The following is a 144,179-nucleotide window of genomic DNA, read 5'->3' on the forward strand; positions in this document are numbered from 1 at the left end:
CAGCCTGGAGACTGAAGTTTTAACCCCAAGCTGCCCGCTTGCTGAAGACATTTCTTTTTAATAATAATGGAAAATGGAAAATGTATTGGGTGCTGAATGCAGCACATGATTATTGAGTCCTTGAAAATCGATCAACTAAAAAACAAACAAAAAACTCGAATCAAGGATATGATAAGTTCCTGCAGTCAAGTACAGGCAGAGACGACAAACTTAAACTTTTCTGCATTTTGTCCTCACATTTAGACTAAAAAGTCACTGTTTGCCTGCGTGCACGGGACATCAGTATCAAACTCGTTGGTTTAAAATTGAAACAGCATATGTTGCATGTTTCTTCTTCTGGCATGGTTCTCTCTAATAACAAGTAGTACAATGTTAATTTGCTCCCTCATTTAAACGTTGCCTCTCACCAGAAAGCGTGGCAGCAGGCAGCTCCTCACAGGAGAGTTTTATTTTGGAGGTTGTGGGCCGGCAGTCTTCCTCCCCGGCTGTCCCTGCTCATAATGGAGCAGATTGGATTGTTGGCGGATGGGGGCGCTTCACCGCCATTAGAAACACACACACACACACACTCACTGGCTCGGTCTATGCGACGCTACGCGTGTAGCCCTGAAAGTGGACTAGAAGATGGACTGAGTTGCAGATAAGACAACAAATCTTCACCGCGGAAGCGAACCGGACCCGATTATTCGATGATCGGATGATGTGAAAACACTGATCGCGGAGATCGGACCGGGCCGAGACTTTCCGTGCCTGTTACTCACGCTGGCCATCCGATGACCAAGTTCTGAAAAGTCGATGTGCGCTGTCTTTGCGGGGTTAAAGCTCGAGACTTCGGAATAAGTAAGTACCTTTGTGTTTTGTTTCTTTTAAAGCGCGGAGAGCTTCTTATTTATTTTTTTTTGCGTTCACCCGTATCTCCGAAACTACATGTGTTACGCAGCTTACGCACGATCCTGGAAACTTTGCTCAATTGTTTTTAGCAAATTACAAATGCAATTTTGCTCGTTGTTTGACCAATCATACATATGTAATATGCTGAGTCTACTGCACGGTGTGTTTGAAGCTCGCATTAACATGACATCAACTTAACTGCAACTGCTCATGAAGTGACAGCCATGGTCTGTGTGGACGGGTGTAGCCTAAAGAGCGTAATACTGATACATATCAAATCCCGAGGGAGGAATAGAAACATCTGCGTGAGATAGATGAGCTCGACAAACTGGCGCACTGAAAAAAAAGGGGATCGAACCTCTAATATGAAGTGTACAGCTGAAATATGCTGTAGTGTTTCTTCACTGTTGACACAGCCTGGTGTATTGTTGCATGCACAGATGGAAATCAGTACAGGCCCATGCTCGCTCCAGTGACCATGATATGCTTATTTATTTGACTGTAGATGCATTACACGAGGAGTGCAGCCACAGAGATAATCAGTTTTCCTTTCTTAACTGTTTTGATCTATTAATCAACAAATGTAGAGCAGTGTTAATGAGAAGTTGCCAGAGCTCATGATGCCTTTTATGTTGTCTCATCAACTGCCCAAAACCCAAAGGAATTCAGTTTCATCAATACAACATATATAAAACTGGAACCAGCTTATGTCTGGATTCTTACTGGTTAAATTACTTGAACCATTAAAAATACACTCAAGATATTGATTAATGTATTACCACACTACGTTACTAAATGAATTAATTGAACATTGTTTCCATCCAGTGTTGACTGTAAGAGCAGTTGACAGATTCTATGTGTTTTTATTATTATACTGCTTGAATTAGAAAGCGCAGCACGCTGGGATGAGAGGCCATGTGCAAACTCAATCTGGTTTTGTGTAATATTTAAATTAGTTTCGCACTGCTGTAGTTGGTTGGATTCCTTAAGAAAAAGGTTTTACTGCACCGTTGAGTCCCATGACTTTTTTTTAATTTTTCTTCCTCTGTTGTGGCTCCACATCATTCTTCTTTTATCTAAATCATATGTGCATTGCTGCGTGTTTATTACGTCCACTGGATGGCATTAGTTATATAATAATAATCTCCAATCCCCTGACACTGTGGGATGTTATGCATATCACAAACCAGTTTTCCTTTAAGACCGTATGGTTGGATGGTATTCCCTTAAATAAAGCTAAGCCATATTCAATAAGATATATTGTCACATCGGCTCCTCAGATGCAGAGAAAAAGCAAGTTGAAGGACATGTAATAGCAGCCTCCTGAGGTACGAGGTGTATTAATAGGCGAGGATTTTTAAGAGACATTACAGTTCCATCAGTTTCTGTCTCATTGTTTGCTCCACTCCCACATACAACATTAAGTACAGCTGTTATGTTCTGACAGCACTCGAGAAGACCATTAGATTTTTACACGCATCAGCGTGCACTTTGTCTGATGGTGGTTGTCAGGATGAGTGTGTGTGTGTGACATACAGGGAGAAACAGCAGGATTTAGTGCAAATTGGAGAGTTCCGTGCTGCACATTTATACTTAGACTTCATTCTTTATTCTCCTACATGGGATTGAACTCCAAGCACTGAATGTGTACCACTGATTAGTTTGCCTGTGACTGTCCATTCTGTAAAGTTTGAATCAAGTCTCTCTGAAATGACCAATCGAGGCACAACCGAGGTTATTGTGTTGATGTTAAGCAGCGGAGATCAGATGAAAAGGTAAGATTCAGGCGAAATTTAGCTTGACGGCTATTAGTTGTAATATCTTTGACAAACTGTTGCATGCCCGTGCGCGCACACACACACACACAGCGCGGCATGCTGCAAAGCAGACATTTTCCCAAAAGATAGATTTTGAGATCTGTGCAGCACACTTTCTCCGTTTCTGCTGGACTCGGGCTCTTGCTCGCACTCTTTACCTTTTCTTGTTCTCGCTCCGATACACACACTTGATTTTACACGTACACGCCTGCACATGCACGCACGCAAACACCAAACGCTTGCTTTCACTCGTCTCACACACACACAGACGCAGGGTGTAGCAGGGGTTTGCAGATGTGTGTCCTGCTTCCAGCACAAGCTCTCCTCATGCCAGTGTGCTGACTCTGAGTTTTCCCCTCTCTCTCTCTCTCTTGCTCTCTCTCTCGCTCTCTCTCTCACTCACTCACTCACATATATCTATCTAGATATATATATATATCTAGATAGATTAGACTTTGTCACCGTATGGCACACACACACGGTTCATCTGGACACCGATTGTAAGAGTGAGGTACATGAATATATTGACCAAACACAACACACAAAGTGTTGTTTGGTCAAATATTGATTTCGCTCCACATCGTGAAAGCAATCAATGCATCGATGTATTTCCAAGGGTTGCATTTTGCACTGAAAAATAGAGAAGAGCAAATTCTAAGTAAAGTAGAAACACTGCAAAATCATTTGTGGAGAAAAAGAAGAGAGCATGAATTACATACATTTATTTTCAACTGCTAGTACAGGTCTTTGAAAACAGGCTTCTCGCTTTAGCCTCCAATGTTGTTGTAAACAGGAATAACCTGTAGTTGTGTTCTAGTGCGTACATGGTTGATGAGTAGACAAGTAGTAGGGAGTTGTTTTTGTCTTACAACTAAAACCCCTTTACAGTATGTTTACAGTGCGTGAAAGTTAATTGTAACAACTTGGTTGCCTAAAAATGTCTTTATCAGCTTTTGATTGTAATTAGTTTCCCCCTCAAATAACTTCTGGTTGCAAAAAGCAAAGGCTGGAGACTCGTTGTGCTTTAATGCACACATTTCACAATTTTTCTCTCTCAATTGTGTACATTACATTACAGTCATTTAGCGCAGTGGTCCCCAACCCCCGGGCCGCGGACCGGTACCGGGCCGCGGGTCATTTGGTACCGGGCCGCACAGAAAGAATAAATAACTTTTTTTCATTTCATTGATTATCAGAGTCGGAAAGATATTTTATTTTGAAAAATGACCGGATTCTCTCCCAATTACATGCGCCTGTCTCTCTTGACACATGTCAACACGCTTACTCGAGCGTTACTTCCCAACCACAAAAGACCCACGAACTGCGAAGGAATGGATCCGCGACCCATTTGTGAACAAACCAGGTGAATCGAGCTTATCCGTGCCAGAGGGAGATCAGCTGCTGGAGCTTGAAAATGACGGCGGCCTTAAAAGTATGTTTGGGACAACAACTCTGCTGCCGGTGTTAAATGTTAAATTACCAAGTACAAGTGGGAGTTTTGCTGGACAGAGTTCGAATCCAGGTTGTTGCGATCTTTCCATAAATGTATTTTCTTCCATGTATTTCTTCATACGTGGCTGTGATGCAGTGCTCACTCATACAATCATAATCCCTGCAATCGATATGAGATGTGTCTTTTAGATCTCCAGCAATATGTTTGTGAAAGTGTGACGAAACAGGCGACAGAGGCAGAAAACCGCTGCAGCTGTTAAGCGAACACAACACGCGCACAGAAGGAAAACCAGTAGGTCCAGAAACCAGTAGGGACGTAACACCGGTCCGTGGAAATATTTTATAACATGAAACCGGTCCGTGACGCAAAAAAGGTTGGGGACCCCTGATTTAGCAGACGCTTCTGTCCAAAGCGACTTAGAATTCAGAGTCTATCACATTTCTACACCGTAGGCACAACTATGGGAGCAATTTTGGGGTTAAGTGTCTTGCTCAAGGACATACCGACAGATTTTAGCAGAGCCGGAGCCGGGGTTTGAACCGCCAACCTGGTTGAAAGACGGCCCTGCTATCCACTTAGCCACAGTCGCCCCACACAACTGTGTGTACTTTCATCTTGGACAGACCCGAAGTGGCACAGTGTAGGAGCCTTCGCTAAAGGGCCAATTGCAATGTCTTTGTAAAAATCTTTTTGGAGCGTCTGACTCCCTCGGAGGAGCTCTTTCCTGGTTTGTTTTTACCTTCAGTGAGACGTCTGCCAGCACACTCTGTCTGCCCTGCACTTCCTCGAGCCTGAAGCACTTAACTCCACTCAGGCGGCCACCACGGCTTTCTGATATTACTGGAATGTTGACAGAAGCATGGAGGGACACAAAGAAAGAGAAATATTAAAGGCTTATGTTAACTGTCCTAACCCTTTGCTGCAGGCCGACACAACCCCGATTGTAACGGAAGTGTGCGCACCTGTTTCTAACAGCTTGAGGTCGACCGCTCATCGAGGGTTGTGAGTGAGGAGGTGGTCCATCAAAGCCATACTTCCATTCAAGGGTTCCCGCAATGTTTTGCATTTATGTCTGTGCACGGATGCATTTCTATAATCGTGTTAATGAATGTGAGTGAGTGTTTCAATACCTACTGCCACCCTTTAAGGTAAACATCCACACACTCCAGAGGACAATCTCTATTTTTCTTTTCAGGTTTTTCAGGATGTCAAGTCAATTACCTCGGTGGTGTTTGTTAACGTAATGTGTATGTATGCCTAAGGTCTGGCAAACAGGTTCAATGTATTTTCCTTCTCGTAAAACATTTCCAGAGCCCTCATATTTTAAATCACTCGCTGTGCGCATGCGCTAGCAGTCTTCTTGTTCACTGCCAGTGGTAAATTGCTGAGCTTCCTGGAAGACGGCGGGACTGTGTATCGCGTCGCCTTTGCTCCATAGTGAAACCATTTTGTTCTTCATCACAAAAGCTCAAAATATATAATTGCATTTTTAGAGATATAGTGTAACGATATCAAAGATGATCATAGTGATTTCTGAAATACTGGACTAGTGCAATACTGTCTCTCTGCTCAATAAATGCATCTAGGCCCTGGATCATTTATCTTGAGGAATCTAAAACACAGAAAACGTAGCAAAGTTTTCCTAAATACTCCTGAATTACCATGTCATAATCTTCAAAAGTACTACGAAACACGAGTATCCAAACTTCTCTGCACTTCAGCTCTGAAATGTATAACTTGAAAGAACTGTGTCCTAGATTTCTGTCCATTAGAAATACAAGTGAAGCTGTTATTTATTGTTCGACATAACAACTTCAAATCTTCATTGTCTTACAAGCATCAGGGCACCCAGAGAAACACTGCCATAGCAAATGTGTCAAAACACAACTTTGACCTCAGTGTCCCCAGACACACGTATAGAAAGAGGTAAATGAGTTGTGTCCCCCAGCTGTCCAGAGAGAGGGTGAGTGTGCAATCATTCCACAGTATTTCTGCTTTTTCTTTGGAGGAACCCCGAGATAAACTTGGGCTTGCAACATCAATCTGTGTGTGTGTGTGTGTGTGTGTGTGTGTGTGTGTGTGTGTGTGTGTGTGTGTGTGTGTGTGTGTGTGTGTGTGTGTGTGTGTGTGTGTGTGTGTGTGTGTGTGTGTGTGTGTGTGTGTGTGTGTGTGCATGCTTTTCTTCTGCAGCTATAGAAGGGGCTAACACAGACATGATGTGACCTCTCACCCCATAACCTGTTTTTTTTTTTTTTTCTCTTTGGCTTCAACCTCACACCATCACCCCATCTACTCCTATGACCTCCTCCTCCCTCTCCTGACAGCTCCATTTTTGCACAAACACAGATCAATAGAGAATTGAGGAAATATGGGAGAGGCATGGTGCTGGCAGTGGGGCTGCCAAGTCAAGGTGTGTGTGTGTGTGTGTGTGTGTGTGTGTGTGTGTGTGTGTGTGTGTGTGTGTGTGTGTGTGTGTGTGTGTGTGTGTGTGTGTGTGTGTGTGTGTGTGTGTGTGTGTGTGTGTGTGTGTGTGTGTGTGTGTGTGTGTGTGTGTGGGCGCACGCATATTTTAGGGCAGAGGTAGTGGGAGGATGTTTGACCACAGAGGCCTTAAATGTTTACCAAGGGACCCCAGGAGACCTGGGCTGAGCCTCCCTCTTTTCTGATTGGCTGAGGCGGTCTTCCCGCGAGTCTGAGAGCCTGCAATTGGCAGAGAGGAGGAGAGGAATGGGGGAGAAACATGCACGAGATGGAGATGAAGCACCAGTCATGCCAGGGCTTTCACAGAAGCTTTCACACGAGTGAGTGGCTGGGACTAATGTTGGGATTAACATGAGGCCACATGTAGGAGTGGAGGGACCGCTTGGCCCCCTGTTATAGTACTTTAGTTACTCGACCGATTAAAGAATGTTAGACTCTGAAAGAAAAGACAATGTAAAGAAAAAAGAGGAGCAGAGAACTTAACCCGTCAAAAATAAAAAAGCTGGTTTGAAAGTGCTCATCAGAGGGCTGCTTTATCACCCTGATAAAGGGGCTTTTGATGAGTGGAGAGACATTTTTAATCAGGATTCCAGAATGACAGATGATCAAAACTGAAGGCAAAGTGTCTGACGGGATCTTATGAGCAATAATTGATTGTAAATGGAGCATTTTAGGCAGGCCAGATTCACCCGCTGCAATGAATTCTTGCATTGTATGACTTGGCTCTTTATAGCCTCTGACACTTGGAATTCATCCACACACACACACACACACACACACTTGTGACTGCATGTTTATGTTGATGGTCTGAACTGGGACATGTTTTACACTGTGTATGTTGTAGAATATACTCACAAGTCCAGTCTTGCAAACTACAAGTAGCAAACTTTAATTTTGCAAAGATTTTGAGATTCTTGTCTTTATGTTTTTGTTGTACTTCTATCTTTTAATGTGTAGTAAATCTAATCCAGAAAAAAGTAATGGAAGGTGTTCTGATTTGAAATAGCTGCCAGTACTTTGATGTGTGCTGTTATACGAACGCTCATATGAACTTTGCTCATAGATTCTTTTCATTTTTTTTGCCTCTAGGTCTGGCAACGCTCTATCCAAGCTTGTCGGTCTTAAAAAAAATGTGCCTGAGCAAGGCCACATTGCTCAGTAGTTGTCACTCTGTATATCAGAATGTTGTGAAATAGTCACTTGCCTTACTATTTCTAGCCACGGCAAACACTTTTCCCCATAAAAAAAACATACAGAAGAATTTCTTATGCCAAAATACGGCCACAGTTGCCCTGAGAGACATAGCCTCTCCGTTTGGGTTTGCTGGCTGCGGAGACACAGCTGTAAATAGCCACGGGTGTGGACAGAAAGTTTGGGCTACATTTAGAGGTTGGACTTGAGAGTTGGCAACACCAACTTATTGACCAGGAAGAGGACCAGCTGGTGAACATGTTTGAGTATTAAGTGGCTAAAAAGTCAGATGTTTCCCTCAGAAAGCAATGAAGACCAAAACAGGGTTAAAATAATGGTGAATGTTGGACTTTTCATGTGTTTAGGGCCATGACTGAACGATAATGTTGCCCCATATCTCCTGGATGTGTAGATAAGCAATGGTTTCCTAACAATTCCCCCCCCCCCATATCATTAAGCATATATAAGAAGTGGCCGTCGCCATCTTGGTTGTGACACGAGAGTATAACCAAACGCTGAACAAGACTTAGGCAACCAAGATGTGACAATTGAACTGAACTGAAAACACACCTTCAAAGATTTAAAGTTGTAAGACAAAAACACGGACTCCCCCCAGACCTGACAATGCCAAGTGACCTGTCAATCATAAGGTAGCCCCGCCCTAAAGCATGTAACATGGACTTGAGTAATGTTTCGAAATATTAGGCTTGGCCTCGGAGGAACAGCAGGTACAATTTAAATTACCCCGATATTTAATTCACACCCAGTTGGCGTCATGAGGGGTCACGTTTTGCTTCTCTCTCAAATCACTCTTCCTGCTGTCATTTCTAAACCTACAGTGTATATATTAATGTCTGGTGGAAATCATGGCTAATGACAAAATAATAAAAAATGGGTTTCACATACACCAGCTGAAAATAAATGGCAGTGGCACCTACCCACAATTTAATGCTCACTGGGCAGAGAGCAAGAAAGAGAGGAAAAAAAAGGGAGTGAGGCCGAAAGTAGTGAGGAAAGGAGGCGTTTTTTCACATGGGCATGTCATCATGGAGTTCAACTGATAATTATAGTCCGTGTCTCTGTCCCTCTCTCATTCTCCCCTCTATCTCTCTCTCCAGCATCATGGCTGTCTTGTCCTCCTCCTCCCATCTCCTGCTCCTTCTCATCATGTCCTCCCTGGATTGGCTGTCCACTCCGGGATCTGCATTTCTCATGGGCCGGCACCGCGTGACGTCACCAGGTAGGTTTACTGGTGGTTTTCTTTTGTTTTTTTTACTGCTTTTCTTTGGGACAAATATGCAGAAGAAACCGATTGATGCAAGACAAAAATCATCCTTCAGCTTATTTAAGCTCTGTCTAATGCAGCGCATTAAAACATTAACAAATGTGATTCAGGTTTTTGTGCGCAGCATGCTGTTGACACTCGTTATCGCGTCTCATGTCAGACATCAGTTGCAGCACGCTGTGTTTGCTCAGATACATGAGGAAAGGTTCACCGTCGAGCAAACGCCGCTCTTTCCTGGTTTGGCTCGTCAAACAGCCTGGTGATCAATAGTGCTTGGGTAAATATACGGTCAGAGCTTCTCTGTCAAAGTCCAGGGACGGGACGACGCAGGATGTTCAGCCAGCTAATCCAGCTGTCACCGAAATAATTCGGTGAAAGAATGCTGCGGCTGAGAAAACAGGCCAAACAAGCAGATTGCATATGATTTACAACTTGAAATCCCCTAAAGCAACAGGCGGCCAAGATAGTCATGATGGATGTCTTTTTACTTTTAATATCCAATCACATAACAGACTGAGGGTAATAGCCTGAATAGATTTGGCATCTTCCTCTTATGTTTGACGCCACTGCAGCTGGAATTTGGCGAAAGTGCGCAGCCCTGCCAGAAAGAATCTCTCTGCTAGAACAGCATGATTTAGAGAAATCCTCACAGCCAAGATTCAACTCCCAAGAATGGATCAATTCTGCTGTTGACTTTGCTAAAAACCTGTCTCCAACCTTTCAAACGTTGCTGTGTGGCTGTTTGGTTCTGCTACATCTGCATTATTGGGGATGACAATTTTGACAGCAACCATTTTCAACGAAAACCTTTGTTCTTCACGGACCTGGTCCATAATGCTACATGTGAACGATTCCTACCTGCAAATCCAAAGAGTGGAAAATTAGGCTATGGATTAGTTTTATGGATTTAAAATGAGGAATTGGTCATTTTTGGTAAGGATTACATTTTAAAAAAGTAATTAGCAGCTTATCCACATGCCCTTGGGACATCGATTAGATAAAATCACACATAAAATAGAGCTGAAAAAATTCATCCATGATATGACAGAATATCAATGTATATTGAGATAATCCATATATCAATAAATCATTCATCAAGTAAAAATGAAAAATGTGTCCTGGTAACAACATATTTAAATGTGTTGATTAGTTTTAGTTTGATAACTTTTGAAAAAAAAAGTTTTTCATTTTCCATTTTTTGCTTTTTTGATTTTCTCAGAACTTGGCTAAGCTTCACTTCATGCAATTCAAGGTACCGCAAACATTTGGCAACGCAGTAAAAGTCGTCGGTAAATAATCCATTTTGGCAAGTCGCATCGGTGCGTGGGCATCTGCTCGTTTCCATTAATAAGCGAGCCAGACAGCGTTCGACAGAGACCTGAGAAATCTCCAAACCATCTCTGCCCGTCTGGCTGCCGCAGCACCTGTTGCCAGAATGGAGAGCCCGCACGTTACCTGGAGGAATCTTGGCTGTGGGATACGTGCACTGACGGAGGCTTCTATGCACTTGATCCCCGGTCCTCCGGTCCACATGTCAAAGTGTCCTTGAGCGAGACCCTGAACCCAAAAGTTGCTCCCCGGGCACTTTACAGCAGCCCAATGCTTTGGATGGGTTACATGCAGTTGTCAGATTTCATGCATGTACCTGTATCTTTGTGATAACTGAAATAAAGTTTTAGTACTGGGTTCCTGCACATGTACTCGGCACGTGTGAAGGATTTCTCTGTACCCTTCATTTGCATCTGTACTACCTTTCTGTGCTGTTGATCCCTTTTTAATTCGATGCACAGTAGATGACATTTAAAGCTTTTTTTCTGGTGCATGGGTCAAACAAACAGGACTTTCTTTTCCAGGAGACCGCTGTTCGTGTCCGTAGTCACGTGAGTTGTTACTTGCATGGGTCGCTAATCAAAAGACTCGTTTTGTCACTCTCGTATATGCGAGTCGTTTGTCAGTCAAGGAAACGTCAACCACGATCTTTTCCGAAAACTAACTAAATGGTTTTGTTGCGTAAACCCAACTTGTCCAAAACTGATTCTAGACCACTGACCAAGCGTCGGAATACTACGAGTTGGGAGTGTGAATGTGTTGTCGAGGAAGCAAGAAAGGGTTGATTTTTGAATTTGTGATTGTGGCAGGTTTCCACAACGTCCTTGAGCAGGACAATGAACCACTATCTACACCAGACAAATAGTTTGGCACTTCAGTACAGCTACTTTGTTTTTTTGGGGGGGGGGGGGGTTTAGTGAAAACCAGCTGGGAATATTACCACCGCCATGCACTGGCAAAGGCCAACTCATCTTGTCTTCTTCTTCTGCCAAGTTAAGACGAGAGTCCACACCCTTCTTCTTCTCTGTTCTTTTAGAAGGCTTTATTGGGGAGAAAAGGCTGCCAGTATTAAAGTATTAATGCTTTGTGTTATTGGATGCTTTCATATATTTTTATTTTATATATGTTTTATTTAAATGTAGTCCATTGTGCAATCTGCAGCTTTCTTGGCTGCATCTATAAGGGAATAAGTCAAAGCTTCGCCGGTTGGGGAAAATAAATGACTCAGTGGACTGTTGTGGCACAGAAGTTTGAGAACATTGGTTCAATTATTATGTGCAGTGAACATATTGTTCTTTCTGCTCTCCTGCTTTAAGTGCTTTTCCAAGCAAAAAAACAAAAACATGCCAGGTACCAAAGCAGCCAAAAAAACGTTGTCTCAGAGATTTTGGTTGTAAAACAACTCCTCTTCTTTGCGATTACCTTTTAAACCATGGACTGCAGTAATATCTGCATGAAGTTCATGAACACACTGTGATCATTGCTAAAGGCCATGTTGGCATTTTGACTGGAAATGAATAACTGAAAATGTTTTTCCGACGTGTGTCATAAATTCGTGGTTACTGCTATGCACTTTGGGCATTGGTTTTGAAAAACAGCTTGTGTTGGAGAGAGGAGAGTCGAGGTCAAGTTAGTTGGGTGTAGCTGAGTGAGAATAACACCTCAGAATGAGAGCGTCCTGATACGATACTCCAACAGACATGCGACGACATGTGAAAACTAGTGCCTCAGTTACAAGATGTGTGTAGAATAGAGGCAGTCAGTCATATCCTATACATATTTTGTTGATCTTCACAAAAAAAGTGTGATTTCAACACAGCTACCCCCGATTACTGGTTAAGATTCCATGTTACAAATAAAGGCACTAATGTAGAACCGATGGGTCTGTTTGCGCTGTACTTTAAATCAATTAGCAATATCACACGGAGTTTTGAGCTCCACGTCTTTGCCCTTGGGCCTTTTGACTTAGTACCGGTACTTGTTCACAGACTTCAGCAAATATCTTTATCTCTGCGGGTTTCAGCTACCTCTTCTGATCAGCTCTCAGACAAACCGCAAATACGCAGATGAGGTTTTCACCGGTCCGCCTCCTTAAAATCGTTACAATGGTCTCCGTACGCGTCTTCCTCGACAACCATTTAAAACATCTGTAAACACAAAGCAGCCACTGATTGCATCAGCAAACACATGCAGCCTGCGCCTTTCTCATACCAGTGTCAACTCCAACCTGACACCTGCTTTCTACACTTTAAAACAACCCATCAATCTTGCTGAGTATAGGTGAGTAACCCCAAACATTATGATTTTGGGGTTGTTTAAAACCATTTTGCTCTTCCATTTGGGGATCTTAAAGAGCCTTCCTGAAATTCTGAGGGTTATTCTGTTTCTGCAGCATTTCTATGTCCGTTGTAGAGCCAGCCGCATTAACAGGCCAAGAGTAGACGTTCGGAGACGCTCCCTATGTCTCCCTATGTATTTAAAGGCGTACCACAGTGATTATAGCCACTGGTAGTCATTTGTCTTGATCTGTCCTCATGCACACACTGTTCTTATTTTAACAAAAGCCAGTTGTAAGGCTCATTAGCAGCAGGGCAGACTGAGGAGTATCGTATAAAAAGTTACAGAGAGTAATACTGTTATTTATTTAATATCTTTTTCTGTGTGTAAAATATTTGGTTAATGGTGCGCCCGACCGGTGTGATATAGCTTGATATGCCTAATATCATATTTAACAAAAGATTTGCAAAATAAGAACAAGGAAATATATGGGTGTCACAAATAATCACTTAACGAACATCAAATTCTGATGGCAAGTACAGTCCCATTTTCTTAGAACATGAAAAATGAATCCCAGGAACACTTTTTCAGAAAGACGAAATAAGTGAAAAAATGCTCTTAATCTGTGATTTGTTTTGAGTGATCGAGACGAGTGGAGCGGCAGCTACAGCTTAGAAACAATGTCAGGTTTTCGGCTCTCGCTTGTAACAAATGCTACGGAGCCATTTTGACTCATTTCTGAAACGGGGATGTCCCACCTCAGTGTGAGGCCGCACAGTCGCCGGCTGGAATGAGCATGTTGCTTTGTCCCGTGTGAAAACGTCTGACACCGTGCTGAAGTGTCGAGGCCGGCAGAATGGAATAAACCAGAAAAAAAAGACGAAAGAGAAAGGTGGCGAGAGTTTGCCCCTCACCCCCGCTCATCTATATTTACTCTCACTTGGATGTAATATAACATAACTAAGCCAATACTGTGGGCTGTAATGGCATTATGGGAGATTAACATCGTTAGTTCAGGCTAATAAATCGCTGGGGGAAGAAAAATCTGCCTGGGTCACTGCATGGTCAAACACATCAGATTGTCTCTGTAAGCCTTCAAAGCTATGAACACTGATGGGAAGCATGAGGATCAGATGGAGCGGCAACTCGTCGCTCTGTGGTCCCGAACTTAAAGAAGGAAGAAAAAAAGGCATAGGTCCTGTTGTGTAACCGGGAGGAAAGGCGGAATGTTTTCAAGGAACGGGACAATGGAACTTTGATATTCTCTGTCTGTTTTTGTTTTGAAGGTGTAAGTTCAGTGTGTGTCCGTGCACTCATGTGTGAAACTGCTTGTGCATGTTGGTTATTTATATCACCTATTTGTATCTTGTGGCAGCCTCTCACCTTTCTCCCCCTCTCTTGTGGCCCACTTATTGCTCTTTCTGGCTCTCTCGGTGGCCTCTTGAATTAACCTCCACTCCTAAGCCGAGTCCAAGGAGCCCCGAAGAGGACCTGGGGAGAAAAAAAATGTATGGGTTCTCCCGAGAAACGTTTGCGTGGTATCTGAATTTGTCATCGTTTCGACCGACTCGTTTATATGGCTGTCCTCGCCAACCTCAGCAGCGCAGTTGGCTGCCAGGAGAGGGTCGTCAGCTTGATGAAGCTCACCTTGGCCTTCCAGGCTATTAAAGATGTGCCCTTCTGTGAACTCCGTCTCTCCCTTCCTACAGCTCACATCCACCCTGCATTCACCTTCCTTTGAATTTGCACCTTCAACGCCTCCACACCACACATGGCACAAATCCCAGCACTGCTCATATTTGCTGACACTGCTGAGCTACACACTTCATTGGTCATTCGCTTTATAAATTATGTTTGGATTGAAGTGAAACCTTGCGTAGACTCCGTTTTTGTCACATTCGCTGAGCTAGTTTGTGACACAGACTAAAGATGATGCTGGCCACCGGCTCAATTGTGCTGTGTGAATTTAAGATGCTATGGCCAACTGAATCGTTCTCTAACAGCTACTGAAGCTCAGAAAAATAGCGATATGGGGAACTGAACTTGATGGATATACTGTCACAAATGAGACTTAGCTAGCTAGCTAGCTTCGACGGGAGGTCAGTGTTTTCCGCAAACGTTTTTGCAAGATCTTTACATATTTTTCTCTCAACCTTTTGATCCCCTGGGCTGAGATAACATCAAATAAGCACTTTATGTTATAGCTTTACCCTAAAAAGAAGAGGTTACATTTTCCTGTTCGGGTTAAATTGAGACTTGCAGTGGCAATTCGGCTTCGTGTGCCTTGTAATTGTGTTGACGCTGTCAGTAGAGAGCAGAGTACGAGTTGTGAGTGAACTGAGCCGAGGACAACAGGTTCTACTGTTCAGCAGCCATGTGTGTGTTCTCTTCAAGCGTAGGGCAATTCAAATCAATTACGTGCTTATGGCACAATGAAGAGACACTCAACGTCCATATAGCTAGGGTTTAGGTGTCGGTCTATATGTGCTTTTTTGTGTTATTGTGCTATTTTTGACAGTGAGAAACACATAAAAGCACTTCCTAAAACCCTGTCACTAACTGTACATGTAGTCATAAAGTAAGAGATGATGAAACTGCAACGTATCAACGTATCCCCTACAATAAGAAAAATGCTAGATTTGCACATTCACTCTCTCTGACTGTCTCTGCCATCTATCTGTTACTCTCTCTTCCTCCTCCTCCTTCCTGCACATCTCCTCTCTCCTTCGCAGCCTTTTGAAGCGTTATTAACCTCAACACCAGCTTAAATCTGCAAATGAGCTGGAAAAGGTGATAATTCACAGCACAATAGCCTAGTTTCCATCCCGCTGCTCATAACAGTCGAGCATTTCCCAACACGGAAACTGATAAAGCCTGGTTGCACCTTTTTCTCCCCGCAATTTTTCCAGCTTGCCAAGGGCCAGCTGGCGCAAGGGCCGGGAGAAGAGGGCTTTATTTAGGCTTTTTAGTGGATTTTAAACCTTAATGGCTGAAGCTGACATCGAGGTAGATAAGTGGTTTCCTAGCTCCCCTGTATGGACTGATGAAGACAGGACGTGAAGCTAAGAGCTGTTTATCAGTCTCAGACAAACACAGCCCTCAAGGACCGACAGATACATGTGGACAGACAGGATGAGCACACACACAATTAAGTTTCCCAGACGAAGGCTTTCAACGGCTGATCATTTAATGGCAGCTGGCAGGTACAGGCAGGATTTAGCTTTCCATTACTGTAACTGGTTATGTATTAATACGTGTAGAAAATGGGGAGCAAGCACCAAAATGACCAGTCTATGCATGGCAGGTAATTAACACATAGCTGTCAAGACTTTGCCCCGTGGCTTGTGAGCCAGTCACAACTTGAACAGTTTGTTTCTTTTTTCTTTTCTTCTTTTTACAGCAATACATGGGATTAAGCCTTATAATATCAGAGAAGAAGAGAGAGAGAGAGTATGACAGGATTAGAAAATGAGTGTGAAAGAGAGACACTGAGAGTAAGGGGAGAATTGGACACTTTCCAGGTGTTGCTGCACAACCTTTCACCTCTGACACACTTCAGAATGACTAACCCTAACCCTAACCCTTTTTTAAATTTTTAAATTTTTTTAAAGGCTGTACCTTCTGACCTTTGCTAGCAGAGCCCCATTCTTTATGGAGCGGTTAACTTCCAAAACAATCGCTGTGTGCTTTAGAGTCAGACGACAACAGCTATGCCTGCACATGAAACAAGTGCAAGCTGCCTGAAATGTTGCCTCACCACGAGACATATTTGAACCCAAAGACGTGCATGTCCAAGGTGTTAGTTCACTTTTCATGCAAACTGTCCTGCTGTAGTTCTAAGCACTCCTTTGCATCCAGTGTCAGCAGAAAGCTCTTTGATGGTAGCAGCTGGAATTTGTTGGTTGGGGGAGGGGAGGCCCCAGTTGAAATAGCAACGCTCTGGGAACCAAGACAGAAGATGAAGGTGGGTAAGGCGGAGGGAGTGTTTAGAGCTCCAGGCGTTGAAATGCAATGAATTATGAGGTTGCACTGGCATCAAATGAATCGAAGCAATGGTGCAAATTCTGTGTGAATAAATGATGAGTATTTGCTGTCTGGGCTGCTGGGGGTTGGGCTTGTTTGTTCGGGCGTTTTGTGTCTGGTTAATTTGGGATTAGGATGACCAGACGTCCGGATTTAGGCCGGACAGTCCGGATTTCCAATGGCCTGTCCGGCGCAGCATCAAGCCGGACGCGTATTTGTCCTCCTTTTTGGAGTTCCACTGGGCCTAAAGAGCCGCACGATAGAATATTTAGCTGGATCGCAGTCCAACAAATGATTGGTTAAAAGCGTTGTCAAATAAATATCTGATAGGCTTAGGTTAGGTTCTAGCCCTATATCATTGGTTAAAAACGTAAACAAGGCTCCGTGTGCTGGCTACGTCATATCTACGCACTGCGGCCGACTGACCGCTGATCACAGCTGATCAGCTGTCAGTCGGCCTCAATCATCAGAAACCGACGTCTCTTCACGTGACGCTTCAGAGGAAAGGACGTCTCATGTCTGCTAAAACATATCTCCTCGTGTCTTCTCTCCTCGCATGGTTTCCTATCTCCTCTCCATTTGTGTCACATGATCACTGTACAGAGTTGTTTTCTGGTCAGGGCCGTTTTCAGCGAACATTCCAATAAAAATGCACTTAAAATATTGATTTAAAAAAAGATCGTATGTTTTCAGTTGATTTAATGGTGTTAAACTACTACTTATAATAATAATAAAGACACAGTTATCATCACTGTCAGAGTGGAGATGTTTTCTCTGTTACCTGTGAAACAAACTGCACACATACACGGATGAAGACACTGCACACAAGTCCCTAATAGACTGAATCACTTTAGAAATATTATTTGGCTCAGTCTACAGTTGTTTTTGGAATATATATTTTTTATGAGGATATTATTTCCTGCCTTTTCTTTAGTATGTTAGTATTCCGTGTTACTGTGTTCTTTTATTCCACAGAAAAGCTGCACAAAGCTTTTCTGTGACCAGCAAAGACCAACAATGGTCTCCCAAGGCCAAAGTACAATACTGTTTTCAGTGATACAGTTTCTCTTACACTGGCTGTTTTAAGGTGACATTTCAGAAAAAAAACTGTCCCTATTGGACATACGTCTGTTTTTTTGCCCTATTGGCTTTGGTTGTCTCTTTTCGCGCCCTGAAATATGTCTCCAGCACGCCTCTGTCCATATGTGGCACAAAGCTTGGGTGTAGGATTACACAGGACTTACATTTGTTATACTGTGGTATTGCTACAGAAAAGGATCTGAATACCTCTTCCACTTCAACATTAATGATTTGTTTTACAGCAACCATCAGTTGAACAGATAACATTCAAACTGGTGCGTTCAAGTACAGACATTCTGCATACCTCTTTCTACCACTTGATACTGCCGATGTACAAATTAGTCTGATGAAAAAAAAGACGCTGCACACAAGTCCCCAATAGACTGAATCACTTTAGAAATTCTTTACTTTTTGAGCCGTTAAATGTTAACCAAATTAGTTTGGTTTTCTTTATGCTTTTAAAACATTCATTTATTTGTTTATTATTTATTATTTGTGTGACCTGTGATTTAATTTGTACATTTTAAGTCCAAAAATGTTATGCTTGGCACTCAGCACAGTGGTCAGTTTTTGAACACCACAATGTGTTGAATAAATACAAATACTGTGAACACACACTTTTTGACTCTTTAAGACTATTTCTTTCCGATTCTGTTACACATACATCATGTAGCAGTCACACAAAGGTGTATTGTAGAGGGGAGCACGCCAGAGTCCTATGCAATTATTCACAGCTTCACTAAATACCGCAGAGTGTCCTCCTTTTTGGTGTTATGGATATGGTCACCCAAGTTGGGATGCATGCTAGCTGGTTGTGTGCAAATGTCGTATGTATTAACATGCTGGTAGCGTGTTTTTAACCCTTTTTTTCTCTTTTAAAGATTTAGCAGCGGCCCGTGAGTCTATGTGGAGATAATTATTGTTTAATGTCTATGAAATCAAGCGAGCCCATGACAGAGCCCTGCTGCATTTGCGAGGCATTGCTCCATCCAGTCTGTCTTCAATTCAATTCTGTGTTGTGAAGCCTGTTTATGTTCCGGGGCCTGGTGTGTGATTAATGCTGCAGCCAGCGCTGGAGGAGAGCGAGTAGAATCGATGGTACCTTCACGTGGCTTATTTATGGTTGCAGCAAACTCCCGGGGCTCTCGTGGATGAATGAGAAACTGGCCTCCGACCGGAGGGGGAGGTTGGCGTGGGGATTGGCGATGAGGAGCGACAGGGTGCAGAGGGAGAGAGGTGGACAGGCCTGAGTCAGGGCCTCGGGGTGGGGCGGATGAGAAATGGAGTGAAATGTGAGTGGGTTAGATCTAAAGGTTATAAAGACACAGGGGCTGAGCTTTGGTGCAGCCTATAACTCTTGTCTTTCAACAAGTGGTTTTTCTACTCGCAGATTTGCATGGGTCTGAAATTGATTTTAGAGTAACACACGATGCAGACTGCAAGTTAGCCTTGTCTCCCACCAGCAGAAAGTGTTGTCCCCGCTGCAGGGCTATCATCTCATGGCGGCTGGCTACTACAGGAAACTCGTAACCCCCATCACTGAAAATTCATGATGCTACAATGCAATGTACGGTGTACGTCCAATTATGTTAACAGAGAGGAATACGGTATGCCCTTGTGTGTTGGAAAAATACTTCAAATAGCATTCAGATTGGATTGCAGCTTGCCTGCTAGTGTGACAACATGAGACTGCTGTCATGGTTTAAGGAGGAGTAGGGATAAACAGGTGATTGATCAGCCTGAGTTCTCCTGTTTATCCTGCCTCTGATCCTCTACCTTTCTTTGTATCTTTCTCTCGCTGCCTTTCAGCTCCCCTTGAACCTCATATCACAGAGTGCATATCGAGGGACCGGGCGACATTCCAGTGTTGGTGGAGTCCAGGCAACTTCCACAACCTGTCCTCCCCTGGATCGCTCAGACTCTTCTACATTAGGAAAGAGTGAGTGCGACAGCCGCAGTGCCTTCTTTACCGCCAGAAGTTCAACTCATTGTTTTTCATGTGGAGCACTTCATGTATCTGTGTGTGCATATATGTGAGTTTAACGCAAAGTTCATGTCTTCCTTTGCTTCTTCTTCTTCTTCTTCTTCTTCTTCTCTTTCTTCTGTCATTGTTCCCCTCCTTCAGCTCGCCCACCAGTCAATGGAAAGAGTGTCCCGAGTATGTTCATTCAAATCGGGAGTGCTTCTTCGATGTCCCCTACACGGCCGCTTGGGTCACCTACTGCATGGAGCTTCGTAGCCCAAACAACATCACCTATAACAACGAGGAAGACTGTTTCCATTTGGAGTATATCGGTTAGTACAAATGTTTGTGCAATGTGCATGTATCCAGATTTTTGAAAATGTCACATGCTTGTCAATATCACAGTGTCAGATATGCAGTGTTTGCGCAGTAAATGTTTTATCTGACCAGGACTGTACAAAAGCTCCCCCGACCAGATCCATCCATCAGACCAAAAGTTCTATTGTATCGGACAAAATTTTTATATTTGGCACATCACACTAACACACATACAGCATAGGTGACCTCCACTCTACTGTAGATTTGTTCATCTACACATAATCAAGTGCATTCAAAGCCATCCATTGATTTACCATGTTCATAAACATGATATATGTAATTCCAAGTGTTTTCTCTCTGTTCAAACTGAACTTTTGTCCTTTCAGTACGTCCTGACCCACCAGTGTCTCTAAACTGGACCCTGCTCAATATAAGTCCCTCCGGGCTAAACTATGACGTCATGGTCAACTGGGAGCCCCCACCCTCTGCAGACGTCAACACAGGCTGGATGCGCCTTGAATACGAGATCCAGTACAGAGCGAGAAATACCACAAAATGGGAAGCAGTAAGTCTTCTCTTTACTTGCTCTTGAATGATCTCTCTTCCTCCTTTGCTTTTCTTGTAATGCACACACACACACACACACACACAGTGGTAACACTTGGGAACACACACACCGTACAACTTTACAAAAGGCCTCTGTGCGCAGGCACAATCTGACACATGCAAACACTCTTTGAAGTAAATTGTAGGTAGGTCATACAGGCACCGTGTCGTGTTTCCTTTCCCCTCCCCCTCCCCTGAACTTGTGCGGCTAAAATGCAGTGTAGCTCTGTTGGCAAGGCAGTGGAAGCCAGAGCAAGGCCCTCTGGGAAAACACAGCCTCTCTGAAGGAAGTAAAGGGAGGGATCTGTAGGTCAGAGGCCATGGGACCTTGCACAGGCTCGTATTCAGTTATGTGGGGCCAGCCAGTCTGACAAATGCAGCCTTGGTAACAGTTTTAAAGCCCTCCATTATAACAGCACGTCCTCCGTTTAATCAGCAATTTCGCTTTTGGAGAGGTCACTGTTATACTTACTAAAGCTGGACGTCTTCAGTCTTGATAAACAAAAAACTGAACCTTTTTCGGATTAATTAATATACACAGCAATATATATATATATAATATTATTATTTATTTTTTTCCAAATACCTTATCTGTGTTTTTATTCTCTCTCTCTCTCTTCCTTTGTGTTTTTGTACATCAGCTGGAGATCCAGCCGCAATCCCAGCAGACAATCTTCGGCCTGCAGACAGGAAAAGAGTACGAAGTGCACATCCGCTGCAGGATGCAGGCCTTCACCAAGTTTGGAGAGTTCAGCGACTCCATCTTCATTCAAGTGACGGAGGTTCCCAGCAAAGGTGAGATCAGCAATCAGTCATTTGGTAAAAATGTAATCAATAAATATGACCAACGGCGTCGTTTGGGTCAGACAGACAGGGTGCACACATCATTGAACAGGGAACATTGTAGTTGTGATGATGATGATGATGATGGGTTCTGTTTCCTGCTGTCTTGTAGAGACTACTTTCCCGCTCACCCTGGTTCTAGTTTTCGGGGTTGTGGGCATCCTCATACTCGTCATGCTTATTGTCGTCTCTCAGCAGCGAAGGTAGGAATGGACTCTCTCTCACTCTTTCATGCACGTACACCAATAGTGTCCAAACCATATTCAAACCTCGTTAACGATGGCAGTTACGACGGGGGAGGTGTTCGAAAAAATCAGCAGCACACTGTGCAGCGTAGCTCTCAGCGTGGCACACACACACACAAATAGTGTCACGTGTGAACCGATCATCTTCATCATGTCCACCTCCTCTCTCCGTTACAGATTGATGATGATTCTGTTGCCACCGGTTCCTGCCCCCAAAATCAAAGGCATCGATCCAGAGCTGTTTAAGGTTCATATATGTCTGTTATTATTCTGCCTCATCTGGGATTTTTCTCACACATACTAGACCCTGACCTACACATGTTGGCATACCATTGGCTAAAGATACCAAGGATGCTGTATGTTTGTGGCAATTTATTGGATTTATGGATGTCTTTTATATATATATATATATATAGATATTTAACTCTCTTTAATCCAATGCTGGTCATTCAGTTCAATTCAAGAGTGAGCTACAAATACAACATTGCAAAAGAAATGTCGTGTCAAAGGATTGCCGGCAGCCAACACATGGGATCGTGCTTTGTTTATTCACTAAAGTGATGATATAAAGTGTTGTGTAACCACTGTTTGTTTATGTATTTATTTATTTATTATGTTTCCATTGTCATTTTGATGAAAAACAGACACGGCAGGGCAACAGTTGGCTGAGGCATATTAGGCCCCGTAATCATCGCACCACCCACTGTCCCTCTCCCGATCACGGCATGTTTATCATCTTTGTCAACTATCAAATAAAAGCATGAATAATTTCGAAGCAAACAGGCACTCTTGTTTTGCGTGGAAGTAAACAAGGACAGGAGTACCACCGAGGGGGTAATGCGCTGTGAAGAGGCGTGAAGAGGGTCTTGGTTCAGCATTGTGTTGTGGGTGTGCTATTGACGGAGGATGTGGGATGCATTTAACAGGCAGCCTGTGTGCTCTTTACAAAACACCCTCACCCCTGGACATCAGGAGGGAAAAGTACTTATAGGAATAAAGACAACAATAAGGCTGCTATTTCATGCTGAGACAAAGGTGAAACACAATGCGTCAGGGGCCGGAGTGGGACTCATTGTTGTCCCGGGGGGGGGGGGGGGAGAGTTACAGGCTCATGTTTGGCACTTGGCACTGCCTCTTTTCCACTGCAAAATACGTCGGTAGCTTTTACGTGTCTTAACAAGTGACTAAATGAGACAAAAACCTCATAATGGCGACGAGTCCAGCTTCACAGATTAGATGAGATAAGGTTATCTTGCAGAACAAAACGTGTAAGTATCATAAACGTTTGATTGCCACAGAGCTTTCTGCAGTAATCCCAAATCCAATGTAAAGATCACATTGGCTTTTTGTCCAAGGAGCTAGTGCAAAGCTAACTTCTGGGGGTGGCACTCGCCATCCCTGCATCACTCGCATTATAACGCTCCACACATGCGTTATTCGAGCACAAATTTAAATGAAAATGCATCAATCCAATTTGCATTTTAAAATGAAAATGGAAGAGCAGTTTGACATTTCATTTTTGAAGTTGTAGCCGGTGTACAGTGGACCATATTCAAATGAAAATGCAATATAAACAACTTGTTTTTCCATTTGTGCGAGCAGTACTTAATTCACACTTTTTCAGGTTTTTTTCTAACCATTTGAAAATGAAAACAGCATTTGACATTTCATTTCCAAAGACTTAACCATCTGCACTTGGGACAATATTCAAATATTAAACCAAAATTAAAATGCAATACAACCAACGTAGCCTAATTTTCCAATTATGCAAGCAGTATTTAAGTCACAATTACAATAAATGAATAAGTCATTACATCCTGATTGCCACACACACACATTAACATGCATATTTGTGTCCATGCAGAAAGGGAAGCTGGACGAGCTGGATTTTATCCTGAGTGGTGGCGGTATGGGTGGCCTACCCACTTATGCAACAGATTTCTACCAAGACGAGCCATGGGTGGAGTTCATCGAGGTGGATGCAGACACTGGGGAAAAGGAGGACAACCAGGGCTCAGACACCGAGAGGCTCCTGGACCTGTCTCAACCCGTCAGCCACCACATGAACATTGGGTTCTCCAATTCCGTCAGGTACTGCACACAGTCTCATGGACAGTAAAGGCTGTGTTTTCATGCTGCCAGATGTCTCTATATATGTGAAATCCTTTTGTTTCCCTCTCCCTCAGCTTCCCCGACGATGACTCAGGCCGGGCCAGCTGTTATGACCCAGATCTGCCCGACCAGGACACCCTAATGCTGATGGCCACCCTGCTGCCGGGCCAACCCGAGGACAGAGAAGCCTCCCTCGATATCGTGAAAAGAGCCCCGCCTCCAGAGAGAGGCGAGAGGACCCTCGTCCATACCCAAACCGGAGGGCCCCAGACTTGGGTCAACACAGACTTCTATGCCCAAGTCAGCAATGTGATGCCCACCGGCGGCGTGGTGCTGTCTCCTGGCCAGCAACTCAGAATCCAGGAGGGCACCTCGGGTGCAGAGGAGGAAACTCATAACAAGGGAAAAGAGCACAAAAGCAGCGAGGACAGTGAGGAAGACAAGGAGAAGGAGCTGCAGTTTCAGCTGCTGGTAGTGGATCCTGAAGGAGGCAGCTACGCCGCAGAGAGCAACGCCCGGCAGATGGGCGCTCCCCCCGGCTCCCCCATGCCTGGCGAGGGTTATCAAACCATACACCCTCAGCCAGCGGAGACCAAACCTGCAGCCGCAGCAGAGGACAACCAATCCCCTTACATTCTTCCTGACTCTCCCCAAGCCCAGTTCTTTGCCCGAGTTGCGGACTACACAGTGGTACAGGAGGTGGACAATCAGCACAGTCTGCTCCTCAACCCGCCTCCCCGCCAGTCTCCCCCTCCCTGCCTGCCACAGCACCCCCTCAAAGCCCTACCCGCCATGCCCGTGGGATACATCACCCCAGACCTGCTGGGGAACCTCTCCCCGTGAAAATGACAATGCCATTAGGCCTTTTAAGTGTAAGACTGATTGACCAGGACGCCCCCTTGCAGTCACAAGAGCCTGTTTCTGCCTGAATCCTGCTGGAAACCAAATAACTCGCAGCCCACAAGTGTGGATGATTGAGTACAGGTGTTTGTTTTTCGGCAGGGTGCCGAATGAGAGACGGGAAAAGCTACCAAGCTACGTCAAATAGTTTGGTGCAAAAGTAAACACCACAAACCAAATACACACTTTGCTCCATTTGTTTGACACGAGCAGATAAAAGGTCGAGACTGTGACTTGACTTGATTAGCTCACCGCTGAACTGGATCACATTACACCTCTGGCTAATATTGTTAAGAGCAATGGCATTGTTGAAGCCTTGATTACAGACGGATGTCAGTGTGTGATATATCAGGAGGAGACGAGCACATTCTAGCCATGTTTTTTTTTCCGCACCGCACCGAGAAGAAGCCGCCGTCGAAACCTCTTGCCGGCAGAGATGCTTTGCCGCTCAATCGTGGCTTATTTTTGTATTCTGATCCCCGTCGTGTCATCTTGTCAGTAGTTAAAGGAGAAATCCGCCCTAAAATACAGTGGGGAAAAAACACTACTATGCAGTTTTACCTTGCATTCCTGGCTTTGTTTTGTTTAGCGCTGTTCATGTTTGCATGACGACCTGGCCAAATTTAGATGATATGATGTCAAGATATTTTTCTCTCTTTTTCTACAGCCACAATAGTTTTAAACGGAGAAATACTTTCAACAACTGAAAACAAACCATACAGTATAAATGCACACACAGACATGAGTCATTGGGACAAAGCTATTTCATCTGTTTCCTTCCTTGGAGGATCTTTAATGAAGGAAATCGCCAAATGAAGTAGAAGCAGAGGTGACGAATAAAAGGGAAATTTCACCATAAACGTATTTATGTAATGCATTGAATAATACAGACTGATTATACACGTCCCAGCATGGAATTACTCGTTCCATTTTTATTCTGACATGCACAGCGAGAAAACATGTCACTTTACAGCGCTGGATAGTCATTCTTTAAGAGGATTTGTTCATATTCATTCACCGCTGGGAGCCGCTCAGCGCACGCAAACAGCGCTGCAGTACACCGGGCACCAACAAGTGCCTTGCTCGAGGGCACATTGACATAGTTAATGATTCCGATTCCGATTATTTAGCAGAAGGGACACAGACACACCTGTTGTTGCATTTCATCCTGCGATAGCAGCAACCTCTACAACCAGCAGCCACTCGTAGTGACTTTACTGAAACCTCAATGAGCGCGCTCTCTCTCCCTGGGAGTTGTATTCTTCTCATGTTGAAAGACTGTGAAAGTATGTAATAGCTGGAGTAAGCTAACATTTTATACGTATTATCTGCCAAGTACGCGGCTTAACAACGTGTGCCTATTGATAGTGTTATTAGCTTGCCATTCATGTGCGCTATGGCGCGCTTACGTAATTAGGATTTGTACATTTCTGCATGATTGTACTGTGTAGGTGAACTGATGTGAAGCCTCTACGAAACTAAAAACCTGCACATGCACGAACACAGCTTACACACACACACACACGCTACATAAAAGCGTTTGCCTTGATTGTTATTTCATTTTGCATCCCTGACATGGTCATAAACAGGATGAGCTGAATTGTGTCAAAGGCAACCGCTGCATGGGTGAAAGGCAGCTAAACCCTAATTTGCTCATTTCCGATCACGCTCGTAAAACTCACCACAATTTCCAAAACAAAAATGTTGGTCAGGGCGGGTGATGACAGACTTTGAGTTCCACGTTCTGGATTGATAGAGCGACAAATACACAGATAAATAGGTTTTTTTTGCCATAAAACCTGTAAGATATGTGTAATTATGTATCGATTACTTTGCCCCCCCCCCCATACTTTTCTTCGAACAACTAAAACTTGAGCAGAATCTGTTGCTTAATCAATTATTTAGTCACATTAGATTGTGGCACAAGCTGCCCTTGGTTTATTGACGATGTAAGCATTTTTTATAATAGCCTGTGTAGGTGAGTTGTTAGCAGGAGCGACTCCTTTTGTCAAGGTTCTCCTCACCGTAAAGACTTCAACAATATGCCGACAACAGACGCAGCAGCACAGCACATTATACACAACAAGCTATCAAAGCTTCTGCTGATAGAGGTCGGCCAATTATTTTGTGATGGAACAAAAACAGTGAATTCCCATTACAGCCAGTCTATGAGTGAGTTGGAAGGATTGTTATTGAATAACGTCAAGGCAGCCTCCAAATGAGCACATCACATTGCAACAAAACATAATTCACGGCGCAAAAGGAAACGTGTTCTGCCTTTTGAGTCATGTCGCCCGGGATTCGTCCTTAAAATAGGCACGCGAAGCAGAATAGTCTTTTGTATCAGAGAATCCCATAATGAAGAGAGAAGAAGAAAGAGCCATTAAATGACTTTAAAAAAAAAAATATATATATATATATATAAACTGTAAACGTTAAAGAAATGTGCCATTTCTCTCTTTCTGTCCCTGTGTCTGTGTTCTGTTGTTGCTGCCTTGTGTTGCGGATACCAGCAAGTCAATGCTGTTGCAGAAATGGCTTAATATATTCACCAGTGCTGTAAAATTACAAGTATATATGTGTATATATCATGTATAATGTCATTATTGTTACTAATCCCAATATATTGCTGCTCGGTACATGTATCACCGTGTCGTCTGAGAGTTTGGTGATAAAAACCTGCAAATTGGATGGTGCTGATATCTGAGAATGCTCTGCTGCCTGGGACAAATGGGAAGGTGTGATTTAGTTCAGTTATCTGTTTGATTATCAGCAGCAACAGTAGGACAGTTTTGCTCCAAAGTCCAGATGTAATACAGTCCACCTTTAAAGACGCTCATCCAGTTTTCAGTATTGGCTCCGATCCAGAGATCGCAAGGCTCTAGGTGTACATGAAGAAAGATCAGATCATGTTTAAAACAAATAAAGAAATAAGCACTGCTAATGTGCGGTTTCAGTTGTACCGTGGCAATTGTGAATGTCTGCAAAGTGGACTATACAATCATGACATTGAGGAGAAATTTGTACAAAGAAGTGAAAGTTAAATCACTGAAAGGTTTTTGTTAAGGGGAACCGCGAGGAAGATGAATCGGGATTATTATTTTTTCGAGCTTACTGTACAGGCGTTTACTACATCATGTCTGCGAATGTGTTTGCCAGTACGCAATGGGCTCTTTCTTATCCTAGTGTAGAAGTTTGCATCTGTTATTTCGAGCTTATAAATGTTAGACACTTTAGAGCAAGCACTTGTACACAAACACACACACACACACACACACACACACACGTATATAGATATATGATGTTAAAAATGGTATTCAGAGTTAGTATTTTGGACTGAATCAAGTCTATGACCTGTTGTTTTAAAACTGCATTATCTTGTTGTTGTTTAGTCAGCACAATAATCAGACAGAGGACCCTTAGATAAGCTTTGTGTCCGACAGAGTTAACGGGACATACGTTACACTACCAGATTGATTGAATGATGTACTGTAATGGAGTATTTCATGTGTGTTACCATTTATGGATACATAGAGCAGATAGATACAGTATTTTATGAAGTCATATCAAAATATAGGCAGAGTGGAATAGTTACATGGTGAAGTTACACCCTTGCCGACTTTTGAGATTTCAGCATTTCATTAATATCAAAGTGCATTTGAAGGGGCTACAGTGTTTTATTTTGGCCTCCAAACTTCTTCTTTTTTTGTTTTTTGCTTCAGTTCAAGGTTTGATTTTGTCACTCTGAGAGCGCCTGGAAGTAATCTTGAGTGCTGGAATTGGTGCCGGTTGTAACTCTTTATTATGCAGCGTTCGGCCAGACATTTTTCAGGTTGTTGGTGAAGTAGTTTAATTCTTGACTTTGAGTGCAGCGGGCTGGCATTTTTATGACAATGTTCAGTGGCTCCTCTCTGTGTTCCTACCCATGTGTTATTTATTGGTCTGCTTGGAGCCCTCGCATCACCCCACCACCTCATCCGACCACAGCGAGTGGGGCAGCGTGAGTAATGTGTGCACCGTCATCCAGGCTCGTAAAACTGGAACTATGCTCCTTGTCACAGTTTGGAAACGGCTGCATTGCGCTGTGGGAAACCTCAACACCATCATTTATCCGCTCGCTTCAGTAATTGCCCCATATTTTCAGACCCCGTTGAACTTGGAGTCACTGCCCTTGTCTGTTGGTCTGCGGTTAAGCTGGAGGCCGAGAACTGTGTTGATCTTCGATGATTTATATTCCCTATTGTTACCCCGTTGAGCCTCTCTGGTGTTGTATGTGTGAGCTTTCAACAAGTTACACAATAAATGTATATCCAGCATCTTAATCCTCTTGCGCATGGTATTTTATTTGTCATCAGTTGTACTCAAAATAAATGAAAGCAAACATTTGAACTGGTGTGTTTTGAATTGTTCATCGTGCTTATCGCACAAGTGCTTAATCGGTACATACTTTCATGACTTTGCATCATTGTTTTCTGTTTTAATTTAATTCACTTTTTTAAAAATAACAAAAAATGTACTCATAAATTGGGGTCCTGGGAGATCCCAGTCTAAAGCACCCAATCCTGTCGATGCAGTTTTGGATAGATGGAACTATTTATTGAATTCATGTTTGCCTGGGTCCTAGTTTACAGTATCACTCTCTATTAGGGGGGTTCGGGCACTCTGTCAGTCGTTTTGAAGGAGACTGACACAGATTTTCATTTTAGACAATGTGCAAATATTGTGTTTTTTTTTCATTTATTATTTCCGATTGGGCCAGGATGGTTCTATTGTGATTTAAAATCTCTTTTCCAACGGCAGCATGAAAGATTCACACAAGCACATAAAAGCACGAATATTACACTTAAAACAAAATGGCTAAAAAATGTGTATGTTTTTAAAAACGCACTTAAAACAAACAGCAAAGCACATCATCAAGTTGGCCGTGCAATTCAACACCAAGACAAGTAGTTGGAAGTTAAAAACTTGCATGCTTATAAAATGATCCAGTTTAAAATGCCTGTTACAGAAATAAACTAACCATTCTAAAATAATCACCTGTTGCTTTCTGCTTACATTAATTCCTATATTCCAATAGTTCCTTTATTCTTGGGTTCCCCAGTCGGTCGTCCTTGTACCGTATGTTAGATATGGCAGAAGGATGAGCGTAAACTTGGACCCGGTATTTGACAAAACCAATAATCTAGTGTTCGTGTTGCAGAAGCAAATGAGACCAATGAGATCTCACTGGGTTATCCAGATCATGCTACTTATAGTGATTTAGAACATGATTCTGTCGTGGAATTAATTTGAAATGTAACTCGTGGAACAAAAGACCTCCTTAACTCACTGCCAACTGTGTCTGTGAAAGTACACGAGCAGCATACATCAAAGTTAAAGTGACCTCAGATCAGCACTCCATGACAGAAAATAAAAGGATGTTGATCAAGAAGATGTACAGCCCTCTGCAGTCTGAGAGCTCCAATGCAAATAGAGCGGTGTGTGTCTGAAAGAATTGTGGGCATCTGTGACGCTTGCAGGGTGGACTGCGCGTACTTGTTTGTGAGCAACACAAGGGCACTTTGTGTGTGTGAACGAGTTCACAAGTGTGTGCGATTCTCCCTCCTCGCTGGCGGAGTAAGTGGAGAGGAAGCGGCTGCAGAAGCCGCCGTGCATCGGGGGGAAAGCATATCGGACAATTAAGTCAGAGGCTGTGTATTACTCTGTGTGGGGCTGATTGAATCAGAGAGGCAGCCACTCACAGCTCTTCGTCTCAGGACATTGCAGGTAATTACCCATAAGTCACTGTTCCCCTGTATTGGATCTTCAGCCCAATTACGCCCACAGAGGCAGTCCACCAAGGCCTCATTTATTTCCTCCGGTTGCCTGTTGACCTTTTCAGACGCACAGTCAGACAGGCAATTCAGATTCATTACACCGAGGAGAGGGTGTTGCACCCTGTAGTCTTGAAGACAGTTTTGCAGATTTTCACCTGTAAGTTGATGTAATTATATAAGATTTACTCCATAAAAATTTGCAAAAGTTGTCTCTTGATGATGGCATATTCAATAACACTTGCACGTATACAATCACAATCACTCTGTACCACATTAACAAATGAAATATCTTCCTTTAGATGGATTAAAAACTGTTTACTACAGTCTGTTGACAGTATTATCAATACAAGAAAAGAGATATACTAAGTGTATCATCAATCTACAATGTGTGAATGGATATATGTCACAAACCAGATAAATGAGGAACCACAATATGTAAAACCACAGCTGACCAAACAGGACTGTTAGATTAGTTGAACTAAAGTGAAAGTATTTCCTGAAATGATGAGAGCTGCCTTTCATCGCCTATAGACACGTGCCATACGTAAGAAAAACAGCATAGTTTCAACTACTGGAATTGAGATTGCACATGTTTTTTCATTTGCAAAGAAGGAAACAAGACAAAGACGGCTAATGTGCATGATCCTTAAAAATGCAAGAGTAATTCAAGAGAGTGGTGAGGGTAAGAGGACGAGCTCCATCAGTAAACTGTTGAGAGTGTGGTGGGTGGTTTATAGTGTGGGTCTTCATCGCCATCTGCTGAAATCTGGAGGAAAAGTTGAAGGGAACCAATTCTATAACTATCTAATATATATTTTTAGTGAAAACTGTTTTATCTACCAAACCGCATTGGTGACGTAAAGACTTAAGATCTGTCGACTGGTCTTAAACAGCATGCTGGAGACTCTTGTGGAGCTTGTGAAGCGTATGAAGTGTTGTGGGTAATATGATCCCTCTTTGTTCAAGTCACATGCGTCCAGCTCCTCAGGCACGTGCAGGATAGTAGACCGATATTGCCAAGAGTCCCCCCCCCCCCCCCCCAGACCCAACAATTCTTCTCACACAGCAAATTTGAAAGTCAGTATGCTTAAATAAAGACATTCACAGTCAGTTTGTGTGTTTTAGCTTTAAGAGGAGAAACCCAGGTGGATTGGGTAACATTAGATATCATCTTAAAACTTCCCAAGTTGATTATTTACAATCAAGATGATTATTGTTTTTATTACACGTTTTCAGAAATGTTATTTTTGACTCTGCAAATGATGCATTATCTCATTTAATATGTGCTAATTTGTATACATTTCTGGACACATGATGACAGTTTCAAAATGATTGTTTCATTTTGTTGAGATATTCAAAGGTTTTTACAGAGGGAATTTTGGATGTCACTTTTTATCAATCCCCAAATAAGCCTATAAAAAACATTTTCAACATAGCTCAATACAATGTTCTGTTAATCAATATCTAATGCTATCTTTTGAACCTAGTATCATTCCACTGACACAAAATAGACGGAGTAGTAAAATAACCACCTTAATGCTTATTTTGGTTGTTTTCTTTCCACTCGTCTGAAGGAAAATGAGGCAAAATAATCCCAAATCTTAAAATTGACGAGTGCACGAATGTGTTTGCCTGCCTTAACAAGAACTCACAAACTCAAAAAGTAACTCAACCGTCTTTATTCAACACTCAGTTTCCATGTTTGACAGCCTTCTCACAATACAGTCCTCTGTGCAAGCATCAGGTTTTCAGGGTGACTTTTAATCTTCCCGCTGAAACCATCATTGAGTACAGAGTGTATTCCAACATCGCTTCACTCTCATTTTCCCTCTGCCCTTTTCCAAACAATAGAGTCTTGTATTTTTTTTTTCCCCTTGCAAAGGAATGCTAAGCACTCAGCATTCAAAATGTGCATGTTTGTGGGTAAAGAAACGCCTGATATATGTTTAAGCTTGCAGGCTCTAAGAACGACACGAATAATAAGCATACAGACAAACACATCAGCGGTATAAACTTTTAAAGGCTTGCTTTTAAATGTTGTAAGGACTGCGATTCCAGTAACGGACCAGTGCTTTTCAGGCTTTCCCCAACAAAAAAATGTGGCATTGACTGCAACCTTCTTTAAGGTCAATCTGATGTCATTTGGTTTTGTTTTTGCAGATTCAATACGTATTTGTTCTCCTTCTTCTGTTTCCTCAAATAATCTCCTGTACTTCCCTTCGCAATGTTTAACGTGTTTATGGTGTTCCTGAACCACCCTCTCCTCTCTCTCCTGCCTGACTTCATACAGACGCCACTAGAGTGTAGTTTCCGCGCCTGGCTTCATAAAGGACGGAGAGAGCTAAATGGAGGGGGCCCATTCGTGAACACGACAACCACGTGCACGCCTGAGAAAGGATGAGGGCGACCTGCTGACACACACACACGTGGAGAACAGGTGAAACGCGGCATACGTTATTTAAGACACGATCTAATTATTTGCGTGCCTGTCGCCTAATGAGTTAACGAGCTGCCAAATCGTTGGCATTATTTAATCTTTATCAATGTGATGTTGGACTCGTGTTCATCTATCCCACGTGCGTGCTGTCAGGGGTCGCCCTGCCCTCCCCCAGGGGTAATACTAGTTGGCATAAAAGAGCGCTTGGCCCCGGTGTTTCTGGGTGGTATTAATAAGAGGCTGAAATCAGAGTCAGCCTACAGCTGCTCTCATCCTCAGCTCGCACCGGCGGGTCAGGCTCATTGAGCTGGCTGAGGCTGCCGTCAGTCAGCGGGGGGCGAGCGTCACTGTCAGGTCTCCCTGACACTATTGGTCGCGTCGCCCGTCAGTCCGTGTCACTGTCAGGAGGCGGGCAGCGCCTCGTCACAGTGTCACAGGCCGAGCGGCTGCTCGCTCCCCACGTCGCCAAACAGCCTGCGTCAGTGTCAGAATCAGCTGGCCTTGGGAGAGGCTTCGTTGTCGGAGCCTGCTGCCCACTGTCAGCTGTACTTTGACTTTCAGCTGGCCTTCTCTTGCACTCAGGGCATCACAGGGGCCCCGGGGGCCTCCTGTGATATCTGCATCTGGCCTAAATCGAAGTGATGTTGCCCTTGTGATAGCCCGGCATCTCGCCCGTGCCCCTGGTGTCTTACACCTTGCTGGCCAGCGCCATCGTGGTTTCCATGACCACGGTGGCGATCATGGCCCTGGGGTTGAACACCGTGATTATCCCCATGGTGGCCACGACCACGACCATGGTGATGGTGACCACGCCCAGTGTCTTCCTCTACAGCTGGGGGAGCGTCTGCATCAGGCTGTGTGACCGCTTTCTCTGCGCACTCCTCTGGTGTCTCAGTGCTCTGTGGGGGGGGGGATAAAGTGTTTGAGCTTATTTTTGAATAAACATATTATCTGAGGACTGATGCTCGTTGAAATGAATGTATATTCTTGCAGTCATGTGTGGTTTGTACCTCGTGCGCGCAGTCCCCACATGTGCGTTTGCAGTAGGCATCTTTGATCGCGCCCTCCACAGAGCCTTGCCCGATGATGGAGTAGGGAAGGGAGATGTGGTGGGTGAGACGGCCACACCTGTTGGCAAAGGGATAGAAAAACATGGTGAGGAACTTGGAGGGGGAAAAATGAAAGCAGTTGCTCTGGATTTCGAACCGCCGCGGGCAACAAACCTGTCATAAACGAGAAAGTCATCCTTCCCTCCGCTCAGTGCCTGCCAGACATCAGGCTGCTGCTCGTCCTGTTTGTAGAGGGTGATGTTCACCGACAGTCTCTGTGCCAGCATGGTGTGCAGGCGCAGTGCTGGCTCCCCCTGCTGGTTAACGACCATGTAGGCCACGTCCTTCAGACCCTCACCCTCCACCTTTTGGCGCAGGCCGTCCATTCTGCTCAGATGATGGGTGGGGGGGGGGGGGGGGGGGACAAATCATTTAAAAAAACACAGTTGCCCAACGACAAAGCTGCTGATAAAGCTTCCCTGGTTAGTTTGCTTCACAAACAAGCATGAGCTTCTTCAACGGGGAACTTTGTTGCATAAGAAGGACATGTTTGAGCCTGCTGCACCTCGCTGCCAACTTTGGCAAACCTTGCAGAACGGGCCATGAAATGAATGTCATGCTTTGCAGCCGATTTTTGGGGCTCCTATGTGGTGATGCCATGTTTGATCTTGAAAGACAGAAGTGCATTAATAACAGTTGAGGTGGGGCGGACGCTGGCACACACCTGGAAGCCTGCACCAAGCAGAACAATCAGCTGGCCTGTAAAAGGGCCACCACCGTCACCTGGCCCATCGTGCCCTTCATCGGCTCCACCTCTCCTATCCTCCAGGACGGAGGCAGCTGACATCGAGGCCCGCCCCCGACACTCTCCGCGCCGCCCCCGTGGAGCAGGCAGAGAGTGACGAGCAGGCTGAGGCGCGCCCACATTCTCGTGGTGCCTCCTCACTGGGGGAGGGAAAAGTTAGGGAAGGGGTGAGAGTGGAGAAAAAGGGAGGGGACAACATCAGAGATTGGTCAACCTCAGGCAGAAGTGATAGAATCATACAAAAGGTCAGAGAAGGGTTACAATTTGAACAGTCCACAAATCCTTCTAAAACTGATATATAGCTATAGAAGACTGTGCAACTAGTAGAGTGACCAAAGCAGTTTATTTTAGCTTCCCAAATCATGTTGTTTCTGTACAAATGTCAGCTTGTGCATACACAGTTAACACAAAGAAACAGCACAGAGTTGAACAGCCAGCCTGCTTGAGTGCTGAAAGCACAAAGTAAAAATGTTCCGCAGTGTGTTACCGCATGCAAGACAGGCAGAAATACATGTCGCTTTCTGGGGTTTTACTGCATTTTAGGCAACTCGATGAACTGCAAATAATTCTGTCACTTACCCTTTTGGTTAAAAAGTTTCCCTCTCTCTGCTCTGCTCTGCGTCACTGCAGCTCCTAGAACAAAAAACAAGTCTCCTCCTCACCGCTCCCCCCTTTTATACTCTGCCTGTTGTTTTTCTATCTGGAGGTAGGACAAAGTTCAGCCCCAGCTGTATGCTGAGGCCCACACTTTTCTCAAGTAAAAAAGGGAAGTCTTATGATGATTGCATGAATTCCCCTTGTTGACAGGATTCAAACTCAACTGGCATTTTGACAAATTCCTTCAGGAGAAGGAGAAAACAGTTGCCTCTTCATTGCGGCCGGTCAAGATATATTTCAGCCCCGGAGATAGTGCATGCCTTTGCCTTTCAAATCAAGTTGAATGTTTTTACATTGTGTGTATGATAGAGGTGTATTATGAGTCCCCAAGAACATGGAAAAACATTGTGCAATTCTGTTTTTCACTTGCAGCACAGAGAGGGGAAGTGAAAAGGGACAAAGGGAGGGACTCTGGTCCGACTCCAGCATGTTTTTGCAGAGTTCACACAAACACAGCAAGAAAATATGCACAAGTGACATTATCGAAGGATAAAGTATCCTGCAGTTTAATACACAAAGACCGTTAAAGTAGGAAAATATGAACAGAGTTTTGTATATGGGAGATCAAGTAGGCAAATTATATATAAAGGCAGGCCCAACAGAAAAAAGAAAAGTACAATTAGTTAGAAATCGGGTAAAGTGAGATTATGAACTTTATATTGGAGAACTTTAGAGGGGACGAAGAAACAAACAGCATCCTTTACAATCCGGCTTCAGATTCTGAAGCTAATTTACAGCTTCAGGCATGTTACTATTTATTCTGGGGACACATTTTGATTCTTAGACACTTGTGTCCCTGATTTAGGTGAGGGGGCAATTATTGCGTAACAAAGCGTCAAAGTCTAACCAAGCAGCTGAGATTGTCTGTCTGCAGAGCAAATATAGGCCAAACTATTTGAAGCGGTGTGAGGACTGTTATGAGAATAACTAGGCCATCAAATGTTTGTGACATAGTCAAGCAAAGAATAAAATGTGTGTGATTATATCTGAAACTATGGTGAGCAGTGCACGCAAAGGACACAATAAAAGTAACTAAGTTCTATATTTGCAGCTTGTTGTTGTAACTGTGTTAGAGAAGTGTCTGTTTTTCTCCATGGTGATTTTAAAGATGTGTTAGGAGTCTACATGATTCAGTTACGGTTCTCGCAGTTAAATATTTGAGAGAAGACAAGTGGTGCAGTTTAATTCCTGCTGCGTGTGCTGATTTTTAGGAGTTCTGCCAGGAACACAGAGCCACACGCTGTAGCAGAGACATTTTGACATGCCAGGACTAGCTTTCTGTGACACCGTGTTACTCATTTACAGTGTCTGCCACTGTGACATATACGGTCCTTATTTTCAGTCATTCATTGCAACATCCCGAGTAAGCTACTTTTCCCCTCCCTGTTTTTTAACATTTTTATGACAGTATAATTTATTTGTATACAGTAAATACTTTTTCTGTATATATTTAGATACTATGTATAATCATTTGTTCAGATTAGTTAGGCCTTATCTTATCTCTACAGACTTCATCCTTGTGTAAAGATGAGTGATGAATGCTGAGATGAATGCTTTGTTTGTATATCTGTATGTATTTGAGTGAATGGCTTGCAAAAGCTGCAGTGTTATGACATCTGACGTGATCTATAGCATGCTGCTGCCGAATGAGAACAGAATGAAAACTTACTTTAAGTACTATATTTTGCTATGGGAAGATGCCTCGTCTTTAGTTATGTTTGAATGCAGGGCTTTGTCTTGTATCTTGTGTTTTAATCGTCTGTTTGTGTCCCTTTAGTACCACTGCTTAACAGTGACAGACATACACACACTGTGGTCGAACGTAAGCCTATGCATTACACATTACTTGAAATTGATATAACTTTCTGAATTATCAATGGCACATTATGGTATGGTTGTTGTTTATTATATATGGCTATTTTAATAGGTAGGCTACGTTGGCAGTCTTACTACTATTAAATAAAGATTCTAACGTGATGTAAATTAAATTTGAAAACGCTATTATCCGTTTTGGTTGTTATAAATTTGGTTTTTCATTGATCAGAAGAACAGAACATCAGATGTAAACAGTCGTCACTCACTGCTGTCACTAAGCAACGCTCCTCAGCGTCCTTGACTTCGCAAGGGTTTCTGGGAAACCGAGGCCGGAGCTCTGAACGACCGCCCTTTTTGGAGCAACGAAAGTAGAACAGCGCTACATGCGTCGAGGGAAATATTATCGCAAAGCAACTTTCTGAAGCAGTGTAACCAAACTCGAGGTATGAGTGCCGATGGTTTGTGACGTGTATTTTGACCCACGGCGGTTATAATTATGAAATTGATCTGGGAAAAGTGTATTTTAATGCGCGGTTTGATGACGTAATGTTGATTGTCCAACGCGAAATGGCGAGCGTGCTAGGAGGCCCGGTACCTTCGACCCTCTCGGGTTGTAGCATGTTTATTTCCTTCATGTTCCAGTATCGAAACGATTACACTGGTATGTCTAGTCCCGGTGAGTTCGGCTTTGGTTACATACATGTCTGGGGCATGTGACATGACTTGTTTTGTTTTTCTTTCGGGGGCGGGATTGTATGTTGTGCTAGTTAAGCTAGCATCGAGATGTACTAGCAAAGGTGTTCACGTTAGCTCAACGAACAAACGTGTGGGGCCATTCGTTTAATTATTTGCTGGTCTCCTCGTGTGCCACGCAATGGTCCGTTTTTACAAATAACCGGGGTGTTTAAAAATAATAATTTTACACTTATTTCATTTTTTGTTTTATTTCGTTTTTGGTAAGTGTAACTCGTATGTCAGATAAGTTCACTTCCTTCAACCCAGTACATTTTAATTACAGTCTGTCTTCTTTGGGCTGCCAGTTGTGCTCTAAAACTGCAAATTCAGTGATGCACACACTCACTCGACATGTCTTTTAATAATATCTGATTCTCTTCACACACTTTATTTTGGACACAATGATCACATTGAAAGCTATGGTGGTTTAAACTGACTGCATACTTCAACTGTTGACAATAGTCACATAGTTGTTCCCATTGATGAAACATTTTCTTCCAGTGTGTCGGCTCCCTCACTGTGTAAAATCTGACTCTTAAAGCAATTCCAAAGTCACTTGCAGGGACCTGTCGGGTTGGTTAGAAGTTGTCTCATTGTGTCATATTGCTATTGAAGTTCAGTTGAACTGTAGTGCGGTGTTTCAGGGGAGGTTACAAACATAAATCTGGTGTCAGGTTGCACTCATTGAGGTCACAGATTTGGTCTGTGCGGACATCACTGCTGCCACGGCACGGATGTCACCCAAACTTTTGCATCCAAGTGAGTCTGCCGGTGATGTAGATCTCTACAGCCGTATGTAAATAGCAGTCAAGATATGGAATCATAAACAGACTGCCCAAAATAGTTAATTCATCTTATTTTCTCTTTTGTTTATCAGCACCAAACGATACGGTCAATGATGGCGGCTGAGGTGGAGCAGGAGCAGGAGCTGGAGCGAGGCGACGAGTACCCAGCGCATTACAAAGTCATGATGGACAAACTTAATGAACAGCGACAGCTGGACCAGTTCACAGACATTACCTTGATTGTGGATGGTAAGTAGGCATTTATTGCAGGTCATCTTTGTGGTGTCTTAGTGAAATTCCTAAACAATGCTTCTTATGTCCGTGTCTCCGGTATCTCTTGCAGGACACCAGTTCAGAGCCCATAAAGCAGTGCTGGCCGCATGCAGTCAGTTTTTCCATACGTTCTTCCAAGATTTCACCCAGGAGCCGCTGGTGGAGATAGAAGGTATTCTGTGCTTTAATTTGAGTTTTGATAAAGTAGTCAGACAGTTGTTCAGTTGAAGTAAATCCACACGAAAGAAGAGGTAATTCCCAGATCAATTTAGTCATTAATGTAATGTTCCAAAGATATGTTTTCCTGTGTAACGTCGAACAGCTTTCACTCACCATTGCTGCTCTGTCGTTCTCTGTCAGGAGTGAGTAACACAGCCTTTAGCCTGCTGATGGAGTTCACGTACACGGCGACACTAGTTGTAGACGGAGAAGAAGAGGCCTATGATGTCTGGAAGGCGGCTGAATACCTCCAGATGCAGGAAGCCATCAAAGCGCTCAACGTCAAGTGAGTGTCGATTCACTTACCGCTGCAGATGATCACTGTCAGAATATAAATGATGTAATTTCCAAATTTAGTGGTGAACCCTTTTTTTATGAGCTAAATAGGAATTTGTCTCAGCACTCCTTGGTATGAACATTGTTACCTCTCACCAACAGCTTGTCCTCTCTTGTAGGATAAATGAGAATCCCTCGCTGACGGCAAAGAGCAAAGGTAAAAAGAGGAAGATTGCAGAGACATCTAATGTGATTACAGAAACCCTACCTTCAGTGGAAGGGGAGCAGGTCAGTACGTCCATGGTGGTCACACTCAAAGAGCTATAATTCCTTGCAAAGCAGTGGATATTAAGATTGCCTAAAAAAAATCTGTACTTTTTTCTACCACTAACATTCCTCCTTTGTTGTAACAACTACCTAATGTATGAAGTGCACACATTTAATTGTCACGACTGAATGTTTTCCATGTGCTCCAGGTGGAGATTGAGGTGATAGGGGATGGGGCCATCGAGGTGGAGGAGACCGGACTGGAGGAGGTGGTCGACGCGGCAAAGAATGCTCAGGCGGCGTCCGACGACTCTGCTCTGGCTCTGCTCGCTGACATAACCAGCAAGTATCAGCAAGAGGAACCCACACTACAGGTCATGAAGAAGGGAGAAATAGACGAGGTATACGGACTTGTATTAGCACAGAGCTTCGTTTGAGCGAGAGTGTCATGCTCTCTTGGTTTATTAATTGGTAAACTATGTGTATACAGTAAGAGTTCTAGATGTGAGAGGCTTAACCCTGCCTTGCCTGTGTTCGCGCTCGACAGGAGGTGGTGTATCAGGAGGAAACGGTGACTGCCTCTAAGGTGCTGGAGAATGTCGAGGTCGTAGAGGTCCAGATTTCCCAAGTGGACAACATGTTCCGCTGCAACAAGTGCGATCGCAGCTTCAAGCTGTACTACCACCTCAAACAGCACTTGAAAACACACCTGGGCTCGCTGGAAAAACCCCACGTGTGCAACCACTGCGGGAAAGCCTACACGCGGGAGGGCGCCTTGAAGCAGCACGTCACCACGTTTCATTTTGACGCAGAAGAGCTGTCGCAGAACCAGAAACCCCAGAAGAGAGTGCACGTCTGTGAATACTGCAAGAAGCACTTTGACCACTTCGGCCACTTTAAGGAGCACTTGCGGAAGCACACCGGTGAGAATGAAAACACAATAGCGCTGGTGGTGTTCAGTGTCGATTTTTCGTACGATCATAATTACGCGTCGTTGACTTGTCGTTACTCATCTCGTATTGAAATGCACGCTTGGCTTTATATGTCTATCTACAGGTGAAAAACCATACGAGTGTCCAGATTGCCACGAGCGATTTGCACGGAACAGCACACTGAAGTGCCATATGGCAGCCTGTCAGAATGGGGCCGGAGCCAAGAAAGGACGCAAGAAACTCTACGAATGCCAGGTACAGCTTGTCCAGAAGCAAGGCCCTGCCAGTGCACGGTCTACAGTAGAAAATAAATAAATACAGCTATATATTTCACTGAATGCAGATGTTGGAGAGGAGATCAGAGAGCTCACAAATAAAGTCAACATTGGGCTCACGAGTCTGTATATTAGTAGACAGAAGACCGGCAGGGTGTTATCTATCAAAAGAGGACGAATAGAGAACTTGAGGGCATTTATGTTAGTTAGGGCATCCTCGCGCCTGAGACCAGGGTTGATGAGGGTTTAGATTGTGGTGGTTTACCTTGAGAAATGAACGATGTGTTTCCTCCTAATGCAAGTCATTTCATATTGAATATCTGCCGATTTCGGGGAGTCGACTTGATCCACTGTCGGCCAGATATGCTTCACTGGTGAATGATGTATTCCTGAATTAAAAAGGTTGAGTTTCCATCACAGCTCTCCATTAATGTCTACAAGTAAACAAAGGAATGAAGTAGAGCTGATTGGTAGATTTTTGGGCAACTTCTTAAGCAATTGATAAAATGTTGGAGACATTTTTTAAGCAAAAATGTCAAATAATTGATGGTTTCATCTAAATTCTTGAAAGAATACGTTGCTTTTGTTTGGTCTTACATTAGTTAACAGAAGATTTTAGTTTTTGGACTGCTGGTCTGACACTACAGATAAGTGATGACCTCACCGTGGGCTCCAGGCATGTGATGTTTTTTTGTTTTAATAGACACCCACAGTTCCGATGTGACCCCACTGTTTTCTCCCTCATCAGGTCTGCAGCAGTGTATTCAACAGCTGGGACCAATTCAAAGACCATCTTGTGAGCCACACGGGCGAAAAGCCCAACCACTGCACCATGTGTGACATGTGGTTCACCCACCCAAAAGACCTAAAGGCCCACCTCAAACGCATCCATTCCATTGAGGTCAAGACAGTGGAAGAACTGGTCGGCGACAACGCTGACGCCGCCAGCCTCGCCATCGCAACGCAGAGCATAGAAGGAGCCGAAACGGTACTGCTGGACGACGGCATCCAGGTAGAGCACGTCGACGTGATGGAGATGGAGGAGACGGCGACCGTGGTGATGGAGGACGGAGGGGTGGCGGAGATGTGCGAGGAGGACGTGGAGAGACTAAAGCAGGCCGGGGTGCAGATCCAGGTGGTGCACGTGACCACGACTGAAGTCGACGGGCAGCAGGTGGTGAACTCTCAGGTGGAAGTGGAGATGGAGGGCGAAGTGGTGAGCGCCGAGGAGGCGGAGCAAGCAGTGGCTGTATGAGAATGTGAATAAAGGACCTGCAGGACACTCTTACAGGCCTGAGCGGCTGCGGTTTCCTGGTGGCTGAGATATTTTGACGTAAAGAACAATGCATGTGAGATACAGCATGTTACCTCAACATGTCCTGCTGTCTGCCATCACATCCAATGACTCAGTTTCCAACTTCTCTCACTCTCTGAACTTATGGGCAGAGCTACGGAGACGTATCATTTCCCGCTACTGATCCTGTATTTATTTTTAAGCCGTTTGTTGTCATATCACATTTTTGATGACTCTTCACTGCATCAATCAATTTTTATGTTTCTTTGTGTCCTTATTTTACATCCGATTGATCTTTTAGTTTGGGTCACTTGCCAAGACAATTTGATGATGATTGACAGGTTCTTGTTGCTGCATACGTATGGAGCTGAATTTCCTCAGTGCTAATGCTATAGTTTTGTTTAAGCTTATTTTCATATTGAATTTGGGTGTTTTTGTAGGAAAAATTCAATAAAGTTGGTTTCCAGCATGGGCTCCTAGTCTTGCATCCAGCTACTGAGTTGATTATCTAAATAAAACTCTGAGATTATTATAGTTTTACTTTCACAATCAGCTTTTTTCTTAAACCTGCTCCGCAGCACTTCATCAGGTGACTGGTTCAGTGGCCATGTTGTTACAGCTTGTTTTCTTTGCCCCCCAGTGGATAACAAAAACTTACCGTATGTAGTTTTGAGGAAGTTGGTCGAATGCAGATGAATGCATTTTAGAAAACTTTTTTTGTTTAAAAAATAAAGTTCCTAAATTGGGAAAAGATTTTTTTTTTTAAGTTAAACAAGTTAGTTGTAAAGTTGAAGCTGTTTTGCCACTCATCCAAGAGGCTCTTTCAGATGTGCTGATTAATGAGGAATCCCAGAGATTACAATTTTAGAATCATCTCAAATACTCAAATGTCCCATGTCAAACACAACAGGCAGGTAAGTACACACTAAAGCAGTCAAACTGCAATTCTCTATATTATAGTCCTGCCTGCTGGATAAATAGTTATAACTGCAATATCTCGAGAACCGCTTATGGCATCTGCTTCACTTGATGTCATTGCTTGGGATGCCATGGAGTGTTTTTTCTCTCGCGAATTCTTGCAGATTTGGACACGAGATAATTCCAATATTAAGAAACTTTGAATACGAGGACAATTCCTTTCTGCAAAAAAAAAAAAATGTGGTTCCGTTGCCGTTAGGGGAATGCCGTCTTCTTAACCCTTACATACTGTTCGGGTCACATTTGACAGCAGTAAAAATAAACTAAACATTCTTTTAGCCTGAAATTTGATGACTTTTCCTAAAGTGACCGAAAATACACAAAGATGAAAATATTTTTAATTGTTTTACTTTTGTACATGTTTGTACACTGAGGCTGTTTCGGGTCAAATTTGACCCGTATCTATTGAGATGGATTTTAGATCTAACCAGTGTGCGTCAAATCAAGGGAAATGGTGGTTTTAGGGAATCTTGAAACTGTACAGGCCATGTTTATGTGACAGAGTTCAAGGGGGACCTCGACACTGTCACAAGAACTGTCCGTGTTCCCACGACATTTGCCCAGGTTCCCGCAGAGACCGACACCTGCTGGTCTTTGAAGGGGCATGGGGGAGCCTCGAAACAGTAAAACAGCACAGGAGTGATCATGGTGCACAAAGGGAACAGACGTCAACCACAGGTCAGAGGGTGCCTCGTCACAGACACAAGATCTGCACCTGCAATGTAATAAAATAATCAAAGTAACAAATATGAATCAATTTGGGCTGGGAGGGTGGTGGTGGTGGTGGTGTATGTGTGTGTGGCATCATGGCAGCAAGATTTAGTGTGCAACAGGCCCTCGATCTGAAGCTGGTATGATGACCCTGGAATGAAGACTCGAAGAAAATACTTTATTCATGTTTGTTTATTCATCATGTAAACATTCAGTTTGTTCACACATCCCATCAGTAAAGTCTGTTAAATGACTCTCGATCAATGATTACATGAACAGAATCTCAGCTATGTTAAAGAGAACAACGTATCGAGTCCTCAACGATTGTAATGAACTGAAAAATGTAAATGATGGATTTATTTACAAATCTACGTGGTAGCGAGAATACAATATCTTCGCCTGGTGTTTTCTCTCTTAAGATTCATGCAGCGGAAGAGAAACAACTAAATGAAAGCATCAATACAAATATTCAAACATTTAGAGCTCAGAGAAGTTGAAATGTTCATGCAGAGAAAATGTCAGTTCAGGTAAACAAACGTCATCATGAGCAGTGATAGCCTCCATGGCTAAACAGACACAGGAAGGAGCTCCACCTCAAGAAACTCAAACATTTAGAGAACAACGAATAACAAGATGTCCAAGTACCGCCCATAATGTTTGACTGACAGCCACAACAATCAGCTGTCAGCAACAAACATGGAGGCAAAATGACTTCAAACGCAGAGTTTAACCCTTAATTAAAGGACCTCCGGCTATTTGAGTTTACACAACTCAGCAGAGGCTGCAGAAATAAAAGGCAAAAGTCCGGCATAGAGAGGCTGAGTGAATGTGGTCTGGACTCTGTGGAGGAGAGTCATGGTGTCAGAGACGCTGTAGAAAGACAGAATACCTGCGCTGTGATCCAGGTACACTCCTACTCTGGAGGACTGAGGACCTGAGACGGGAGTATCGACTTTGTTGTGCACAAAAGAGTACGCGTTTCTGTCAATTGTTAAGGCCCAAGATTTGTCATTCCATCCAAATCCACATTCACTCTTCCCCCCTATTCTGGTGATATTCTTGTATGTAACTGCTACATTAACTCCTCTTCCTCTCCACACCACCTCCCAGTAACACGGTCCAGTAAGAGTCTGTCTACTCAGGACCTGACCATAATGAGTGAATCTGTCTGGGTGACTAGGATAAGACTGCTTTTGATTCTGAACTGTTACTTTTCTGTTTCCATCAGATAATAACAGATACGGGTTTACTGTGTTTGGATCAAGTGTGATGTCACGTGAATATTTCAAGAACCCAGCTCTGGTCTTGGGCTCCGATTGTGAGCGTAAAACATCCACTATAGTCACCGTCAGTGAGGCATTTGTCCACTTCTCTCTCAGAACGTCCTGTAGTTTATCTCTGACCTCCGACATGGCCGCCGTCACGTCCTCAAAGTAGCTCAGAGGACTAATCTCGATGCTGGACGAGTCTGTAGACTCGCAGAGTGGTGACAGTGAGGGGTAGTTGTGTAGAAACTGGTTGTGATCCTCTGTGTGCGAGAGCTTCTCCAGCTCAGCGTTGTTCCTCTTCAGCTCAGCGATCTCCTGCTTCAGCTTCTCCTGAAGCTCTTTGACTCGACTCACTTCGATTCTCTGCTGGGTTCTGACCTGCTGCTTCACATCGGAGCTTTTTTTCTCCATGACACGGATCAGCTCGGTGAAGATCTTCTCATTGTCATCCACCGATTTATCAGCAGATAGATTGATTTTCTCCACCTCCCGCTGAAGCAGCTGCACGTCTTTCTCCCTGTCCTGGACTCTCCGCTGGATGTTTCGTTGACTCACCTCCAGCTCTCTCTGCCTCTCACCTTTTTCTGCTACAGCGGAGACCGTGTCGTGGCCTTTATGTTCACCCATTAAGCAGAGATAACAGATACACTGCTGATCGGTGCGACAGAAAATCCTCATCACCTCATTGTGACGAGAGCAGATGTTCTCCTGGAGCTTGTTGGAGGGGTCCACCAGCTTGTGTTTTTCAAAGGCAGTGTTTTTCAAATGAGGCTGAAGGTGATTCTCACAGTAAGAAACCAGACAGACGAGACAGGACTTGATGGCTTTCTGTTTCCTTCCAGTACAGACATCACAGGCCACATCTTCAGGTCCAGCATAGCAGTGATCAGCAGGAGCAGCTTGCAGTCCAGTCTTCTTCAGTTCCTCCACTAAATCTGCTAACATGGTGTTTTTCACCAGGACAGGCCTCGGTGTGAAGCTCTGCCGACACTGAGGGCAGCTGTGGAGTTTCTTCCCATCCTCTTTGTCCCAGTGGGTTTTAATACAGTTCATGCAGTAACTGTGTCCACAGGGAATAGTCACCGGCTCCTTCAGTAGATCCAGACAGATGCAACAAGAGCAGATTGCCTTGTCCAGTTTAATCCTTTTCGGATCCATATCCACTGGTCACAGTGACTTGACAGAGTTTCTCCAGACCCGCTTAACTCCTGTTATTTTGCTGTTCTTCACTGAATGGGGCTCGTCCTGCCCTACTAGATGTCGGTTACATCCATATTCACACTTGCATATCAGTGAGGGGGAGGGAACAAGACGACAAGCATTCCAGGGAGGAGGAGTTTTCTCTCAAAGGGACAGTAAATGTTTCAGTCTTTTTTAACACGCAGTGAAGATTAGAACACAAATTAAATCATGTATTTACTCTTGGGAGTTCTTTCACAAATCGCTGTGTCAACAGGGAATAGTCACCGGGTCCTTCAGTAGATCAGACGCAACAAGAGAAGGTTTCCTGGTCCACGTGAACTCCTTTTCTGAGCCGTTCTCTCCTCGTGGCAGAGACTGTTGTGTGAGCTGGCTGTGTTTCGCTGCAGGAAGAAGAGGGAGGAGTTAACACGCTTTCATGTGATTGGACAGCAGCAAAGCGGAGGAGGGGGTTGTTTGTTATGAGCTCTGCACAGCTCCAACCAGAAAGCCTCATTTGTGATAAAAGAAATACACACTTTGGTTGTCAGTATAAGTTTCAGCTTTTTCTTGAATTAATGCTGCAGCTCCTCAAAACCAACTCGAGGCTGTTGGCAGCATGTTCATGATCATCACGGGGAGAAACCTTGGTCTGGTCTGCTTAAAAGAGAGAAGTATTAAAGAAATGGGGGATGTTAAACTGGTGATAGATTTAACAAAGATTTCCCTGTACATTTAAAGTTACACTGTAGACACAAATAATTCTCCCTTCAAAACCCTGGTCAGTAACCTGTACAGTCTACACACACATATATATATATATATATATATATATATATATATATATATATATATATATATATATATATATATATATATATATATATACACTCACGACATCCTATCTTTCTGCGAGCTCAAATGCACATTTGGCGGCCACGCACACCAATCCCATACAGCACTACATAAACGAAAATAAACATTTTCAGTACAGTACACACATTCGATTTTCTTAAACATGAAAGATAACAGAATGCATGTAGGATGGTCTTAAAATGCAAAACGTTATTAGCGTTGTAGTTCTCTCCTGAACAGATAACATCTGTAACGTTGGACCAATTAAATCACCAACGGCGCATTTAGCGTAAAAAAATTAATTTCCTGACTTCTATACACACATATTATTATACATCTTTCGATCATTTTGTACAGAAATAACATTTAGAACATATTTACTTCCAGGGAAAACAACTAAACCCTCCACAGGTTAGCCACTCGAAAAGAAGGATTTCACTTCCTGCTTCGCTTTTTACGTCCCACTAGCTTTCTCTGGAGTACAGCACCCTCTAGTGGCTTTAGTGGCAACATCATTTTTCCCACTAGGCTACATATATATTAGGGCTGGGCAAGTTATGTAATATATGTCATGTTATTATCGCGTTAACGCATTAATTAATGAATACAAAAACCGGGCAGCGAGCGGTGAACAGCTGTGTTTGTGTGGCATCTCTTCAGTCTCTTCCTGTTTCCTTCAACTACATTCCCCTGGGTCCTAAGTCCCTCCCCGTACAGCTTCTTATCACCCTCTATGTACCAACATACATTTATAACAAATACCATACTTATTACGGTAATCAGCGTTGCATATGTGTCTGACCTATATACCAAAAAAAGCAAAAAATAAATGATTCATCTAAATTATTTTTTGAGTTTTTAAAGTTTTTTGTTTGGAATATGTATAATAAGCAAATCATTTAGTTATCGCGACTGAGAATTTAGCAAACATAACAAAAAGAAAAAAACATGACGTGGATAGGTTTGCAGTTTTCAAGGTGTATATTTCAAATTGCATCTCTTACACACATGAAAATATTGTTGTGAACACCGGCTGAATATCTATTGTCAGAATCATTACAACTGTATTGTAACTGCTACTGTGTAAAGGGAATACTTTTTATGTCTTATGTAGAACAGGACATGCTAATGTGTAATAGTAGATGTTTTTCTCCAAAAACGAATGTTGTAAAACTTAAAAAATACACTGTCCCTGCTCTCCGAAACATTTATTCAGGATTAATCATACATGTATTAATGAGACATAGGCTATTTAGACACCCATTTTTATGTCAAATAAGACGGTCACACACAAGAATAGTGAGCTCGAGACACCTCTTGTTATGACCTCCCGCTGGTCCCCTGACCCCACCTTGAACCTCTGCTGTGCTAGTAGCCTGGCAGGTGAACCACGGTGCGTGACACACACAGGTTTAGGTTACGCCGCCTCCTGCTCTGGACAGCTCCCGTGGTACTGAACCACCAAAGTAATCCCGCGGCTCGAGCTGTAACTCTCGCCTCTGATTGGATAAGAGATGCACGGTCGACTACCAAGCCCCTCGCCCATTGGTCCTTTCACCTGCCAGACAAGCGGCTTTCCTTCCCAACAGACTGAACCGGGGGAGCAGCTGCTGCGGAACCGGGGAGCTCAGTGTCACCGGGCTGCCGGACGGAGGTGATGTCACGGCGGGGTTGGTGAAGCTGGTCGCCACGGGGCTCGTGAAGATATCCGCACAAGTAAGACACATTCCCGAATGTAACATCTTTCCGTGCTGACAGGATTAGAGAGCTGCGCCGAATGGCCTGCTGCCGTGAGGAGGTGTTAACTATTGACTGTCACTGAACACCGACAGACAAATCACTTAATGAAAGCACTGCGGGGTTTGTTTACTCGAAAGCAGGTTTGTGTTTGCAATATTTTTCGCAAATGCATTTAAATTCTAACACATCACACTAAATATATGGCAACTGAGTAGGCCTAGTACCTTTTAAAATGACCTGAAGGTGCTCGAGCTCTATGCGACCGATAAATAGTTATTTCATAATCTCGTGGTCCATTTTTTAATTGCATTTAACTTAAATGTAGCATGTTTGTCGTTAAATCCATTGCACCACTTCTGAAAAAGTATCACAACGGGTCACCTGGCAGTTGCGCACGCACGTGACGCGCGTGCAATTTAAGATATCAACAGCCGTGACTCGCTGATTCTCCTCCTTTTACTGTTTTAACACAGCGGGGGAGCACGGGATGCTCAGACACCTGTTGTACCCTGATGGGGATTTATCTGCCTGAATGCAGCATCCATCATAACGCATGCAGTGCCCCGTTGGGGATAGTTTTGACAGGTGGGGTAGCGTGCTTGTCATTGAGGAGTTGAGTGATTTTATCTGCACAAACTCAGCAATGATTTACACAAACGGATTCGATTTACAAGATAAAAACAGTCATTTGTCAAATTATTCCAGTACTCGCCTGCGGCTATAATGAAAGGAGAGGAGGCAGCCTGCCGCTGGAACTGTTTATGTCGCATATACACACTTTATTTGCATGTTAAAGTTTCTGTTTGCTATTTGCAAAGAGAGAGGAGAGGTTTGTATGACTCAGCAGCTAGATTTGGACGTCACAATTACATTGTCTTTGCGAACCGAATGCTCCATATTGTCTTTAACTATGATTTATTTGTCTTTTGGCCTTCTTGCAAATTAGGCATGTCATCTTTAATGTATTGCAGTAATGTTTTCCACTCATTCTCTACCTGGATTAGAAACTCAATACTCAGTATTTCCATATCTTTAAAGCAAAAATAGCAGGGTCTGTTTACTTCCGCCTGAATGCAATTTGTTCTTGATTTGAAGTCTTTTGATGGCCAATCAGTCAGACCACATGAAACACTGCGCTTCATGTGTTCTTTCTTTGATGCAACCCCCTTTGAAGCGCTGGCCGTGAATAAAATGCACACTCAGATGGCTCTTTAAAGCGGTAAGAAGTAATTGACCGAATAGATTTGGATTTGAATCGGAAGATGCAGGATTTAAAGTGTCTGCTACATTGTGTTTATTGTGCTCCCTGCATACACCGTCATGGTTACCCTGTTCAGGCTTCAGAGACACCTCTATCTCTCTCTCTCTCTCCACAAGATGTACTGGGAGATGCTCTTCAGCTTTTGTATTGTCACGTTTAAAGTAGTAGTAGTTTGAGGGCATCCATAGAGACCCGTGCAGCTTTGGTTTGGACTTCTTTCCTTTTTGGAAATGTGAAATATTTGCCCCATAGATTCCAGAGAGGCCTTCCTCTCTGTTCCTAGGGCCCGTATAGTCTTCATTGTCGCAGCTCTTTCACTGGTGAGCTCTTTATTCTTGTCAGCCGTGCGTCTCAATTGACACACTGGGGAGCTTTGTGTGGAGAGAGAGAGAGAGAGCCGCCTGTGTGCTCGAGCAAAGAATGCGTGTGTATGTGTGTGTGTGTGTGTGTGTGTGCGTGCGTGCGTGCGTCGCCTTTTGTCCTGAATGCATGGAGGCAGTGAAAAAAGAGAATGTGACACAAGCACATGGCGGAATGACGGCCCGGGACTTGAAGTGAACAGGAGGCAAAGTGAGGGGCTTTTCAGAGATAAAACAGACAGATGTTTCATAGCCTGTGATGTGTGTCTAATTCTTGATCCACAGCTGGTGGGGATGGGCTCTCGTGTTTTTTTTTTGTTTTTTTCGTTGTTGGAGTGTGTGAAGAGGCTGCTGATGTGGTCAGCAGCAAAGAGCGCCAGGCAAACCCTCCGCCTTCTCTTTAGGGATCCTCAGACAAGTGATTGACTGTCTGGTGAGTAGGGACCTGTGCTTGGTAGTGTTTTGCCCATGAAGGGCTGGCTGTTTATATGTTGTATTCACTGAGTATTTTGTATTTTGAATGCTGTATATGTCTGTAATTCGAGCTTGAAGCAGCAAAGTTGGGAGGACTGGATACATTCATCCAATATTCTGCTGCTTATCCGGAGCCAGGTTGCTGTAGCAGCAGTCGAAAGCAAGGTCCCCCCCCCAGCAACGTTTCACAGCTTCCTCCTTTGGGGCCCCGGGGTGTTCCCGAGCCAGATGAGATAAATAATCTCTTCAGCCTGTCTTGGGTACACCGGTGTTTCCTAAATGTTGCACATGCCTGGAAAAACTGAGGAATCTCTAAGGGTGAGCCCTGCTACCCAGCGGAGGAAACATATTTTGGCTGTTTATCTGCAATCTGGAGCCAATGAAATGATTTGAAACGGACAAAAAAGCAAGTGAAGCTGCAGCTAATCTTGGGTAGTTTTTCTTGACACACAATATAAGTAAAATGAATCAAGGTGCTTCAACAGTCAATATCAACTTTAAGTGACGATCAGACAGGTGTGAGCAAGGCACTGTATTTGTGAGTTTTTTTATGATTCTTCCACTGGTGCCCTCTCTTGCTCCGTCTGTCTGCGCGTGTGCGTGTCCATCAGTCTGCTCATGCACATAATTAACACGGCCACTGTATACACTGTGTACCTAAGCCTCAGCATGACCAAAAAAAGAAGAAGACAAACAAACATGCTCGGCCAGTGTCCATCACCAAGCAACCAGGTAGGTACTGTATGTTATCCAGTGGAAGCAAAGCACAAAGCAATCTGGGTAGCTAACTACTACACGTCTATTGTCCCTGTGGCGATGCTCACCACTTCATGTAATTCAGTAGATCCATTTAGTTATTTGAAAGCTCTATACTCAACAGGGCAGACTGTGTGTCACGCTCTCTTCAAGAGATTTTAGTCATTTGTTTATGAAGATTAGAAAGTATCATACTTGACAAAGGGGAAATATGACGGCCTCTGCTCTTCCATGTCGATCTGTTGAGCATGTTTGCCTGGTGGCAGGGGATCGTTAGGGCCAAGTGGCAACACCTGGGCCCAGTGTTCAGTCTATAGCTGTCTGCTGTTAGCGCTCTCTGCTTCTCCCCTCCAGACGCCTGTTGTGGCTGGGTTTAGTTATGTCGTGTTGGTTTATTTTCGTATTTCGTCTTGCACCTTTGCACGCACACTACTGACACCACTGATTTCCACAATCTTTTGTTAAATGTCAAAGTTTGTTTGGTCATGCAGGTAGCAGCAGGTGCGTGGTGTTTCTTTATTTTAAAGATAAATGTGCATACTGGGCATATACCTACATTAATATCTCGACAATGATTAAACGACGATTAAAATGGAAGCGCTGCCTGTATTTACCTGTTACCATTGTGAATTGTGGGCCCAATCCCAATATCCACACTCACAGACTTTGAGGCGCGCTCCCGCAGAGTCCGTGAGGGTTTAGGGCTGTCCGACTGTCAAATCATCGAGTGTTCGAGGGCTCTCTCGCAGACATTTTGAGCCCTTTATGAACCCTTTCCATCAGTCCGCATTTCGGCAGACTTTGCCCAAGGGAATTACCCAGAATTCATAGCAATGTGATGTTAAACACGGGGTTACCAGTGGAAGCATGGACACAAAAGAAAGAGAAACAAAGAGGATGCCACATGGGTGTTCATCCTGTCATTACACAGAAACATTAAGATGGGACAAAGATGGAATATTTATTTATTTATTCATCAAATATTTAATTTAGTCATTGAAGCTGTTTTGACAAAAAGTAGTAAATAGATCATTTGACAATTTACCTCTCATCTTGTAAGCAAAGAGCCTGGAAGACGTTGAAATGAGGGAGTATAAAGTATAAAATGAAATACCCACAATTGTACATCATATTTGTTGACGTCATGGTAACGTGATATGTCATAAAGTGCTGTCCCATTCGTATTTACACCATTTCAAGCCCTTGCAGTCTCTCACACGCAACCATTCACCAGGTGACGTCAGTAAGTCCCTGAGGGTTCAGGGTTTAGATCTAGGGGGGCATTGGGATTGGGCCATATGTACTCGGGGTTGTTTGAACTGACTCGGATCAGCTGTTCTGGAGCTGAAAACATATATCAGGGTTCATTAACTCAAGAGTTCAGGGTATGGCTCAGAGTTTGTTGAACCTGCTTTCTGAAACAAGCCACAGCTGGTGCAAATAGCTAAACCATTATGGCATTATTGTGGCAGGCAGAAAAGCATAAGGAGGAGATTAGAGATGCGTTTTTATCTTTGTTTGAAGGAGATGTTACGGATAAGTGAGCTTGGTGCCAGCGCCTGTGTCGGTGTCTGAGCCAGCAGCTGTGCAGACAACTGTCAAAGACAAAAGTTGTTAGTTGTGCAGTTTGAACAAGCGAGGATACGGTTAAAAGTGGACCTGGAGAAGCAACTATAGAGTCGGAGAAAGGGGGCGGATGTGAAACACGTGTCTGACAAGCTGTGTGACATTGCACTGGCTGTATTCCAAGACATATTAAGCCATCCTTATTCAGTATGTCAACAATATACGTTTAAGATTGAAAAAAATTCAGTTTCCTGATGATGATTAGGTCCAAAAAGTCTTTATTGCTCTGCTCATTATTGATTTGTTTATCTCATGCATGGTTGTCCTTTTGGTCTTTTTATTTACATACGTGAAAGGCTGGTACGGCATTCAGGAGCTTGTCGCTTTGTGCTGTAAAGTGGACGCCTCTCCTCTCTTAGCAAGTCCTTTTAGTCTGCTTGAGATCAATGCGTAGATATTCATGGTGCCATGGCAGGAAGGTGTTTGAAGGCTGGGAGACTGCCGGGCCTCACAAAAGACGATCGCTTTGATTTCCTAGCGAGGCTTTAATATAGATTCATTCATCCTGCTGTAGAGATGGATGAGAGAACACCTTCCAAAGCGCCATGTTACGCTAAGTTGACCCTTTCTGCTCCTGCCTTATACACACCAGGTTATGTCACTTCTATTTAAGATAGAAACTGTACAACTGGACACCCTGTAGATTGTTTCATTTCAATTTTACAGCACTTTGCTGCATACCTTTTGTGTTTCAGTGAAAGGAAGAAGATTTTTGCTATAACTATAACTGATATCAATATTTTTTTTAATTCATAGTTATACTTCCAATTGTTTAGTGTTGACATTTCACTGGATCACCTCAGTAAATGAGGAGTTTTTGTTCCATACAAAGAAGAACTTCATAAATGCACCACTGCAAAAGATAATGATTTAGCTTATTCTGAAAACATATATGTCCGCAAAATCGAGTTTCCCCTTCCCCTCAGAGTCCCCCTCTCTCTGTTCCCTCTCACGGGACATTGTTAGAGCGTTGTTTTCTGAGCACACACAAGCAATTATCACCTAATTACAAACTAATACGTACTGTACCTCTCGCACACATGGGAGTGACAGTCATCACTCATGCTCCCCATTCGAAATGGAGTAAGTTAGGTCGCGAGTGTGTTCTTGGTGGTAGAGAGTGATGAGAATGATCTCTGATTTGTTTATTTTGACTCCCATGGCAACGTAAGCCGGCATCTCCCTTGGAGCGGGATCTCGAGCGCTAAATTCAGTACGGATTACAATGGCCGGACACTGAAGCAGATGCTGCGCTTGTGTTGACATGTGCACACAAACCCTTTAACGTGGTGGGTGGAAAAACATATTTCCAAAAGTTCTGCACAGATGTTCTGCCCCAGAAAAAAAAGATCTACAAAATTGCCATAAAACAGATTAAAGCACAATAATTAGACCATAAAAAAAGAAAAGGAAGGGCTGCATGAGCACCAAATTGAACATGATTGACATTTCTTTTTGTTTCTCTCTTCAGGTTGTCTCACAAAACGCACCACGGCTGCACCCTGACACTATCGTCTGTTCAACCGCTCTCCTCCGACCCCCCCATCCAGCTCCTCTTCCCTCCTCCTCAACCTGTGGCCTATTTATACCCCTGGAGACTCAAAAGAGCCCATTAAAGCTACGCAGACCTCTTCAAGCCGGAGACAACAGTGAGCATGACTCGACGGTCGGTCTGATCTCCAGCCTCAGCACCTTCTCTTTGACAGCACCACAAAAGGAAAAAAAAACATGAAGGCTTTAACTACTGGACTTTCTTGAAATAAACGAGACCGTATGTCCATCAAGCTTCAGAGGACAAACTGATACTGCATTGCAGAGCGGACAATTTGCAGCTGCAGCAGATTTAGGAAAGGCTGGATGCAGCATGCGCTCGGGTCCTCGGACTAGAGGCTCTGTCCCGTTTCTTTGAGATACAGGAAAAAACATCAGCATTTGTTTATTGACTCCGTTGTCTAAACAGCTATGAGATTTGGCCATGGACACTGAAATAATTTACCTTCTAAAGGGCTCACACATCTGAAGGTAAGTCAAGGTTTTTGTTCCATCTGAATTTGCTCCATATCAACTTTTAAATTGCATCAATGATATTGCATCTATGATAGAATAGGAATTGTTCATTTTGTGTTGCTGCTAGCTGTTCAACTTTTGCAAATCCATTTATTATTAATCTGATATGTTTAGACAAGAAAAATAGAGCATATATTGTAGTGGGCTTAAAATAAATGTATGACACCTCACCATACAGTTAAATAGAAGCTAAAGCGGTTTTATTTCTTGTTATCATGCCTTTTAGTTTAAAAGGGTACATTTTACAGCCACTGGCATAATAGTAGAAGCATTAATCATTGAGCTAATTATATTTGTCTCCTTATTGGGCATCCAGTCCTCCACCACCGTCAGCCATGAGCTAAGCCCACGCTGAGCCCCCTGGGAGTCCCTTGCAGGATGACTGCTGTCTGCCCGTCCGAGAGCAGCCCAGAGGGGGCTGAAGCCGGGGCCAGGACAGCAGGCGCTAGGGGCCCAGGGGCAGCAAGCACCGCTGGGAGCATCTCAGTTTCCGGGCCAGAGGCCAGTGTGTCAAACGGAGACTGTGTCGGAGGCACGGTTGGAGGCACGGCCGTGGTCGGCGGTGGCCAGAGGTGCACGCGCTGGAGCCGCCAGGACAGCTCAGACATCAACACAGATGATGAGGGAGCCACCATCCGCCGCCTCACGCCACTGGAAAGGCTGAACCTGGATATGTGCCAGGATGACAGGTATAAGGGTCAAAAGATGGGGCAGTAATTGACTTTATTTTATAGGTCCTTCGGTAGCCGTACATTCATTTCAAAATTTAAATTTGCTTTTTTCACTTCCCAGCTGGGGAAATCTTCCTCAACAATGGCGCCACTGTAGTGTATATCACACAGAATATTTTGTGTTACAGCTTCTGTTGTGTAATCCGGTCACAGGGTGGTCCGCGAGATAACAGTGGGCAGACGGATCGGCTTCTACAAAATTCGGGGAGAGATTGGCTGTGGAAATTTCTCCCATGTAAAACTCGGAATTCATGCGCTCACCAAAGGTAGGAAAGAGCAAGACACAAGTGAAATGCAAGTGCTGAAACGCCTGCACTCAAGTACAGGAACACATCTATTAAAGAGTGGCAATCCTGCACACTATAATGCTGTTCTATAGAGGGGAGACTGATTGGCCATCACTAAAAAGGTCCAAACACATCCACTTGTAATGATAAGAGTCTTAGCTAACCTCCCATTTGCTCTTTTGGATCGTATTAGATATAAGTGATGATATAAGGCTGAAAAACTAACAAGTGTGTCCTTATGTAGCAATTCACTTACAAAGTGATGTGTGCCATGGCCAGGGGGCTGATTCAGCCACGAAGAGACAGACTGTCTGCTGCCCTTGAACAGATAGATTGATTAGAGATCTCCAGTTTCCTTAGCGACGGCTACAATTGCTGCATGCCTCATCAAAGGCTAAAGAGAGGGAGGAGTGGGTAGATCTGACTGTGTGTGTGTGTGCACGCTCAATATCTTCTGGGTTATATGTACTTTTGTCTGCCTGTCTGTGCCGTGCTACGTGCGTGTATGTGTACGTGTGTGTGTGTGTAAGTGGTATCGCTGAGTCCTCCTAAACCAATATGAGCTGCGATGCATTTTGAATGCTCCTATTGAAAGCTATGTCACAGCTGAAAGGGAGCCTAATACCAGCCTGAATAATGCAGACTGACACACAATTCGATATCTCAACACCATTTTGCCTCTTAAGAACTTTTCTGTATTCAGTTACCTGAGGTCTATTTGACTTCCCTTTGTGAATCATTCAACAGCATACAGTGAAGATATCAGTTGTATGAATTTGATACATTTAAAGTATTCAGGTCTTTATTGGATGTACAATTGGTACGGACAATGTTGCAAACTCAGCATGCTGTGTTCCTGTCATATTTATCCTTAACCCTGACCTGACATGACATGACATGTGCTCAGAGCTGAAGTCACTTGAAAGAGAGTCATTTTCCTTAATTTGCAAAAGCACATTTCCTTTGGAAGCTGAGGCTAAAAGGGCGACTTGCCCCCCCCCCCCCCCCCCCCTGAAAGAACATAATCAAGACAATTGGTTTCTGAGGGCAGCTAATCTTCCATCACATTATCTAGAGGAGAGCATCGGGCTTGGCAACTTCTGCGGCAATTCTGTGTTTGCCGAGTTGAGCAAGGCTCACATTTTCTATCTTCTATCTACATGTATCACGTGTAATGCATCATTTCTCAGAAAAATGGGAATATTTCAATGAGAAACACAATGTCAGCACTTATATCACAAAAACAATGTTGATTTTTTATTTTATTTTTCTCCATCAAGTATTTCTCAGCATCCTTTGAAATCTGTATTACTGACTCCTCTATACAAATTAGTCATTTTTCAGCGATCATTGACCGTAATCTTGTCCCTTGGCATCACCAGACAAAGTGGCCATTAAGATCCTAGACAAAACCAAGCTGGATCAGAAGACCCAGAGGCTGCTGTCCAGAGAGATCTCCAGCATGGAGAAGCTGCACCATCCCAACATCATACGCCTCTATGAGGTTCGACTCGTATACACTCTCATTTTGATTCATATGTCAACGTTATCTGATCCCGATGGGCTTCCTCAATGATCACCACGTCCGGCCCAACGTCTGATATGCTTCTCAGTAACTCTGCACTCTGACTTTCTGGACTTTCTGGTCGTTCATTTTGTAGGTGGTGGAGACGTTGACACGGTTACACCTGGTGCTGGAGTACGCAGGGGGAGGGGAGCTCTACACCAAGATCTCTACGGAGGGGAAGCTTTCTGACACCAATAGCAAGATCGTCTTTGCTCAGATCCTCTCTGCTGTGAAACACATGGTCAGTCCATAAGTCTGCATTGAGGTGGTATGTTTCAGTAAAATAATGGAAAACTCAATGATGGTAGATTAAAACAACATATTCTGTTAATCCCTAAGAATATTTATACACAAGGGATAGTATGATCGTAAAAGATTAGGAAAATAATGTTTATAGATTTGTCCATGTAGCAGCTTTGCTGGATCAGTAGAATTTCAGTCTATTAATGCTGAGTCTCTAATCCTTGAACAATTAATCAGTCATACTGCACTTTCACCTCCATCACCTTAATTCCATTGACACTGTTGTTCTATAGGTTTATGTTCAAATATGTACTTTTTGGATGTATATTTGTATTGTACATAGTCGTTAAATGTTTAGGCCTACATCTGTTCTACTTTTTTTTGTTGTCTTTTTTATTTTTTACAATTTTTTTTCCTGTTTATTTGTAAATTCTGTGTATGTACGTGGAGACAACAAAAAAGAGTAAAATTCCTTGTATGTGTATACGCATACATAGCCAATAAACCTGATTCTGATTTAAAGATCCGCCCAAACATGTTTTAAGACGCGTACAATTATTCTCCTTGTATTAATGACGTACTGATATGCTTTTTCCACAAAAATTAATTTGTTCACTTTCCATGTTAAGAAAGCAGAAAGTAACATCTCTCCAAATCCAGAATCTATGAAAATGCAAATATTGTTAATGTTAAAAAGTTGAACTGCTGGACACGAGATGTCTGCTTCTTCACTGAGTCCACTCTCAGTGTATTTGCACTTGAGGCTTCAAATGTCCACATCGTACCTGACGTGAAAAGCGGGTGGCCCTTACATAACGCAGTTTCTCCTCGATTCTCCCACAGCATGAAAACAACATCATCCACCGGGACCTGAAGGCCGAAAATGTCTTCTACACCAGCAGCTCCTGTGTCAAGGTCGGGGACTTTGGCTTCAGCACACTGAGCCCCCGCAGCGAGACTCTCAACACGTTCTGCGGCTCTCCGCCGTACGCGGCGCCCGAGCTCTTTCGGGACGAGCACTACGTCGGCGTCTTTGTCGACATCTGGGCCCTGGGGGTGATGCTGTTCTTCATGGTGACGTGCACCATGCCGTTCAGGGCAGACACCGTGCCCAAGCTGAAGCGATGCATCCTGGAGGGAGCCTACATCCTGCCCACGTGGGTGCCAGAGGCATGCCAGAGGCTGATCAGGGGAATCCTCCAGCCCACACCATCTGACCGCTGCACGGTGGAGCAGATGATGGGCTGTGAGTGGCTGCTCCCTGTGGACTTCCCGCGTGCTATGGAGCCCTTTAAACTTGACCCATTCTACCTAGCAGAGAGCGATCCATCTGAACTCGGGGGGGAAGAGGTGGAGATAAAAGCAGCACTGGAGACGCTGGGAATCAGCGCAGAACACATCCTCAACAACCAGGGGAAAGACTGCAGGAGCTCCATCACAGGGTGCTATAGGATCCTGCTGCACCGCGCTCACAAGAAACGGGCTGCTGAGAGGGCGCCCGCGGTCACACAGCCAGTCGGACCAACAGCAAAGACGAAAAAGGAACGGCTAAAAGTGTACCGTAGCTTGAGGCACACGTCTAAACTCTGTGTGGTTCTGTGACAAAGTGCTCTGCTTCACTCTGGGAATTAATTAGCTTCATAGTCTAGGGTGAAATTACATTACATTAAAAAAGTGCTATTCAGTCCAGCAGTTTGAATTTAAAGCATGATTAAAAAGGCCACTGAGCTTCTGAAATCTGGGATTTCTTACTTTAGTATCTTTCTTCGAGTAAGTAATATTAGTCTCTGTGAGAATGATGATGCAGCTGAATCACTGTTGTCTCCCTTTTGGGCAGGGACCTGTAATGCTGATGAGATTTGGAAATGTTTTGAAGTATAATTGATTTGAGTAAACATAATGATGATTAGATGGCATACACAACTTTAATCTGGGTCACGCAGGCCAGATGTTTATAGCCCACGCTCATGCTGTCTATGCTCAGCAAACACCAATAAGCCCCATATGAGAAATCACTGTAGCATACATCTAAAGCAGCGGTTCCCAAACTTTTTAGGCCGCGCACCCCCTTCTACATCCCGACCGGGTTCGCGCACCCCCCCCCCCCCCTTAATAAAAAAAAAGAAGCAACAGAGCCTTTTAAGCCTTCATAGCCGCATAAGAATCGGACCAATGAGAGAACAGTTTGCTCGCGCGTGGCATTTGTTTACAAGATTTAGTCCGCTGTTAAATGTTGCAGTGTGAACACAAACCGAACAAAGGAGCAACTGCAACAAAGCAAACGAACTGAAGGTGTGAAAACGCCCTGAAATACTGCAACAAAGTTTCAATAACTTTCAGTGACACAAGGCGTCACTTTTAAAGAGCAATACGGATGCGAGCACACACGCACAGGCTCAGAGGCAGATTATCACATTTAATTTACAATTAATGACCGACTAATGCAGCCAGGATGTCTTTGGACAAAGCATCGATGCGGCGACACAGTGTTGTTGGACACCGGGATCATGTCCAACTTTTTTGCTTCTTTCTCCCCAATCATACATTCCACCATCTCTCTGGCAGCTGGCAAGCTCACGTCTTCGGCGATTGTGTGCGGTAGCCCCTTTCTCGCTATTCTGTAACCAGATATGAAGCCCGTAGTGCGTCATTTATAGACCCAACACATGAATGAGACTCCAGTTGTTTTTGGCTGTTTTGTAACTCCTCCAATTTCGATATAAACAATGTAAGGGGCTTTTGACTTGCACTGGCATGCTTGGTGTTCAGGTGGCGACGTAAATAAGAGCTTCAGACTGTTAGCCAGAACCTCACTGCACACCACGCACTGTGGCTTTGGGCAATCTGCGTTGCCAATCCAAGTGAAGCCCAGACACACATACTTTTCATCATATTTCCTCTTTTTTTCCCAGTCTGATGCTCACTCTCGTTTCCTCTTTTTTCACCTTGACTCCGCGATGGGCCGATGTGCTCCCGATTTGTCTGTGCTATCCCTTCCTCCTTTTCGGTCTCCTCTGTCTCATCTTCCTCTGACTCTGGCTCGATTTCTTCTCCCGGTCTCTCCCCAACGCACCTCTCCGTTCCCCTCGCCTCCGATTCCTCTCTCTCTCTCTCTGTCCCTCTCCTCTTTTACGACTGATAGCTTCAGATGTCCCACCTGACAGTTTTTAAATTAAAATTACATTTTTTTTTAATATTTAATATTATTACACCACTTTTCCTCTCGCGCACCCCCTAGAGGCAGCTCGCGCACCCCCAGGGGTGCGCGCACCCCACTTTGGGAATCCCTGATCTAAAGGAAAACAAAATGATGCCGAGTTGATAAAGTGGTGAATCATGCAGTCCGAACATGAAACATGGGTTCTGTTCAATTGCACTTTTCTTAGTTTTCTTTCATGTTATGAAATCAGCCAGACTGGTTTCATTATACTCCTTAATGTTTGTGATAACTTGAATAGAGATTTCACATCTTACATTATGTGATGTATCTCTATGAGACGTTCCTGGTGTTACACTGATTTACCTGAATGACCTCGCTCTATTTTTCCTGTGGCCTAAACAAAACAGATACATGTCATTAAACTACAAATACCAACATACCAACCACCAAAGTTTTATTATTGATCATGTGGCAAAATACATCTTTTTAATACAAGCTCAGACATTTTCGGAATGAGTTTCAGTAATTATTATTATCTTTAACTATCTGATGCCATGTTCATGCTTATGTGTTGATGAAAATAAATTGGAAAATGTAAATGCATTCGTCTTTTTTTGTGAAATATTTATGATGCTATTGTGTTGTAATCATTTCAACACCAGACATGCATTCACCGGGTAATTTGTGAGCAATTATTCCAGTATCTTTCTTTTTTCTATTATTATTATTAATAGTATCACACAATGCAGACTCTAGTGTGCGTCAAGCTACATAACAGCAGCCCAGACACTTCAGTAGTTCATGAACTTTGTATTGTTTATATATATATATATATAATAATAATACATTGTATTTGTATAGTGGTTTAAAAGGTACTCAAAGACATATATATAGATACAAACAAATGTATTTATTTACAATATCATTTTAAGGTTCAATACACTTAAGATGTTTTCACTGGCATCACAAGCAGGTCATTATTTTATACCATTTCTGCTGTATTTTACAAAACTGCATCAGAAAATAATAATACTACAGGATCAGCTTCATATTATATAAGTGTATTAGTCTATTAGCTGTATTTAACTGCTGCCACCACAGTCTATGGCTGCCGCTCATGTGTATGCAGAAAGCGAGACAATCAAGAGTACAATACGTAGTCGGGTGCTGTACACTACACTTCCCAGAATCCCCCAAGTAGCTCACGTACTCATATCCGCCTTTACGCGATGACGCAATTTCTGCCTTGTTGGAAGGTAGTTTCTGAAGGAAGCGCTGTGACAGTAGACTACTATTATCAGCACCGAAGAAACGCTGAGTGGAGAAACCTAAAGACACCCGGACGCTCTCACTCGAATGATATTTTCTGGCCTCTCATCGAACGGTACGAGGAGTAATGTCGACATGAACTGTGTTAAATGTGTGTTCAGTGTGTTTAATGTTACGAGGGACCACGCCCTCTTGCTCATAAAGATCCTCTAAGGCTTATTATTAAGCTAACACTAGCTTGCTCTTCGACGTTGGCCTAAAACACGGCCTTCTTTCTGCTATTGGAGTGTATAATATCGTCTTTTTTTCCTGCTCGTTAAAATCAAATGCTCATGAATCATATTGCTCGTATGTGTTCACTGCTAGTGCATTAACTAGGTCATTTCGTTTGTGTTCAATGGCTAACGTTATGCCACAAGACAATGCTCTTATTTTGCAAAACAACAAAGACACCCTGCATCCGGGACTGCATTCACATAAAAAAAAAAATCAATGGAGCATAGAAATATTCATTTTATGGAATGAACTAAAAGCTCTTCATCTTATTTGTTTTGACATTGAATTCAGATCTTGTGACAAAGGCATGTGAGGGGGCGGGGCTCAACAAAAGATGAGGTCATGATGGGAACGTGGCAATGATGCAATATGAAGCCGTTAACACAGCACTTAAGGATACGTGTTATTAACTCACTGACTTGGAAGCATAATGTGTCATACTTAAGATTGCACAATTGAATATTGTGGCTGCTGAACTGCGAACAGTCAAAACAGTGTCCATTTGGAGATCACTTTACAGCAGAGTGGAAGTTGATTTTGGACTTTGCTAAAACAACATTTGACTCAATACTCTGACTCGACATCTAAAATTTAGTGATTTTATTTGTATTACGACTGGGACTTTAATTATTATGTGTACATAGTTGTTAATGCCATTGCTGTGGTCTGCATGCTGCTGTGTTGCTCCAGATGTCAGTCACTGAGGACCTTCCAGACATGGATGGAGCGGACCTGTTGGGGCTGCTGTTCCACGACGGAGTGGATGGATCCACCGAGCCTCTCTTTGCTGATGAGAGTGGACTCATTGAGTCCTGGCTGTCGGAGCAAGATGTGAGACTTCATTCACTGAATAGAAATACGCACTTTGGAGGAAGTTGGTTAGATTGCTTCCCAAGACAATATTAACCCACATTGTCCCTCTTTATTTTTGGATGACTCTAGTCTAGACTGTAGTCTTGGCCTTAAAGCTAACATTTCGTTTTCTCCCAGATGCTGACAGGAATGGACACTGAAGACTTTCTGTCCAGCTTGTTAGAGGGAGAGTACAACATGGAGGCCATCAGTCCCTCTCACTCTCCCTTGGGCAGCGACAGCGGCATTTCTGACGACAGCAGCACCGGGGTTGGAAACAACAACCACCTGGGGTGCCCGAGTCCCCAGGGCAGCGATAGTGACGTTGTGCCCAGTCCCCGCTACTCCCAGCCCAGCCCGGTGCACTCTGACCCGGCCCTGGGCCCCGGAGAGATGCAGACGGAGAGCCTGGAGGTTTTGACAGTCCAGGCGGATCACAGCTACTCTCTGCTGCAGGGCGGAGGCGGAGACATGGACGTCCTGCAGAGTGTGAGGGCGGAGAAGCCAGATACGGATGTCTTCATTGATCTGGGTACGTTAAGTCCAAGAACCCCCTGATTCTGACGTCATTTATGAATTCTATAGGCGACGGTATATTCGTATTTTGTAACCTATCCAACCCCTTGATGAATACCTACAAAACACATGCATTGAGTGCACATTCGGTGAGAGGGATGCTGCATCTATTATCAACAGATGGGCAGATTACCGTCATTTCAAAAGTATTTCTCTCCTGTCAGACGACTTGGTGTGTGAGGCAGTAGAGGAGGACTTCACAGATGAGCTGCCCTGCACTTTGTCCATAGAGGACGACTCAACACAGGATTCAACTCCAGCCAACGCAGCAGACCAGGTCAGTTCTCCCTCCTTATCCTCAGTTCTCTGTTGTTTGCTTTTTTGGTCGAATCAAAGAGATTGCCTGAAGAAGACGGGAAGTTTCAGTTGAAATGCCTCATTTATGTTTGTGACGTGATCTGCTGATTCTGTGCATGTTGCATCTGTAGTACCATCTTGTACAGGAGATTAAAGTCTTTTCCCCTCTTTAGTTCCAGTTTAAAGAGATTGTGCTCACTGAGGAGGAGAAGCGGCTTTTGGGGAAAGAGGGAGCAACTATTCCGACACACATGCCGCTCACAAAGGTAGTGAATGCTGAAAACGTTTAGTTATTTGAGCTGATTGGAGGCATTGTAAACTCTACTGGATGAGAACGTCTGTCATATGTTGTAAATGTTTGTACAATAATGAGCCTAGTCAGACAACATAAGTGCTGATACAAAATAATTATTGTTCATTATCGTAGCAATTATTGTACAATAATGCTGAACTGTGTATTGTTTTTGGCCATATTTGAATTTTTGCGGCAAAGTTGCTCAAGGCTGTTTTCTATATCTACGTTGTCACGGCAACGCCGTGGTGAAAGCCCTCTATCTGTGCAACAGGCTGAGGAGAGGACATTGAAGAGGGTCAGGAGGAAGATCCGTAACAAGCAGTCTGCTCAGGAGAGCCGCAAGAAGAAGAAGGTGTATGTGGACGGACTGGAGAACAGGTGAGATGAAGAGGCCAAAAGGGACTATCGATGAGAAGGGAATGGATTCTGTTGACCATTGATGCAGACATTTTTGGAACTAGGTCGTGCTCTGGATTTCTGCGAAGAAAATAATTTGAATATCAAAAGAGTTGCCGATTGATTTCCTACAAATCAACTCATCGATGAATCTACTAATCTTTGCAGCCGTACAGTCAACAGACTTATTTCTAATATCATATTTATTTAAATCACGCTCGAGAACACACACTGCAGGGAGAACGTAAAGAAGAACTAAGCAGCACTTTTCCTGCCTCGTTGCCCGTGACTAGTTATGCTGGCAGTGATCAACTGTATGCGTTCATTTTTTATGGTTGTTCAAAAAGTCTATGCACTTTTGGATAAACATCCTAATTACTGAATCAATGTCTGCCACAGGGTCGCCATCTGTACTGCACACAACCTGGAACTACAGAAGAAAGTCCAAATGCTCCACAAACAGAACATGTAAGCGACATCTCTTCTGCATTAATAAGTAATAACGCGTATCGGGAAAGTGTTTTTGAATCTACTGACGGCCGCTACAGTGAATTTGTCCTCTTGCACATCACAGCTCCTTGATCGAGCAGCTGAAGAAGCTACAGGCGATTGTGAAGATGTCGACTATGAAGGCCAGCACAACCAGCACTTGTGTTATGGTAAATGTGACGGCTCCTCTTTCCTCTCCTGATTATTGCTCCCGTATGAAGTTCTTTGTCATGCTGCAGTATTGTTCTCTTTAGTTTTCCTCTCACTCTCTCCGTTGGGTTGCCCTCCAGGTGTTCCTGCTCTCTTTCTGTCTCATCATCTTCCCGTCAGTCAACCCGTTCGGCGGAAACAGAGAACAGAAGGGACTCTACACACCCTCTTCCAGTAAGTTACCTCAAAATAAGAATTAAAAGTCTCGTTTGTCATATCTGTACTTTTCGATACCCATAATTTGTACGATGCTTCATCAAGACGGCGTGTCCGTTCAGTGCTGTTCCATTGATTTTATCTACTGTGTGACTGACATTTCTTGAATACCTTCCTCGGTAACTCATTTCTCGTTCATCGTTGCAGTCATCTCCCGGACCTTGCGCTCGATGCCACCAGAAAGCACAGATGCCATATCTTACCTCGGGGACCTTGAGCCTGAGGACGAGGAGGTCCTCTTAGTGCCCCAAGCCGAGGTGGAGAGCGTCAAAGCCATCTTCACCGGCAGCCAGAAGAATCACATGCCCGGCTTCCAGATGGTGGAGCAGCCCGACTCCGAAACAGGAGTCAGCAGCAACTCCTCGGCGGACTTCCCCGCTCAGGCCGCGGAGATGAAGCCGGGGCCGGCCGGCGGAGCGGGGCCCTCGCAGGAAGGATCCGTCGACGGCGCAGTGGCGTACGAGGTCGCGGGATCCAAGGATAACTGGATAGACCGGAACCCCCCGTCTGTCATTCTACAGCAGCACCGCTCAGATGAGATGTAGTGGTGGGGGGGAGATGTTGATCAATACAACCAGCAGAGGGAGCTATCTTCCGAATGTTTTAGGTACCAGAGGTGAAGCTTAAACTTACAAAAGGATGAAGGGAACATACCGGTATTTTTTTCTGTCCCTGCTTTTCCCCTCTAACAGCCTTCCGATGTACTACTGTTACTTTATTTGCACTTTGTCTGTGCTCCAGTAGGCTGAAATACCTGGAGAGAGATTTCCATATTTCAGCAGCGTAAACTACCTAAAGATTAGGACATCGCCGCGGTAAACTACACGCCTGTCCCGCTGGAGGCCACATGCAACCTAAGTAGCACTGAGGGCTCCCATTTTCAATGCACAATGCGGTGCTGATGACAGAAGAGACGTTTTACTTGATGGCACTATTTATTGCCAAATTCTAGGGGTTTGGGGCTATGTTCGACTCGTGTCTGTCTTTAGCAGATCTAAATATTAACGTACGCTCATGAAGGACTCTCCCATCGTAAATTATTGTGAAAATAAGCACTCCCAACAGTTTGCACCGCAGACTAGCCAGACACCTCCATCGCATAGTAGAAACATAGGCTGCTCGATGCTCGTAACGCTTGATTAAAGTGGTTGTCCAACCACCGTAATGCTGAAGCCATTGCAGGACATTTGGCCATTTAGAAGACTTGTAAAGTATTAGTATTTCCCTTGTAACAAGGGTATCCACGCTTTTTTTAAAAAACATTTTGGAATGCTTTGTTTTTATGTTGTACAGTAAAGCAAGAAATATCATGTCATAATGCAAAATATGGAACAAGACGCTGAACTGTTCCGTTTGTCATTGCCTGCCAACCGAAGTCCACCCCTACCATCTCCTCTTTTCCAACTTCATGGGACAGTTCTTATCTTTCTTAACATGTCTGGAATACCTTCGCACCTGTGTGCACCGAACAAGGGGTTTGAAATACATCCGTGTGTAATATATAAACCGTGTTGCAGTAAAATGTACTCAAAAATGCAATGACCTGTTTTTGTCAGCGAGGCATTCTTGTCATTAGTATTTCTTATGTTACCGTCGGTGGTATACGTGGAATCTAAATGGTATTGGAACTACTTTTTGTTATAATCGACAGTCAGTGAGATTTTAAATGTTGAACAAACGCACTGTCATTTGACAAAGTCCAGGAGTGAATATGCTTCAATGATTGTGGCTCTTCTGTACATTGGAACTCTTTATGTAAAAGACATGTCTGGACATCTATAATAATAATAATAAACTTTTTATATATATCTGAACAAAGTTTTCTTGATCTGTGTTATTGGGGCGAAGGAACAGCAGAACACCACGAACTGTACAACTTGAGGAAGCTGTTGACCGTACGAGACTCTCTTTGAGATGAAACGTTAAACAGGACACATTTGGATGTTTTATTTAAGATTTACCTCAAACACCTATTAAAAAAATGTAAATGCTCGTCACAGCTTCCACAATCTTTCTTTTTCCAAGACTTTCTTTTTCCAAGACTTTCAAGGTCTTCTTTAGCAGCAACACAGTGACATTTAGTGACATTCTCACAGACAAATTAGTGCTCAGGAGCTGCCAGCACAACCACAGTCTGGATGGAACTCTTTGCCACAGCTTTGGACCATTACAGTGTTTAGTTGTTTGTTGCCTTGCCTGGTCATGTCGTGAGGCCGTTACTTATTTATCCTCCATTGGGATTTGCACAGCCAGACAGGGATTTCCCCTTATCGTCTTAGCCAAACTGTTTACTGCATTCACAAGTGCAAAAGCCATACAAATTCCAGCAGTATTTATGTAACGTTGTTTATCTGGCTACAGAATCACATGAGTGCATTGGATTAGTGTTCATTTACATGTATGGATACAAAGAGGGCGAGTGGGCATACAGCTCTGTAAATTCAGACTGTTTTTCACTCACACCATCATTCTATTTTCACCCCCCGTTCAACATGCAACATGTCTGGGAAAACAACAGGAGCAACATCAGCTGTCGGGGAATAACAACATGCAGGGGACTGGTTGATGACTCAGCAATATGTGAGGTTGGAATCATGAGTCATGGGGGTTCATTCAACACGTTGAGACTTTAGCAGTGTAAGTGAGGGAAAGGTCACTGGCTCAATGACCAGCAGGTGGCGCCGTCCGTCCATCCGCGCACATGTCTTGACACCGCGCGCTCTCAGCCGCTCCATGACGGTGTGGATCCAGCTATCACGGTATCTTAATTTGCTTGAGTGAACGTCAGAGTGGTTTATTAGCATCGAGAAAAATTCCCCTAATCAGACCCACTTTGTCGTAGCCCACCTATAGATTTCCCCTGGTGCAGAATTACTCACATTTACTCTGGATAAGCGTTGGAGACATCATCTTCATTAAGACAGCCTGCGGGTGCGCAAACGTGCACAACCTTCCGCATCGGTGTATAAAGCGAGTGATGTTGAATGTAAACATGCAGTGGCGCACTGATAAGATCAACTGGCCTGTAAGTGTAAAGAGACTACTTACTGGCCATGGCGCGTGGCACGTTTCGGGAGGGGGGGGGGGGCAAACGCGCATCTGTCGGGCATCTGCCGCAGGGCACTGAATGGAGCAAGGGGGTCATAAAGTGCACACATAGTCCTTATACTCACAAACCCCCCGCAGCCGGGGGCAGGTGGAGGACGCGCGTATTGTTGTGGCACAAAGGTCGCCCTTTTCTTTCTCTCTCTCTCTCTTTGGGGAGAAGCGACACGCGTCAAGTAGCTCGTCAGACTGGCAATCAAAGCTTTTCTTTCAACGGACGAACAAAAGAAAAAAAGTGGCGTGTGCCGGCAAACAAGCTGTTTTTCTGGTCAGTCTGCCAAACACGCATCAATCAAGACATTTCGCCCTATTTGGGGGGTTTGGGCCACGCTTGCGGGTCTCACTCGTGAGTTCTCCGAGCGGACTGCAAAACACTGCAGCACGTTAAGTAACCGGTTCATCGGGGGCAGGTGCACCGTCAACAAGCTGTTTATTGAGAGCGATGTAAGGCTACAGACACCGGGGAAAGTTCAGATGGGCTAGAACGCAGGGATTCCCCCGCGCTGGGGAAGTCCAATCCTCACAAGATTGTTCCAGAGTTTATCATGGGAGAGATTCATTTCACCACCGATTCCACTCTCCCCCCCCCAAAAAAACGTTCCTTTTCTTTTGACTTCTTATCTCTTCAATACCAGTTTCTACCTGTTGTTGGTCCGCTATATAACTGTCATGGGAACACATCACATGGTGCTGAACAATTATACAACCAACAAACAACAGGCAGGCTTCCTGGTATTCCGCGATGACGTGATCAATAACAGGGCGAATAAAAGGTGACCTCCACCTGTTATCATCACAATGCAAACAATGAGATTATTATAAGAAAATAATGGGATGCTGAAACACATTTTTCCTCCAAAGGTGTGATTTAGCCCATATACTCACAAACGTGACAGAATATAATTGAGCCTACTGCGTGATATTCAGAGATTCACGTGACCAGGCTGCTATCTGCAGTAAAGAGGACTTTAAGTTTTTTGTTCATCGTGGTGATGTTGGATGTTGACAAGGCAAGCAGGAATCGGTGGTGGGTGGTGGAGAGAGAGAAGGGGGGGGGGGATATTTCTTGAAAGGTTGTAATGTTGCCCCACGTGGGATTGTCAACAAGCTCACTGTAACTGCCCGGGGACTTTTTGCTTTCCTCACCCCCTCCCTGGCTGCTCCGAGCCAATGGTAGGACGCATGAGCTGGAAAGACCGCCCCTTGCCGAGAAACTACGCCGATCTGCTATAAATCCACCCACCGCCCGTTCCAAGCTCAGAATAAACGCAAGAGACTACACACGGAGAGACACGCAACCGCTTCAGTTCACTGCAACGATCCCGATCGCGCTTGGATTATAACTATGACTCTGGAAGAGATCCGCGGACAAGAGAACGCAATGGAAAACGTAGACAGGTAAATATTTTACACAAGGACGCAGTGTTCAAGCTGCCGGGCTAATGCTTTATAGTTTATACCCTGTTTACCAAAACTGTGCGCAGTGTCCTAATGATGCGTATTTGTCTCATGTCAAGGGTGCAAAGTGCAGGCGCAGCCCTGGAGGAGCTGCTGGTGGCTGCTAAGAAGCAGGAGTACCTGACAGTTGGAGTTTACGAATCTGCGAAAGTCATGAATGTGTAAGTATTGCAATCCACGAAATGTTTAACTGCAATTGTCTTTTATTTACATTTTTTTTTTTATTCGAAGCCTATGCGTGAATATAACGTGTTCTGACCCCCGCTCGTGTCTTGCCCCCACAGTGACCCAGACAGCGTGGCATTCTGCGTCCTCGCCACCGATGAGGAGTACGAGTGCGACATCGCCCTCCAGATCCACTTCACCCTCATCCAGGCGTTCTGCTTCGACAACGACATCAACGTAGTGCGCGTCAACGACATCGAGCGCCTCGCCGACCTCGTGAGCGCAGGCGAGACTGGCGAGCCCAAGGACGCGCATTGCATTCTTGTCACGGTACGTTCCCAGGAAGCACCCACTCTCTAGGCAGCCGGTGAATCATGCACGCATCACTCCCCGCCTCTGTCTGACTGTTCTGCACACGCTGCCAAGTCACTGCATGTCTGCATAGCTCATGTCTGCCTCTTGTGTCCTGACTCTAAATGTCTCGTTTTTTTTTTTTAATTTCAGAGCCCGAGTGCAAACCCATGGAAAGACCCCGCTCTGGACAAGCTGAGTCTGTTCTGTGAGGAGAGCCGCAGTGTGTACGACTGGGTGCCCACCATCACGCTGGAGGAGCGCTGAAGTGACACTCCACCTATAATGCTTCACATGATGATGGTGATGATGAAAAGAAAGTCAAGGAGCTGAGCCTCAATTGGGGATGTGGGGGGGCGTCAAGCCTTTCTGCCTCACATGTCTGGATTAAGAGGATGTGGCTGTAACCCCCACCCCTTTCACCCCCCTTGCAAGAGCACATCCTTCCAGTGCATTCTGGGTCGGCACGTTGGTTCTGGGTCGCCCCGAGGAAGCGTTCCAAGTTGAGAGGTCAAGTGTGGACCGGGTTGGGGCGAACGCGGGAGTGGACTGAAAAGCCTGACGGACACTGAGAAGGATTTGGAATGTACTGCATATAGTGCATGAATAGATGATGAGTGGCGCCTGAGATACAAGGCGATGGGGAACCGAGCGGAGCAAGGTCGCCGAGACCTTTGCAAGAAATGGACTTCCGAAAGTGTCGAGGCTGGACTGGATCTCATTAGAGGGGAACGAGGAGGTTGCTGGTCCGGAAGAGGGCGTTCTGAAGATGTCTACATGGACTTTACTTTTCTTTACCAGCGCAGCGATCAGGGACTTCTTGGAATAAAGCACAGACTTTGCTTGCAAATCCTGATCTGCACTGCGTCTGAGCCAGTGACACTTACTCACGGACTAATATTTTGACTTTCAAATATGCAACATTGTTTGAATTGTATTCATTTTTTAAATGTTTTGTGAATAAACAATCAAACTCATCCGTCACTTGTCAGAAATGTTATTTCTCCTTTGCATGAAACTTTGCAGACTGTTGGCATACCGGCTGCCTTTAATGCAGCAGTGTGGGAAGTAAATACTGCAGCGATATAAAAGTACCAGGAAGTGTTGCACGACATCAGTTACACACTTAAAGAGAAGAAGTAGAGAGTACAATGGGGGTGGCTGACAGAGAGTTGGGTGGCTGTGAGAGAGAGATTAAACGGAGAGATGGAGCAAAGTAGTTCCAACATAACGATGCTTGTGACATGTGTTGTTTCCAGGCACTGACCTTATACCTCTCATACCACCAGCTGCCTTATACAACAGCTTGCGCAATCGCTGCTGCCAGAACCGAGGCTGAGGCTGGGGGGGATTTCTTTTGTTTCCTGCGCACCGGCAGCTGAGTCTGGAGAGGTCTGTGTGTCAGTGGGTAGTGTGCTTAGTTGTAGTTTTGTGCAGCCAAGTGGAACTGGGAGACAGCACGGTGCCAACAACCCAACGTTTTCCTCTGCTGTAGAGCGTAACTTGCACTTGGCAGATCAGAGGTGGGCTTTTAGGAAATCTACAATATTGCACCCACACTTGGTTTGTCTTGCATGACGTTCAGTTTCGTTTAATAAATCCTGCAACAGCTTCCAACATTCATGCAACAAACGTGGGGGGAGGGAGGGAGGTAGTGCTTTTTGTCTTCCTGTAGACATGTGTGCACACACAGCCGACATGCAACCACACATACGGAAAGCAGCACTGTGTTTGGAGCTAAGCTGCAGCAGGAGGAGGGCCAGCGAGATCATTGGTGGAAGGCGAGGGGAAGCGTGTAAGCGCTGCGGTCGGCTCTGAGCTGAGGCTGACGGTAAAAGGGCGGCCCACATCAAAGAGATGAGCAGACTTCAGAGGAACTCAATCTACTTCTCCTCGACAAGAAGTCTTCCGCCAACCGCTGGTCAAAGCTGCATGTGTGCACGCACGGACACGCGTGACATGCGTGAACAGACACCTGGTTGCACAAAAGCACACACACACACACAGCACCCACACACACGCACACACACACACACACAGCACACACAGCACACCCACACACGCACACACAGCACAGATCAGCAAAGGAGGCAGTACTTCTCTGCTAAGACTGAACTCAGGTAATTGCTCAGCATTCTAAGAACAGAGGAAGCTTTACTCACAAAAAAAAAACTAGTTTTAGAGAAGCAATGGAGGGACTTTCCACGTGCATTCATATGTGTAGTGGTGGGCTTATGGGAGACTGGAGTAAATTGTCATGAAACAAAACTAGTAATTTTCTTACATGTGCTGTCAAAACTGTTACTAGATTGGGAGTAACGCTCTTGTGAGACACTGATATGAGGACCAGTGTGGCTTGTTGCGATGACTGTTTGTCTGTGGTTGCTGCACTCTAGGCTCTGCTCTGATCGAACATGGAAGCCTGCGTCTGAGTGAAAGTTGAATCACAATATGTTGTGAAAATTCCCCAGAGGTTCCGGCCGGCTCACAGGGTGGATTGGGACACGTTGAAAATGTCCTGAACTGAAAAGAGAAAGGCTTTTGCACGTTTCCAAAAAGCACCCAAAACCTTCCGGGATTCTTTTGTCTACGCAGGACGGTGTCCCTCAGGCAGTCTTTTCTGTTTTCTGCCATGAACAAAAAGGCAACAATAGCAGTGGCAATCATGTCTAATCTTGACCTGTTTTGCAGAAAAAAGCCATATTTAATGCCTCTAACCCTCAAGCATATAAACGGTCGGGGTTTTTGTGCTCCAGGTAAACAAAGAAGCGTTTGCTAGGTGTATGGTTGTTTCCCATGCTATGATCCTCTTGGCGACAGGTGTAGCCTATGTGGGCCAGCGGAGAAGGAAGAAAGAAAAAAAAAGAGGCTGTTGTAAAGGGTTGCCCTCCTCTGCTGCTGCTGCTATTTATATGCAGTTAACAAACATATTCTCTCTCCCGGAGCAGCAGTCCAGACTGAGAGGGAGGGAGCGAGACCAGACTGATCTGTGATCGTCTGACTTGGAACCATAAGTGTTTTTCAACCGTGGCACGGAAAGATGGCAAACATCTAGCAGCAATTTACTCCAGAGTGCTTTCCAGACTGTTTCCTTTTTCTGCCTATATGAAGTGCTGATAATGAGTTTTCCTCTCTTTCACATGGGCCAGACAGAATATTTAGTTCATCCCCGATGGATGTACCACTACAGACACAATATTTACTAAGACCATTAAGCAAGTGGTAACTTGTGTTCTTTAACAACATGTTTGACAATTTGGGAAGTAGGCTTATCCACTCTCTTGTCGATAGTTAAGTGAGAAACTCATGTCTGTCAATATGAAGCTGAAGCCTGCAGCCGCTTAGCTTAGCATAAGAGAACAGAGCGAAACAGCTAGCCTGGCACTGTCCAAAGGTAACATCCACCTTCCAGCACCTCTAAATCAAACAAATCAACTCATTACATGTCTGTGTAATCCATACTAAAAAAACAACAAGTTCTACACCGGCGACGCTTATCTCTCAAACTATTTATTTCATTTTATTTCAGAGCAGAATTCAAATAAAATGTCTCAAAATGAACTGTTTTTGTCTGAGCAATTCTTTCGTCTGAAAGAAAATGTACATTTTTCACTACACAAGGCAATAAACTTTGCCCTGTTGTGTTATATTACCACATGATGTTTGCTGCTTGACTACTTTAACGCCGGTGAAATGTTACAGTGCGTGTTTCCATATTGGGACATGATTCCCAGACTTGTGGTTCAACTGTAAATCCTAAACGCTTCGCAGCGACTTTGGTAGAGTGATACTCCGCCCTTCCCAGAGCCATTACTTTCAGGGGGATCTGTGGTCCCTTCTTCCCATTCCTTTCTCCATCTCACTTACAGTAACCACAGCGAGATGAGAATACACAATGAGCTGGCAGGCAGCATCCCCTCTCACCCCGCCCAGCTCTGAGCCTCTCCCTCTCTCTCTCTCTCTATAGCCGGATTGGTACCATGAGCTCATGGCCCAGCTGGCTCTGGCAGGCAGAGGAGAGAAAGATAGATAGATGGATGGCTGGTGTTGGGTGTCTCTAATCGAACTATCTGTCACTCACTGGAGAAGCGAGCTGCGCCCTAGCTGCTTCTGCTGCGTTGCTCAACCCTATACAGTGAGCTCCCGCCTCAGAGGCAGCGTGGTGAGCCAGCACAATGTGCAACTTTCAGAAATTCTTAGATTCAAAGCGCAGGGAGTTTTCTCACCGCGGCGGCGGCCAAGGTGATTCCAGTTCAGCAGCATGTGCACACCGAGGCTGCCGTTTGTGAAAAATCACTAGAAGTCTCTGTGTGTGACCTGACGGAGGGTGGTTTTTGAGTTTTGTGGTTGCGGTTTGGCTGAGGCAGCTGTACATTTTGAAACCTGTGTACACACACACACACACACACACACACACACACACACACTCACACCTGGGCACCTGGGTTGTCCGCATTACACTGAGAGGGATGAGATCACATGATCTGAACCATGCAGTTCAGAAGAAGTGATCGCGGTTGTGTTTCTACGGAACCTATAATCAGAGGAAAAACAGGTGTGTGTGTGTGTGTGTGTGTGTGTGAGCAAAGGGGAGGGTGACCAGGTTGTCAACACATACCTGACCTACACCTATCCACCGTGTCCCTTTGGGGAGTACAGTGACACACACACACACACACACACAGCAGGTCATTGTAGATTAGGTCATGACACACACTTAACTGCTGCTAAAGTGAAACACTACTCTTTGTTCTCTGGTTGACACCAGTGAGGCAGTTGTCTTATAAATATATCCGCTGTGCAGTGAGTTTTAAATTTGGAAAATAACCCATTCAGTGTTTTTGCAGCACATCATTTTTTTTGGTTTGTTTTCAAATTGATACGTCTGCGAAAATTGCCCTGGGATTGCATCAGAGTGTTTGTTCAGTAGTAACTGAGTGGATTTGACTGGATGAAATGTGGGATTCCTGAGTGCAATGTCTATATTATTAGCATAAACAAGATTATGTGTGTGCCCTCATTAGTGGGTATTTTCTTTTTTTTTGCCATAACGCTCTGGTCACTGGGTTTAAAAAAAGAAATAAAGCTTATGATAGGAGCCATGATAGCAGCGACCTTACCTAACCCGCAACAGCTAAACTTAGATCACATGGTACAAGCGCCAGAATTCTTATTTGATCCCGCTTTAGGGAAGTTCACATGACCTGAACAGTGCAACAATTATGCAAAGTGCTGAATAACAAGAAAGATGGGTTAACAAGTGACCCCTGTTGAACGAGTCAAGAATGCGAGCCAAGTCCAAAAGGAGTAATCTGATGCCAAATGCATTGATCAAAGGAGGCTGGGGGCAGTGAGCTCGCCCCTCCACATCAGCTGCAATGAGTTAAGTGTAAAAGGCTATTTCAGGACATTTGAAGCCGCTCAGAGAGTCTTAAAGTCTCACCTGTGTTTGTTCTGGCACAGAATAGAAGAAGGGAGGACGAGTTTAGAAAGTGAAAAAGGAAAACTAGCCAAAACTAGCGTTGAATGACTTAAAATAAAACCTCCCATATTTGTTATCATTCACTGTCTGGTATTTAATGAAAGCGAGCATGTATTTCTCAGGGATGCGGTTCCCCCCATCCCCTGTCTGCCTCTGCATTCTATTCATATTTTCTGCTTGACTCTAGCTGCCAGTCTGGCTGAGGTGGGGCGATGCTAAGTGATTTGCCAAATATGGGGAGCAGCCTGTAACCTCCGCGGGGTTGACGCATTACTGACATAGCTGAGCTTATCCTCCCAGAAGCACATGTACTCAAAGCCATGCCAGGAATCCCACCCCCCCCCCCCCCCCTCTCTCACAGCCCCACAATCCTCAAGTATAGAGCAGCAGGCTGCAAGGCATGGCCATAGAAGTGCAGCCTGGAGAAGAAGGGGAGACGAACACTGCCGTCAGACAGACAGACAAGTGAAATGTAGGCGAGTTGCAAGCTATTCTCTTATCTGATGATACGGTCTCTGCTCTGGCACGCAGACAGAGAGGGCAGCCTGGACGACCGGGTTGATTCAAGGATAGATAGAAAGACTGTCACAAAAGAAAGAGACAGACACATTGCATGCCTGGTGTGAATTCCAAATTCCATCACGCTGACGTGTAAAACTATGTGTGGGCTATGTGGAGGCGGAGCAGCCGGGGACACGACCTGCCTTAACCCGGGCAAGAAAAGGAGAGAGAGAGTGGATAAGAGGGAGGGCAGGAAGCATGTGGAGATGACGGGGGCCCTGGCATTAACACGTTCCGAGTACTATGGTGCGAATCGAGATCTGATCGCTCAACACAGAGAGAGAGAGAGAGAGAGAGAGCAAGAGAGAGAGAGAGAGAGAGAGAGAGCGAGAGAGAGAGAGAGAGGCGGAGCAGCCGGGGACACGACCTGCCTTGACCCGGGCAATAAAAGGAGAGAGAGAGTGGATAAGAGCGAGGGCAGGAAGCATGTGGAGATGACGGGGCCCCTGGCATTAACACGTTCCGAGTACTATGGTGCGAATCGAGATCTGATCGCTCAACACAGAGAGAGAGAGAGAGAGAGAGAGAGAGAAAGAGAGAGAGACAGAGCAGAGAGAGAAGTGAAGGAAAGGGGAGAGGAGGATCCCTGACGAAGGCCTTGTTTGCTCCTGCAGTGTCGTCACTTCGTTACAGGTCAGGGTCATTAGAGGGCTGATGATGCAGCATGACAGCCTTCAGCTCATGCACAAACAAGTTGACTTTCTTTGCGTGCGCCTGTCATGTGTGTAATGGTAGATTATGAAACATCCAGTGAAACATTATATACATGGGTGTGACAACGAAAGGCACGCGATAACCTCGGTGACAGTGTCGAGCACTGGATGAACCACAACATGTTTTCAGTTTGACTGTACGCATGTGGGGTTCCAATGTTTACTTAGGAGGTAAAAGAAAAAACATGCTCCTTGAACCACTGAGGCATTGCATAATAACCGGACCTGGACTGAGCATGGTCTTCGCAACATCTGATGCTGCCTCTACTCTAACGACAGCCTCACTGACGGATCAAAACAAACAGCAGCTGGCTGCGACTTCTCACTCTTTAACCGAACAACAGGTCTCAGTGCGGCTGATAAACACAGATCATGCACGGAAACAATGATCTTAGAGTCACCACCGGAACTACCGGGAAGCGTCTGAGTCTCTTTCATGCATGGGAGAACATGAACATTGTTGCACATGTGCAGCGTTTCAATGAAATTCTTCCCAGAGGACGATTTCAAAGTGCAATCAGAATTTTGCACAGGGCACCAAAAGGGGAGAGACATGTTTTTCAAGGACTTTTCAAGGGAGTGATGCAATTGCCCCTCTTCCTTGCACTTGAGGTTTTTTTCTTCTTCACAGCAACATCCCATACTTAACCTAGTAACACGCTGAGGGTGCATGGCAACAGTGGTTCGCTCTATCCCGCCTCCTCTCCCGCTCTCCTATCTCTGCACCCTCCACATTGCTCCGTGCCACCATGAAGCAGATACCTTCACATCTAAACAAGCCGCCGTGTTTGTGCAGGGTGTGCGCTGTCATCGATGCAAAACAAAAATAAGCTCTTTTTGTTTTGCCGGTGTTACTTAATCTGCAGGGATGGAGGGACAGGCAGAGGGAGAGCGGGTGAAGAGGAGGGGGGGGGGGGGGAGGGGCTGTGCTCTGAGGCTCGAAGCACCAGCCAATCAGAGGGCGGGATTAGCTGCCGGCAGGCGTAAACAGGAGTTGTTGCTGTTGGTAACAGAAATCTGATTGGCTGTTGGGAGTTCTTGCTCAATGGGATAGGCGTCTCAGCGTGTGGGTATTTTGATCACTGTTATGAATATGTTTATCTGCTGTGGTGTGCTTCGATAACCTTGTTGTTCTTCCCCCTTCTGTTTCCACGTAGAGGAGAGGACTTTATGGTCCAGCCACTGGAGGTCCATACTTTAGTAAAATGCCCCGGCTGTTGTGTACCAATCCTCCTGAACTTTGGTTACCTTTAGCTGCCGGCCTGCAGAGGAAAGGCCACATTCTATCTAGGCTGCAGAAGTAAACACACAAATATGATTGGACATTCCGTAAAGTGACAAGGGGTAGAGGGGAGAGGTGACGCTGGGGGACAGGTCACTGACACCTGTCCCTGATGTCCCACACTGGCATAGGACTGTTGTTGACTGGCAGCACGCCTTTTTGTTCCCTATCATGCATTTAATAATGATAATATTGATAATAATGATATTAATGATGATACTACTACTACTACTACTAGTGATCATAATAATACTACTAATAATAATGATAAGAAGAAGAAGAATACAATAATAACAATAATTCAATAATAACATACAGTTTAACACACATTTTTATAGTTTGAAGTCATAAAGTCACACAAAAACAATACGTCGAACAACAAAGTCGTCAAAGGCAGCAGAATCACATGTAAGGCAGGAGGTCGGCCTCAGTCTGCCTGCACACAGCTTTCACTCTGTTTACCACAGAGTCGAGCCGCACGTGTCGGGTTTGTTGACATGCAGTTCCTTCCTGAAAGGGGCGGAGCCACACACCCGGCATTCCAATGTTGCTTTGGAAACAGGGCTCGCGCAGCAGCACAATGGGGAGGGCAGGGATTATGACATGTGCGTGTGTTTGTGTGAATTAATCAAACTGTGGTATCTATCTGGCAGCGTGTCGACAGAGGGGGGGGGGGATTTTTTTAATCAGCTCACTCAAGGAAGTAAACACACTGGGCAATAATGCCATGGATCAAACCAACACACGCCGCTAAGCCAATTAAAAATCAACAGTCTAATCTCCCAGTGGAGGGTTGAGAGGAGTTATATGCCCGTGCATCTGTTTGTATGTGTGTGTTTTGTTTGTGATAAATGCCCAACACGCTCCTTAAGATCGCTCTTATATCCGTTTTTTGTGGCAGAAATGTTTTCAACATTTTCATTTCTCGACCTCAGCCTCCTGTAGAGGCTGTCAGTGTGTGTGTGTGTGTGTGTACTCTGAGTGTGTGTGTATGTGTGTGTGTGTGTACCCTGAGTGTGTGTGTGTGTGTGTTTTCATGTTTGCACATGGGCGAGTGTACATGTGGTCATGAGCATGTTTTCCCAGCTGTTATTGTTATGACAGGGGTTGATTGACCTGCACCTGTTTCAGACTCCTTTACCGTCAGGAACTCGTTGTCTTCCAGTCAAAACTGACTTTATCACTGTGAGCGCACACAGAAAACAGAAGCTCGGCTATCAGTTATAAAACTGTGGCGAAACACAAACAAAATCCAAGCCACGCGTGGACGTTTGTGATTGTTTAGCTTTACCAGCGATCTGCAAACATTGTCATATATTTGCAGAGGTGTAAAGATTGAAAGGAGTGTAAGAGTGGTCTGGGTTTTCTTGTGCACCTGTGTGTGTGTGTGTGTGTGAATCGATGTACACAACAGGAGCCACGTGTTACCTGCTACACAGGATGCAGCTGCAGCAAGTAAACAGTGGCTTCAGAATAGTGTGTGAGTGTGTGTTTTACAGTGTATTTCCTTAAAACAGGGGGTCTTTGTTATCTCTGTCGGCCCTTTGTTCCTTCTGTCTGAAATCCACGAGCAGCTCGTCAGATGAATGTGCCTTTAGGTCAGGAGAGAGGTAATCTAATCAGTAATCCACGCTTTTTTCTTCCTCGCTCTCGCTCTCTCTTTTTGTCTCCTCAAAGCATTTGAGCGTTTGCTTAATCACTAGAAAACTGGGGGATGTAGTAATTGAGTGACAGTTCATCCATAGCAGCAATATGGACAGCAACGTAGAACTGGAATGATCTCGGGAGCAAAAAGTTTCTTCCCAGATTCAATGTCTTGTTTGTTAAGGTAACGTCAGAAAACACCGGAGTTGGCTGACCCGGGTCCAGTTCGTTGTCCTGCATTTGTCGGAAACAATATAAGCAAACAAACCCCGCCATAGCACAAAGCGGTCTCCTTTTGTCCCGGTCTAACAGCAGAGTGTCAGATATACCATTTAGGAAACAAAGAAAGGGGCGAACCAACCACAACATCCTCCTCAACTCTACCCAGCAACTACTGTACACCGACTCTGAGCCGGTCTACTGCTGTTGCGAACAAACGCAGGCATGCATATGTCACATGCAAAAGACAAAAGGGATCTGTAAGTTTGTCAGTTTGCATGAATATGTGAGGCTGTCTGTGTAGATGTACAGTACTGTACTGGAATTAGGAAGTTTTGCATCTGCTGTTTGTCTTGATGGAATAATCATTTCTTTTACAGTATCTTGTACTGTGTGCACAGTGTGTGTGTGTGTGTGTGGGTGGGTGGTCACTACTATGCAGATATACATGGGGGGGTTCCATGTGGGCAAGCTTTTATTCACAGCCTTGAGGCAAGGCAAGCTCTCACTGACGTCTGACTTGGAAAGTGACAAAGACAGACTTTGTTGTCTTTGTGGGCGAACCGAAAGAAGTCTGCCTTTGAGCTACCCGCTTCGATTGCGTACGCGCTCGTTTGCGTGGAGGTTAGGTGGGCGGGTGTGCAGTCACATACGAGCGTAAGGGAACTTTAATTCCTACGAGCGATGAAGGGGCGTCTCTGCAGCCTTATTAATGAGGCCATAATGCTGAAATCCACAAGATAGTGAGACAATCCTTCTTTGTTTCCTTCTTTCTTTCTTTCTTTCCCTTCAGTGCAGCACCTTACTATCTCTAACACACTCAGAATAAACAATATCCCCACACAGGTGCCATCCTCCTCCTCCTCCTCCTCCTCCTAGGTAATTGTACTGTAGGTCTATATTTAGTGAGTGTGCGTGCAGGGCATATGGTGTCATACTACGTCCTTTCAGTTCTCCCAGTTCCCTGTCTCGGCAAAGCCATACATGAGTTGTCTCTCATTCAAAAACAAATCTCTCTTTGTTGGCCGTGGATTCAGAAGCGGTGAATGTCTCTTCAAACACACGCATAGATGCACGCACGCGACTCCCCCGAGGGTGCGCTTCCTTTTGATGTGGATCTTACTCAGCCATAGAGAGCGCGGCAGGTGTGAGGCGGCCGTCAGGTGTGTAGGAGAACAAGTGAGTGTAGATGTGTCATCAGCCATATGGCTTTTTAGTTGCTAACTACCCACCTCGTGCACCCACTCGTGCAAATCCGCCTCCATACAAACACACGCTGGCTTTCACCCTGTCTCCAAAGCAGCTGCATGTTTTAGAAAAACACCCCGACTCTGATAAGCGCACAGACCAATGGCGAATCACAGCACTCTCCAGGCCGGATGCTCCACCAATCAGGCGGCTGAGGCTGAATGCAATCACCAGCTGAGCCAATCGGGGATGGAGAGAGTGGGAGAACCAATCGCAGCAGGAGCCAGAAACTGAAGCAGTTAGAGATAGAGATAAACCAATCAGGACCTGGAGACCGAATCAATTGATGTGTTGTTATTTGAAGCTCTGCTTAGAAGTTCACCTTTAAAGTCAAACATGCAACATCTTAATCCCCTGACTTTGTAATCCCAACTTCATTTCCGTTAATACACGGGGAGATCCAAATTTACACATGACTGATGTGTTTCAGAACAAATCCTTTTTCCACCTTTTTTTTTTACAGGCTACTGAAAAACTGAAAACAAACAGGTCTGCTGCAGATGTTGCAAGATGATGAAATCGCAGAAATCGGCACAGCAAACAGCATGTTTTCTTTCTGCTTGCGAGGGTTGTGTCCCATAACTGTCCCTCCACACACGCTCCTTTGTTTTGCATGTGCGCATCCCTTTATGTTTCTGTAACTGTGTCAGTGTGTTTTGTCCCCAAAACTCTCCGACTTCATGGATAATAAAGCTGAGAGGCGTGTAATTGACACACGTGCTGCCAACTGTTGCCGAGACACAAAACGGACATAAAAACACTTTACTGACTGTGAGGGCCCCCCCCCCCCCTTCCCCATGACCACGGCACACTCCAAAATCATGAGCCACACACGCCCCCCTATCCCGGCCCCATTGTCCTAAATGAATGAGTGGAGGAGTGTGTGTGTGTGTGTGTGTGTGTGTGTGAGGACAGCTGGCTCTCTGGCTCCATCAGTAGCAGCTGCCCCAGCCTCAGGCCCTCAGGGTGGAACAGTGCAGATTAGAGGGTGGCTGGGCTGGAGTGTGTGTGTGTGTGTGTGGCCATAGGGGGACGTAAGGCTGAGGCCACACGTTCAATGAATAAAGGAGAGGACCTCTCCCCTTCTTTGGCCCACCTCTGTGTCGTCTTCTTTTTCATATCCTTTCTTTTTTCAGTTTCTTGTAACTCTGTAAAAGAAAAGGAAAACACATCTTTTTACAAAATTTAAAAAACGAGGATGCAGTGTAACTAGAGGGAAAGAGGGGGAGGCAGAGCGATAAAGGGGAGGATAGACAGCGAAAGTAGCCAGCGACAGTCGGTCCAAAGGCTAGACAGCAGCATGGAGACAGTGGACAGACATGGAGAGTTTTGGGTCCCCACTGGGTGCTGAGTGGGGGCCAGCTACGGTGGCTTAGCGACAGCTGTTACTCCTGCTTATAGGATATCTGAGCCAGGCCCTTTCAAAAACACAAGGCTACGACGGAGAATAAGGCTTCCACTTTCCTGCCGAGTGTGTGTGTGTGTGTGTGTGTGTGTGTCTGTGTGCTGGAGGAAAAAAAGAAATGAAGAGCTTTTGAAATAGATGGGTGTGGATTCCTGCCAAGACATAAACATAAAGAGCGGCACACTTCACCCCGAATGTCAAAAAGAGCAGTCTGGCCGGACTGATAGGAGGGAGGCAGACAGACTTTCACCCCCTACAGAGCCGTTTACAGCCCTGTTTTAATTCATGTTGATTTATTAAGACACAACGGCATCCCCAGGACAGAGCCACAGTGTGTTGACACAGAGGAGTCACCCAGGGCTCCAGAAAAACATGATATTTGCACAGCGCCGAGGGCTTGTGAGACACCAATCTGCTAAACAAAAAGCCCCACTCGGGCGTGATGCAGAAACTTGAAACGTCGTAAAAAGCACACACAACGCTGAAGGTTAAAAGCCTCGAGGAGTATTGAGTCATATGTTTGCAAAATCCAGGTAATGAACAATGGGAAGGGGATAAATGAGGTGGGATAGTGTATGGCACATCATAAATCGTGATTTGAGACTCCTTGACCTTCACAGGCAATTGTGCAAAGTCTTTCTCCATGCTTTGTTTAACTGCTTTCATCAGATGCTAACGCAAGACCGCCTCCCAGCTGATTGTTGGATGTGGATTGTCTTTACACCCTCCACACTTCTGTCCTGCTCCTCCTCCTCCTCCTCCTCCTCCCATCTTGCATCCTCCACAGGCACTGCAAACCCACTGACCCCTGTTGCCAAGGCAACGCGTCAGTCTGATCCGCAGTGACAGCTCTATTGAGGGACGAGCAATGCTTAATTAGGGTGAGGGATGCCCCTGAAATTAGAACAGCGGTTGATTCAATTACGGAGCCTTTGTCTGCTCGTTGTTTATTACACACATTGTTATTAGCCGCAAACCAAAAAGTCGTTTGTCTCAACACATAAGCCAGGAAAAGTAAATGAAGAACAATGCTTCCTTCTTTTTTAAATTTTGGAAAATGTGTTACATGAGGGTATTTGATACCACGCGGGCAGTGAGAGCAGGATAATGACCACCAGACAGTGAATGGCGCATTCAGGGCGATGCCAGAGAATGTGTTCAAAGTTATACTAACAGCAGCAACTGTCGGGTGTGTCTGAGCAGATCTGGAGTCTGCCTGGGAGCAGCGAGCCAATCAGCTGGAAGGAAACTTCCTGCAGAAGGGAAACGAGATGACTGGCATTAGACTGTGTCAACATTGCATTTTATTATTCTTGTGTAGTAGCTTACTGTACAGCATAACAAAAACACGCAGTGATCACATTTTCTCCAGGTCACAAGCCGGTCGGTGCCGAGTCTTCACGTAACAGTTGACCATGCACTTTAAAAAGTTTGGACCTTGAATAGAGCAAGGTTTGGAACAGCTGCATCCATTGTGGTTGATCTCAGGAAACCCATTAGTAAGTGGAGGTTAATTCCACCCTCAGCTGTCAGGGAAACATTCTGCGTGTTTGGCAGATATCATCGGAAACTATTCAGCAGGTAATTATGAAGTAAACAGGACACAGCGAGCATTAATGTGTTTATTTGTAGTCTTGTGCACTTTAAATTTCAAAGCAAGGAAGTACACTATTTCAGACAACTAGATCAAAACAAAAAACGTTTGGCAGCTTCATTTACCTGGACCCGGATGAAAAGTTAAAGCCTGTATGAGTGACTGTGCGCTGGGGCTGCAGGGTGATTTATCGTATTGACATAGAAACTCACATTCACACCTCTACGCAATCTTACATGACAACTCTGCTGTGTTTACATGAGCAGCTTCATGAGATCCAACCGGAGGCAATTCATTGTAGGAAGTATATTTTTAAATTTCATTAAGTTCAAGTCATTTATAATCGATTAAGTTGTCACCCACATGATAGTGTACGTGTACCATGTAAAACGTTTGGAACTTGTTTTGCACTCTCGTGTGTTATGTAGTATGTATAATAGTTACCTCGACAGTCAATATTTTTTATGATACAAATGTATTACTGTGTCTTTTTATCTTGAACTAATCAGCCATCCCCTGATAATCTCATGAAACAACCTGAAAAGAGAAATCATTCTGCTGTTTGCCACTCTGCATATATGCCCTCCTCGGCTGCTAGTATGTACTCTATTACTATTATTATTATTATTATTGTTATTATTTCAAAGAGTGACAAGACAGACATTTTGAGAACCAGCAATTCAACATGCAATCCACCGCTCTCTTGATGCAGATACTGATCCTGACCCTTGACAAACCCTTGCTATCTCACACTGTCAGTACATTTCCATCAGCATGCTGATGAAAAGCATCACGTGATTCCCCTATTTACTACAGAAGGATTATTAACAAGCAGAGAGAGAGAGAGACCTTGATGCCCTTTGACACAGAAGGAACTCGGGCACCTGGTCCGGTTATTCTGACACACTCCAATGTCTGTTTCTGCTGCAAATTTGTCAGATTGGTATCGAACTCAGATGACAGATTGGGTGGGGAAAAATACAGCAGAAGACACACACACACACACACACACACACACACACCTGTTCACAACAAATAAAACGCATGTTTCTTCTTTTGTGTATGCAAACATACACATGTGGAGGCGGAGTCTTGCGCATGTGTAAACACAGACGGAATACACTGCCAGGGGTGTAATTGTCATTTCGCTCCCCTATCTCCACTGTTTGCACTCACAACAGCACACGTTTCTGCACGGCTGATAAGGATCTGTCTACCTCGCTATCTGACTTCGTACCTGCATCTACCTGTCGGACGCCCTGGTTTGCTGTCGAACCAGCATCATGTCTGCAACCGCTAAAGAACCCGTCTTTCCTGCACATCCCTCCGTCTGAGCAATCAATCCACCGTCAGCTCTTTGTGTATTGTACGCTGACTGATCTAATCAGCATGATCAAACTGTCTACCTTCTGACGACATAATGCATGACCTCATGGGTGGAAAAGCACTTTCTAAAAAATGCCGCGAGGTCATGAGTGCTAAAAAAGTGAGAGCTTGTGAGAACACCTGAACGCACAATTGGCATTACAAAATACAAACTGGATAATTGCATCACGATCTGACTTACTAGAAGTATAGGGATTTGTCATACCTCCATGTTGTTGGGTGTCTTCATGTTACGTGTTTGTGTGCACCTTGTCAAATGCCCACTAATCCTGAAACAATCTGCCACAAATGTCTTAACTTCTATCAGATAGCATCAAGTAGTAGTTGGCACCTTTCCATATGAAAAAAACAGCATTCTCAGTCCAGCTGTTCTCTAAAGCTCGGAGGCATCACAAGGAGTAGACAGACAGCGTGGAGCAGAGACGCACACACGCAAAGACGCACAAACACAAAACCGCCACGCTAGCAAGTTTACAGCGGCTCGAGGCAACATTTTGAGTCTTAATAAAACTCGTTCGCGTAAGATTGCTGCAACAAAGACAGGTGCACGTGTGTGTGTGTGTTTGGTGCAAACACTGAACAGCATACTCAGCTGTGCATATACCGAACCCCTCTCTAAAATCAATACAGTGCTACACTTTATATACAACACATGTGCAAATAAGGAGGGACGGTGGGCAGCGGTCTCTTTTCATAAAGCCAACGGGCCGAGATTATTTCCAGGCACACATTTTGAGAAGTGCTTCCCCTACATTCTGAGTGCAAGTTCAGCTTCTCTGGCTCCGCCAGCATGAACGCTCTGAGACGTGAGTGTGGGTGCAATACTTGTCTGCTTGAACACCCACGGAGAGGGGCTGCTTTGCTGAGCACATAGATACATGATTCATAAACTTGAGCAATAGCTTGAATGTAGTAAGTAACAATCGCATATGCGCAATCAGACATGGTGAAATATGACATACTATGCATTCCGTCAGAGGTTCTTGGAAGCATATGAATAAAAGGTCTCTGGAAAGATGAAAAATACTGTCTGCAAGGAATGTATGAGCAGTCATTACGATGTGAGTTTAATTATGCACGGCCACGCTTCTTCTTTAATCTGCTCCCGCATTTGTTTCTAGCACATGTGCGCCACAGTGCACATGCACATGTGACACAGGTGAGCTACCGCATCGTAGGATTCAACACTATCTCCTCAACCTCAGGAGCCATGGTGTCTTGCAGCTCAGGTACGGAGTGTTTTGTTTACTCTGCCATACCAGACAAACACACAGTATTTCTCGGATGGATCACAGGTCGGGGTGTGAAACTGGACTCGGCGTTGGCACACTCTCACACCTAGGTAACAGTACACTCAACCGGTCCACGCTAGACCATGAGCCCCGTGGTGGAAGCTGAGACAGAGGAGGGTAAAGGGTGAAAGGTCAGTCTCGCACTCCTCTGAGACATTAGCGGGCCTAATCCTCAAACCTAGAGGGGGGGGGGGGGGGGATTCCGGCGGCCTTTCGATGGGGTAGAAGCCGCTGCTTCAGGGAAGAGGTTGAGTATTGAGGAGAAGAAAGAAGGGGAGGTGTTGAATACCTGCGAAATCTGTCTTTCGCAGAAAAGAGAGAAAGGGTTGTATGTCGTGTGTGTGTGTGTGTGTTTGCAGCAGCTGCCTGGAAAAAGCATTGCAGGTGACTTCCAGAGAGATCAGAGGAGATGCTGGAAAGTCCAAGCTGACTCACCGCTCTGTCACCTGCACAAGAATGCAGAGACCCCGGCAGGAGAACGAGAGAGAGAGAGAGAGAGATAGAAAGGAAAAGAGAAAGAAAGACAGACAGGAAGACAGACCCACATAAAAGCTGACAGGCTGCAAGAACGCAGATAGCTGAGGTTGTGTTCATGTTTGCTGCGAGCTTTCACCATCCTGCGTGCTGCTGGGAGCAGCCAAACAGCAAGCGCTCCACCCGCTCCCCAGCATCCCCCTTTTTTTTTGGTGTTAAGCAGAAGAGCGTAAGATGTTCGAGGGCTTTGAAGTCTGAAAGACAGAGAGAGAGAGAGAGAGAAAAAAAAGGATCTCGATGAGAACAAGTTCTTTGATCATGTGTCAGGGAGTTTTGGTCTTTGTTTAAGAGATGAGTGAGTTAAAATGACTCCAGTCATCTGGTGTCATCTAAGTCCACACCGGGTGGAATACAGTGCTTTTGTCTGTCATTGAATCACTTTTGGATATAGATTAGTTGATGCATTAGAGCTTCGGAAGATGTTCTCTGAGTGAAAAGACAACAAAGAGATCGAGAGTAATCCCTTATCAAATGATACATTTACTGGAGGATTAATCACATTAGAAGGGCCGATAAGCTTGAATACCCTTCCACAGCACAAAGCAGAATAATCTTGAGGCACTGCTGCTGGAACGTCATCACACATGAAGGGCCTCCTTTGAGTGGCGTAGAGTTTAGGACATTGCATATGATCATTTCAAGACATGTGCTGCTTCAGCTTTAAAATACTCAATGTCCTAATATAAATACATTAAATCCAGACAATTTATTGAAGTGGTATTTTTCTTCTTTTTTTTTGGTTTTGGCTAATGCAAAGTCACTTTGATGTAATTTTCAGCAAACACCATCTAATGTGAGCCAGACATCCTCTTTTCTCAGCAGAGCAGAACTTACATACATCCTGTTCTCCTCCACCGGCCGGTTCTACAAAGAGAGGCGGAGTGGGTTCCACAGAACGCTGGATTTACAGCACAGGAGCACGGCTGGAAGGAAGGCAAACATTTTGTCACTGTCATGTTAAAATCTCAGAAGATTCAACATTCAGTGAGTCAAGAAAAACAGTTTTGTTGCAGTGTATTTTTCGGTTATTTTTTCACATTAATGACAATAGCTGTCTCCATGACAACTGAGCTCACTCAGCTCTATAAAAGGTCTTTAAATAGTCCATCATCTATAAAAAGATAGTAATTCATCCTTGAGTTAAGATTATTTTAGATTAGATTAGATTAGACAACTCTATTACTCCCCAGTGGGGAAACTCAATTGCCACCAAAAATTCATACAGATAACAATAGACTCACATAGATAACAATAGACACATAACAATAGACACAGTCCACAGTGCACAACAGACAAAAAACACATTACAAAGAAGAAATTACACCAGAAAATGCCATATGAAACATGATTGACATCAGAAAGATGCTAAATCTAAAAAACACATCTAAAGGTGTTCATTAAAAAATCGAACTGCTGCTGGAAGTCTGAGTCGTTCAGTGGAACACTGAGGCATCCTGAGTCTCTCCCTAAAGCAGCTTCTGAGTCCATTAAAAACGCCGTGCAGTGGAAGGCCTTCAAAAGAAACAATCGTTTTTGAACTTGGCCCTTGTTCTCTCTACAGTGAACTCCAGTGAGTCCGGGGCGAGGCCAATCACTGAGCCAGCCTTTCTGATCATCTTATTGATCCTGTTTTTGTCAGAATAGAAGAGGACACCAGCTAAGATCCCCTGGTAAAAAAACATCTGCGTTTAAGTGCTTCTGTTCAGAGACACTGTGGAGACGAACATTTGGCTGACTTGTTTGTTGTGAATAGATGCGTTTGTAGTTGTGTGAGTCATGCTTAACTTGGATTTGACATTACAGGAAGTCATTTGGGGGGAAAAAAATATTTGAAAAATGAAAAGATCAGCTGTATAAAAGGAGGGAGGAGGTTAAGGGGAGAATCGGGCCAAGCAAGATAATTTGAATTTGGGCAGTTTGTTGACGTGACAGGAGGTCAGAAAGTGTGGGGCCTCTTGAGCAGCATCTCCTGAACAGTGGTTACACAGTGTAACCAGAGTTCTATGTCCACAGGCCGGCAGAGAGCCTGTCAAAGGGAACTGCATTAAACACCCCGGCTCGGCACACACTCTTCCCATTTACTTCAGTCACGTGCATTTACCTCCTCACTGGCACGCGGGCAGGCGTGTTTGTTTGAAGTGGCTGCCAGACCCGGCTGTGAACTGCGCCGAGGAAAACGGAGGACAAGGGGAAGTCGACTGCGGCTGAGTACATACAGTGAAGCCCACAACCAGCTGCAGAGTGAGTCATCTGATGAGGAAAAGAGGTCGGACGTTAAAACTGCACGGTGATTCCATGAATTCCTTCTGCATCCAAACCTACCGCCTCATATAGACTTGATATGCTCCTTAATAGTCGAAGTAGCCCTTTGTGCATGGCCTCACACACAAGGTAATTAAAGTGAGTATGAGTTAAAGGAGCAATATACGATAGTCGGAGCATTAATATAGGAGCAAACAACTATTAGCTATAAAGATATAGTGGAGTAATGCCTGCCTGAGCAAAGAATAAGTCGCTCTACCTCTATGTGTGTGTTGTAATGTCAGCTTCTCCTTGCTTTGTTGTCATAGCCGGGCTGGCCGAGGGTGCTTTTAGTGCATGTTCGTGCATGTGCGCACCCTGCGGTTCCCCCTCAGGTAAACACTGTTAGCGCTGTCAGCACCGTTAGCTACGAGCCATCAGCTCAGGCGTCGCCATGTTGACAGCCGTTGAGAGGCATTCGAAATCTCCTATCCTACAGGAGGAGGTGAATTTAAGATTTAAGAACAGTTAACACCCAAAATGATCATTTGTGTCATGTCATATTACTCACCCTGTATTGAATTCATGAAGAAAACTTAGTTTTTACTTCAATTCATCAAGATCTCTCCCAGTGTTGGGATTCTTCGTTCACCGTGGAGGCATGCGAGAAAAACAAAGTTTTCTTCACCAATTTAAGGTAACACGGGGTGTGTTACTATGCAATTGATCATTCTCAGGGAGAAGTATTCTTTTAATCTTGCTGAGAAAAAAGATCTCTAATGCAGCAGTGTCCTCAACAGAGGGGCGAACTCCCGGCCCAGGACTGCAACAAAGAGGGTAAGGTTACTTTCTTAGTAGCACTCAGTGTCCCTTGCTTTCCGAGTAGTACTCCATGTTCTCTTCTCCAGTGGCAGAAGAACAAACAAACAACATGTTCCCGTAAAATAAAAATCTTCATCTTTTTTTTAAATTTTATTTACTGATGTGTTTTGCAGACAAAGGTCCAGATAATCTGCTCTGCAGTGGTGGACATGCGTCGTAACTCTTATAAAGAAAACTAATATTTTGAGGCATTACATCGTTGCAACATACAGTAAAGTGGAGTATTCAAAGCGTTCCACTTTCAACTGCATGAGAAGAGAAGCGCTTTACAGGAAACACCCGAAAACATCTCTGAATCATAACTGCAATAAGATCCCTGCAGTGAGTCTCGCACCTCAGAGAGTTGTCAGTGAGCCAAGTCCATTTATATGTCCATCTTTCACACACAGGCTGCACATGCTGTACATTTTCAAATTCGCCTACTAGTACGAGTACATTAGTTCTCTCCAGTGCCGCGCTAACCCTCCCTCCCTGCCCTCCTCCCCCACATCCATCATCTCACTAAGCCCTCTGTGCAGTGTCTCTGGAGGACCTACTGTGTGGCAGCAGTCAGTGGTAAAGTTTCATCAACACAGACACACTTTGGGTGACAGATTTCCACTTTTCTCATTCTCTCTTTTCTTGACATGTCCAGACACATGTGGCTTAATCACCAATATCAGAGAGAGAGAGAGAGAGAGAGAGAGAGAGAGAGAGAGAGAGAGAGCGAGAGAGAGAGGGGGGCACTTTTACAGGCGTCCCCCCCATCTCGCCAAGCCTTACAAGCCAAAGCAGCTGCCCCACGCGCATAAAATCTTCAAATCCACGCCGGACAGGTAGTGCCACATGTGCGGAATTAAAAGCCTCTCGGTGAGCCGGGTCTCGGGTTACCAGCTGCACGCGACAGCTGCCTGAAAATGGATCTGGTTTCTGCTGTTTTTTTGTACAGTTGGTGAGAGATGTGCAGCAAAAAGCAGGGATTGTTAGCCCCCCTCCAGAGCCCCCCTAGTGAGTAAAGGCCAGCGTGACTGCCAGGGACAGGAGGAGCATTATCTAACCTCCATGAACTCAGTAACTCTTTAGGGGGGGGGGGGGGGGGGTTGGTTGAAAAAGTAAAAAAAAAACCTTTTATATATGTTACATGTATTGTAATATTTGGCACTTCTTTTCTATCTTTCATATTAGACTCAGAGATGGTTTATAAACGCTCAGGGAAGGTGATCCCGATGGTGCCGACAACATACCGAGCACATGAGCTCTCAACTGTGCTGCAGTCATTATCATCTGATACGAATACAACACACTCACACACAGCTTAATCTCCTCGCATCCACAAGACAGACTGAGTGTCTGTACAGACTGTCAGTGCCCAGCCTTTTTCTTTCAGAACAAGCAAGTTGTGAGATGCGTGGAGAATAGGCTCTTGTCTGAGTATACGGTGCTGGTTGTGAGATAATGGCTGATTCATATGGGGACATGACGAGCTGTGAGCGTTTCTGTGAGGAGAACTCTGATGTGTTCTGTCTCTTACTGCTGTACTGTACTACCTATCTCTGAAGAAAGACCTATCTGTACGCCCTGTGTCTCCTGTTTACTGTTAAGGGAGATTACAGACACTGCTGCCAAAAGAAGATGATGTCATGTTTCCACTTATGAATAGGATATTATTCTCTGAGGGTTGACAGTGTCAAGGGGAAGAGCAATGCTTGTATCTCGAATTGTTTCTCAGATAAACAGCATTTATGTTGTTGCACCATGTATCTGCACACGTATAGGCTTGTCAAATGAAAACAAAGATCTGAAGACGCTCAATATGTATGTCAACGGAATTTCGTTGTGTGAATCAGAGGAAAAGATGCAGGTTGACATTATCCTCTCAATATGTTGCAATGTGTTCTCAGGGTGCGAATGACTCCTTATCGGGCTCAAGTGGCGGTAGCAGGATAGTGGCACATTACATTTTCACTTCGTTTCACTTTAAAGACATCCTCATGATGTGACCAAGCACGTCTGTGTTACCTCCCTCGGCGTCTGAAACCGACAAACACCTTTAGCGTCTGCATGAGACGCACCGGGCTTTCAATTAACTACAATGTAAACAACTTAGCGTTATTATTAGAACGGCAGTTAAGGCAAGTCCTAACGATGGCGAAATGAATCAGTTATGTCAGTTCAACAGCAATATATAGCTAAGGTTTGTTTACATTAGCTAACATTAGCCACCATAGGCCACAGGTCATGCCAGTACAATTAAGGCTGTAGCCAGGGTTTACATTAGCCAGGCATATGACGGCTTCTTGCCAGTATCACTCGTAGTTGTCCGGCAGATGAAATTATCAACGGCCAAAATGTCCCTTGGTAAAGATGCTGAATAAATAAATTACACACAAATATAAAGGTGATGTGAGCATATGAATTTTTTCGCTAATAAGGACCGTTTGTTCCTTCGCTCCCCTGCTCAAAGCCACTCCGCTCAAATCGCTGAACACTTACTCCACAAAAATAAAAGAAAAAGGTTTCGCATTTTAAATTTAAATTTTGTTAAATAAGAGAAATGATTACGTCTATCTTTTTTTTTCATAAAATGTTGACTTCTTTTCGTAAGAAATATTTTAAAAAGTAATTATTGGAATTATAGCATTTGTGTTTTATTGCTGAATGAATGCATGCTGTCATATTATTATGTTGTTCTATGTAGTCTGAATTATGGAATATTAACGGCAATATTGTCAGTCAGCAGAAAGTCTGGCACAAACCCAGGCTGTTGCAGCAAAAACCCAAAGTTGGGCAAGAGTGTTCTATTGTAAAATGAAACTCTTTAAATACGTATATTTGTTTTACTTCTTCTTTCAAAAGTTACACGGTCTCATTTTAAAGGCACAGTGAGTATAATTTGTCGGTGGCAGTTTGTAAACACACCATTCAAAGTTGGCCCCTCCTCCACGTCACAACGAGGGTACGGTGCTCGCCAGCAGGTGAAAGCCGACCCCAGATACTCCAGATACTCTCGTTTTGGAACAAGCCTTGCTTGGCGGTTTGCCTCGCTATATTTGCTTCTTTTTGGCGCTGTGTCCACTGTTTTCAAACAGTGGCTCAGCCTCTCGGTCGCCAAGTTTGTACAGAGGTTGAATCTCAAAACATCCCGAACACAGCAAAATGAAAAGACAAAAATCCTCTAATTGGGTCATAACTGATAAGAAAGAGGGTTATTTTTGTATGAGTCTATACATTGTTATTTTCTGCTCATTTTGCCTTCAATATTGGCATTTAAGAAAGCTTCAAACTCAAGATTTTTGTGATGCTGGAGATGTTGCACATGTGAGTATTTGACGCAATAAATCAGTGAGATAAATATGCCCTGAATCCAGTGTGGCACTTGTGTGTTGCTTGGGGTTACTTTGTTAGTCTGACAGAAAGTACTGTGCATGCATGCGTGAATGCATGTATGCACCGCCGTCCAGGACATTGTATCTCAACAGCAGTGAAGCAAATTCTTCAATAACGTGTAAGAGCACGTTAACCCTGACATAACATCACGAGCGGTTTGTCACATCGAAACACTATAAGTGCATTAGTGCTTGTTTACCTTGTTTTGTCTGACGATGTACTGATTTACACCTGGTCTGGCGGGTGAATGCAATTAACTAACTGCTTGGATAAGAGGGCACCTGTCCCGCAGGTCTGGTGACCACAAGCGAAGAGCACATGTTTTCCTGTTGCTTGTCCACGGTGTATTATTTGACTGTGTGATCCAGGGTTGTGTAACGATGTGGGAGCACGGGGACACATCGTGCTGTTTGTTTGGCAGGCTACTGCAGCCTCGTGTACACGATCTCCCATACGGAGGCACAGAGAGGAAATCTGAACTGTCACATGTTGCATCTGCACTGGGCGTTAAGTTGAACTGTGCACATTATGAGCAAATGTCCCTGTGCTGCGGCTGACTCCCCTGCCTACAACATGTGTAGAGAAATCCCCTGCAGATGCAAGTCAGCTGTTCAGAGAATTAGCTGTTTGTTTTTTTCATCTTAAGTATGGCCAAACCTTAACTGTGTCATACCACATATATTTATGATATGATTACTGGCTTTGATATTTAGTGTCACACACATTTATTCACAGTTTGTTGTCTCTGCCTTTTTGCGCCAGTTCTGCTCATAAAAGCGATGTTCTTTTTCTGTAAAATGTTGTATATCTACAACAAAACGTTATGGTTGAAAGTTACACTTAAAATGTAATTCAGTCTATTTGGTTAGATTTTCAAAGGTGCCCTAAAAACACAGCCTCACAAGACACTTTTTAGGTACACTGGACAAATAGATTACAAACTTTGTCTTTACAAATGGACAATATAGAATATAACATCATCCCCTCTGCCTGACTAAATCCTCCCTTTACTGTATGGGCAGCTAATACAGATTTTGTGTTACTGTATTCATGTCTTAGTTAGTTTGTAGGATGTAAGCAATTGCAACACTCCCTCCGAAATGGAAGGAGAGAGTGTTGCTGCTAAAAGTTGAACCCTTTTGCCCCTTCCATCCTGTCTCACTTTAAAACCCTCACCGACCCACTTCTGGACCCCCTGCAGTTCGCTTACAGAGCCAACAGATCTGTGGATGACGCAGTCAACTTGGCCCGTCACTTCATCCTCCAGCATCTGGACTCCCCAGGAACCTACGCCAGGATCCTGTTTGTGGACTTCAGCTCTGCTTCAACACCATCATCCCGTCTCTGCTGCATAGCAAGCTCTCCCAGCTGCAGGTGCCCGACTCCACCTGCAAGTGGATCACAGACTTCCTGTCCGACAGGAAGCAGCACGTCAAGCTGGGAAAGCACGTCTCAGCCTCCAGCCCCATCAGCACCGGTTCCCCCCAAGGCTGCGTTCTTTCCCCTCTGCTCTTCTCCCTGTACACCAACAGCTGCACCTCCAGTCACCAGTCCGTCAAGCTCCTGAAGTTCGCGGATGACACCACCCTCATTGGACTCATCTCTGGTGGGGATGAGTCTGCCTACAGGTGGGAGAGTGACCATCTGGTGACCTGGTGCAGGTTGAACAACTTAGAGCTCAACGCTCTAAAGACAGTGGTTGTGGATTTTAGGAAGAACGTAGCCCCACCTGCCCCCATCACCCTGTGTGACCCCCCGTCGACGTGGTGGAGTCCTTCCGCTTCCTGGGCTCCATCATAACCCAGGACCTCAAGTGGGAGCTTAACATCAGCTCCATCACCAAGAAGGCTCAGCAGAGGATGTACTTCCTGAGGCAGCTGAAGAAATTCAACGCCAAAGACAATGCCAAAGACAATGTTGGTGCATTTCTACACAGCCATCATTGAGTCCATCCTCTGCTCCTCCATCACGGTCAGCGCATCATTCGCTCTGCTGAGAGGGTGATTGGCTGCAATCTGCCGTCCCTCCAGGACGTGTTCGCTTCAAGGACCCTGAAGCGAGCAAGAAAGATTGTAGCCGACCCCTCTCACCCTGGACATGACCTGTTTGTGCCCCTTCCATCTGGCAGGAGGCTGCGGTCCATCAGAACCAAGACCTCACGCCACACAAACAGTTTCTTCCCGTCAGCAGTCGGGCTCATTAACAGAGGCCGGGTCCCCCACTGACTCTGGCATCCCCAGGATATTTCCTTCTGGTCTCTCCCCCGCACATCCCTGTTTCTCTATTTAAACACACTCATCACTTTTAACATTTCATACACTTCACTTGGTTTACAGTCCTGTTATCTGTTTTTGTGTGCACTTCATTCCATATCCTATATTCCATATCTTATTGTACATTTCAAATATGTTTCTATTTCCTGCACTGTGCTGATTGTTGTTGATTGTTGTTGATCGTTAAATGTTATTGTTTATTGTTGAATGTTACGCACCTTCCGCCACGACAAATTCCTTGCAGGTGAAAACTTGCTTGGCAATAAACGGTTCTGATTCTGATTCTGATTCTTTTCCCCATACCTTTAAAAAGATCAAAGTTTTCCTTCTTACACTTCTCAGACGATTGTTCTGTGCGCTTGTTGGCTGGTTTGTTCAAGCGTTTGCTCGACTGTGTGTGACATTTCTTTCTGCAGCAGGCCTGGAAACAGAATGTGGGGCAAAACAATCTGTCTCCAAGCAAATAGTTGCTGCAAATCCAGGCCAGCAATTTGTCCCCGTCCTGCATTGAGCACAGAGAAACCACAGAGACACGAGCAGCTCCACACATGACCTGACCACGCTAGAGACGTGTTTTGTTCACAGTTGTCCAATGCACAACAGCAACAATGGGCTGAACAAAAGAAACAGATCACAGAATATCATATGAATTCCCGTTTAAAGAATATTACGTGAATATTCACAAACAAGCATGTCCCGGATTTCAATGATGTTATTTGAACGTTTGGTGGTCGAGCACATTTCAAAGCGCGTCACTGATCAAACCGATTAGTATTTTGGTTTGTCGTTCATAAATCCTTAATTGCACGCAAAAATCTGCGACGGGATCCCATCCGTATTTGGAGATGATCGAAGGTCTGTTGCAAGTAAAATCCTGATTCTTCAAAAACCCTGTTGATGCGGAGTGGGAAAAGCACCAAAGGCCATATTGTCTTGCCACATAACTCACTCTCCTTACACAATTTAGTTTTGTGGTTCTCTTGGGTTTCTCCAGGCACAGGGAGATGTGAATTGACTGAAAAGTGTGGAAAGATTAGAGGGGCTTAAGAGAATTAAGAGGCTGGCAAAGGCAATATTGTTTCAAACAAAGCTGATTTGTGAATGGGGTCTGTTAACATTGAGGTCTGAAAGGACCAAACGGGAACATGTAGCGGGTACATGTGAAATTCCGCTGAGTCCTCAGGACCTGAAATACTGTGTCTATTCCTGAACGCGTTGGCTGTGAATAAAGGTAGTGTGTTGCTTCTTGATATTTCCTGTGATTCTGCATCGAGAGGGGACAAAACGTGCAAAATAGAAGCTTGCTTTAGGGGAGTTTTGTTGTTGTTCCTACTTGGGACAAGGATGCATCTGACCCTGTTTGTGGAGTTTTCTCCGTAGTAGATTTATAAGCATTTTTCTCACTGGTTTCACCGCCACCTGTAAAATACCATTTCACTATGTCTGAGGCCCCGCACTATGTAAACAGAAAGTGGATAATCAAATGAGTAATAATGTCGCCATTTGACATACATTCAACCTGAATGTAGACACAAAGCATCAATGAGTTGCGTCTTCCTCAGGGTGAGTAGGGAAGGTCATAACACTAATCTGCAGCTAAAGTATGCACTTTATCTTACGTTATACACTTTAAACATCCCAGAACAGATGTCTTAAAAAACACCTTTTTCTACCTGTGCCTTCTACCTTATCCCCCCATAAACCTCCCACTGCCCTCTTCTCACCCTTTGTTGAGACCACTGCCCACTTCGTGCTGCCTCATCTCGCTGTCATACCACTGAACCACACAGTCAATACCACAGGACAGCTCAGCCTCTCAGCACTGTGACTATCAATATCCACAACCACCTGAGCAGCATGACTCTTTCCATTCAGTCTTGTGGTCCCACATGACAGCGATGCTGGTGGTAACTACGGATCACGTAGTGCTGCTGTTCTTATGAAATCCTCCTTAACAGGCCTGGAGAGTATAAAAGAGGTGGGGGAGTAAGAGGAGGAGGAGGAGAGAGTTGGCAGGATTGTGAGAACCTTGACAGCAAACAAACTCTGTACGTACGGGGGAGATGCTATTTCTCATTCTTGGCGGTGGGGGATTCACGCTTACCCCCTGCAAACATTAAACTGCGAACAAGGCCCACTCCTCGCTCTGGACTCCGTCCAGACGGCCTTGCAACGGGACCAGTTCTCTGACGGAGAAAGAGCCATAACCGTGCAGCTGAAGCTGAGTTTGCGCTTTTCTGCTGCTAATCAAGTCCTTCCCCAGCTGATTATCTAGAGGACGCAGCCAGCCTCGCTGTGGGGCCCACACAGGGACATTGGATCTGGCACTGGGAGGAGAATGCGCACGATACAGTCACGCGCACACACACACACACACGTCATTGATGCATCATTAGAATACATGCAAAAAAATATATATACAAGTGCACACACACGGTGGGTGGGTGGGGTTCCTTCTACAGATGTGTTTGATGTTCTCTGTTGCCTTTGGGTTGAATCAGCACAAGGCCATCTTTGTGTGCCTCATGCACAATGCTGCATGGTACCAGAAAAAAAGTCTGGATTGTAGGGCCAGCAGCCAATCCAACGGGGGCATGCAGGGCAATGTAATCTGGGTCACACGAGGAGATCACTCCAGGACGCAGCGCACCAATTCTGTCACTTGCTGCTTTCTGCCAGAGCAGAACAGGCTGCCTGTGATCACACCTGCCAATGGTGGATGTGGCCTCAGTACTCTGATGTACTAACCTGAACCTATTCGCTCTCATTGTACTTCTAACTTAAAGCAACCCGGTGTTCCCGGAAGACAATGCTGTCTGTAACAGAAGTGAGGATATATCATAAAGAAGACGACCTAGTGAATCCCAACCATGTCATGCAGGCTTGTTGGGAATTGGTGTTGAATAATAAGTTGGGCAAAATGTTGGCGAGGGAAAAACTGGCGTGGTAATTTTCAAAGGGGTCCCTTGACCTCTCACTACAAGATATGTGAGAAAACGGGTTCTATGGGTACTCACGAGTCTCCTCATTACAGACATGCCCACTTTAAACTAACCCCATGCAGTTTGGGGCAAAAAGCAGTTGTTTTGCATGCAGTATAAATGTGTTATTTTTTACCGATTCTTAAATGGTGTATTTGAATGTGTCTGCATAGTGGGGTCCCTAAACAGTCTTGGTATGAATCTGGTATGACTTGGAAAGCTGAGATTCTTGTGGATCCAATGAGCCCAATTGTATTCAGTGTGATGATGTTAGTCCCCAGTGGCCATTTCACATAGTGAGTCAATTTGACGTCACTGTATAAATAACCTCTTGTGACCCTAGGTATATTGACAATGAGGGGGTTACAGAACAGTGTCCAGAACAGAAGTATTCACCATTGCCAAAAAAAATGCAATTCTTGCAGAAATTTCACAATGTCAAAAGTTTTAGATACCAAATCACAGCATGACTTTTTCTATGGTGTTTCTTCGTATATTAATGTGGTAATGTGGAGGGAATTTGGATTTGGATTTTTATTGATTCTCAAGTGGTAAAAAATAGTTAATTTAGCAACAAATCTGTGTAACAAATGCGATCAACCCCAAAAAATTGCTGCAACAACTTATGACACTTAATAGAACATGGGAATGGTTATCATATACTTCCATCATAATGCTCCAAGCCCTTTATGACTTTGGCAATCTATTTTAATACTTTATTTATCAATTGATTCATTTTCATTTCTGATTTATGAAAAGAACAACTCGACACTTACTGCTGAGCTGCACATCAAATTATTTTAATGTCCCAAGCTTCTGTGGCATCTACTGTTGACCTTACCTCCTGCTAAAGGTCCCCTTTACCCCCATAAAACAGACAAAAACGGGTCCAGGTGGGTCTCTAAGGATTAAGTGGTGGACAAAGATTTCTGACAGCTTGTGTAACTGTGAAATTATCCTTCATAAAGTTGTACCTTTAGACTTTATTTGTCCACATATTAAAGGAAGAGTTTGACAGTTTGGGAGGTTGTGATGCTAAGCTAACGGGCTGCCAGCGGTAGCTTGATTATTACAGGACACACATCAGTGATACCGATCGTATCGGCTACAATGCAATTTGTATTTGGCACCCGCTATGCTTCAGACAAACCACTGTGTCAACATCACACATGGTTATTATTGTCGTTACTTACACACTGGACTTAGTCATAATCCTCCCGCACGGCTCTGCAACGTCAAACAATCCTTTTAATGAATTCAGTCCCCGAAAAGGGCAGTGTGTAACCCATGTCGACGTCAACAACACTACCGCCACATCAGAGGCCACATGTTAGAATACAGTACATCCCTGAAAACAAAAACAGCACAATGCATCCAGATACTCATGTTTACATATTGACTCATAGGCAATCTCAGAGGATCAGTGCTCTCTGAAATCCCCCTGGGATGTTTTTCACAGCAAGAGCCAGCGGCTGAGCTGCCCCCTGAGGATTTATTTGTGTGTGTGTGTGTGTGTGTGTGTGTTCAGAAAAGACAGCAAAGTGTGTGTTTGGAAGGGGATAGTTTTAAATAAATATGTGTGAGGAGATCAAAATGTTTTGACGCCACAGTTGCAGGTTTTTCGGCTTCGTGTCAATCCTGTAGAAGGGAGTATATCAAAAGGTTTCTGTTTCCAATCTCTTCCATGTCTTTTTGCACAATTTGTCCCCAAAGCAGAGGAAAACTCTGCTCACCCTGCACTTACAGTAACTCCGCTGCCCTCTAACACTCATGCAACATTCAAGGCCTCCTCAAACACATTCAAACCCCTCCCTCTGTTTCTTCACTCCAGCTGTGTTCCTCCCTTTCTCTGCAGTTATCTTTTACAGTCTCTTCACTTTCTGCTTTCTCAACTTTTCTGATTGTTTGCTCTCCTTTTTCTTCTTCATCCACTCTGTTTTATCCATCCCAATCTCAACATCCTTTAACCAGGAATATGGTAGTAATATACAGCAGAAGGAATTAAAGCATTTGCTAATCTGACACTGAGGGATTAAAATCCCAGCTCTTTGATGGGGAGCCACCATTTATAGAAAAACATATGGAAGCAACATATCATGGTAAACATCCAAAGTTTGACTCTTTTTGTCGTAATTGTCGTCTTTTTTTTGTTGCATACTATTAAAACATTCAAGAAAATCAGCGTGAGTGAGGAATCCTAATGTCTTTGCATTAGAGAGATATTGTTTTATCCCCCTTTGTCCTTTGTCTTCCTAAATCTCCCGGGTTAGAAAGGAGGTTGGGTTGTAATACCGGCTGAACTAACTCATTGTTTTTTTTAAGTTGTAATCTCTCGCTGAGCCAAAGAGGACGAGATAATGAATGTATGGAGATCAACACATGCAGTAGCTTAAAGATAACGACGCTGACAAACCTTCAGGCAAGTGAGCCAGAGGTTGTCTCTGTTTGTTCTGGGGGACGTGAAGCAAGCAGAATGCAGAAATATCATGAGAAGTTCGATAAAAACACGGTATTATCTGTACTCAATATTGGAAGAGCAATCCCTAGTCTGCACTTGAGTAAAAGTCGCAATACTGTAGTGTAGGAATACTCCATTACAAGTAACTCCTATATTTCAAATTTTAGTAGACATATTAGTACAAGTACAGACATATTAGCGGAAAAATATAAAATTATTAAGATTAAAAGTACAACTGTTTAATACTGTTTTACTGCAGTTTATAACAATATTTGATAAGATAATCAAATATGTAAAGTTTCCTCTGAAAAGTGGTGGAGTAGAAGTATAAAGTAACGCTCAAGTACCAGCGCCGAAACATTTTACGTAAGTACAGTACTCGAGTAACTTTTTTACTTTTCACCACTGTCTCTGCTGTCATTGCTGCAGCCCAAATGTCTGTATACTATTCAACTACAGTATCCAATGCAGCTTCTGAAAGGCATCCCACAAAAAAAATAAAATCTTCAAACTTGAAAATGGCAAACGGCCAACAGAAGCTCCCTGGAGAAGCGCAGAGGCAGCTCTCTCCACCTCGGTTCAAACACAGATCTCATGGGCTTTTTGGGTGGTTTGATGTTCGGCAGCAGGTTTTCCCAACATCACACACTTGTGTCTGCAGCTGTTGCTGGAAGCGTTTAGTGTGCACCAAAAGAGAAGGCCCCATGGGGATTCCCTCAGTGCCCCCAATGCCCCTCTCTCTCTCTCCCTCTCTCTCTCTCTCTCTCTCTCTCTCTCTCTGAGCATGTGTGCCGTGTAAAATGAATGGAATCATTGGTATGTGTCCTCGGCTCAAAAGCCTGACGTATGCAGTGCAGAGTTTAGCATAACATTCCTGGAGAGACTCATGACTTCATTATCAAAGAGCTCGTAGGGGGAGTGAGAGAGAAGCAACTTGTACACCGAACAGAGCACAATGAACACTCGAGGGCTTTGAAAGATATCAGAGTAATCTGGTCAGATTTCTCAGATTCACATTTTCTCATAAAAATGATCCTAACAGCTGTGTAACAGACTGCAGAATGTGGCAGGACAGAGAGAGTTGTGAGTGTGTGTGGTTATTAATAATGCAGGAGGGAAGAGGCTTGGACTGCAATTTCAGCTCTCACCTCCTCACACAAGGTCACAGTTGACAGTAACTCCAGCTACACTTCTCTTGTTCCAATACGTGTTTGTTCAGAGCAACAAAATCCCTTTTACAGTAAATCCCCTTAACTATGAGGATTGAAACATTTCTGTGTATTACGGCCTCGTGGTCTGTCAGATTGTGTGTGTGTGTGTGTGTGTGTGGGCTCCATCCCTGTGCTCCCACTCACAGTAATGAGCTCCACAACAGCTTGCCCTGCGTTACAGATGAGTTAGCTGTGCAGCCTGCCAGCCCTCGGGGTGTCTTCAGGGTGTCGTGTTTGAATAACACTGACCAGGCAATTAATCCCAGAACTAACCATCTGATAAGTGCTCATAATCTTTGTTAACACACACCCTGGAGGATCAACGTGGGCCAATGTCATCTGGTGGGCGTACCTTCTGTGAGTTCAAGTAGAGAAAAAGGTAACTTGAGCTTCCTCAATCACTCGTACAGACAACAATTTTTATTTATTTTTTTTAGCTGTCTCCAAAAAGGGAAAAAGATGAATGCTGTCATTGTAGTGAACATGCATTTCTCACAGGTAGCCTTTTCATAATTTGTGCAAATGAAAGGAGTAAGTATGTGCATGAATCTCCACGGTCAGAGCAGATTCTCGTTGTTCAAGAATCAAAGTGGGCCGTTGACTCTTCCTCACCTTCGGTATTGTTAGCCGTCCTACTGAGAGCACATGTCGGTGCTAATTATCAGTCTGTCGCGCCACCACTTGTTTTTGTCCAAACTTTGAAATTGTGGAGTATGAAGTTACAGACAACTTAACTCTCATTATTAAAGAGGTAAAATGTGTGAGTTTTCATACCAATGTCTTGCCTACTTTGTAGCTGACAAGAGTCAATAAGATATTTGGAACTTCTAGTGAGAGCGCTGTTATCACCTTCAAATCACTGGGAAGTTGTCTGCCCTCACACTACTACATAGTGGATGATTAACATAACGTGTCTGCACAGAGGTGCAGTACTTTGAAGGACGTTAGTGCTTATTCATTTATTCCCCCAGAAAGACACAACACAGCCTATTAGCCACAGATGAGAAGGCCCTGGGTGTGTGTTCTATCCTGTGCTAGACTTGAATTTAATTATATGGAGCGGATTCACAATTAGTACTAACAAGGTAGAAGCTATCCTCCTCTTTGTCTGCTCACCCCAGGAGCCCCTTAGAAACAACCTTTTATTCTCTAACCCTCTATCTACTTGGCCACGCCCACTTCCGGTGTTTACCTGGGCGGGTGTTCCGCCATCATTGTTAGAAAGGTGTCACTTGGGCTGTAACGCTGACTGAGTGGGCGGAGTTGGACGGATGGGTATTTAACACAGATGCAGTGTGTCTGTGATCCCCAATGAAAGCGACCAACTGGCTTCTGTAAAAACACACGGAGAATCATACCCGGATGACACAATGGCTGCTAATTAATCTGCAAACTTGCTGAAGGAGCGGCTGATCTTGTGTGCCCCCCCCCCCCCTCCCCATCTTGAAAATCCACAGTGGGCTGAAGCGCTTGTTGACTCTGCTGAAACACAACTTGGCTCAGCTCATGTCATGTTTCAAAGCTGGCCTTTGTTCTCGCGACGTTCGCAACCAGTTACTGGCCACCGAAAACATCTGTTGGCTCGTTTTCTGCCGCTTGAACAAAGACAACCTTCACAGAATTTCCTGATGACTAACACACAGTCACTCACACACAGAGCCTGCGATATAGGCGGGGGGGCGGGCACCAAACTGCTCCAGCAGGTGGTTATCTCTCTTGGTTTGACCCATGACCTGTACAATCAGCTGTGGTTGGTCACAGGGGCCTGATAGTGAACCATCCATCAAGGTGAAGGAGGAAGTGCTACCATTAGGCCTCACTTATCAGCCCAAACACTGGGGACCCCAGAGTCAGTGCTGTTTGTTTGTGTGTACACTTTCATATGTTTTATTGTTGTTTTGTTTGGGTGTGTTTGTGCAAGAGTGTAAAACACAGTAACACCAATGACAATGAGTAGAATTAGTTCTTAGTGGAGGCAACTTAACTGCTTTTCGAACAAAAGTTGTAATGCTAATAAATGGATCAAATATGTGACGGATGAGATAAATAAATGCAAAGAAAGAACAAGGAAGTTAATTCATGTAAAAATACCAAAGCACCGAAAGTCTGAACAGCCTTGGGGGTTGTACTTAAAGTTGACACATCAGCACTGCAAGCTGTTCTTATGTACCGTTTGTACCTATGCTTTTGAAAAATAATGCACAGCAATTTCTATAAATCCTGTGAAATTAATTCGTCAAGAGGAGTTCAGGGGGGATGGGTGGGTTTAAAACTGCTCTTTCGTCCAGGAGACGTCTGTTTGCGTCCCGAGTATGACCAGTAGTTGTCGATTTATTTGTTACGTAACTTCCGTATTTTAACACAAACGTTATTAGTCATAACTTCTCTCAGTTATTTCGTTTGGTTAGCTATATAAACCACAATCTTTTACAAAACCTAACTAGTTTTGTTGCCTAAACCTATCAAAGTTGTTTCTTCAGAGAACAGAAGTTTATTTTGAAAAGACTGTGTGCATGTGACCAGCGGAAATTGACACGTGTTGCTGGACATTCAAAGGAAAATGCACAAAAAATTTGATATTATTTTTCGTAAGATATACGAACTGTTGTGTGTTGAGTTATCAAATAGGACTTTTTTTTAATATAGAAGGAATAATAAAAAAGTATTTATATATACAGTATATGTTATGTATTATATATTATGAATAATGTATGTATATTTTTCAGATTCAAATCGCTAAACCATGAGGAATAAATTAGCACGGAAAGTGTACTACACTAAAAATACACCCATGTACACCTTGCACATTAACAATTGTTTATTTACAACTACCTAAATGATAATCTACGCCCTTTAGCTAAGCTGTGTACATAAACATGGATGTATGGGTTTGTGAAACATCCGTATGGTTCATGTGTTCAAGAGGACAGCTGTGTCGCTTGTGACTCCCTCGCTCTCTGCCTCTCACTGGCCTCTCCACTGTGACAGATGCGTGCAGATTCCTGCAGCTGTGCTCTCACCTGTTGGGTGAGAGTTAATGGGACGTGAGATGTCGCAAGCCCACCGGCCTTTTGGAGTGCAGCCCCAAAACGCTGGGTGGCTCTGCCGCACAAAGGAGGCAATACATGCTTGACATGTTGACCTTGTTTTACTGCCACCACATTACCTCGAGTAATATGTAATCCCTAGACCCCTACAACACGTTGTGATTAGAGGATGTACTAAGAAGATTCTTGCTATGTGCACAACCCCTTTGACTTAATGTGTTGCATAGTGACTGCTATGTTAATCGCTTCTTCAGAGAGCACAATCTCACTCAGTTTAACTACATGTGTTTATCGCTATATATGCTCGGATGATATTTACTCTGATTCAGCTTTCCTGCAAGCAGTCATTGCCACGCAGCTGCTGGGTTTCTCCACATGTTACAAAGCAGCTAATGACAACCTTTGTTCTTCAAAACAACTCACCCGGTCTAGCCTCACTCTCTCCCCCCCCCCCCCCCCCCCCCTGTGTTTGGAGTGCACGCGGGTTGACTCCCCTAGGCTACATGACTGTATCATATTGGAGGCACAGGTAGCAGAAAAAAAAAAACTGTCAAGGAGAGACGGAAATAATGGGATGAAAAGAGGTAAAGGAGGTGCATGTACAGTGGACGGTAAGTGAGCTGAAGGAGAAAAAAGGAGAGAGAAGAAACACACGAGATATAGCGAGAGATGAAAAGAGAGAGGCGAGGACGAGTGTTTGATGTGGTTTGGACGGCTCAGTACGGATGGCGCTGCACCCAGTGAACTCGCACCACTGTAATAGTGGGAGTTTTAGCAAGAAGATCAGTGAAAAATCAGATCTGGTTGTTTTTTAAATACACAGCATCTGCTGGTAATATACTGTACATTATTAATGCCATTATGAGCATCATCATGTGTTTTCCCTCTCTGAGTGAGTGCACTACTGCAAACTACAGGTCAGCGAATTTAAAGATGCGTCACCGAGAGGAGTAGAGCCGGTAAAGAGAGCCGAGATCAATGCCTTGCAGCAGCAGGACTGTTGCAGGGACTTCTTAAGTGTTGCTTAAAATGACCCTCCACAAGAGAAGAGGCCTCCCCTCATTTCCCCTTTCTTCTTCCAGAGCGCTCCTCGCCCTCCCTGCTCCTTCCATCGCCTACCTGTCTGAAAACATTAAAGAGAACCGTTCCTCAGATCTTTACCTTGTCTTTACAGTTTGCCTTAGATGTCAAAGAGTTCAACCTATGCTGTGTGCGCAGCTCAAAGCACGTGCATTTCTAAAGAAGCAAAGGAGCCGGTTGAGTGGGATTGTTTAGAACACTTTTTGGGCCAGTTAATTCACATATACACACACACACACACACACCCACACACACACACCTACACACACACACACACACACACACACACACACACACACACACACACACACACACACACACACACACACACACACACACACACACACACAGAATGATGGAGACTGTCTCTTACAGTGTCCCAGATCTGTCCTTTGTCCCGTGCACGTATACAAATAAACACACACACTCGCTGTGTAAAGAGGCCATACGGTTGTTTTGTTAGTGGTCAGAAAGACAATGTTTGGAACATCTGGAGGTCGCTAATCACTCGGTGGGCGTCAACCCCATCAAATCCCCCTGGACACGCACGAAACCCAGAATCCCCTCGGAAATATGCTTTAATGAGCAATAATGCCACCACAACGGCAGTCCCACCTTCTTAATCCAGGCTTGTGTGTGTGTGTGTGTGCGTACAGTACAATCTGATCTGAGTACCCATATGCTGGCTCCTTTGAACTCATTAATCAAGGATTGGAAATAGGGGGGCAGGGGAGTACCAATAAAAAAACATACAGGATTGAACAGGATTATTCCAGAGTGGTTGTTTAAAAACGATTAATTCCGTGACTCTTCAAAAGATCACATTCAGTCAGAAAGATCAGTCAGTATAGCCCTGAGCTGGAAACAAAGGGCTGGGGTTCGGGGAGTGTGCATGTCACTGTTGAGAGAGAGAGAGAGAGAGAGAGAGAGAGAGAGAGAGAGAGAGAGAGAGAGAGAGAGAGAGAGAGAGAGAGAGAGAGAGAGAGAGAGAGAGAGAGAGAGAGAGAGAGAGAGAGAGAGAGAGAGAGAGAGAGAGAGATGGTATCAGGAAATATGAGAGAGGCCAATAGGAAGGGGAGTTTTGGTTGTGAGGCAGAGTGAGGGAAAGGTGAGCAACAATTCTCTGCCAACAGACACACAGTGATAAGAGACAGGGGGCCTTTATTCACCTTCTCACCATTCCACATCCTCAGAGTCTAAAAATAGCAAGGTCCTGGGAAGTACATTTTTCCCCAGATCAGGTTAAAAATGCACCTGTCTGCCTATTTTTAGAAAGGTTCCCCCCCACCTAGTTGAATCCCTTCCAAACAGCAAATCTTAACCTTTAGCTGTATTTCCTGCTGCACTAAAGGTCTGGTGCAGATTGTTTCCGAGCGTCACATTTTTTTCCTTTTCTGCACAGTCATTATGACAGCAAGCACCACGTCAGCAACAATAATAGCTCTCGGTCCCCTGACCCCTGTAATCTCAGCAATGCAAAAGGAGACTGAGCTCTGTAATAACAGCGGCCTTACCGCTGTTGTTTACGGTTTACGCTCTCTATTTTTAGAGCGCCAGCTCTTTTTTTTAGCCACAGTGACACAAATAGATCCTCTGAATCACAAAGTGTGTATTGTGTTTTTAGCAAACGGCTGGTGATGTCATGAATGAGGTAGAGTGGCGGTGAGTATGTAAACAGACTCAGGGATTCACTTAAAGCCCTGTTATTCAGTCTTAGACAGGAAAAACAAAGTGATGGAGACACCACAGCTGAATGGGTACACATTGTTACTCATAGATACCAACATGAAACTTCTACAGTTACTAAAATGAAGACGATTATTTGTTTTTGTACAACACGTTTTCTGGAATTTTATGTTCTAATATGCAAACGAGACCCTGTCTATGTGCTAATTTGCATACATTTCTAGAACAGAAATCTGAACAACAAGTATTATGAATGCTTTTTCTATCAATCGAATGCTTTTGTGTCGGTGAGATTGTGGAAACACTCACATGTGTGTAAGGTTGAATTGCTCTGTTGACTTTGAGGTGTTTACCCTTCATTTACTCTTCATCCTTTGCTTATGAAGAGCAAAAGGCCAGCCTGTGCTTCACCTTATTTATTTATTGGTTTATTTGAACGGGACAGTGCACATTAATAAAAACATTTCTGCGCCAGAGTTAGCCAAAAGGCTATTTTTCATCTGTAGTCCCAAACCTTCACTCTGTTACATCCGGATCAGAACCATCTGAAGTGTCTTGTTGAAGAGCCCCTCAGCGGCGGTAGCAGTTCACAGACTGCATCATCGATTCACTTTTCCCACCCGCACTTTCACCGTCAGTTCAGTCATCCAAAGCAGCTACTCCGAAGCAAAACCTACAAAAGTAATTGTGCACAAAACAAGTCATACCACTCTTTGTGCAAGAATATTCCTCACAAGAATATTCCTCACATGCAAATAGATGAGGAGTCATACCAGTCAGTGTCTCATTGTGTACAAGGACTGACATTGTGAAATATCACTAAGTCCCACTGCTCCACACAAATGCCATGTTACCACACCGTTTGCCTGTAATTGCTCTCTGTGGTAATCCACCATGTAGAAGCCCAGATTCAGAGCAGGCAGATCTATATAAAGAAACAGCTGATCGGCCAGGATTTGGAGACGCTACTGTTTTGAGAGCGAAGCGACTTTCAGAACTGCTCATGTAGCAACATGGTTTTCCCCTGCGATGAGCAGAACTTTCACAATGACACATTTCAGGAGGTAAGAGAGGAGAAGCCCAGAGCCTGAACAGCAGAGCTCAGGTTTGCAACAAGTAACTGTTGCACACATGTCGCTTCTGCACATCTCTTGTATCTGTATATGAGGAAAAACAGAACATGTGATTGACTTTTCTACAGCTTGACCCGTGGGACTTCAAGAATTTGTATTAAACTGAATGCTTTTTTTAATGCACAGGACAATTAAAGCATTACTAAATGTATGTCAAGTATCTGGAATGTTTCTTTATTTCAATAACAGGGAATGTATGTTGTTTCGAACAATAAACATGCATTTCATCGTCATCATTTTGTGCAGATTCGTCTTGCAGTTACATGAGTAACTGAGTTTTCCTGAGGCCATGCTGTGGGTTTGGGTTCTATATCCACAGGGAACAGCTTGAACACATAAAGGAATGCACAGACAGATATTTGCATTTGCTGCAAGTTAGAACAGCTGAACAACAATTAGTGTCAACAGGAAACTCAAAACCGTATTTGCTGATTTAGGTCACATGACTGTGAAATGATTGGAGTCCGGCTGCTTTTTACAGATTCAGCATTTACTGGACTGTCAGTAACAGTATTGACATGAGTTTTCTTTAGTTTTGCATACATACGTAACTTTCAGTGTGCAGCATATGGTGTGCAATAAAACACATTTTATTAATTCATACAATTAATTTCATTAAATTAATTTATTTTTGGTAAAAAAAGGGGCAAATGTTCCACCTTTAATGTCCAACCAGTTTTGATGGTGAATGTAGTCGATTGAAGCAATAAATTCCTCAATTATGGCTTTATTGACAAAGAAAGCTGAGAAAACATTTTGATTGTATTACATCCAGCGCCGTCATTTGACTTGACAGTGATGTAGTTGGATGCGAGGAAGAACTACAGGCTGCTTCTTCAGCTTTGATTTCTAGTCTTCGCCTCCGGGTAGCCAGGGGGCACGTATGCAGTCTAGATCAGTGATTTTAAATTGGTGGGTCGCGACCCAAAAGTGGGTTGCGGACCCGTTTTCAGTGGGTTGCGGGCCTTTGCCTGGAACAAATAAAAATCCTGTGCTTTTATTTTGAAGGGGATTTTTTATGGAGCGGAGTTATTCACACTCCTTAACAGTTTTGGGCGTTAATGCCTTGTAATGCTCATAGACATCCGCTATTTCACAGTATAGAAGAACACCCACAAAGTTTGTTTTAATGCTAATTGACACGTACGACACCGACTACATGAGATATGGGTTTTCTTACATTGAGGACAAAAGTGGACAAAAACCTCGGTGTGTTTTGTGCAGCGAGGTTCTGGCACAAGAAAGCATGCAGCCGTCAAAACTGAAGCAGCATTAGGAAACAAAACACCCTTCTCTCAAAGATGAACCTGTTGAGTACTTTCGAAGACGACTTCAAGACCTGAGAACGTCACAAAGGTGTCTTTACTTACCTGCAGCCATGGACACGGTGAGAGAGGTGTTGGATCAATCCACAGCGGATAAACTGAAAGCCATACCTCTGTCAAATGACACTATAAGTAGACGAATTGAAGACATGTCGGATGACATCAAACAACAGACCACAGCTTGAATTTAGACAAGTGGTCATTTTGCATTACAAATGGAGGAATCTACAGACATAACAAACAAAACAGTTTTACTCGTTTACATGAAACGTGTGTGGGACGGGGACTTACAGGAACAGTTTCTCTGCACATCGCTGGTTGGACAATCTTCCCTTTAAGGCTCGTATCCCAGTGCCTCAGCAGTGCAGCTGCCATAGCTTGCCTTTGAACTACCTCAAAAGGCAATTCAGCATCTAAAAGCCTGTCCTCTCTCTAATTAAAGTGTCTCTGTATTATAGGGCAGGCATGGAGTTCTTAGTATTCTATTGCGAGTGCTTTGTAAATGGAAGAATCCAAGCTGGCTTGAAACAGGATCGCTTCTCTCTGGTCTTGTTTATCCTGCTACTATCCTGCTGTCTTCAACCCTCTTTTAAGCAACGCTAATTGAACAAGAAGATTTATATTATGCACAGAGACAACAAAGGGAGTAATTGCAAGAGAAAGGGGAGCTTGTGCATGCATAATAGCACTTCCTTGAAATGTTTCCCCAGCAGTGAGAGCTTTCTTTAGAATGCAGGCAAGAGAAAGACACCTTTTTTTATGAAGAACGGCTCATGGAGTTTAAGCTGAACTCTCTACTGGGATGTCTCCATGTGCAAGGACAGGCAAGACGGTGCATTAATCTGGAGAACCAAGCTTCACAATGTAAAATACAGCTGTCGGTCCGTCCTGACATCCCATGCTTACATGTTTTGTTTTCGAGCGGGACACCTTGGGGTCTCTAAAAAGGAAGATAAAGGTGTTGTGATATCCCAGACTGCACTGGTTTTCTCACGAAGGATAAGATATCTGGGCCAATACAAAACTGCTCGACTGACCTGCTTCCATGCTCAAATAGGTCTAGATACGATACAAGCGCTCGATGTGACCTACAGCCGTGTATACAAAGGTGTTCATGTCTGTCACCCAAAACAGATGGAAGCAACAACGGAGGCGGATGGATTCGAATAGGAAACTGGAGCAATGACTTTGCATTTGTGCGCTTCCTGAGTGCAAGACGAGGGCAACAGGCGGTTGAGTCATTGTGTCGCGCTTTTTAGTTTTTTTGGATGAATACGTGGATCGAAACTGCAGGGAGAGCAGATTTCAGACGGATACTCGAAACATAGGCGAAGCTGCAAATATTACATGGATGCATGCAGCAATCATGAAAGCGCTGACGCACGCTCATATCTGCAGGGTGTGTGTGTACGATCTCTGCGCGTTAGCCGGAGCTTTGTGCATGCCAGTCAGTATATCTGGGAAGGGAAAGGGAAGTGTTTCAGGGGGAAGTGGATTAACAGCAGGATGCAATGGAGACACTCTAAACAGCCATCTCACACGCATGGCTGGAGGTGAACAATACACATGTATATGAAAGAGAGAGAAAGAGAGAGCAGACGATGGAGGCTGACAGAAAGGAGAAAAAGAAGCAGCGAGATAGAAACTGATAGCTAAAGATTGTCACTGTCAGTGTTTTGCATCATTTTCATCTGTAATTCTGTGCAACACGAGCACATTGGTCTTCTTTTGTTTAAATATTTCACTTTTTTAAATGTGACCACTTACAACAGTTCTCAGAAATGAAGGAAAACAGATACCGGTAAGCATCGAGCAACCTAATAAATAAACTTCATATCCGGCCAACCCCACCCCACGATCCCAACATTAAAAAAAAAGAAAGAAAGACAAAGTCTTAACCATGGAGATGTCTTTTCATGTTTTTATTATAATGTTTGTTCTTAACATGCCAAAAAATACAGTGTTAGTTGGGGAATGTACTCAAAATGTGTTGATTGAAGCCAAAGTTGAATTGAGGCCTAAAGGTCTGCGTGCTGTTTGAATGATGTGTATGGGAAGTGCACACATGTAAGCGTTTAATTTGCACTTCCACACACATGTATGTATTAAAATCACACACTCTCTCACCCACACAAACACAAGCACGCTGTGACATCAGCAACAGGTTCAAATTTGATTATTGCTTTTGCTCAGAACCAGATCCTGGGTGAGCTTTACCTCTTACCTGAATACTGTGGATTATGTCTGTACTGCGGAGAGCATGAATGCAGGGCAGCCAGAGAAGGAATGAGTGCTTCTTTAAGTGGATGATGGAAATGTCCCCTAAGATGTCTCTGTGTTGTTCCCCTGTATACTTATCCTGGGAGCTTTATTCTGTCCGGGCCTGGAAGAGTTTATTTCTGGAGCCTCGGTTCCTTTTTTAAGCATCTATTCCTTCTATTCCCAGCCAATCGTACCTCGTGGTTTCCATCTCTGGCTATCAGTGTGTTTCTAAATCAAGAGCTGCCTAAAGTTATCAGAGCGTGATCGGCTCCTTGAGCAGTCCCATGTGACTGCGGTTAGTCATGCTGCGAGACATGAATGAGACGATGTGTCAAACGCCGGTCAGCCACTGTCAAACAATCAGTTTTTTGTAGTCATTCCGATCTGCTAAGCTGGTTAAACCATGTACCCGGTCAGACCATCTTGCAATTTGTAGACACTAATAGAAACTGCAAGTTCTGACTGCGCGTGCTTTAACTCTTTAGCTGTCATTGTTTTGGGTAAATGCAAGCTTGGGCGGTTGCAGTTGGCCAAATAACAGGCTTTGGATGTGACAGTTATCATCTATTTAACTGTATGACTGTCTGTCTGTGTCCCTTCCCATTCAACGGTTTTGTTTTCTGCTTCAACAGTCTCAGACACAATGATGGTATCATTTGCAGATACTCCTATGACTGTCTGTGCATCTTTGACTCACAGTGCGGGAGTCCTTGCAGGGTGGAGATCAGTTTGATTCAGACAGAAAGAGACTTGGAGTTGGTGGAAAATAAAAAGGAAAAAAACCAGTCATTTTTGAAGAGCTGGCTGTAGCATTCAATTTCAATTTGTGATACCAGCCACCGCTGCCTGTCACGATGGAACCTCACTGTGCAGTGACTATATGTGTATATAACGTCTGTCTGGGCAGAGCAGGGAAACATGCGCATGTGAATGGAAATTCAGTAGTGGGTGTGTGTGAACCATCTGCCTGAGGGTGTGCGTATGTGTGTCCCTGCGTGTGTGTGTGTGTGTGTGTGTGTAAACTTGTGAACAGTCTGTTTGCGGGTGTGTGTGAAGAATGACTTGTCAGTTAGAGCAGCAGGTCTCTATGTGCAAGACACCTGTACTGTACATCGCCCCAGTCCCTGAACTCAGAACCAGACAAAGCAACAAAAAGAACACAGACACGGCACAGCATGGGCAAACACACAGAGGCAAACACTTTACTGCCAGTGCACCAGTAAACATGGATCTTTTTTGTTTTGTGACTGAAAAGCATAGAATCAGGCTTCTTTGTTCTAAATTTGGTGTTGGGGAAAAAATAAAATATGCATGCAGACATGTGACCACACTGCAGACACACAGAGCTCAGCAGCAGATTTAACATGCAAAGTCCAAAACACAAGAAGAATCGTTTCATGTTGGATTCCTGCACCCACGCACGAGAGCAACAAACAAAAAGCAAAAAAGCAACAGGGAAAATGTCATGTGCAGCTCTGAAAGGCAGACCGACTGACTGACTGAAGACAGCAGATCTAAGCTGCAGTGATAAAGTGCCCTCAGCGGTGCATCTAAATCTGTATATTTTAAGGGCATTGGGTGCTCGGGGTGATGTCCTACTGCAACCTTCTTAACAGACTGAGTGAGACCTTACACAACCAATTCTTGTTTACAGCTGAAGCCTGTGCACGCTGGATTATCTATATTACGCACGTGTTTTGAGCGTTGTATAACTCACGCTTTCAACAGTAGATGTCCAACGCTTTCTCGAGCTGCAAAACATTCATTCTGAGGACGCAAGATGAGTGTTAAAGGAAGGTGAATGGCCTGTGGATTGATTCTGACATCTCATTTCTAAAGATATGTTATGACTTTTTAATTGAAAGGATGCTGAGCATGCGCTTCCCCACAAAGACCCTGTGTTTTTCCTCTGTTTCTTTCCATCACTATCGCCTTCTGTCTGCCGTGATTAGATGAAGAAATTCTGATAATGGGATTAGGGAGCCTTTCCACCTGCTGCGGCATTATGGGTGAAAAAAAAGAAGCATCTCTTCAAAGTCAGCACATCCTCTCTCGCAGTCTTAAAACTCCATTTCATCAGCTTAGAGGAGCAGCTGAGATGGAGGCTGCAGCCGCACGTGTCAGACAGATGCTAGGGCAGAGTATTTACTCGCCCGTGTGCGACAAAGAGATCGCAAGAGGGTGTAATCGCAAGAGCAGGATTAAATATGATGTGATACTTTAATGATCTTTTGTAGTGAAACTCTCTTTGCACAGCTCATCGAGGTCAGAGGTGACGGGCAACAACAGAATAGCTCCCTCATGTAAAAGGGGTTCTCTTTTTTTTCCCCCAAGTGCATTTTAGCAGGACAGACGCTTGCTCGCACGAGAGGCTGAACCAGTCCTCCAGCTGACGGGCGCGAGCCCACCCTGCTGCTCAAAAAGAGGTTGTGATGACGAGCGCGGATTGTGTCTGTCTGTGGTTGACGGTGGGGCCACCTGCGATCTTGTGCGGGGAGCGTCAGCCCTCAAACTACAAGCCTGCAAGAGTCCACCACCAGACACACAGGCCCAGACAAACCTCTCCCCTCCCACCCACAAACACATGCAGACAAAAGGTTCCCCTGTGGCTTTGCAAATCACAAACAGGCCCACGTCAGTCCCTTCTCAGAAACACCTGCACACAGATGCACCACGCAAACAGGTGGCCCCCTTTGCTCTGTGTAGATACCGCGTAGATGTGTCAACCCTAAGCAGTGTTGTTACATATTATTGAACAAGTTTCTCAATTTTCAAGATGTGTTTGATCTTCACAGACATGGGTAATGGAAGCACATTTGGAGTCTCTTAGCAGGGCACCGTTGAATGGCTAACGATGGAGGAGGAATATACTGAAGCAGAATCATGTGCCACATTTATTCAGAAGCCAAAGATCCTCAGTTGCACAATGAAGAAGTGGTCAGAAGTGGTTGGCAGGAAAAATGAATGTGTTCAGGAGGAAAACAGATTGTGTAAGCTGTGTGATCTTGGAGAAATGGAAAATGAGTCTGCTTTTCTGCTTGTTGTACTGTCCTGTACTACGAAGTTCTTTCCCGAAATGGCTGGACGAAATCTTGTCATCATTTGGTGTACGGTACAGACGATCAAAAATGAAAGCAGACAGGCCAGATGGAATATTAAGTTACATTTACAGTAGATGTGCTTTACTGGAAAGTTATGAATGTTGTGTCAGCAGTATTCTCTGTATTCCTTTATTGAACTTTTTGAAGTGTTTGAATATGCATTTGCTGCATTCTGGATCTGGTTTTTGTGGTGTCTTGTAAGCCCATGCAAATTTGCCATATTTAAATGCATGACAATCATAAAAACTTACATCATCATCATGTATAGGTTACGTACTACTCATACTAATACACCATGTTGTCTAAACTCAGCTCATATGGACAGCGACAGATGCAAAAGGTAAATAGAGAATACAGCAAACTGGAGCCTGTGCTAGACCACTGAGGGGGCTTCTGTATTCCACGTGGGGTCCCATTACTCATAATTCCTGTGACATTTTATGTCTGGAACCAGGTGCTGCATAAAAAATAGCAAGACCAGAAGGATAGTTAGGAATGAAAAAAAGAGAAAGTATACTGGAGGGAAGATGGAAGAGGCAGAAAGCCAGAGAGATGAGGACCCAGTGTCCACCCTCATGATGCTGTTCTTGGCTAATGGAAGTTCAGTGTGACCTGAAGTATTCACGGTAAACCTCAGCAGTGCGCTCTGAGAGAGTGCCAACCATCATTTTTAACAAGCAGAGGTATGACTCTCATCAGTTCCATGGAGGTGGCACTTCGATTGTCCCATCCGAAGGGTGTGCCCTTGGCTGTGCACACCGAATCGCATTATTACTCTGTGCAAGTCATGGCTGTCAGTAACGGCAAGTCTTTATTTGGTTGTGGGTGAATCTACAGGAAACTAGCAACAGTTGTCCGTAGTTTGGGTGAAAATGGCCTTTCTGCCGTCTGGTGCTCACGTCATCTCCTCCACAGGCTGCCAGATAACCCCGGAGACAAAGGAGTTTCCTGTCAGTCAGATAATCATCACACGCACTTCCTCCACACTGGCAGCTGCACCGACTGCAGGGGCAAGAGGCGAACATGGACACAGTAGCTGATCCGGGGCCCATTTTGTCTTTATCCTCGGGGGTTGATTTTTGGCCTGATTCAATAAGTGGTGGTGCGAGCAGACGGGTCAGAGATCATCATACTCCATTAGAGGGGTCAAGCCAATGGTGACCTATGTCTTTTTGGCCCTCTGCCGCTGCATAGACACCAACATGTCAATGAGATTTAGGTAACAGATTTGAGACTACGCTTTGGCAGTTACTTAGTTAAAGCTTGAATCAGCGCAACATTTTTTTTAAGTGTGAGGATCATATTGCATCTTTACAACGGCAATATCCGTAATATCAGACCGCAGGAAAGCAAACACAGAGAAGAAATATAAAGATGTATTTTCATATACATGCAAGCTCAATTAATTACAAGCATTAGTGAGTCTAAACAGCTGCACTGTAAGTAGTACTGTATGTGTGGGTGTGTGCGAGAAAACAACCAGGTCGCAGTGTGAGGGGGGATTCCTCCGCTGAAGGAAACTCCACTCTGCTCGGCGCTCTCCTCGCAGCAAGACATCATGGGCACCGCAGTTGTGGCTGTTATCATTTCTGTCCTACGTCTCGTTCAGAATTTGGCAACTTGGAAACTTTCGCAACCAATTGTCAACGTTCATTTAACACGATGAAACAAGCTTCGATATTAAACATTGTTTTCACTTGTGTTGCGCATGAAATGAAGTGGCATTAGATGGTGCAGATCCTTACACCAAAAGGCTCAATACATGCTACCACGCACGCCGACAATCCCACATACACACACCTACCCATGGGTTGAAAGCATCCCAGAGAGAAAGAGCCAGTGAGTCATACGCCGAACTGCTGTGAGGTTCTCTCCCCTCCATCTCTCTCACTCTCTCTTTCTCTCTAGACTCCAACACCATGTGGTCTGGCCATGTTGTAAGATGCTGCACTTTACACACTCTGACTCACTCTGTATGGAAAGGTCACACTGACAGCTCATAGCTGCACCAATTAGGACCACTTTGCAAGAGCCTGTTGCTTCTCTCATAAGTGGACAGACGTGTAGTAATTAATGTAACACGGGGGACAGATCATTTCCCAGCCTTAGATCAGGAGAGATCGAAAGGTCGGCCCTTGTTGTTTCTGACAAGGTGCTTTGGTTATCAACACAAACAAAAATCTGACCGTTAAATCTGAGAAATGCTGCTCGCTCAGTTCGGCTTTGAATCAGTAAAGTTGGGTATTTTCCGCATACAGTAGTTCTGATACCCTTCAGTCATCATTTCGTGAAATAACACAGAAACACTGTATCATTTTAGGCAAATTAGTTTTTTCTTTTGCTTGTGTGACCTGCATGTGTGCACGGAGTTGCCTAACAAGCAGATGTTGTTACTCGAATTATCGAATACAATGTACCGACTGTAGTCATGTACATGCATACAACACGTTCCCTAAATGTTTCTCCTAAGATTGTAATTAATCAATGACGACTGTTCAGACCCATTGCAAGATTAACAATAGCTACACGACTGCTACCAACCCCACCTTGACCTTTCATGATTCCAGCAGAAAGCAACTGTGACATTATTATATTGCTTCAACATAAATTTGACATTGCATGTTTATTCCTGGAAGCAAACATTAACATCTAGGTAACAATAAAAGGCACATAACGGGAATAAATCACGCTCTTGATGAAACAATGATGGCTGTCACTTGCAGAAAAAATGTCCCTCTGTGGAGCTCCATTAAACAGTTGCCGTGGTGACTAAGACCGGCATTGTGCATCATGAAGCTCATGCTCGGCAGAAGCTCTATTGCACAGATCGCCTGCTGCCTCCTCAAAGCACGAAGGCCAAACTGCTCATCGCTGCAGCGCTCTGTTCTGTTCTTTTCTTCCTTTTCTCCTCTCACCCTGAGTCACTGCTCCCTGGGGGGAAATGAGGGGGGAACCGTGAATGATTTCCAGGGGGTACGAAAGTGTGTGTGTGTGTGTGCAAGTGCACACACACTCGTGTTTCATGGGTGACTGTGTGATTCAGACGTGTGGGTTGTGAAACCTGAGAAGTGGGCAGAGAGAGAGAGAGAGAGAGAGAGAGAGTGAGAGAGAGAGAGAGAGAGAGAGAGAGAGAGAGAGGAGCAGCAACAGCAGTTAAATACAGATAGTACAGGGCAGAGACCCTCTTCTCTGTCCCCTTTCTCCTCCTCTTGCCTTTAGGGAGATACAACAGCTGCACCAGACACAGAGCACCACCCCTTAACAGACACATAATGCATAAAGACTCCTGCCGATGACGCCTCATAAGAGAGTGAAGGGGCCACGAGACCGGGTGGTTTGTGCATGTTACAGAATAACCACACGTTTCTGGAAACCAAATGCTGCACAGCTGTGTGATCAGTTTTCCTGTTTTATCTGACCATCAGCCTGCATCAGCCATTACACAGAGAAGAGGTCTAGTTTGCACTCAGCCAGGGCAGGGTTAATGTGTCTTTATGAGGCAGGACAGCTGTCTAGTCCCTCTCACACACAGCCCAGGGGATGGCACAATTACAATACAGAGCCCTACCTCTGACCCCATGACCCCTCAGCCTGCTACTGGTTGACCCTCCACCTCCCATTGACGGTCCAGCGTGTGGCTTTATAATAAGGGAAAGAGTGAGGTGGAGGCATTCTTTAATTATATATAATGTATATATATATACATATGTGTGTGTGGTATATTATAATACATGATGGAATTTACTACTAGATGCTACGTAGCTCTCTCCCACCAGAGAAAGTAATTTAAGTTTGCAATAGAATATTAAGAGGAAGCTGCATTTTATAGCTACATGCATTACTAGAATAATTACATAAAATACCGGACACAAAACTATTTTGTTACATTTTATTCCATCACGATAGCAACATATCACCATGCAAGTTAAGCCAAGTAATGTAAGCCGTGTCGCAATCCACATTCCACCATACTTATACACTCAACAGGGCAAATATTAATACAAATATCAAGTGAGCAAACACGCGGCATGGCAGGTTCAAGTTGTGGTCAATTGTCACAGCAACATTTTTGCTTTTACTTCTGAAGCCATAATGATTTTCTGTTTGAACTCAGCTGAGAAGCTTTTCTTCCAAATGTGTGAAGAAACCAGTGCACAAACACCTACAAGTGGAGCGTATCGAACTGTGTAACGCGTCAGCACAAAACCATCTTTCCTTCCGTGTTACGGTTTCTACTATGGCGAAGAGATGCTGAACATTGCATGGGAGGTTTTTGCTGTATATGTGGCATTAGCTGGAAAGAGTGTGTGAAGTTCATCCCCAGGTTTATAAAAACATGTTGGGTCTACAGAGAGAGAAAGGCACACATTGCATTGTGGGTAGGAACACTGACTCAAAGCTGGGATTGCAGAATTTAGAACCTGTTGCCTGGATAGGTTGCATATTGACTGTACATGGAGTATTTACACCGAGGACAGCATGCATTTTTTAAATCTCCCTTTCGGCATTTTTATTCACAGCTCATTTATTTTTCATTTTGGCTTCACTGGTGACTTTCTCCCAACAGAAATGCAAACCATGCTCCTTCTCAAATTCCTACGTTTCTGCAAGTCATGAATGTAGTTGTCATTCAGCAAATATTTGTACTTTGCAAAATACTTCAACAAAACTGAATCCAGAGAACATGTTACTCTCCCTGAGTCCCGCCCATATAAAAGTCAAGCACGACCTGCGAGTACACTGTGATCAGCTCTGCTTCAACCGGCGACCCTTTAAATAGGCCTCTGTTCCACATCCAAAATACCAGACTGACCAAATTTTTAAAGTCAGCTGCATGATAGAAAAACTGCCCATCTTCTTCGGAGCAGGCAATATCATATTTATTTTCTGGGCCACATCCAATTTGTCATGCTTCTCAAAAAAGCCCCTTTTTTTGAACATGTGTTACGGCCACATGTCCACCCCAAGACAACCGGTTCCACGAGATGGCTATTTTGAGAGTTGCTCTCTTAAATCAGTAATAAAAGAAAGGCATGCGCACTCACAGGGACATGTAGTATCTTCTCCTGTACCTTCTCCTGTATCTTCTGAAGCAATATTACCAAACAGCTGTCATGATTATACATTCTGTGTTATTGCTGTTGAAATGGCAAAATGTATATCCTTTTTTTCAAACATATTAAAACAAATACAGCTTCTCGAGAACGGAGGAAATGTGCTGCTGGTAACATTTAGTTGTTACTGTAATCGCAAGTGAGCAGATAAAAAGAAATGTCGATGCGCTTTTACTGAAACAAATCTTGGCCGGCACGCATTAGAGGGAAGAGGGAGAAATACAACCTCACAGTGCCCCTAACAGCTATTGATCTCATTTCCTGCTCTATTAGGACAAATTTGCTAACTGTAGGAGTGTACGCACTGTTATTCAAGTTGTTTTGCACATAGTTGGTCTGTGTGTGCGCACGGGACAATTTATAGGTGTGTGTGTGTGTGTGTGTGTACATAACCACTTGTGTCCCTGTGATCTTTTGACAGTCTTGGCATGGGGCCAAAGCAGACTCACGATGTTGCTGTAGCCCTGTGTTCCGTGCCTCTTCACTCTGGGTCAGAATGTCCTGCACCGTTTTCTTTGTTCCATATTATTTACCCCCTCTCCTCCCTCCACCTCTGCTCACCTCTCACCTATCTCCCTCACACTCTCCAAATGGCTCTTGTGGAAAGCATATACTACATGTATGTGGGATAAGCATGTTATTGCAAATGCTGTGCACGTGCGTGTCTCTCCCTGCTGAATAAAAAGCATGTGCGTAAACTGCAAACAGAAAGGCCCACCTCAGCCATGACTCAGCAAACACGTCCTACTCTCCGTGTGGGGGAGGTTAAAGTATTTGCTACATGAAATAGGGGGGTTTTTGAACACAGTGAAAGGGTGCACTGCTCTTATCCTTCTGGGACCCAAAGGGACGTTTGTATCACTTTAAAGGCAAAGGGCATGCAAGAAAAAAAACCAATGCTTTACTGTAAAGAGTAGCAAGAAAAAGTCCCAAATCTTTCAAGTGAAATACCCTCAGAAAAGTGCCTCAGATGTTTGGGATCAGCGATCTCTAACTGTCCTTTGCAGGTTGCACTTGACATATATTTGTCAGTGTTCTGCCGAAAAGATGAGAGCTTTGAAAAGCAAGGCTGGGAAATGTTGTGATTTGAACTTCTGACAACACAGCCAGAAAATACACCGACTACCTTGGTGCACTGAAATCTGACACAGAGGACTGCTGTTACTGTAAGGCAGAATGCTCTGCAGTGTACGGCATGTCTCCCTTTCACATTCCTGGTTTGCTTGCACACACTGTAAACAGGTGGTCTGTATCTGACGGTTATGCATACAGCAGATGAAATGGGAAGAATCCATAAGCCCTCACGTCCCCTTTACGCCCTCTGTCCCTCTGCGTGACTCAGAAATATAGGACGGTATCTTTCGTTCATTTAGACTCGTGCATGACATAAGCATCTAGAAAGTCACTGCCAGTTCTGTTTAATTCTGTTTCGATGAAAAACCAAAGTAACTGAGTTCTAAGGACAATGGAGCTTCTGTCTGTTTCACAATTACCTTTTTAAGGTTACATGGGATTATACCCTGGTGAGGGCTGTTCCCAAATGTACAAAGTCAACAATGAAATTATAGAACCGAACAGTTGGGTATTGTGAAAAGAGGGAACAAAATAAGTATCGGATGACTTTTTACCTGCAGGCTGTGGACACAGCCCTCGGTTCAAAAGACAGAAGAACACCATCGTTTCAGAGGGAAAATGTGCATGTGAGTTAACACATGCACAACATGTCTGTTGGCAAAAAAAGCAAGGCAGGCAAGAAAGGTGAAGTAGTAAAACAAGGGGGGGGGGGCAGTGCTAATGGCATCTAATCAGGACGCCCAGGTTTCCCTTCAGACAGGAGAGGTGATACGCTGCTGAACGTCACCGGAGAGACCAGCATGTTACATGAGCTGTTTCATGATAACTTACTGATATGGTCATGTTGGTCAGAAAGCCACATATCCTCCTGTTTGGGGGTTCGGTCCTTCGGCATCCTTACTCAGTTTTAGAACAGTTCCAAACATAGACAAACCTCTCCAGCAGCCAAGTAGTCAGCAGGCCGTGTGACGTCACAGCGAGGCCTGCCACAGCTCCAGAGCTTGGTGTTCCGCTGCATACCAACGCCACATGACCCCCCCCCCCCCCTTTGCTTAAGGCTCAAGAACACAACGACAGATTGCACGCCGTAACAAGCACCCTGTGTTCTCTGACACACGCTCGCCCTTCACAGTCAGGTGACGGCATGTGACATGACACTTTTCAGTCCCTCGACTCGTCACGTGGTGCCGCAGAGGGCTCGATCGAAGCAGAGGGCCGCTGTGAAGGGATGCACAATATTGAACGCAAGACAGGTCTCAACACGCCATCGGTCATGTAACGTGAGTGCACTGCCTCGAACACGCTGCCATAGATCATGTTTTCATCCTGTATCAGTTACAGATCAACATTTCTAGTGAGACCATGCAGTTGTTGTTGCTGGTCAGGAAGGTGTTTTATAACACTTGATGGGAGAAGCAGAGATGGGAAACCTATTAGAGGCTGATCCATAATCAGCCCATTAAACCAGGCTTGAGAACCACTCCAAACTTCCAGAAGACTCGAAGATAAACGAGGGCAGTTCAGTGCTTGGGTACAATGTCAGCAGGTATGACATGATGTAAGGGGTCGTAATAACCTGGAAATGGTGAAAACACAGTCATGTTCTGGAAAGCACTGATTTAACTCAGGTTCATCCGTCTGATTATCAAGTATCTGCTGACCTCTGCTGGTCAAAGTGGAGTAATTCTCCAACGCTCATAAAGTAACTTACCCAAAACATTCAGCTGCAACAGCACACCATATTTCAGATATTTGAAGGTTAATCAGCTGAATAGATTTATAGGAGGAAGATGAACAGACCTGCACTATTGAATTCTAGTGATTTTCATTAGAACTCAGTTAAAATGCGGTCAAATCAGAGACAAGACAAAGACCTTCAAGAAGCGCTTTAGAGACCGATCTCCAGTAACACTGATGTTGGAGCAAAACAACAACCTATGAGAACCACAGCTGTATCAGGAACCATATACTGTAATAATGCAATCATCAAGTTGATGTGGAACTTGTTCTGATGAAATCCGACCACAGTCAGATGTCGTTTTGCTCAGCTGTCTTCCTGGAAGAATGATTATGCGTCTTGTTGTGATGAGGTCCGGCCAGCAGTTCCAGTAATGTCCACAGCACAACTAGGAGTGATGATTTAAGCTGTTTTGCTGGCTGCGGTTGTCACACGCTTTCCCAGAATCCTCCAGCCTCCTAAACGTTAAGTATTGATTCATGGCAGGCTGCCCACTTCCAGGCAGCCAGTAGTAGAACAGGAAAGCCTCTTCCTCTGCATCGTGTGATATTTCCTCCTCCCCTTCGCATCATAGGAAAGGAGTGCAGATTTGATCAGGAAACTTTTATTCAGCCAGGAAGAAATTCTCAGTTGTTATGTCTACGATATTGCATTTGTCAAACAAAGGACTTCTCAGTCTGATGGATCAAATAGCTCCACTTCTTGTTATTGTTTTAAATAACAAGAAGTGCTACATTTGTGCTACAAGTGCTACATTTGTAGCACTCATTTCAGCTGGAGATCACATATACAATACTACCCTGCGCTTACGGGTAATGAATGAATAATTGACATGTTCCATTGCATTGTAAAGTTTTGTACTCATTAGCTATTTCTTTAATGCAGTCTGCAAACTCAAAGAGAGCAAGTCTTAATTGTCTCAACATCTCAATTATTATCCCTACTTACGGCAGGAGGATCATGTGGATCATCATCTAATCTGGCATTCTGCTATTGTAACGGACTATTGTAACGGACTATTGTAACGGACAGAGTGACATGTCATGTTAAGCTGCTGTGTTACTGTGTTAAGTGTCATGTGAAGTGTTATTGTGTTTACAGGAAGAAGTTGTTCAAGATAAGAGTAATGGTTATTGAATTTACTGAGTTCAGGGGGTCAGTGAATGTCTCATGACCTGTGAAGCTGTTAAACCTGTCAATCATTCTCGCTGCCTTTGGGGGTGGGTGGCACAGTACCTGGGATTGGCAGAGAGAGAGAGAGAGAGAGGTGGGATGGTTGTTGTTGTCCTGCTAGCCTGTTGAGAGTTATTCTATGAACGGGAGCGGATTGTCTAGCCTGTTCAGAGAACATTTAGCAGTGTTGACGGTTGTTTTTGGCGTAGGCTACGGCCCACAGTAGCCTGTGTACTGTCCAGGAATTTTGACTTGACTCCAGATAGAAAAAGGTACATGGCGCACTAAAGTGATTACAAAACATCCTTAGGTCAACATGAATGTCTGCACCAGATTTCATAGCAATTTGTCTTGTTGTTGAGACATTTCACTCGAAAGCACAAATGTGGACCTCACGGTGGAACTATAAGTAGAGTCAGGGGATCTCCAAAGTCAGTAGGCTTCATCCTCTGGGGACCATGAATATCTGTAGAAAACATCATGTCAATCCATCTGACAGTAGTTGAGATATTTCAGTCTGGCCCAAAGTGGGCGGACCAACATTCTCCTCCCTGGAGTATTGGCTCAGGCGTGGCTAACAATATTTACCAAACCCCTCTCTTATGAGTTTACCAAAGAAATGAAAGTGATGTAATATGTTTCCTTGAAAGGTAAGAGCACTGCACATCTCCAAGCAACAAATTGTGAAATGGCCATCTGTTTGATTCATTGGTTTTCCCCCTCTTATCTTCCCCTCTACATTCTGGGAATGGAGCAAAGACTGTAATTGGAAGAGACCATTTGACAAAAAGCATTAGGAGGAATTAGTGTTGGTCCACAGATGGCTGTGAAATCTGCGTAGAGCACTTGGATTCATATGTGCTAATTGATGATAATACAGTATGCAAAGAGCAAAGCTCTCTTTCTGCTTTGTTAATTAACTTCTTAAAATAGAAGTACCCAGAGAGTGAAGTCATTTCCTCCATTCAAACATTGAAATCACAAAGCATACATCTCTGAAATGTTAGACCGATGTAGAATATAGACTCAGGCTTAACTCTCCCTGTAATCTTTGTGGCACGAGTTACAATTTGCATGTAAGTGGTTGCACATCCCTCAAGTAATATTAGCCAAGTGGTATATTACTGCCATCTATTGGCTTGCAGTTGACACTGCTTTCAGTGATTGTTTAAAACAAGGGATTGTTGAAAGAAATCAAGTACTTCACCCTCTATGTTTCCTGGACTGTCTGACTGTCCATTTATTATGTTAAAAATCATCTCCTGGTGCTGAGCTTATTGTCACGGAGAGTTCACTGGAAATTGTAGACTGCCAAACCCAAGGTTGGGAAGCTCAATCGGGGACTAGTGTGCTTGACAAAACAGCTTCTGCTCCAAAAGAATCAAAGACCCGAGGGCCATTCTGCAGACGCCTGGACATGAGGAATAACATGAGAGTGAGAATATATGTGCTGGCAGAATGTGTCAGCAGACACATGTTGGCTAATGGTCTATCTGGAGCAGTATTATCTGTATTGTTGGCCTGTTCTCTGCTTTTCACAACTGTTCAATTATGTCCCAGGTGGACTTCTGGTTTCTGCTCAACATTTCTCAATGTGAAAAGAAACATAGCAGAGATGATAGAAGAGAAAGCGAGGATAGGAAGAGGTGGGTTTAAAGGTATTTCAAATAAACAGACTCACTAAAACGGTTTTTTTTTTATTCCACAGTAATCCCTGCTGCATGTTTACTGCATAGAGAGGACATTATCTTTGTGCCAGTGTCAGCAACATGTGCGTTGCAGGAGCAGGTTCCACTGGAGCGTGACTGCCCTCACAGAAACATGTCAACAGCACATCAATAGCACACCAAACCTTGCTGTCGAGTCCACACAGAGGAAACTGTATTACCGCATGCTTCCTCTCCAGCGAAACCTTGTCACTGAGCCAGACCACCCAGTGAGAGACACAGCAAACAAACACCGGTTCATAAGTCGCTCCCCAGTACGAGTCACGGTGTCCACCAATCACCACACGGTATGTGATGCCAGTTGAAATGATTTATTGACGCTGGAGATGCTGAAAGATGCATGACTTAACCAGGAAAGTCCATTTGCTACATCCGTTAGCATGATGTGTCAGTAGGGTGACACAAGATGAAGTTTAGGGTCATATTTGTTGTGTTTTTGTTTTGTTTCTGTATTTCTTTGCCATAAATCTAACTGAAGAAACTAGTATTTCTTAACCTCAAAAATCTACTAAATGATTGAGTTTAGACCTGCAATAACTATTGTTAGCCACTTGGGTCAGTGGAAACAGGCTTTAATAGTGAACTTAAAAACACTTATTCTTATTCACACGTACTGCAGATACAGAGCAACATGAGATGAATGGAAGATGTTTCCATCTCACATGCAATCAGTCATGCGATCCAGATTTGATACAAAAATACTGATCACGTCATGCACTCAAAAGGCTTATACGACACGAGCAAACGCACAAGCAACACACATGGTATTGTATCCAAAACCTAGTTTATCAAATATAAATGTAACAAGTGAAACATAGGTTCCATTGATGGCAGCATACAATAGTCATGGGAGTTGAGGCTCCAACAAAACTGAAAAAATCCGCCGTTCCGGTTCCTGGAGCCTTTGTTCCGTATGTCGTACCACCTCTCTGCTCTCGGCGATCCACTATCCAGTTATTTTGAATGAAAACATGAATGCAACTTGCGTCTCACTGTGTCTGGGTCCTGTTTCTGTTCAAACATACATGTCTTGGCCACATGAGGGCAGTAGATGTCTAGCGATTACAAAGTGATTTAATACCCCGACACACTGACATCCCACAAGAGCAAAAATCCAGGCTGCCAAACCAAAGAAATACTATATAACACACACACACACACACACACACACACACACACACACACACACACACACACACACACACACACACACACACACACACACACACACACACACACACACACACACACACACACACACACACACACAACAAAAAATCAAGCTAGGCAGGAAAACCTTTCTTCTCTCCTTTGATGGATATCTAAATATGCTGACCAGACGTTTTAACATTCGACATTTCCTCTCCATTAATTATGATTGAGATTGATATTTGAGATATGATACGACTGTACATTTGGGCAAAGAACTAGCGTTGAAAATGCTGGATTTAAAAAAAAAGAAAAAATGTTTCTAGATTTTGGCTCACAGTGCAGCCATTCTGTACAGTGTTAAACAACAAACAAGCGTTATCTGCACTGACAGGCTGTGTTTGAGGAATGGCACTGCTGAATCCCACACTGAACCACAGGATAGAGAGGGGGAGGGGGCAAAGAGAGAGACAGACAGAACAGGTGGAAACAGAGACCTTGTTTTGGTAAGATATATAAATATATAGGCAGAGGAGAGAAACGCCTCGGGGGCGTGGATTTGTGTACATTAGGTTCATGTCTGTCTTTATGATTCTGTCTCTGCCTGTTATTTAATTCTGTCAGTCTTCGAAGATGTGGGCCGGGCCAACCTGACAGTCAGATTTTTTACCTGTCACCACACTCAAGGTGCGATGGGTAATCTGTGTAGGGCTGTCCACCCGCACTTACAAACGCATCCATACATACACACTCGTGCAAAAGCATCAACGCACTAGTACGCCCTCATACACCAACATAATATTGCTCCCCTGCCGTGCGGAGATGGTTTTTGTCACGCCCCAGTGGCTCGGTGACAGTCTGTCGATCAATCAAACCCATCCCACCCCATCTCACCTGTAAATGAGTGTCTGTCCGTCTCCAGGGCCATGATAGGCTGATTGGCTCTGTCAGTCACAGTGTCAGCCAAATGTAGATCAATGGGAAGCATACAGCACGGTGCCCTGTAGATTTAGAGAGATTTCGCCACAGTCATGCACTGCTGATGGCAGATGTCACCGAAGATGGACCCAGCTTCAGTGAGCTGCTGAGTACCGTGGAGGCTGACTTGTGTCAGCGGATATAAATATGTATATAAGAAAACAAAATGCTGGACGGAAAATAGGACCGGCTGGACCTATGAGGCAAAAACACGGAACTCCATGTCATATATATTTACAATCATGAATAAAGTCTGCTTTTCAAAATGTTGTATGTATGCATGCACAGAATGTGTTGGGGGTGTTACCACGTGGCTGTGCAATACATGAATGTATTAATGCGTTCATTTGTGCATAAGCAGATGAATAAATGGAATGAAATGAATATATTCATCTCATTAAAATGTATTCCGCTGCATTGCTATATCCTGTAACCACAGAAAAAGTGATGACTTCCCAAGGGCAAGTTGTTTTATTAATAATCTAAAAGAACATAATCAATATATTTCATGCGTACAGAAGTGTGTTCATATGTTGACTCATGGTAAATGTTAGGAGTGCACAGAAGCACGAATACATACGTGCAGAACAGACGCTGACATACGGCAAAGTACAAGCTTGCAAAAACGACAATCCAAAAGTTGGTATTGTTTTGTACAGATTGTGATCATGATTGTATTATATGTGACATGTCATCTTTTGAACGTCCTTTAGTGACGCTCTGGATGAGTCTGTTCTGCCTCTACTTGCTTGCTTTGCACACTGTAGAATTTACACTACTTTACCACTTAAATGGGGTTTCGTTCAAAGAGAATCTTTTTTCAATGCTTGTGTATTAGCGCTGGCAAGATTTTCCACCAGAGGAGTTTCTTTCACTATTCGTTCTAAAACACTGTAGTGAGGATGTCAGTCCATATTCTATAACACTTATTTCGACATTTTTTCACTCACAGGTTTTTATTCAGTTACTTTTAATGCTGTGCAATTTCCATTATAGGTCAGAAGCAGTCTGACTTTACTAAGTTTCTCTAAATCACCTGCTTGATGCTACCAAATAGGCTTATGTGTGGTCCCCAGTCCACAGCTAAGGCACCAAGAATCACATCAAATGACGGAGAAATTATTCAACACCTCAAGGTTAAGTTACTAAGCCCACAGACTCGGGTTTCATGCCGCTTGCAAAGTGATTTTCTCTTTTTTTTCATGCTCTGAGGGTAAAATCAATGAGGCTCAGTCTGGTGAGATATTAGCTGTTTTTTTCCAATTCATTTATGATTTGAAACACTTGATGCCTTGAGACAGCTTGATATATCGAGGCAGTAGTTGCCTCGCAACAATCTTTTTTTCTTTTCTTTTTTTTTTACTTGGAATCTCTGAAGTCCAGATTCTTGTTCAAGGGAGATGTTAATTTAATCAGGGATTTTCTTTAACTGTCATGTATTCAACTTACAAAAGCTGTGCTAGGACTAAGTAAATCCAGGCAAAATGTGTATACCAAGACACCAGCTGTGACATAAATCAACCTGTTCCAGGAACAGTTAATCAAGGCTCTGCAGTGTTTCTGGGACTAAAACGAGATGAGCTGTTTAAGTGGATCTGTATCTCGATCAAACAGTGAGTACGGAGTTGCTTATGGCTCTTAATTAGCAGTATATAACGTTCCATACGGTGAATATAGAAACATATCGATGGAATCAGAACAACTGTTTGTTTGTTTAAACTACTGTATGAATACTGCACATAATGAAACAGTAACCTCAAGTTCAGTGCATTCGATCCTGTGAACTTAATGTTTGAGGTTTATTCAAACTCATCTCTGTGACTTTTGCTGCAAATCATTGCTTTTTCTTTTTTACATAACATGTTAGATCAAGCTATCCATCTGTTTAGAGTTTCCATCTTCTATCTTATAAAACTGGCTGAAGACCAATTGGGCCATGGGGACACTATAAAAAGTACATCTTTGTTAACTTTATAGCTGCATTTTAATGAACAATTTAAAGTGATTATGTATAATATGATCACTCACAAGCTCAGTTCCCCTCATCTCTTTTAGCATCGTTAAAGAGCAAGGCTGCATTCACACCAAATCAGGCGCTGCGATGAAAATGCCAGTCCTCCCATTCATTGAAGTTTTGTTCGGCATTTTGTCTCTCACCATCTTGGATTTTGACCGTTTTCATCTTGGCTTTTTTTTTTTTACTGCAAAGGTGAAACTAGAATGTGGAGCTAAGTACAACATGATGCTGAATAAGTCATTTTTAGGCGACCAAAAATGTTCGAATTAACTTTCACAAACACACTGAAAAAGGGTGAAGTTCAAAGGAAAAAACCGACAACTCCCAGACCAACGCCGTGGTAGCAACCTGTCAATCACAAGATTACCACGCCCTAAAGCCTACCCTTCTGTGTCATCTATTTTACTCTAAATGTGAACATAATTTACAAAATGAACATCATGCTGTATTGAAGAAGACTTGAAACTGGCTATTGAAAGCATAAACTCATGTTCACAAGGTTTACTGAGGTAATAAATCAAGTGAGAAGTAGAGTCAATCTTTTCTTATAGATTTCTATACAGTGGTGCACGCTCACATGTACGATCATGCACTAAAAGCATGCCGGGCCGGCCCGGCTATGTCAACTAAGCAAGTAGAAGCTGGTATTCCAACACACACAGAGGGAGAGAGACTTCATTCTCCTCTCAGGGAGACAATAATATATATCTTTACAGAGCAAATAGTTGTTTGCTGCTATATTAATGCTCTGAATATCTAATGTAACACCTATAATGCAGCAAAGTGATCTGAGAGTGTCCTCGGAGAACATTATACATATATCAGCCACCACTTAAAACAATGTAATGTACTGCGCCACACAATGATAAAAGGAATGAAAAATCATCAGATTGCAGAACTTTCTCTGGTGACTCACTCCGGTAAACAGCAGCTAGTGTTAGTGGCCACGGGCCTATATGTACTGGCAGTAGGTGGGAACCTGGTCATTGACGTCTCTGCGTTGCCATGCTGAGTGCCGTGTGAGGGCAGCTCCTCCGAGGCATTGGATGGGAGGTTCAGACCAGGTGAACTGCGTCCCCGGGGAAACTCTTCTGTGAATCAGTAGTCCTGTGCTCAGACCCAATCTCTATTCTCTATCTGGACTAATTGCCCTACTTGGCCCAATCATACAAACGTGGATGAATACTAAACATCCGACCCCTCCTTTTTCTGTCGTCCCCCTTTTCTTGCTCTTTCTCTCTTTTTAGCTGACACATTCAATCTGTTTCCCTACCAGCATGCTTTTATGCTCCTACCCACTGCTCTTGCTCTCTTTTGGATGTGCTCTCTCCGTCCCTTCCTTCCGTACTCCTTGCTTGTTTCTGAAGAGGGGGCAGAGAGAGACGGACTGGCCACTTCAGGGACCAAAGGCATGAGGTAATCCAGGCAGGGTTGTAGGCCTCTTTTGTCCTGCATCTCAAGACTTCTCACAGCTCCATGTGGGAAAGTAAGACCACCGGTCCGCATTCAGCGGGAAACTTCGGAGTGAATAATCATGTTGACAGGTGAAGAGGAACTCTTTTGTGTTTGCGGAGGAAAACATGGTATATAAAAAATGTTTTGTTGTTGAGTACACTTGAAGGAGCTGCCGCTTGCCAGTCCCGCCACAGCTAGTATGTGAATGATGAGAACTCCAGTGGGCATGTCATCAGCTCTTTAATGAGAAATAGCAACTGTTGCCCAGTAGCCTTGCTTGTAAGCAAACTAAAACAAATAGATCTCACGGTTTGAGTGCAGATCTGAATGTAGAATGTTTTGCCACCAAGTGTCTTTTGAATACATAATACTGCATGTTTACTTCAATTCTGCCAAAGGGTTTCTCTCTTTGTATTTCTGCTCCCATTCCGTGCACCGCGCTATTTAGCGCTGTAGTTTGTCGATGTCCCACGACTCTGCTGCACAAATTCCATGCAATGTCAGTAATGGGGTGCTATGGTGTAAGTAACCTTTTGGGTTTCATCCTTATACGTCATTATATACAGAAAAAAAAAGATCATCGACTCAAATCAAACAAGGTCTCCAGAGAGAAGTCAATGCTGTAGTTTGCTAACCACTGCTGCAAGAACGGCCTCGCATCCTGCAGTTGAAGGTGCTGGTGACAGCTCGCAGCTGTGGCTCACACTGTACCTATTGCGTCACTTCTATCAAGAGCCGGTCTCGTCTTCATTAAAAGCAAATAGCATCTGGTCAGCAGGTCTGCGTTGAGACAGTAGCTTCATTCAGGCCACGGCTGCAAATCCGAGAGTTTCATTGGAGTTCGTCTGAGAAACACGAGAGAGACTGCTGAGTTGGACAAAGGGAGAAAAGACAGAAGACATATTGGATGCTAAATATTAGGAATATGATAAACTTGGTGGGGGGGGGGGCTGAAACTAGGAACATGTTACATATGATTAGGGACTGCGCCTGTGCCTTTTAATCCACAGCCTCAATATAAAGATCATGACTGCTTTATGAGATCAGCTATGTCCTTCTCTTTACTTCCTCTATAGTTATTCACTGCCAGAGGAGTCACTGAGCCCCATTTTCACTGATTACAATACAGCAGAGTCCAATCATTGCCACATGATATTTTCCATAAGCGTAATTATACTATTGATTAAGTCATGGAACTTCCTTTAACAGTCTGATAGTGTTATTCTCATGCACAACATGAAACATCTATGTTTCTTTCTGTTGACAGAGCAGAATTCTCATAAGTCTGGGTCCATTTCCATCAGGGGTGCAGCAGGACTGGTTCACTGCCACCGGGCCGAGGAAGACAGAGAAAGGAAAGGAGGCAAGGAAATGGGCTTAATTTAGCAGAAGATAGATGAGAAAAGAGCAGTTTTTTGTTAGTACGGTGTCTGGCATCACTTCACATTGGAAGTTGGTGATCATATCTTGTATGAAGTCAGATATCATGGGATTATTCATCAGTGGTTTACAATCTGGGGGTCGGGGCACCCGACACAGGAAATAAGAAGGGGGAGGCTTCTCAAATCTTTGTCTTTTTCCTTTAGAAATACTGTATTGTCACCTCATCTGGCCTTATTTATAAAGTGAGTCAAGCTCAGTCTGCTCTCACCAATGACAATTTGTAATTCATTTTGTGCGCGATAAGAACGCCTTTCTTGCTTTTTGTGTGCCATTTTAACGCCTGTCTGTGCTGACTGCAATGTGAACACATCCATGTGAATATGTTATGCTCTTAAGTGACGTAGTATAAAATGTGAACCCGCTTATGGTGTTTTACAAGTTACAGTTGTGACAAGTTTTAGTCTTAAAATCTGAAAAATACACCAATGTATTCAAACTAAAAATAGGTGTAGAAAAGGTTTTTTGGTGTTGAATATACGGTAACTTTGATTGAATTCTAAAATTGTTTTGAATTAAATATTTATTTTCATTTTTCACTTTCATATATATTTTGATATTTGAGGTCTTGTAGTTTTCACTTATAGAGTTTCAGATTTTCTGACAAGTAGACATCACTTTATATATCAAGGGGTCACACTCTGATTTAGCTTACAGAATAAAAAGATTTATTTTACGATAATACCAAAAGCCTCACTATAGAGCAAGACTCATGTTTGATGATCTTCCACATGCTGCTAATGAGAGAAAGATAAAGCTAAACTTCAGACCTCAAGCGTCATGTTGAGGAACAGGCTTTAATGGTGTTTTTGCATTAGGCAGATTAAACCACCATTTTCTAACTTCTACCCTTATTTTTCACCTAGCCTAAATGGCCTGCCAGTGACACCTTGAAAACACATCAAGCCCGAGTACATCACATGAAAATAGATGCTGCTGACCAAACGCCTTCATCTGTACCACGCATGCGAATGCGTGAGCACTTGCGCATCTCGCGTCTCCTCTTTCTTAATCTCCTGGATCGTCGAAATATGGTGTCATCTCCCCCGCAGTCTCAACTGTTAATCTGGAGCCTTATCATCATGCTCCAGCAAGAGCGCTGACACGCTAAGTCCCACTCAAGGTCCCTTTAATGTCAGTTCGAGGTCATTTTGCCTGGCAGGGCGCCTTCGGAACTCCTGCTTGCCCAGTAGGGGCCCGGCGTTACGCCCCTCAATCACGGATGAATTTACGATCCTCGGAGGAACCGTCTCCCATATGCTACTGAGCCTCTCCCTGTGTTTAGCCTGCTAATCCCCACAGGAGATGGGGAGCAGCAGACCATGGTAATATGGATGGAGGGATGGAAAAGGAGGAGAAGGAGGGAGGGGATGAGATAGACAACTCAAAGTCGATGTCGGTGTCAGCAGAGAAGGTGGCCCTAACAAATCAGTGACAGTAGGGATGAAAACTCACAGCCACAGCACTTTCCCTGAAGTGTCTGCTATCAGATAAGCTGAGAGATTTAGTTAAGACTTCATATTTAGAGCATGGCTTAAGCTGTGAGACGACGTCTTAACTGTGGTGATGCCAATGTCACATTGTGCCTGCCATGCTCCATTTGTCAAATAGGATTTTATCTGCTTTTAAAAAAGAAAAAGAAAAAGAAAAAACATTAGCTCCGTATTGCTGCACGCCTTCGCCAAATTATCCAACACCACATGCAACTTCGACACTGATTTGATGATCCCCTGATGCAACTCATATCAAGCATCCCTGCTTAAAACCTCCACCATCACCATTAATATTCAACAGGTGACAGAGGCAATTGAGGAGTGCACTTTTTCCCACCCACAAGAAGATGTCACTTTGCATCACCGTTGCATGGCCTGAGCACATTCAAATTAAGTCGAGGACGTATCGCATCCTTGCATGACTCCGATTCACTTTTCTCCCATTACACTTCTCATCATCGTGAACAATAGATGCAGATTGTCATGAAGAGGTTTCAGAGAGAGAGAGACATCGAGCAAACGCTTTCATCGCTCCCCACATGTCAGTTAGTAATAATGCTGCCTACAAATAGCCACATTATAATCATCATCATCCAACCATTAAGTGTAGCTTCTGTGGTTTAAGATTATGAGCACTATTAGACACTACATAATGCTCTCTTGAACATAGGACAGGGATCTGTTGCAAAATCCCTCAGAAAAACTGAGTGATAGGTCATTGTGGGATTCGGGAGAAAGATGTGGTCAGTTAGTTCAGGCTTCACAGTGAAACTGGGGAAGGACTGGTCCTTACTGTCTGTAACACACAGACACCATTCAACAGGCTCTTGAGGAATAATGATTGTGATGATTGCTTTATTGTGACATTTGTGACAAAATGGCACTGATTAGACTAAACACTAATTTGCGGCTGTCCTAATCAGGACTTGAAAGATACACAGACTACTTCTCAGAATGCATTCATGAAAAGCTAACTTGAAGTGACAATGTGTTTACCTCTATGGCAACTTTAATCAGCGCGTATTCAAATTGGGAAAAGTGACTGATGGCACAGTTGCAAAACAAAGTTAAATGTTTTAATGATGTAAATTATTTAATCATGCGCCATATCAAATTACAATCTTGTTGTGACCAGAAGAAATATTTATTTGTCACTTCACTTTAAATCATTGTGTGGCAAATATATCTTCCTATTTGCAATTAACTTTAATTATGTGTTTCAATTACTGGCTACAAATTCAAAGTGTTAAGCAATATGACTAAACGTCTAAATCAAGCGAGTCAACTTTATGCAGAACCAACAAGAAGACATGTGAGCATGTACACTTATCAACAGGTGACATAATACTTGTTTATTATGGGTATTACTGCACCTAAACACATTTAAATTGCTGCAAGGCATCAACTTGTTGAATTTCCGGACCCTTCTGGATTGGACTGCACGGTAGCCCTTCTTGCAACGTAACTGTAGTTCTACACATCAAATTGATTGAAAAATGGAGACAATAAAGTCCACTTTGAAAATGTCTGGAACATAATCAGCAACACTCACTGCAATTAAAATGTACTTAACTGCTGTTTGACTTGTTTTGCCTGTCAGCTGAGGTTTGCGCTGGTCATCTCTTCCTAAATTGCTCTTGAGCTTGCTGACATCGGTCCACTTCCTTCACACGCTTGAGGCCAGGTGAAGTCTTCTCTGTAAATGAACAAGCAATCCAGGGCTTTAAGTGGCGGATGTGCAGCACGCGTCAGAGGTAGACAAATTGATTTTCCTCGGGTGGATAGTTCTGGTATAGTGGCTGCTTTTGGGCAAGAGAGCGAACGGGAGATATTTCAGAAGCACTTGGCCGAATGGGCCCGTGAAACAAGAGGAAACACTGGTACTGGCACTCTGGGTTAGGGTTAGGGGAAGCTTTTATGTTTTGTATTTGCTCAAGTGAATATTCTTGGGATTCACAAATTGCATGGCAAGCTGACTGCATATAGTGATAGGTGTTGCTAGACTAGCCTGATCTCACAGAAATACGTGAAATGAGCACACATTTTTAACAAGGCATTACATGGTGGTGGCATGTTACACAGCAAAAGTGTCCTCTTGGATGCCCTTAAACCGCCACGTAATGATCTGTTAGAAGGTCGTCGTCATTTCACATTAGATCATGTTAATCGAGACAATCCTCTGTTTTTTATGCATTATTGATCCTCTGGCCACTTGCCGTTGAATTCTGAACCACATCACCATATTATTACCTTCAAAACTTGCTTGCAAACAGTTGCCGACTAACACATTCAACAGACATGAAACATTTCAACATTATCATTGATTCTCCTTGATTTGGATTCTCCTTTAACTAAGTATCTGACTCTTTAGCAGCTAAATACTCCACTATGTTCACCAGCTAGCTGGTAGCTTTGTCTGTCTGCAGTTTGGTGCTGGACAGGTATACAGTTGGTCTATCAGAGCTTCTATCAGCCAGAAAAGGGGTTGATGAATGGGCAAAAATGAGGGCTGTAAAACTGATAACGTGAAAGCTGCTAAAATGCGCCATAAAACTGAGGGTGACTGCAGGGTTAGAGTTGATAATTCTCTGTGTTCATCCCTATAGGAGTTACATCTTTCACATTACACTTCGTCATTTGACCCACTTTAACATAGAAGTATTGATCAGTGCATTAAAGTGCTCCAAAGACTTTGGAAATAAGAAAATAAATTACCGACAGGGAGTGTAATGCCAGTCTCATAGATTGGGGTGTGCTCTAGTTCATAAGGTTTGATTAGATGGTTTGTGCACTGTTGAAAAGTAACTGTGGAGCATGGCTACAGCCAATTCCACTATGTCACCCTTGCAACAGGATTACGACCGGCTGGCAAGTTTAAAGGTGCAGAAAGTGGAGAGTTCTAAAACTGTCACTCCAGCGGCGATGCTTGGGTAATTAAAGCTAGCAATTAAAGCTTTTATAATCAGCACTGTCAGTGAACTGATGCACTAGGATTAACGTTCCGAGTTGCACTTTGAAATCGCTGGATGCACGCTCTCTGCCAAGGAATGTTTTTAAATTCAGCTTGAATAGCAATGGGGTGCCTTATAGTATATGCGACAGGGTGATGAAGGGCGGTAGCTGGGTGTTTGCCTAGATGTGCCTGCGCATAACCCGATGTGTTTTTTACACGAATACTTGCGCCAGTGTTCCTGTGCGAGAAGATAATGTGTAATCCATCAGTACAACAAGAGAGAGAGCAGAACGTGTCACAATCGGGCTCCCACGAACAATACATCACCATATAGCCGGTCTTTTCACCACATGGCTTTGAGGAGCTGTGATGCATCAAGTCATCTCACTAGCAGCACTCCTGTGTGTGTCCAGACCATGAGAGAGCCCTTCTTAATGGTTAGAGTGATAATGCATAATAAAGACACATAAAAATGAAATTCCGCTTTCTCTATACGGTGCATCCCGGATGAATGTGTCTGCAGACCTTGGCCAAGGGGAGTCCCAGCAGAAAATAATGTTGTGTCTCTGTTTCCAATAAAACAAAACAGTAAATTATTTACAGGGGGCCACTGAGTGTGCATCCACCTCATTTGTATTCCCGTCGCCACGGTGATAGATGTGACATCGTGTTGATGAATGAAAGCGTATAGGGATTTTGAAAAGCGCTTCCTCTGGAAACCAAGGACAGATGGTTATTTTTTACGAGCGCCACAGAATAATCAAACCAAATGAGCCGGACCGGTTTGGTGGACAGACCTGAAGGTGGTCGTCGTGTGAGAGTGAACGTGAAGATGTCAGTTTCTAGAAACCCCCGAGTGATGTGGACAGTCACGAGAGTCATAGAAAAGGCCAGACACAAACGAAAGTTAGAAACTGTATTTGCATTCTTTAAAGATTATGATCATGGATGGGTAGTCAAACAAGTTCCCACCGTGTTTGAGATCAAGTTAAAGTAAATCTGTTTCTCCACCTGTCATGTCCGTCTTATTAAACTGCATCTCTGACCTCCAATTAAATTCCCCGACTCAGCTGTTGCACTTGTTCCCGTGATGGAAAAAGGAAAAATCAGCAACATGTAAACACACACACACACACACAAACACGCACGGATAAAACCTGCGATGTGGTTTCATACAAATTTGTTCTTTCACAACCAAGGTCAGCATATGGGTCTTAAAAAATAAATTGCTTCTGAAAGCTTTCCCAGCAGATGGCGGCCATCTTGGCTTATCGCCGAATGGGTGCGATTTCTGAGCCGGGTCGTGCTCCATCGTAGTCTCCCCTGACCGCAGTTGAGTGCAGGTGTAACGGCTGAATTACAGTCTCACTGTTGGACATTAACCCCCTATAGCTGGACTGAAATAGTCATTACTGATGACACCCAATGTAATTGCTAATTTTACGCCTCAGTAGGCACATTTTCCACTTGTCTTCTCCTCATTCAACTGCTCTTTCTTCTTCTATACCGGTCCAGGCTTAAGTTATTCACCCCTCTTTTCTATCTTTCACCATATCCAAGCCGTAAGACCAATTTGTACCTGTCTCTCTTACCGAGGTGTCAGTCAGCAACCTCGTGGGTAAAGCTGCAAGGGAAACATAAACTTCTCCCTCCCTTTTTAGCTCTCCTCTCACATGCAACTGTAACTGTGTGTAACCATTCATCCACCCACTGCGCTTGCTTATCATCAGCATGCACTTCGAAAAGCACCCTGGACACTTCATTAGCCTGCTGGCTCACACATAAACACATGCGCTTACGCTCAGGAGCAATTCAGAGTTTATATTCGCCTGTTTGCAAATTCCAAAGAAACGCAAGACTCCAGATGAAGAGTAAAATCAGGTCCAACACAAGAAGAAAAGTTCACTGTATCACAAATCTTTTCATTTATCTGTTACCTGCTGATCAGCACAAACTGGTGAAGTTGGAAAGTTATATCTGAGCTCCAAGTCATTTTATTATAAAATTGGAAAAAAAGGAAAACAATTGACTGAATGACAAATTTAAGTGGATCGGTTCCTCAGATGTGTCAAATAATATTACAGGCTGCCAGAGTGTTCAAATGATTCAAAAGTTAGAACTCAGAAACTAATCGTTTGAGCTGTTTCATGCAATGAGTGAAGACTCTGATTAACTGCCTTTTCAAACCATTGTTCTCTGTTGCAGATTCAGTCAAATAGAACCTGCAGCGTATTGAACTCGACTGTGGCAGTGGGAAGCGTGTAGCTGAGAGCGGCTACACTGATTTCCTGAGGCACATTGAAATAACATGAAGGAAGATGCAAAGAAGCTCAGCTGCTCTCGGATCTCCTCGGATTTTGCTGCTTTTTGGTACTGAGCAGCTAAAAAAAACATCATCTTCTAAAATGATTCAGAACGTCTGCCATCAGCTAAAATACTGTAGCAGTCATTTAACGAGCAAAGCAAAGCAACATGTCAGGACTGCCTAAACGATTAGCTTTCCCCCCCGCATTACTTCTCGCCTGCACTCAAACAGGACCGCCGACACACGTGCGCATTGTCACTTCTGGCGTCCGCGTGTCACTCATGGGATAATTATTCCTCTTCATCTCTTGTGTAAATGCCGGATGATTTCCCTGTCTGCCCTGTGTGCCCTGTCTGTTAGTGTGCTGAGCAAAATTAGGGCACAACATGCATACCACTGAGTACAACAGGAGTGACGCGCTGTGGAAGAATGTGCTCATAAAATGTGGGAAGATGGGACATAAGGCCCCGTTGTCAGTATTGCTGATGATACCAAGAGGCTCTTAGCGAGGCCGGCTAAATCAGTGTAGCAACGCCAAAACGTTCGACCAGACGTAACATTTTTGTTGTTCAGCCAACTTTTGTTCAAGGAACTGAGTCGTCACCTGTAATAGTGGTCGATATGCCATGGAGATAGGATTGAATACATATCCTGTTTGCATTGTTCAAGTCCTTTCTGCCACTAGATGGCAACTTAACAGACTCTATAGAAAAGCAAACAAAATTCAAAGTACAACCGGAATATATTAATTCACATCTCGGAGCAACAACATCGGGGCATTGGTATGCAGGAGTGTCGCTATACAGGAGAGCGCTTCATGTCAAGGTCAGTGTGACTTCTGAACTGCTGCATCCATTCAGTGACTGACAGCATGCTGATAGACGACAGATGAGAGGCAGAAAACTCATGAACATATTTTCATCCCAGAGAAAAAAGAACAAAAAAACAAAACAATTGTAGGTGCTGTAATAACCCCTCATGTTTGAACCAAAAGGGGCAAAGGTCTTGATCTCGCGTTGGCACCGGCCACATGCTCATCTGCATTTTGCACCGAGGTCAGCTCCACTCGACGGGGGGGGGGGGGCACGCTCAAAGATGAGGGGCAGGGTGGTGCGGTGCTACAAAGAGAGGTGTTTCCCAGTAGATAAAAATAACGTAAATGCTTCAGAGGGTTTGAACCAATTCAATTTAGATACGGAAAGCAAATCTATCAGCTTTCAATACAAAAAATCTTCGGAGCACACAAGGTGGAAAAGGCTTGAGAAAATCATTTTATGAGACACAAAGAGAAGGTAGTGCTGATGATTTCCTGTGTCCTCAGTGTGTTGATTGCACGACAACCACCTCTTACTGTAGCTTGTCTGAGCTTTGGGCCTGATGATAATATGGAAGTTGACACAGAGTGAATTGGTGCTTATTAACTTATTTGGTTCACCTTTAAACAAATGTCAGCAATGTTTACTTATTTCTAATGAGATGACAAAAGGAACA

The 144,179-nt window shown here is 44.0% G+C and overlaps 7 protein-coding genes across 7 annotated transcripts; 5 read left to right on the forward strand and 2 right to left on the reverse strand.

Annotated features, from left to right (window-relative positions):
* The first annotated feature begins 518 nt into the window (after positions 1 to 518).
* Positions 519 to 27,205, forward strand: ghra (growth hormone receptor a). Its single transcript, XM_079270445.1, has 10 exons — positions 519 to 840; positions 8,952 to 9,073; positions 19,637 to 19,766; positions 19,953 to 20,122; positions 20,495 to 20,673; positions 21,356 to 21,509; positions 21,670 to 21,760; positions 21,980 to 22,049; positions 23,667 to 23,893; positions 23,989 to 27,205. Exons 2-10 carry the CDS (start codon positions 8,956 to 8,958, stop codon positions 24,755 to 24,757), a joined length of 1,908 nt encoding a protein of 635 aa, XP_079126571.1. The 5' UTR covers positions 519 to 840; positions 8,952 to 8,955; the 3' UTR covers positions 24,758 to 27,205.
* Positions 27,206 to 32,293: 5,088 nt separating this feature from the next.
* selenop (selenoprotein P) lies at positions 32,294 to 35,593 on the reverse strand. Its single transcript, XM_079269930.1, is given in 8 exon segments — positions 32,294 to 33,606; positions 33,610 to 33,624; positions 33,628 to 33,645; positions 33,649 to 33,966; positions 34,078 to 34,195; positions 34,291 to 34,503; positions 34,841 to 35,061; positions 35,501 to 35,593. Coding segments are annotated over 7 exon segments (933 nt in total). The 5' UTR covers positions 35,044 to 35,061; positions 35,501 to 35,593; the 3' UTR covers positions 32,294 to 33,558.
* A 2,159-nt stretch (positions 35,594 to 37,752) lies between these two features.
* On the forward strand, positions 37,753 to 42,906 carry znf131 (zinc finger protein 131). The gene is made up of 9 exons (XM_079270239.1): positions 37,753 to 37,836; positions 39,006 to 39,162; positions 39,257 to 39,358; positions 39,547 to 39,691; positions 39,861 to 39,969; positions 40,158 to 40,349; positions 40,496 to 40,871; positions 41,005 to 41,135; positions 41,904 to 42,906. Exons 2-9 carry the CDS (start codon positions 39,024 to 39,026, stop codon positions 42,408 to 42,410), a joined length of 1,701 nt encoding a protein of 566 aa, XP_079126365.1. The 5' UTR covers positions 37,753 to 37,836; positions 39,006 to 39,023; the 3' UTR covers positions 42,411 to 42,906.
* Positions 42,907 to 44,387: 1,481 nt separating this feature from the next.
* Positions 44,388 to 46,937, reverse strand: LOC306778674 (tripartite motif-containing protein 16-like). The gene has a single exon (XM_079270291.1). It carries the CDS (start codon positions 46,562 to 46,564, stop codon positions 44,891 to 44,893), a length of 1,674 nt encoding a protein of 557 aa, XP_079126417.1. The 5' UTR covers positions 46,565 to 46,937; the 3' UTR covers positions 44,388 to 44,890.
* A 9,164-nt stretch (positions 46,938 to 56,101) lies between these two features.
* nim1ka (NIM1 serine/threonine protein kinase a) lies at positions 56,102 to 60,267 on the forward strand (the record flags this gene model as incomplete). The annotated part of the gene is made up of 5 exons (XM_079270476.1): positions 56,102 to 56,412; positions 56,608 to 56,720; positions 58,124 to 58,245; positions 58,403 to 58,549; positions 59,395 to 60,267. The coding sequence occupies 5 exons, from the start codon at positions 56,102 to 56,104 to the stop codon at positions 60,151 to 60,153; spliced, it is 1,452 nt and encodes a 483-aa protein (XP_079126602.1). The 3' UTR covers positions 60,154 to 60,267.
* A 2,702-nt stretch (positions 60,268 to 62,969) lies between these two features.
* Positions 62,970 to 68,399, forward strand: creb3l3l (cAMP responsive element binding protein 3-like 3 like). Its single transcript, XM_079269730.1, has 10 exons — positions 62,970 to 63,095; positions 63,947 to 64,087; positions 64,247 to 64,640; positions 64,849 to 64,961; positions 65,155 to 65,247; positions 65,548 to 65,654; positions 66,072 to 66,140; positions 66,247 to 66,331; positions 66,452 to 66,545; positions 66,735 to 68,399. Exons 2-10 carry the CDS (start codon positions 63,947 to 63,949, stop codon positions 67,130 to 67,132), a joined length of 1,494 nt encoding a protein of 497 aa, XP_079125856.1. The 5' UTR covers positions 62,970 to 63,095; the 3' UTR covers positions 67,133 to 68,399.
* Positions 68,400 to 70,967: 2,568 nt separating this feature from the next.
* Positions 70,968 to 72,627, forward strand: gadd45ga (growth arrest and DNA-damage-inducible, gamma a). Its single transcript, XM_079270070.1, has 4 exons — positions 70,968 to 71,090; positions 71,210 to 71,311; positions 71,435 to 71,645; positions 71,820 to 72,627. Exons 1-4 carry the CDS (start codon positions 71,038 to 71,040, stop codon positions 71,931 to 71,933), a joined length of 480 nt encoding a protein of 159 aa, XP_079126196.1. The 5' UTR covers positions 70,968 to 71,037; the 3' UTR covers positions 71,934 to 72,627.
* The last annotated feature ends 71,552 nt before the right edge of the window (positions 72,628 to 144,179 follow it).

The sequence above is a fragment of the Melanostigma gelatinosum genome (genome assembly GCF_949748355.1).
Source record: "Melanostigma gelatinosum genome assembly, chromosome: 6".
Lineage (NCBI taxonomy): Eukaryota > Metazoa > Chordata > Actinopteri > Perciformes > Zoarcidae > Melanostigma > Melanostigma gelatinosum.

What these genes read in the sequence shown, in the direction of transcription:
- ghra (XM_079270445.1), top strand. Translation starts at nt 8,956, where the DNA reads ATGGCTGTCTTGTCCTCCTCCTCCCATCTCCTGCTCCTTCTCATCATG. An exon ending in ATACCACAAAATGGGAAGCA is followed by an intron (nt 20,674 to 21,355) that starts GTAAGTCTTCTC and finishes TTTGTACATCAG; the next exon opens with CTGGAGATCCAGCCGCAATC. An exon ending in GTCGTCTCTCAGCAGCGAAG is followed by an intron (nt 21,761 to 21,979) that starts GTAGGAATGGAC and finishes TCTCCGTTACAG; the next exon opens with ATTGATGATGATTCTGTTGC.
- creb3l3l (XM_079269730.1), top strand. Translation starts at nt 63,947, where the DNA reads ATGTCAGTCACTGAGGACCTTCCAGACATGGATGGAGCGGACCTGTTG. An exon ending in GTGGACGGACTGGAGAACAG is followed by an intron (nt 65,655 to 66,071) that starts GTGAGATGAAGA and finishes TGTCTGCCACAG; the next exon opens with GGTCGCCATCTGTACTGCAC. An exon ending in ACTCTACACACCCTCTTCCA is followed by an intron (nt 66,546 to 66,734) that starts GTAAGTTACCTC and finishes TCATCGTTGCAG; the next exon opens with TCATCTCCCGGACCTTGCGC.
- LOC306778674 (XM_079270291.1), bottom strand. Translation starts at nt 46,564, where the DNA reads ATGGATCCGAAAAGGATTAAACTGGACAAGGCAATCTGCTCTTGTTGC.
- gadd45ga (XM_079270070.1), top strand. Translation starts at nt 71,038, where the DNA reads ATGACTCTGGAAGAGATCCGCGGACAAGAGAACGCAATGGAAAACGTA. An exon ending in GCAATGGAAAACGTAGACAG is followed by an intron (nt 71,091 to 71,209) that starts GTAAATATTTTA and finishes TCTCATGTCAAG; the next exon opens with GGTGCAAAGTGCAGGCGCAG. An exon ending in TCTGCGAAAGTCATGAATGT is followed by an intron (nt 71,312 to 71,434) that starts GTAAGTATTGCA and finishes TTGCCCCCACAG; the next exon opens with TGACCCAGACAGCGTGGCAT.
- znf131 (XM_079270239.1), top strand. Translation starts at nt 39,024, where the DNA reads ATGATGGCGGCTGAGGTGGAGCAGGAGCAGGAGCTGGAGCGAGGCGAC. An exon ending in GCCGCTGGTGGAGATAGAAG is followed by an intron (nt 39,359 to 39,546) that starts GTATTCTGTGCT and finishes GTTCTCTGTCAG; the next exon opens with GAGTGAGTAACACAGCCTTT. An exon ending in AGAAACTCTACGAATGCCAG is followed by an intron (nt 41,136 to 41,903) that starts GTACAGCTTGTC and finishes CTCCCTCATCAG; the next exon opens with GTCTGCAGCAGTGTATTCAA.